The following is a 129546-nucleotide window of genomic DNA, read 5'->3' on the forward strand; positions in this document are numbered from 1 at the left end:
AATAATCATTTGTTCCAACACCTTTTTCCATCTTCCAACCACAAGAGGGCGGTAGAGAACTAAATAGTTTTGACTGAAGCGCTTGGGTCAGATTGTCTGGCCATCATTGCAGGGTTTCATTTCACAAGTGTCCCACTAGGGGTGATCCCTAAAATTGTAAAATGAAAAATTTAAAATGGAAAAACACAGAAAGACCTGACCTTCCAAGGTCAGGAATAGGATCGGAGGAGAACGATCAATCGGTTGATCGATCAATTGACCTCATTGTTTCAATTAATCATAACTTTCATGTCTGTCTATCTATCTATCCATCTATCCTTTTGAATGAGAAAAATGGAAGTCTTGGATTTAGTAAAAAAAAAAAAATTGTTACTTTGATTAGACACAATTCACTCTCCCACCGTGTCTCACACACACACACGCACACACACACACGCACGCACGCACGCACACACACACACACACACACACACACACACACACACACACACACACACACACACGCGCAAATGTATCAACATTTGTGTTAACACACAACACACACCATAAAATAAGGCACCATGAGTGTGAATGTGAGTGTGTATGTGTGTGGTCGTGCTCGTGTGTTGATGTGAGAAGCACCGTCGCTTGGTATCAACAGTGCGTTGGAAATGAGTTATGCAAACGGCCGTCACTGGACACTCTGGAAGGGGCCAGAGGGAAGAGGAGTCCAGGCAAAAACAGCACATTCCTCCCGAGCCCCCATACCAAGGAGTGACGGAGACAGACAGAAAGCGGGAGGCGGAGAAAGAGAGGTGGGAGGGTGGGGGTGGTTTCATGTATAAAGATTGTGGTAATGGCCCTTTAACATGGGATTCTGTTAAGAATCCGAGTGGATTTACAGAGGAGGCGCCAAATATGATCATGATCGCCAAAAGAAGAAAACGTGAGTAGCTGACGTTGTGCCTAAGTTACCGAAATTGTCAACTTAGGCACAATTCAAGTTCAGGTTCAACTTCAAGAGATTATTTGCCACATACATTTCTAGGCCCTACGTGACACTAGTGGCAGTGGAGAGGTACGTGTGGCCTCCTGTGGCTTTTGATCACTGAATAGTTTCTCTGCTAACACACACATGCCGGTGTTCCCTCTCAGCCATCAATCATCTGCCATCGAATAACAACCGCCAAGTTGGGCACGCACACACACACACATACACACACACACACACACACACACACACACACTGCTCACATTATTAAAGTAGTATTCTGTACTGTGTCTGAAAATATTTCTGTTAGTGGCCACTATGTTCAAGTTCAAGTTCAAGAGATTATTTGTCACATACATACATACATACATATGGTCATACACACTTAAATGCAGTGAAATGTCATGACACCTGGTGATTACGCACAATAAGCTCTGTAAGCTCTAAAAATACAAAAAATACTAAAAGAGTAACACCCTTGTTGTTTCACCTAACTATTCATTAAGGGTTAGACACAATAAACTATGGGGGAGGGGTCTTTTTCACATCTGACAAACCCTCAGAAGCCTATAATTATATAAAGTATTTTTAAGAGTAACCTGCACTTATATACACTTTCTAACAACATGGGGTTTAAAGGGATTTTACTTCATTTTCCAAATGCTTCTCAGGACTAAAAAGTGTCTATAATGTAGCTGCCAAAGGCTTTTGTACAGAGAGAAGGTAACATGACATAGCATGATTTTGCCTCAATTTATATTTTCGAGCATCATTTTGGGGAAAGTGTAAGTACTGTATGTACTTTAAAGAAGTAGATCTTTTGTGGCGGTAGAGTTTAATGAAGCCTGTTATGATGTGCTTTTTATAAACACTTTTTTAAAAGATTTTCTTATATTATCCAAAAAAAAACCCCCAAAAAACCCATTAATCGAAACGTATGAAAGTTCGATGCATTATAGAATAATGATACACACCAACACAAACAGTGTATTGGGATAGAGAGGAACACTGGTGCAGTATACGTAGATATCGGGGTGACTATGACAGTAGCTCACTGCTGAAAGAAAGAGGGCTGTGAAACTTTTAGACGGATCGATTACATGTACTTCATGACAGGATTATGTAAACATATTAAATGGGACATGATAGGCATAGTGTTAGGGGCACAGGGAAAGCCGCTGTTAAGAGAGAGATTTTAATGTACAGAAAAAAGGTGTCACCACACACGCCGCAAGCATGGTGCAAATGCTGTGTTTGAGCTTTGGTGTGAAGTGACTCGAAAGACCAGATGAATGTGCGGTCTATTGTTTTATGGCTTGCTCTGCAGAACATGCGCTATAAATGGCACTGTAACTCCCCAATGTAAGTTGGGAAAGTGTGAATACAGATCCAGTATGTAGGCCCTGGACTTACAGTACCTTCTCTGAGAATGTGATCTAGTTTACACCAGCCAGCCAAAATGCAACCCCTTTCTTCTTGGATCTAAATGGAGGTTGAACAAAACTAGGCCACCCATAGATCACATGGATGTAGCTGAGCCGGGACAGAGCAGGACCTCTTGGACTTAAGATATCAACAGTGAAACCAGTCTGCGTGTTGTACCATGTAGTTCTGCTCGGCCCCAAACGATATTACTCGACCCGACAAGTTATGTTCATGCTCTTGCATCCTGGTCAGAGAAGTTGGTGCAAACCAGGAGGAACACAGTGACTAATTTGATCCATGAAAATAATGAAGCAATGTAGCATTTCTTTTTACCACATGATCACAAAAACCCAGTGAATTATCGGGCGTAATATGAGAACATTTCCTGTGAATTGACTTAATCCTCACACCTGAACCCAACGACCATGCCAAATGCATAGATCATCACTTTGTCCAGTGAAGATATTTTGCATTTTATTTTGCATCACCTAGGGGACCTTTTTGTCCTCGCTTTGCTTCCCCATCATGAAACATGCACAGGTAGACTAGGTCCATGCGTACATATTGGGTCTCCCTCACCTTTACCTGTACGTCTCCACAGGGCGGCCTACCCCTCCTCTTGTATGAGAATAAATTCCACAACCTTCGCCAAAGGAAAGAGGCCACCAGACACACACTCCCTACTATCCATATTTCCTTGTCCCTGAGGAGGTTCTCCATGACAGAAGCCTGGAACATCTTCCTTCTTCCTCCCCGTGATCCTTCTTCAGCCCTCACTGTCCTACCGCCAAGCGCGATGGGGTCTAAGGTGGCGAGCAGCTGCTTGTTGACATGGACAGAAAGACGGCAGGGTCCTTATTATGAAAGTGTGAGGCCTCCAAGGCCGTGCGGCATAAGCTAAAGCCCCTCCGCTGGCTGTGGGCAGGGACACGACAGGGGGTCTACGCTGTCATGCTGCCACACAGTCGCCACTTACCCACTCACCTCCCTCTCTCTCTTTCTCTCTCTCTCTCTTTCTACCCCCGCCCCCCAACCCCCGTAGCCTAAAAGGAGAGAACATGCCGCCTCTGAGACGAGAAGGGGACAGGTGCGGTAGGGTTCAGGGGTGTTGCCGATGTACGCAGAGTCATATGCCTGCTGCTGCTGGTGTGTCAGTGAGACGCTAGTGGTATCCTTTAACTTCGGACGCAGCACTTCACGCATGCATGCATAATGTCCAACGGTTAACAAGTATATGCCCGGCAGTCAGTCGCTTGGCCCCCTCCAGGCTTCGCAAATAGAGTATGTACATTTATCATCAAAACACGCTCGCATGCGCACACATGCACGCGCACACACACACACACACACACACGCACACACACACACACACACACACACACACACACACACACACACACACACACGCTCTATGAGCTAAATATTCACTGATCAGCCATAACATTAAGACCACTGATACGTGAAGTGAATAACATTGCTCATCTCGTTCCAATGGCACCTGTCAAGGGGTGGGAAATATTAGGCAGCAAGTGAACAGTCAGTTCTTGAAGTTGATGTGTGGGAAGCAGGAAAAATGATCAAGCGTAAGGATCTGAGCGACTTTAACAAGGGCCAAGTTAAGATGACTAGACGACTGGGTCAGAGCATCTTCAAAACGACAGCTCTTGTGAGGTGTTCCCGGTATGCAGTGGTTAGTACCTACCAAAAGTGGTCCAAGGAAGGACAATTGGTGAATCGGAGACAGGGTCATGGGCGCCCAGAGGCTCATTGATGCACGTGGGGAGCGACGTCTAGCCCGTCTGGTCTCATCCCACAGAAGAGCTACTGTAGCACAAATTGCTGAAAAAGTTAATGCTGGCTGTGATAGAAAGGTGTCACAACACAGTGCATCACAGCTTGCTGTGTATGTAGCTGCATAGCTGCAGACCAGTCAGAGTGCCCATGTTGCCCCCTGACCACTGCCAAAAGTGCCTATAATGGGCACGGGAGCATCAGAACTGGAAGTTGGCCTGTTCTGATGAATCATGTTTTCTTTTACATCATGTGGATGGCTGGGTGTATGTGAATCGTTCACCTGGAGACACCAGGATGCACTATGGGAAGAAAGCAAGCCAACGGAGGCGGTGTGATGCTCTGGGCAATGTTCTGCGAGGAAACATCGGGTCACGGCATTCATGTGGATGTTACTTTGACAGGTACCACCTACCTAAACATTGTTGCAGAACAAGTACACCCCTTCATGGCAATGGTATTCCCTGATGGCAGTGGCCTCTTTAGGCAGGATAATTCACCTGCCACTCTGCAAAAAATGTTCCGAAATGGTTTGAGGAACATGACAAAGATTTCAAGGTGTTGACTTGGCTTCCAAGTTCCCCAGATCTCAATGCGATCAAGCATCTGTAGGATGTGCTGGAACAACAAGCCTGATCCATGGGGGCCCCACCTCACAACTTACAGGACTCAACAGATCTGCTGCTAACGTCTTGGTGCCAGATACCACAGGACACCGTCAGAGGTCTTATGGAGTCCCTGGTGGTTGTCTCAATTAGTGGAAAAAATGTCACAAATCTCTCTGTACAGAATATGGTGTCACCCCTCTCTCTCTCAGAGAGAGAACCATCAATACCCTGGGGTTTAGTTCTCTCTCTCTCTCTCTCTCTCTCTCTCCAACAATAGGAAGTACCAATCGAGAAAGGAATGCAACTCTTGCACGTTCCCCATTCTGGCGTCTCAATATAGCTGGTGATTTACATCGTACGGTGTGACGTCTCTACTGTATTGTGGAAGATCAATGCACAGCAGAGCAAAGCAGGGAACTTATATAAATCAAAAAAATAAAAAGCGCTTCAATGATGAGGGTCAGAGAGGGACCAACCCAAATATATTTTGGAACGCATGAGACAGATGTGGCTGTATTTATCATTTCACAAAACATTTAAAAGTGCACAATTATCCTTTTTTTACACTTTTAATGTGCAATGGTATATGTATATGCTATGTGCTATAGGTCATGTGCGCACTTTACTTGTAAGATGAGGAACCTTTAGGAACATTTTAACATTTCATATATATATATATATATATATATATTTATACACACACACACATTTATATATACTGAGTAAATACACACACACATATACACATATATATATACACATACTGTATATATATACACACATATATATATATATATATATATATATATATATATATATATATATATATATATATATATATATATATATGTATCTATGTATTGGCTTTCATGCATATTATATTATCATCAAATAAGGCATTATCCCGCAAGGACTGTTGCTGTCTGATTTGAAACTTCTGAGAATTAAAATGTGATGAAACTTGGTTGTATTGTTTAATATCATTTTTGAATACAAAGCAAAGCATTCAATTTAACAGAAGCAGGGTGGTGGGAGGTATGTCAGGGTGTTATGGTGTCAGGGTCACAGGTGTCATGGAGCAGGACCCCCAAGCAGTGAAAACTAGGCAGCCATCTTCTGGCTCTATAACCGGTTTGACTAGAAAGGTCCACCACGCCCTCTAACGGCCATGTCTTGTCTGTTTTCAGCAGGTGCTGAAAGGACCCTGGACCTTGTTTTATGTGCATGGCCTCGGTGAGTATGTCGAATTAATTCCAAAGAAGCTTTTTTTTTTTTTTTGGCTATGGCTCATGGTTGGCTGTCACTGACTGGGGAGCCAGCAGCTCTCTCTAGGTCGTCCTCAGACGAGCCTTCCATCGTCGTTTCCAGTCATCCTGGTTCTCCATACATCTGGCCAGCTCGTTGGTGCTTTGTGCTCCCGCATCATTCTTGAGTACATCCACATATGTTAAAGTGGGACGTCCTCGTGACCGGTGCCCATGTGTTGGCTCCCACAGTACCAGTAGCCAGCAGCAGACCAGTTAATTATATAGGTGCTTTATTATTGGGACACATTTGTTCCCGTTTAAATAGACCTATACTGTCCATTTGTCTGCTAAAAAAATTCTGAGGTTGCATGAACCTCATCAAACCAGTGTTTCCAAACATTTTCTTTGTGCCACGGTTCATTTTTTTACAATCTACTTTTTATCGTTCTCCCTTTCAGTGGGAAACTTAAGCTGAGTTTTGATGAACTTAGAGCTGCAATTCTGGCTGTAACTGATGAATTTGTATAGCCTTGCAATTTTGATCTTGCAACTCAAAAGCTGTTTCCATCATTTATTTTTTGCAAAGTGAGAGTTTTTTCATGTCACGTTCTCACCAGCTCTCACACACTTGTTCCATGAATCATATTATTACAGTAAACATATGATTAAACACTTTATAAATATAGATATTAGAGTCCACGCAAGCAGAGAACTAAACATTTGACCACTTTTTGGTTTCCTTGATTAAGCCTCTTTGCTAAAACAAAAAGCAAATACTACTAGGGTAGTATTTTTTATTATTATTATATTTTTGCATAAAGCTGGTATGAGACAGAATGTCCTTGTTGTCACATATACAAACACACATCAGAAAGTATTCTCTCGGTGGAGAACAGATCCTCATACCTGCAGATCGCCTCCCGCCTGCTCCACCTGCTTGAGCTCCCAAAAGCAACGCATGGTCTCCACCTTCTCCAGGTGCCGGTAGAAGGCCAGGCGTAGGTTGTTGCCGCGGTTACGGATGGCTTTCAGTCCCTCCATCTTCTCCACGATAGGGGACATGGGGATCGGCGGCGGAGGTGGAAGCCCGGACGAAGGGACCCTCGCGTCCTTTCTGCTGGAGTCGTTGCGCGGCGCCTTTTTCTCCGACCTGAAATCAGAAATAAGCTTCCATGACAAACTTTTTTCTCTGTGCGATGTGTAACACAGCCCACATCACGTTGATGCCGATGCCACCATTCACCTCCATGGTATAACATCAGCTATATGTAGGAGCATGAGTACAGGGGATGGACATGGCAGTGATTTCCCTCCGTACCGTAATGATTTGACCTTCCAGAGAGCAGGATCTAAATCGATCTAAAAACAATGACTGATGAGGTGGAAATGGAATCTCCGCTGATGCCCACCGGCGACAAAAGGCTTTCTGCCACATTCTACTCGCTGAGCCTTGCGGGGTGTTAAAGGAGGATCACTGGGAGGGTATTTATATCCGCTAAGTGCAAATGCACGGCCTATGTTGTTCAATTAAAGGGGGTCAGAGAGTGTGTGTGTGCTGCCAGGCCAGGCTGAACTTGCTGCTGTGAGGGGCCAATTCGTCAGCATCGGGGGCTTTAGGGGAGGATTCCTACTTTGGTGCTAAAGCCAAAGCCAAACTCGAGAAACACCTGTTTCAAACACGGCCTTCAATATGAAATAAACTTCAAATAGGCATACACTGAATTTTTTTTTCTTTAATAGTGTTTATGTTAATAACTTTGTATTACATTTTTTTCGAACAATATTGAACAAAATAATATCAAGTCGATTACGCTGACCCTATTATTAAAAGCGTAGGTAATGGAATTTGATATGCAACACTGTAAAAATATTCACAATATGACACCATAATTCATAATATTGGAAATTAGGCCACATTTTAAACAATGCTGCCCTTGAAAGCACAAATTCACACTGGGCAATGTGATTTGATAAAATGATTAAATAGCTTAAAGAACCAATGCTTTTCTCCTTTACTATGGGAATAGGGTTAATTTGATTTATGCTCCTTTTTGTTTTGTTTTGATAAATCTTCACAATGTGCATTTTAATGTCACCATGCCACAGAGTGTAGCTTTTTGATAAAATAAAATGGCTTGTTATTAGTTTGACTACTTAAGAGTGAATAGGCCATCAATATCACACTAGTCACATCACCACTTTATCTGAATACAGTTCTGTGAACAGCATTGAAAGTAGTATTTGTGAGTTTTGTGTTGTCAATAGTTATGGAAGAAACACATCTGGAACGACCACCATGCGACTTGAGCCCTTTTAGTCTCACATTTTCAATAGGGCCTTTCAGGAACTGATATCAACTGTCAACTGGCATGTGCCTGGCCTCAGCCACGCAGACCCTAATGCTCCAGGGAGCCTCCATGACCCCAGGTTACTCACTTTAAAGGCCTTATTTTTGGGGCATCACGATGGTAGGCCGCGAGGCGCGTAGGTCACCGCGTCAGCACCAAATACCAAATAAGAAACTCAGCCCAGCAGAGCTGTTTTATAGCTCCTGTTGTCGGGCAGAGAGGCGGTATAACACAATAGACGGTTTTGCATTGTGGACCCCTTGACTCATCGTAATTACATAAGGGCATTGTGTATGTTATGCCGGTGCGTTTGTATGTATTTATGTCTGCATGTATGTAGGGAGTGTCACTGGCCGAGCAATGCTGTAATTTGTGTTTGTGTGCTTTCCCTGCCTGCCACTTGTAATCCCTCGCTACAAAATAGCTGGGGGGTTCCGATCTGTCTTCCCCCCAATAATCCCTCCATGTAACTGATAGGAAATCCTGCATGTGCCTCATAACTCTTAAGGCAGCCGTGAAGACAGGTATAGCCGTCTGTGTGTGTGTGTGTGTGTGTGTGTGTGTGTGTGTGTGTGTGTGTGTGTGTGTGTGTGTGTGTGTGTGTGTGTGTGTGTGTGTGTGTCCCAAACATTGTTTAACCCCACTAAGATGCCAAATGTGCTACAAGAGCACAGTGATGAGAGCTGCCGTCGCAGTCAAAACAGGCACTGCAAACCAAGCTCCGGGCATCAAATATCTTTCTTCCTCAGTATAAATAACTTCTATTTATACTGGCGGTGCATGGGAGGCTGGAGCACTGGAGAACACGATGACTCTCGAATATGACAATATTGCTAATTGAGGGGAACCCGATCAGGATGTTTTGGATATGTTTTGTAAGATGCTTTTCAACATGCCGGATTATTGGCGAGGTAGAAATAAATGGCTGAAATTGTTAGTCATTGGACCAAATTAACACTCCCTGCCTAATGTCAATTTATTTCTCACTCTCTCATCTAGCTCTTATCGTTTATGTACTACTTTAACAACGGCTCAGTATTCCAAACGGCTCAGTATTGAATGACCTCTATTTATAAGAGAAGTAATAATATAGGACAATAAGAAAAGGTCCTAGGCTTAGTTCTAGCCTAGTTCATCCCCAGCTAATGAAGCTTGTGTTAACTTAGTGAATTGCTCAGAGAATGCTGAATCTGCACCTGCAAATGGCTCTAATTCCCAATCATTTTGTTTTTCCACATCATTGTATAACATCTTAATTTCAATTAATTATTCTCTGCCGGACAGAAAACTCCACTGATACACACGTGGGCAAGTACACATGCCCATGGGGAGGCATGTGCTTGTATGTGTGTGTGTGTGTGTGTGTGTGTGTGTGTGTGTGTGTGTGTGTGTGTGTGTGTGTGTGTGTGTGTGTGTGTGTGTGTGTGTGTGTGTGTGTGTGTGTGTGTGTGTGTGTGTGTGCGTGTGTGCGTGTGTGTGTACAGTAATCCTATAGGCCTGACTCCACTACAGTGTGTGGAAAAGCCGAGCAGTGGGTTTCCAGGGACTTACAGCTATTATATAAGTGACGGTGATGGAGTGAGGGGCTTAGCGTGGTACATACTAACTAGGAGGGACCGCCACCACTGCAGGGTTCTTTCCAGGAACTCCCATGCCACACTTTTGATCATATGGCGACGTCCATTAAAGCCTAAGAGGGATTTTTTTTCCGGCAGGTTGGGGTTGGGGGGGGCGCTGCTCTGTGCGGTTATATACATGTGTTGAAGCGTGATCTTTGCGAGGAAGACTAAAAGGTCTTGCCATGCCACGAGTGTAGATCCATTAATGCTCTTCAGCTAATTGATGCACTCTTTAAAACCAGAGCCGCGTCAAATGTAAAAAAAAAAATACCCCGAAACATATTTGTGACATCGTGTCCCCTTAATTAGAGCAGATACATGAAATACTCGAGTAACAAGATCCATTCCGCAAATTAATAGACATGTTGATACCCTGACGCCGTGATATCAAATAATCAACAGGTTTATTTTTTTCCAAACCAAACGCAGCCCTCCCCCCTTGGAGCCAGCTCCGTCCAGGCCACAGCGTCTTTGATCCGGAACTGAAGCCGCCTTGAGTCTCCCTGATCATGCACGTACCGTCCCTGCTCTCTGGGGGGGAATGATGCTCTGGGACAGGACAAGGGTATTCCCTTACTGAACCAAAATAATACCACATCCAATCCGGCCCTAAGTGCCCGAGAAATCAGACCAACGAAAAGTACGCACGACCAACATATACCATATACGCTTCTATGTGCATGAACCTAGGCATCGTCACACTGGAATCAGCCCCCGAAAAGTGCTGTCTATCTCTTTTGCACGCACACATTTACACAGAGCCTTGTGGCGTCACTTTTGTTGGGCAAAAAGAGTGTGAAATCTGTGTCATGTCGAAACGAAAAAACTGTATATTCCAATATTCAAAGTAAAACATTGAATTTTGTGCAATTAGAACTATAGCATTACAAACTACAATTATGATTTGTTTAAAGAGTTTAAAATAAATTATGAAAATAGCTGACATTGTTATCTTAATAAATCCAACGTGTCAAATGTTCACGGCGAGAGGAGCATTTTAATATTATTTGATCTAAACCAAATGCCAGCATGTAGAGTGACTTGGAAACTGGCGACTTGCGCATGATGCATCTGATCCTCTGGAGAAAGCAGCGCTAGAATTTTAAGAAAACCATGGTGGGGGATTTAAATTGTCAGTGCCTCAAAAGAAGAACATGGGCATCGACAGAAAAATAACAGAAAATGTACAAATACAAACACACAACAACACATTTGGAAGACATCAAGCCAAACAGAGCCAAGAATCTGGAAAACTCACCCTTCGTAATTGGGTACGTTGGCGATGACCAGGAGCTTTTTCTCTTTTCCTCCCATGGGTGGGTCCCCTCTTCTTTCTTCTTCTTCTCCTTCTTCTTCTTTGGCTCCTCCTGGGAGATAGACAGAACTGGATGCTTTCTCCTGCCCCACGGATCAATCCAGTCCAGAGTGTGAGGAACAGCTCAGTTGCTCGTGCCCTTCTGCATTTGGGAGCCTGGGACACCAAGAGATAGAGCAAAAGAGCTGGTGGTGGGAAGGGTGGGTGGGTGGGGTGAGGGCTATCAGGAGGATCAGAGAGGGTGTGGGTGTGTTGGTGTGTGTGTGTGTGTGTGTGTGTGTGTGTGTGTGTGTGTGTGTGTGTGTGTGTGTTTGTGTGTGTGTGTGTGTGTGTTGGATGAAAGAGGGTGCAAGGGTGTGTGTGTGTGTGTGTGTGGGGGGGGGGTTGGGGGTTCTGTTTGGGGACCCAGAGACCATTCAGGGTTAGAGCGCAGGACGCGTTCCAGGGAATGTAGCTTGTTATAATGGAACTTGGAGAATGCCGGGTGGCCATATGTCTCTCCACCAGGAGGGATGATGGAAGGGGAGAGAAGGGCGAGAGACAGAGGGACTACGAAAGCCAATGAGGAAAGGAAGAAGAGACCAGAAAGCAAATATTCAGTTATATGCCGCTCAGGAGCATTGCATGCGTCTTTGGGGACGAGGAGAGCTTGAAACTTTGGCAGTTGCAGTCGGTTTTTGGCAGCTGACATCAAGGTAGAAGCCTCCTATGAGGGCCTGTGTCCGAGGGGTTATATAGAGAGCCCATCCACCTGGACTCATTATATTTTTAGGGGGCCGTAATGTGCTCAGCTGTGTGAAGTTATAACCCCGCAGGTCACCCCTTCCTAACCAACAGCGAGGTTTGTTCCAAAATGAGATGTGTGGCACAAAATGGCCATATCAATTAAATTACAAACTGAAATTTAAAAAAATGCACTGATGGGACCCCAAAAAACACTGTACGTGTTCATGGATCCAGTTCTCCATCCTCCATCTTTTTGGTTATTATTATTATTGGATCCTCTCTCTTCCTGTCCACTGGTTTCCCCTTTTTTGTGTGCTAAAAAGCTTAGCTGCTGTTTATTGCCACTGGGTTTAACTAAACTTTACGACGGACCCCCTGTGTTGCCCCGGAGAGGAGGTTGATGTTTTTCCTTCTTCTATATTTAGATCAACCGTGGTCAGAACCCGTTTTGGCCCTTACGGCTCGCACAACCTCATCATCTGCGTGTAAGATTCCACCATCACGTGGAATTGACTGCACAACTATAATGATGATATTTTTTGGAAGTCTCTCTAACACTTCAACCATTAAAAGTACTTATAACAAATAAATAATAAAAAGGTCTACAACCTAAAAACTTGACAAAAATTGCTGTGATCAACATATCGTGTCAAAAAAAATTACTATAACTGAGATTGAGAAAGGTGTTAAGTGACACTGAATACTGTATATTATATTTAGTTTGATGCAATTATTTACAGTTTTACCCAATTAAACTCAATTTCAGATGCATTTGTCACCCAAAGTCATTTTTGTGCACTATTTGATACAGTTCCCCAGACTGGAAGCTCAGCAGACCCCCCCAGGATCCCATAGTGTTGGCAACGATGCACAGCATAGGCCAAATCCAACTGAGTTGCGTTTACTGTCCGGTATTTCTCTTCCAGACGCGCTCGGCTCGGTGCACCGTGAGTTAACTGTCTGGTATGGTCACGGTCTGGTTTGAAAGATACACACCACCAGCGGAGTTTTCATTGAGCGATGCCTGTTTCAGCCCAAGGTGTAAAGCCCTCAGCCACAGGAGAAAAAAAGGACACATACACACACTTTAAAGAGGGGGGCCGCTTGTGTACTTGACACAGTTTTCACAGTAATCTTACCTAGAATCTCAATCAGGGGGAGCAGATTCCCCTATGAGCCCCTCAGAAGGTCAGAGCGGTGTAAGCTGGACACAGTGGGCACACACATTCATGGCAGCTGAGCATCGTGCATACGTGTGTGTGTGTGTATGTGTGTGTGTGTGTGTGTGTGTGTGTGGGTGGATGGGTGAGGCTGCTTCCATCTGCTGCAAGGATCGGATCAGGGCACCGTGCTTTCCTCGACCTCCAGTCTCCAGTACAGGGATGTGTCACACCGGAGGCTGACGACTGTTCCAGTCTCAATGTCTCTGCAGTCTGTGAGAGTCAGTGGGAGTTGTGGGATCAAGTGTGATATCACAATTTGCTTTAATTAATGCACTAAAACAGAGAAAATTATAGCTTCAGGAAAGCAATGGTTCATTTATCTGTTGAATACATTAAGTACAATGTTCGTGGTTTCCAATGAACAACTTTACAACTTTAGTATAGTATATATTTTTTACCTGGGTTATAACCTGGATTATATGGTTATCTAACTAAATGACAGGTGCTTTAAATGGTTGGAAAGCAATATATACACCTTTTCAAAAAAATAAATATGCTGCAACTCATGCATACAGATCATAGCTGCACTATAAACATTGTGCCTGATTTGTACACGCATATTAAAGTATTTCAGCGTACTCTTTCTGCTGATACATTGATGCTGAATGATACATTTGATGCAGCAGATGTTTTCCCCCAGAGCACGTTATCTGCATCAGCAGCATTGAATGCACTTCCTTTCCCACCACATGTAAAAGAAGCTGCTCATCTCATTTCAACACAAAGTTCTGTGGCTGGGGTTACATGTTTAAGTGCTTAGCCACATGGCAGATGGAGTATTTCCAGCCCCTATATTACATGCTACAACTTATTTGGTTTCCTGTGAGGGGACAGTTATAAGATACATGGGACTTAAAATTGAGATGGGATGCAACCCTTAAGCTATAAATGGAGTCGAATTGTCCATCTATTCATTACTTAAACAACTGTGTAAAGTCTGTATCCAGGACAAATAATCTTGTTTCACAAAATGGGAATGACTTTTATTTGATCTCTATATGTCTAGCACAGGTGAGCTTCTGGACCTTTGCACAGTGAGTGTCCTATGTTATTATGGCAACAGGCATCCCATAATTTCATACCCGTTTATGGTAGCTCTCTCTCGTAGAAGCATTGAGAATTTTTTCCACACCGTCGTGGTATTCAGATCAGCGTCCCACTGGGCAGGATTTGAGGGGGGATACAGATCTTTATTTGTTTAGTAATTTGTGCCGGCGAGTAAGAAGAGATCCCATAAGCCGTGGTCCCTGTGAGTTTATAACCGTTAGCCATGCCTGAATGAGGGGTGCGAGCATGCCCTCCATGTACTCTCTGGAGAACAAAGGTAAATAAGTCAAACAATTTGGAACCCCCCCCCCCCCCCCCCACACACACACACACACACACACCACTGTCCTGAACCCCTGGGATGCTTTCATCTCCCACTCATAAATAAGTTAAAATAACAATGAGGAGATTTGTGAAAGGTCAAATTACTGCTTGTAGGGTGGCCTTGCTCCAAAATAGGGCATACAAAAATACGAGCAGCATAAAATCACAATCGCAGGCTTTCCTGACCTAAGTGGCAACAAAAGAAGTGCAATTTAATCAAATTAATCAATCAAGTCCATTACACGGCTCTGTGGAATACTTGATTCTGATTGGCCAATGGCAGCAGTCAGCAGTCAGTTATTTCTGAAAAATAAATAGATACCATTCTGCTACATCTTACTCTTAAAATGATAAGGTTTCGTCGCCGCGCTTCTTCTCCCAGAGCCTTCGAGCCACACCAGCGAAGCATGCATCAAATGGAGCGACTTGGTCAATACTCGCGGTCTATTACTATGCGGAAGCATATGCCCGGTGGTATTCGCGTCAATCAAGCTGGGCCCAAATTTCGGCCAACGCTTTGCGATTGGCAAAGTGTGAATTATACAATGACAATTGGGATGTCAAAATATTTTCAGGGGGGTAGTGATTTACAGTATTTTATTGTTTCATTCAATAAGGATACGGAGGAAAATAAATAAATCTACAATAAGAACACACTGTTTTTATTTGCATTGTTTGGAAATAAGATCACACCGATCTGAGCTGCGGACCACGCCTTCCACTGCGGAGCGTAATGGTATGGTCCACTTTAGGGGTATTTGAAATTGTATTACAAGATTCTCCCAGGTATGAATATGTTGGGAAATATATTGTAATGTTAATGATTACAGGTAAGAAGGATATATAAATGTCTTGACCCTGTCGACCTGTTGTTTTAGTTTTTGATTTTTGTTTGTTTTGGGAGGTGTCCAAGTCTTTCCCATAAAGTTAACCACTGTTTTATAGAAACACACAGGGCAGTAGGAACAATAGTGAAGGGACAGACCCATGGCAAGTTTGCGGGTTTGAACTCTGTAACTTACTGGACAGCTGAACCATCAAACGGGTTAATTCCCAGGCTCCTCCTGGTAGCATGCTGAAGTGTCCTTGAGCACGGACGCAATCAGATTATCGAGGACTTCTGGAATCACACTGGAGGAAGTAGGGTACTTTGGGGCGGATGTGCTTTTCGACGGACAGATGGACGCGGGGCCAGGTGCACTCTGACAGGAAGTGGCTCTAACTGCCTCCATTCTCATCAAACGGTTCATCAATTTCTCAGCTTCACAGGGGCCTGCTCACTTTCCACAATTTACGCAGGAATTGTCTAGTTGTGCTTGTTAAGAAATTTGTTGTGCAGTCAGGTAAAAGACAATAAAACATGAGGCTGCCACAGAGAAAGTTCAAACAGACTCCATAAAAATCAAATAAAACAATGTCATCATTGATTTTTCTACACTAAAAACATTCTATTTTCTTAAAAAGAAAAGTCTCTGGCTCCCCCTCTGTTTTTTTTGTTTTTTGTTTGTTTTTACAGATTACAATGACAGATTTTCTTAAATAATCGCCATGAAAAGAATCAAAGTAAATAACTGTATGAAATTCTTCAGGGATAAAAAGTTAGAATAAACTTTGGAGGTTAAAAAAATTCAAGAGAAACAAACTCAAGAAAAAAGTTATTTGAGAGAACAGCGGGAGATATATTTTTGCTGATATACAAAGGTTACAGATTTTAGCCCTTATTTGTTTTATTTTATCCGAGGATTAATCCATTCAATACTCTAAGTTGAACTCTTGGGTCATAGAGCAGAGGATGGTTGGAGTCCATCCGAATTTATTTAACACTGTATTGACTTTGTGGCTGTTAAACCACAATAGAAAATGAATGGAGGGTGTGTCAAGGAGAAATGTAAATATTCCTGTTCTTCGTCCACGCTCTGTTGACTGTTATCACCCTTATCACTTTAAGTTCGGCACTAAACACCTGCAAGCTGTATTCCAAACAACTGAACTCACCATCTGCCTCATGTATATAATTGAATTTGTTTTCTAACATTCCGCTTTTCCTAGGAGATTTCTGAGGAACCGCACAGAGGAGATCACCAAACGGGTCGAACAGCCGGATAAAACCACAGCCTTACAGTTCTTGCATGGGGAGGGGAGCAAACATTTATAAAAAATCAACATGTACACAAAATGCGGAGTCAGATTTGTCTAGCATCTCCGCCAAAGGATCTTCTGAAGCCAGAAGAAATAGGCTCCACTGCTTGTTACGGCTGATGAGGCGGCGTTTAAAATGAACCACGAGTTGGAACAAGCACATGTATGTACAGTATGATTAAAGAATACAAGTTCTAATATTGTCAACCCGATGGAGAAGCTGGAGAAGGACAGACAAAACAATTCTGATGTATTACTATCTCCCTGCCCCAAATAAATCATCTTGCATATTGAATATTGCTGTGGAGGACAATGTGAAGGAAAACATACATCACAAGATACTAAAAACCTGATTCATAATACCTATGTACTTACTTATGTAACTAATCCAATATAATCCAATGTATTATACAAAAATTAGACTGGCCTGGTAAAATAACCGTAAAATAAAATTAAAACAAATAAATAACAGTCTTCTGTATGCTGCATCAGGAAAACTTCAGCCGTAGAATACCCTTTCCTATACTCCATAAGTCCAGTTACCATGTATTTGGGTATTGAGTAACAATTAACTTCAACAAAAGGAACTTGGCAGCGTTCTGCAATAGAACCGGTTGGTTCGCTTGTCGATCTGTTCTCGAAATTCTGTTTTGAGTATAAAAGGCCGATGGTGAGTGGATGCCAGCACACAGCCTCTGGAGATCAGCGTCCAGGCAGAGGAAAGGAAAGACGGATCTCATCTTGGCGCTAAAAAGACCAACAGCGCTTCACATGGTGAAGAAAGGAGAGGGAATGCTTCTCCCATACAGTAATTGCGTCAGGTGTACTGTATTCCACAATTGTAACTTTCAATGACATCATGACACCCTGAAAAGCCTCGGTTTACTTTACACGAGGCTGTCCGTTTCTTTATTCTGTGCAGGCTAAATGTGATTTTATTTTGAATTTAGACTTAACAAGTAATTAGTGTATAGTGCTGAAGTGGGAGATGTGTTGGTGTTGCTTTTAGGATTATTATTCAGCAACCACATGGTTTTCTCTGAGACAATTCATTAATTTCAACCTTTTCGTTTTACAGTACTTTCCTGCTGGCTGGCAACTGTTATTGTGTGAATTAAACTCATTAATCTAGTGCTGCTTTCTTTTATTTATTCCACCTGTTATCACACTTCCTCAGGTCACTAGATTACTTCCACTTTTACTTTTAGAAGTACTTCTACTTTTAATAATTAGAGTATTGGTGTTATGTAGAAAGTGTTATGAGTTAATTGTATTATTGCAAATTGATAAAAGATAATACAGATAAACAATAATAGCTACACGCTCAACAATGAAAAATGTTGGTTGATTTGCCAGGGCCCTAAACCGCGACCAGGTTTAAAATCTGGTCCACAAAGGAGTGGCGTTTGCCAGTTACCATGTAATTGCTAGTGATGTAGGGACTTTTACTTCGGTGCATTTAACACCTGTCTGTTCTGGCAAGGAATTTTATTTGCATATTTGATTACAACAATGACAAATTATCATTTTTGTTTGATACCGAATTGAACCGAATGACTCAATTTGCAGATGACACAGTAATCTTTTTGAAAGACAAATCTATAATTGGAAAAGCCCTCGACATAATATCCATCATCTCTAGAGTATCTGTCTGTGTTTAAATTAAAAATATATATTTATTGTCACTTCTTTATCCCTGTGTGGATGCAAATATTCATTCTATTCCTTATGCTTATTTCCACCAACAGATACTGTACATTACTGTACTGGAAAATTATATTTACCCATAATTTCCCATCGCACCACTGCTCCACCTTGGGTAATAATAGAACCAATACAATTAATAGGAAGGCCTTGTTTAAACAAGAGTGGTGCGAGAAAAAAAAGGTTGTATGTTGTTGATTTGATGGATGAATGTGGCCATTCCACTTCCTTTAAAGCACGATACAAAATACTCTTACATATCTAAATGTGTCTTTTAAGTTGCCTCAATTGAATACTGGCGAAGTGCACATTGGTAAATGATAATGTAAGAACAAATTAATCGGTAATGTTTTAAAATACAAATTATTTTCTAATTTTAAAAGCATCAATCAAAGCTAGGAATCGGGCCGATCACAACCGTTTATCTAGACCGGGGCGCCGTTGAGACACCTTACCAAGATGGCGGCCGCTGACGTGAACGCTCTGTTGAATCCGCTATTGGGACAGCGTCAAACGAACTAGGCGTTTTTATAATTTCTCTAAAAAGCTTTTGTAGATTAAAAAAAAAAAAGGAAAAAAAAGATGTGTTTAGCGTACTTCCGACAGGATTTGGTAAAAGTTTAATTTACCAACTCCCTTACTCGGGTCGACGTCGCACGTCTCACAATGCCATTTCAAGTACAACTGCGGTTCTAAAAAGGAAAGGGCAAATATCAAGACATAAGGGTTACAATTTTACATCAAAACCCATTGCGCCGAACCGACTGTGTGAGTGTGCCACATGTAAATTGAATCAAAAAGACGAATATATTAAAAAAAACTATTGAACAAAAATGTGCCCGCGCTCGCAATACATAAGGTCGATATTAACAGGAAAACCCCTGAGCTCCATGTGGCACAGAGCCACGGCTGACTTGCGGAACGTGTCTGACTGAGTCCCGCGGGGCAGCGGAGCCGCTCCTCCGCTCCCTCCTTCGCGTTCTCTGGGTGTGGAACCCACCGGGCGTCGTCACGTGGTTCCCCCCGTTCTCCATCGTGCTGAGGCGGTTGATTTGCACTTCGCGGAGAAGGGCGTTCTCCGACTTCCTCCTTGGGCGGGACGCGGCGCGTCGCCTGGACCTTTACTTTGAAGGCAGCAGCCGGAACCTGCGTGGTACACGAGTGCTCTGTACTCGAGGGAGACCGCGTCCACAGCTCGGCGGTGAGAGCCCGGAGTTTAATTCAAATTGTACAACGTATTGTATTATGTCGGAGTGTGTTATAGCTTGTGCCGCGTTAATGCGATAAGAACAAAAATGGTTTGTTGACGTGAGGCGCTTCATTTTACTGTCGAACTGTCTGAAAGTACTAACGGTGACTCCAGGCTAGTTTCGGCTTTTCAGCTAGCTTCGATCGGCAAATTACTAATTCGTTTTTAGTCGTTGAACTAAGGAAGGCTTAACAGATTCATGGAAAGATGTCCGTGGAAAGAATGTCATCCTTGTTTACCTGGTAATGTCGCCTGAAGGTGTGGCACGCCCATACAAACACGACTGCTGCCCTGTGTATGTGTGTGTGTGTGTGTGTGTGTGTGTGTGTGTGTGTGTGTGTGTGTGTGTGTCTCCAGCTGAGCCTGGAAAAAAATATCACTCTCTCTACGTCTGTGCAAAAGCTTGTGATAGTATTGCAATAACAGCGTCAGAATTTAGTCTTTAGACATGGGCAATAAGTAAGTAGTAATAAGTAAAGGATAATGTCCGGTCCCGCACGGAATGATCAGGCTGAAGGCGGTTATTGTGTGATAATGGCAGATAAACAGCGGTTTGCTGCATATTACCACACTTATTACACGGTGAACAACTGAGTAAAAGGACACTAGGAGACAGAATGTTGATTTGAAATGATTCTTATCTTTGTGCAGATGGAGTATCCAGGCGGTCACACAGGGGCAGTGAAGGTGTTGGTAACAGGAGGGTCTGGCTTGGTGGGGAAGGCTATACAGCATGTGGTCAAAGAGGACGGCCAGGGACGGGAGGAGGAAGAGTGGATTTTCCTTTCATCTAAGGACGCCAACCTCATGTGAGAAATCATTTTCTCCAACTCGCGATAGTAGTCTCGTGCATCTACACGCTTGGGAATCAGTCATCTTAAGTCGGCATGCGGGTCAGATTGACTCTGAAACCCCACTGTTTGTTGCTCGTTCAGGAACATGGAGGAGACGCGGGCTGTGTTTCAAAAGCATAAACCCACCCACGTTATTCACCTGGCTGCTATGGTGGGAGGTCTCTTCAAGAACATGAGGGTCAACCTGGACTTCTGGGTAGGACACAATCACAGCAGGGAAAATCAAGTGATCGTTGAGGTTCTGGACAGTGTCTTAAATGACAACAGCAGATCTTTGTAAAGGATATTGAGCTCTGCCTCCACACTACAAGAGCTTGCCTTGTAGTGTATAGGAAGTTGAATTTATGGATTATAATATTCTTGCCCTCTTAATATATTCCTGAATTTCAGTATTTTCAAATTTGTCATCCTATGCTATTGATGTGAATTAATTTTCAGAGAAACAACGTCTTCATCAATGATAATGTGCTGCAAGCAGCACATGAAGTGGGCGCAGTGAAGGTGGTTTCATGTCTGTCCACCTGCATATTTCCAGATAAGACAACCTACCCCATTGATGAGACCATGGTGAGAGATTCCTACATGTTTGTTGTGATGTGCTGGTTGGTTGACTGTCTATGAGCAAAACGGTGACTAATGTAATTAACATGACCTCACCTAACCTTATCTATCATCTCTGCACAAGATCCACAATGGACCACCTCATCAGTCAAACTTTGGTTATTCCTATGCAAAACGAATGATCGACGTGCACAACAGGTATGTAAGGCTGTCGCTGGCTTTGTTGATCACTGTGCGTCCATCAGATGTGTTGACGTGCGTATTTGGATTGTATACAAAATACTGCAGTTATTTGCAGGGCGTGTTTTCAGCAGTATGGGCACTGCTACACGGCTGTGATTCCCACCAACGTGTTTGGACCGCACGACAACTTCAGTGTTGAGGATGGCCACGTACTTCCTGGCCTAATACACAAAACTTACCTTGCTCAAAGTAAGACCCGTCAAGAATACATTCAAACACATTTAATTCACACAGGATTTGACATGAACTTTTTCCCAATATTAATGGATTGCACTGCTACTCAAAAAAACACACTCCTTTACTGAACATCAACTTCCCTGGTTGGGCGAGTCACTGTCTGTGCTGCTGTCCAGAGTGTTTTACCTGCAGAGGTTATAGTTGAACTCTTGTAAAATAAGTGCAGGTATTAATTGATTTAAAGATTTCCACTTATGTGTGTTGTTTCTACAGAGGAAGGGAAGCCCTTGGTAGTATGGGGCTCCGGTACTCCAAGAAGGCAGTTCATCTACTCTTTGGACCTAGCTCGTCTCTTCCTGTGGGTTCTGAGAGAGTATAACGAAGTGGATCCCATCATACTCTCTGGTGAGCGCTCAAGCTCTCGAGGGATGCAAATTTAAAGGAATTTTCTCAACTGACAGTTGTTGACCAAATAGTCGTGGGTTAATTGACAACATAAAAGCTAATGACATCACCGGGGCACGTGGGGACCTATGTGACGTTGCGCACCTCAGAGATTTTGTGACTGCGAGCGACGCAGGGAGCGTCTCTCCTCATTCAATTTCCAAATTGATGAAGTTCGAGGCAAGACTCGCTGAGCTGGTTCGCACATACAGGAATACTCATGACCTGTCCTTGCGCATTTTAACTTTTTGCCATCGTCTGCGATGCAATGAGCCGGATGTCACGTAGCAGATCAAATCTGGCGCAGATATGGACAACTTGAGGCTAATAAAATTATTAAACACGACTAAAATTCTTATATATAACAGACAAAAAATAATTTTGTTCAATATATTTTATCGGAAGTCATCACCATAGCTACATACCTCTTGTTTTGTTTTGCGTAGTACCTCTCCCTGCAACGGTGCAGTTGTGGTATACTTAAAGTAAATTCCTTTGTTTGCTGAGGGTGGTGATACAACAGAACAATGAAACGGGAACTGAAATGCCGATCGTGAGAGCCCTCGTCCTGGAAAATGTTAAACAATTTCAAGACTGCAAACAGTGGCGATCAAACTCAATGCGGCACTCAGCCACCACATGGGCTGGTCTTGCCAACGCTGTCGGGGAGGTGGAGTGGCTACCTTTTGTATGAGCATTTTTCCAGATATTTTGACAGGCAAGTTTATAATTTATCTCTTTTTTTTTTTTTTTTATACATTTTACCAGGTGTTTTACAGGTGTTTATGGGGTGGGTGGGAATGAAAACAGTGCCATTCTCCATATTACAAGTCAGTGTACCATCAAAATGATTCTGAAGCTGTTATTTTAAAATAAAACGGTGTCATAGTGTTGCTTAAAGGAATGTATTCCTCTCTTCTCTTTGGTTGCAGTTGGCGAGGAAGAAGAAGTGTCCATCAAAGAGGCAGCAGAAGCAGTTGTGAAATCGCTAGACTTCCAAGGTGAAGTGTTGGTATCCTTTTGGGCTGGTGGGATCTAGCAGTTGTGCAACTCTGCGCTCACAATTCTGCACATGCTTCACAACTGATGTTTGGTTGATTTTGATACAAACCGCTTTGCTCTATATCGGAGCATCCCTTTATGGCACGTTGGTTTTCTTGACTCTTGACTTCCAGTATGACACCAGTAAATCAGATGGCCAGTTCAAGAAGACTGCCAGCAATATCAAGTTACTGCGTTATCTCCCGAACCTCACCTTTACCCCTTTCACACAAGGTGCAGTATAACCTGGAACCTCTTTGTGGATGGATGCTAAAATGTGCAGCGCTAAATGTAACACGACAGAAAGTTAGTCTTACTCATCCGCCTCCTGCTTTCATTAATCGGTCCTTTCATTTGCAGCGTTGAAGGACACCTGTGATTGGTTTGTTGCCAACTACGACACAGCCCGCAAGTGAAAGGAAAATGGCCGACAAGCATACAACAGCTGGGATGTGAAGGGAAGAGACAGAATGTTGTTTACTGCAAATTCGGTTTCATTGCTTGATACTTTAAAAGTGTGAGCAGGACAATTTGGCTATGTGTCACCCACATGTTTTTTTATAAAGTTAAAATCACTCCGATCTGATCTTTTCAAAATGTCACCTTGGACCTTTTCATTCGTGGTCCTAAATCCCATCCATGGCAATGCCACCTCAGTCTCAGTTCTAATCAGAACTGAGACCAAAAACTGTTTTGTGCCTTCATGTGTCTGTGCGGATAAATAACGTTGTACTGAATTGACACATTTAACTACGAGCCAGAAACCAAACAAATCCATGGCTTGATTTGATCATACAGAGTAGCTTCTGCAGGTCAACCCTTCATGTTTTAACTGTCAGACAAGTTCATCTCACTGCAAGGAATCGGTTCCAATCTATTTTATAACACTGAGATTTTAATCTTCAAAACCTTAAGTGAAACCCATTGATGTGTAGGTTTAATTTTCAATGAATTAGACAATGCTTTGAGGTTGCTTCTTATATGCAGTCTTTTAAATTAAAGAGTTTTTGAATCATTGGGGTCTACTTTACAAAATAAATGTATACCAATCTTGGAAATACAAAATACGCCCCCCCCCCTCTGTACATAAAGGCATGCCATTTAAAAAAAAACCACACATTTTAGCCTTCAGGGTTAAACAGATTTGTGCGCAGGCAGGAGAAGTGTTAAATACATTTATTTAAAAAAACCTCAAAATACAAATATACTATTTCTAAAATAAGTAAAATCCTGGAGATATGAAGAGCATTCTACCAAATGTCATCTCAATCCTGGGGAAAAAAAAAAAAATCAATAAATAAAAACAAAGATTACACAGTTGACAACACCAAAAGAGGGTCGAGAAAATAAAAGAAGAATTGGAGCGAGGCAATCAGCTGTTGATGTAGGATGTGCAGCCTGCTTCATGGACTCTGCAGTATTCCTGGCCCAGGCTGGCTCGATTCTTACACGCCTTCCCCGTCTTTGTGATGGCGTTGCACAGCTGTCGGCTGGATAGAGAGCTACCACGGGAAAGATAATGAAATGAAAGAGGGAATAAAAACTTTTAGCTTCTCCAATGAGGGGAGATATGAGCCAAGAGCGAAGTATAAACACGCTGACCTGTTACTGACAAGCGATGTGTTCGGGCTAGCGCTCCGTGACTCATTCCATCCGCCAAAAACATGTCCTAGGTTTCTTGGGGCGACATAGTCAGTTGCAGCCTATCAAGATGAACAAACATGATTCCTTAAGTTATCCACATGTGATTTGTCACTTCCAGCCATCTGCACAAAATACATTTCAAGTCATCATCCTGTACCATGTTAAATAAGTATACCTGGTATACTCACTGTTGAGAAACTGGACCGTCGTGTTTGCCGGGGCGTAGATTGATTTGGTGTGCCAAGTCGAGGCACAAAGCCAGAAGAAAATGGCGCTATACAAGCGTCGTCTTTGTAAAACAAGACAAACAAATTAGCAACCCCATAAGTGAAAGTCACAAGTGCATGGACCTTATTCACAAAAGATGGATACAATTAAATGTTTCCATTTATAACATACTGGCATTGATCATTTGTCTTATGCGAATTTGGGCTCTGACAACCAAAAATGTATGCCTGTTTGGAAACACGCGTGTACAATAATTCTAAACATGCACTAGCAGATGAAAAATCAAGGCAGTCTGCACATTTGCTGAATTCCATTTTCTTTTCACAAGCCATTTTCTCAAGAACAAAATTTAAACATTTATGTTAATTTGGATTGAAATGTGTGAATGGCTTCACTGTTAATGATATGTGGTCCACACCAGGCATGAAGCTGTCCTCCAACAGGTCCCCTTTTTCCATGGGGCCATCACATTCACTGGTTTAGAGAGAACAGATAAACAGGTTGTTTTTTTTTTTTTTAGGGACGACCAAAAGTTACCCCCAAAATCTTGTAGGCACTTTCTAACCGTAAAGGTGACTTCACTAGCTCACCTCTGTGGTGTAGAGGACAGACACTGGTGCTGGCTTGGCAAATGGTAGTTCATGGACTCCACAACTTGGCATGGTGGTAGAGACGGCCGGCTTGCAGACTTTACTCCCATTCGAGAGCACACCCACAGCAACTGGTTGACAAACCAATGACCTGCGCACAGAAATTCAGTGACAATCCACTAGTGGCCCAAACCGAGCTCAATAGCGTTCTCTCTCTCTCAAACTCTTCCTCGTACCCAGCGATAGAGTGAGAATGAGCAGGGTCAGGCCTGTGAAATCCAGCGCAGGCTGCTGGTTGACTTCAGCCACTGCGTTGAGGGGCACAGTGAGCAGCAGTGCAGCTCGGGAAAATAATGGACAGTGCAGGAACGTCAACAGGACAGCCACCAGGAGGAAATAGCCACTGTGCATGATACATGTCCACATGGCAGTTAGGCTTACACCTGTAATCAAGATCATAGTTACGATCCAATAACCTAGATCAAATTGTTGCCTTTTCAAACGTGTGGGAGTGAATCTCACCTGCCCAGCCAAGGTAGCTCTGGATCACTTGCAACCTCCCCTCTATACTGCTCTGCATCTTGTCAAGGTAATACAGCATGAAGCCCAGTGTACCATTCATACGCTCCAGTTTGCCCATTAGATCTGCGTAGTATTGTGCCGTCTGGCCCTGGTACTCTAGGAACCCTAACATACTGTGGTCTGAAGCAGCAGTGGAGAAATGACATTTTTGTAAACCAACAAGTAGTTAACAGGATTATTATTATTAAAGAAAAATAGTTTAGAATTATTTACGATGCTTCATTTCACATACCAATCTTATGGTAGATGTCCTGTGCCCTGTCTCGAACATCTGCGAGGTCTTGAATGATCGCTCTGTGACTTTCCTGCACCTCGGACCCTTGGCCTTTCAACTGCTCGCTTACATTCTCTAGGGAAATAAAAGAAAAAAACAAAATCATGAGCAGAAGTTATTAGGATCAAACCTTGAAGAGGTAGAACCCTATTGTTTTTGGCTTATGCCGGGTCTCAAATTTCCATGAGCTGGAACGAGCTAAAAACATGAAATTTGGCCCAATAACTGGAAATTGTGTGCAAATGCTTCCAAAGCCCAATCTGCCAGTTTGTGGCGTAATTAAGGTCCAAAAGCACAATTTTATAAAGGCCACATATGAAACAGCAAGTTGAATTGGCTTTTTTGGATTTTGACGGCATCAACAACAAATTTGTAATACAGCTTGCAGGATTGAGATACTAATTTCTATTATAAATGAGTGAGATTGGTCCAAAAACTTCACCATCAACCAAAAAATTGTTGCAAAAGGTGAGGCTTGGCAGAAAATTGTCCTTAAGTCATTAACCATTTGTCCAATCATCATAAATCTTGGCAGATATCTTCAGTCCATGTTTGGCAATAGGTCTACCAAAGCATTTTGAGCCCGACCCATAAGGGGGCGCCACAAACGTGTATCTGAAAATCCAGAGGACAGAATTTCACCACATGATCTAGGGGCAAGTATTTACCAAAATCTGCAGTGACACTGATTGGTGCATGTGCGATATTTTTTTGGTTGACACGGCCATTATTTTTGACCAATGTTGCTTATTTATAACAGAATTGTGTATCTCAGTCCCACGATGCTGTATACCAAAAATGACTTTCAGTTTAGGCAAATTAGCAAAATATCCTTCATAGTAGACTTTATGGTCCAAGAGGCTTTTTGGATTTTGACTATCAACAACAAATTTGGTATACACCATTGCAGGATTGGTTGACAATTCTATTGTGTATTTGGCGGGGCTTAGCAGGAAATAGGACAACTGAAGCTGTCCAAGAGCAATCCTGATTAAACTGAGGAGACATCCCATACTTATTGAGCAATAATTGAAATGCTGCATACGTTTCACTGTATGACTATGTATGTGACAAATAATCTCTTTGAACCTAAACATTGTGATGATACAAATGTGTGATTAGTCTCACTCCTTTAAACAGAACTTTAACTAGCTGAAGTGACTTCGTAGTTGTGTGTATCATTGCTGCTGGCGGCTTCAATTTTGCCGATTGAGCCGCTTCCTTCTGTTAAGTGCAAAAACACTAACCTCTGAATGGCTGCTTGCGACTGTATTTCAACTTTTGAGTTATTTCTGACTTAAATAGTGAAGCGGTAACACGCAAGCAATATTAAACAATGTAAAAGCTATGCATATACAAACAGACTCTTTATTGTCACAATGAACTCAGCGGCACAACTCTCAAACCTGAAATATATAAAGAAAGGCACCAAAACGTTTTTACTTATCTCTCACCCATTCGGTTAGTTATGCCTTGGACGAGCCTCGCTACCAGCTCCTGTCCAGAGGCTATGAGGGCCTTTTCTTTGCCAAGTTGGTCCAGGTTGTCCTTCAGGGAGCTCCCAAGTTGCTCCTGGCCTTCCCACAGCGCCCCCTGCTGGGCCTGCAAAGCACTGTGGCCCTGCAGCAACCTGTCCAGGGAGGATGCAGTCAGGTCCCTGAGCTCCAGCTGGCCCTCCTGTGAGAACGACACAGCAGGGGAAGATACAAATCCCAATGATGCTGAAGACACGTCCGTCCTGGCGCTGTTAAAGCCCCAAAAAAAAAAAAATAAATAAAAGCAGCTTTACCTTCAGGTCTTTCATAGCATCCAGCTGGCTGGTGGCCGTGGAGATGAGAGCGTTCACAGTCATCTCCGCCTTGCGCCGAAAGTGCTGCTGCCGCGTGGCGTAGCACACAGAGCGTGCTCGGTTGCTCACAATATGGTATGCATTCCATGTGTCGGAGTCCATTTCTGCTGTACACTGTTTAATTGTCTGAAAATTAGAACACGGGTGTCAATGAACAGTTCAGTATTGGCCATCCATGTTGCATATAGTCATAGAAACCTAAGAATTACAATTCCATTCATAATTATTTGAGCTAACCGCAATCATTTTGTTTAAGGGGAATTTTGGGTTAGGGTTCATTTGTGTTCGAAACATGCATTTCCATCATCCGGGTTAAAACTTCCAGATTTTAAATTGCTCACCGCAATAAACATGTTTGTGGCAGCCGCACTAAGAATGCAATTATTTAATTATCCTGTTCACTATAGTCCAGTGGCTATCGTTCGAGTTTATGGAAGTCGGGTTTACCATTTCCTCTGTACAAGGGTATGTCCTGCGCCCCTCAACCTGCGCCTGGCAGTTGAACAGCACCACCCCCAGCTTTGCCAGCTCCTCCTCAGAGAGGTTTTCGCAGGTCGACTTCAGCCGGGCAACAACCTTTGACAACATAAAAAGATGACTGAACTTTGCAATAAATGCCCTAAAAAAATGTACAGTGACCCTCGCCAAACTGATATGTATTGTCTATTGAGATGCTTATCTGGTCCATTAGGCTTGGCAGGTGGCACGGATGGTGCACATCAACCCCACCTTCAGGCCTCTGCTACAATGCTTTTTACCTTAAAATGGCAGCTGTCCAATGGACTGAGGTCCATCTGCTTGGCTTCCACCAGGAACTTCTCATCAGCCACTCTCATCTCAAATGGAGGAGCATCACTTGAAGGGGCTGGAGGTGAAGTGGGCGCAGTGCGCTTCACCCAGTCAAACAACCCAGTGACACCAGTACACTGGAGGGCCAGCACAGAGAACGCCAGTAAACACTGCTGTGTAGCAGTGAGCTGGGCCATTGGAACTGCAGGGGGAGATATGAGGGTTATGTTCTAACAGGGCTTCCCCACCACCGTTCTTTTTATTATTATTATTTTTTTTTAAACAAAGCCCGATCAGAGCGATCTCAAAACGAAAACAGGCGAGCAAACATAAATAAAAACTGTGGGGGTTTTTTTTGTCCGTGTATTTAAAATCCGAATTTATTCCCGAAACACGGGGGTACTTTTCCGCGCGACCCTAATACTCTTATTGTGTTTCAATTGATGTATTTAAATGTTCCTCCGTGCGAACCAGACGGTCGCTCTTACCTCCGCTGCGCGTCCCAGGTCCTCAAAAAAGAAAAAAGTGTGGTTGTTGTTTTTTAAAGCAGATAGAAACAACGTGCTTTTATTGTCGCTGGATTTATTTTCCTCCGTGCATAACGAGCGGACAGTCACTCTCCTCCGTCAGTGAAATTTGTGCGCTGGTCCAGGCTCTGCCCAGACATGCCGGGACAAGCCCCACGGCCAGGCACAGCCACTGCACGTTATTCCAAACTCCTAATATTTGGCTGGACAATATAGCTGGAATACACGTTTAAATTCGCAGGCAATTGAAATGAAATTATGAACAAAACACCAGCAACGCTTTCCCCAACGATATAACAGCAATAAATACATTAAAAAAAAATCAAGTCGACCGCAATAAAATGAAAATTCAAACATCAAGACAGTCCACGCAATACCAGATCGGATCCAAACAAACAAACAAACAAACAGAAAACATCATTTTAAACACACACGCTTCGTTTTAAGGCTAGAAAACCACCAGCTCTGCGCAGGAACACACCTCCGCTACCTGACAATCCTCGCCACCTGGCGTCGGCGTCCAACCCACGCGCAGCGAGACGCACAGCTGCCCGCGACGAGGCGCTGGAACCCGCCCTATCTTTATTAACCCCGCCCCTCTGACAATCCCGCCAATGGGACCGTGCTACGATGGAGGTGTGTTGGGTTGTGCGTCACAGAGTGGAGCGGTCGCCACTTCGCAGCTGTTTCCCGTGTGACGGCGAGTGGCCCCGCCCGCCCGGGCGCGCCGTGCGCGGACGACTCGGGCGTTCGTTTTGGTTCGACGCGACGTCCCGGTTCAATCGACTTAAACTGAGCAGTAGACGAGAGTTTAGACATTTTTTTGAAGATTCGGCCCTCGGCGGGTGACTCGGTAAAACGATTCGTTCGATTTCCGTTTGCGATCCGTTTGACGAGTCGCAGCCTCGGGATGACCGCCTGGCCCACCGGTCGAGGTTCGAGTCCCGGTTCACCCCGTGTGACCGGCCGCAGTTACCGAGTCACGAGCCAATGTGGTCTTTTTTTTTTTGCCGGGGTGACTCACGACTCCCGAGCGATTTAAATGATTCGTTCGCTACGAACGAGTCGTTCGCGAGACTTGCGTCACCCCTTGCTGAGTCCGCAAGATCGTTCAGTTGAACACGCCGCGTTTTGAGCCGCGGGGGAAAAAAAAACCCCACTTCGGACATGTCTCAAAATGAGGATGATCAGGTGAACATTTAATCTATTACTGACGTTTGAAATCTTGTGTAAAGACTGCTCCCCCGCGCGGCCCGAGTCAACTGTAAAACTGCCCGAAAGTCGCGTCACTCGGTGTTACTTTATGACCGTCCACTCCGCAGGCAGCGTGTGCATGGTATTTCTTTAATCTGTCCCGGGATTATTTGGCGGCTAGCGTTAGCTCAACGCTGCAGCGTGACTGGAGTGGCAATTGTAGCGTAATGAACGCGGGACAGGTCGCATAGTTTTGGGCGATCGGTGTGTTGGATTAGTCCCGACTCCGGGGCTAGCGGCGAGCTGTCCGCACGGACAACACTTTGAAAGATAAAATAGATCCTCGATTCATCCTCGGGAGGGACGTCGCGGCAAATCCAGCAGTTCACCCCCAAAACAATAGGAGCGCGGCAGTGAGAATGCAATAAGAAAACCACAAGAAGAGCATCGGCGATGCGCATTCAGCCTGGAAATATACCCCAAAGTCTAAAAATTGACAATATACAATAACCAAAAATACGTGAAAATATTAAAATGGCAATATACAATAAACCTAAAAACTAACAGAAAAAAATAAATAGAAAATTGCCCATCCGTCATAACCTAGGAAATAAGTAGAAATACCGTAAAATTGGCAGGAAACAATAAACCGAAGAATTAACCTGTAGCGGAGCTGGTGAAACATGGACGACAACAACATGAAGAAGCAGAACTGGGACGTGCGGGAGACGGAGTTGTTCCTGGAGATTCTCAAGGACCTGGACATGAAGAAGTGCCTGGACGGGAGGAAAGTGAGGAACAACAAGCTATTCAAAGTGGCCCACCGGAGGATGACGGCGGCCGGCTTCCAGAGGTCCATAGACCAGCTCAAGATCCGCTGGAAAGTTCTGAAGAGCGCGTACTACAGGTGCAAGCGGCAGCCTGCGTCCAGCGCCCCCATCAAGGTCCACGGCTGGTGGCGCTACGAGAAGACCATGGTGGCGATCATGGAGTCCAGGCGGCCCCTGGTCGGACCCGTCGTCCACGCGGAGCGCTGCGACGAAGGGGACTCTGATGGGGAAGCCTCTGTGTTGCACTGGCCCCAGCCCTGCCCGGACCACTCCAGCCTCAACCTGGATCTGATTGTAGGGGCGACACCCTGTCTATGCCTTGACTTGTCACTGCTCTTTAATTTGTAGATGGTTGTAAGGATGTCATGTTTTGAACAATCTTGACCCCCATTTTGCCCCATTTTGCAGATCAAAACAGACCCTGATATGGAGGGATCCTCGCAGCCAAGGATTGGGTTTATTGGTGCTGGTAACATGGCCTACGGAATAGCAAAGGGCATCTTGTCTGGTGAGTTGTCGTGAAGATCTATCTGTCTGTACATCTAAACATCTATCTATACATCTATACATGTATCTATCTATACATCTATCGATCAATACATCTATCTATACATCTATCTATCAGTACATCTATCTATACATCTGTCAATACATCTATCTATACATCTATCTATACATATACATATACATCTATCTTGTTTCACTACAACTGCCAGACTGGAGGAACCAGTGACTACCAGGAACAGGCTGGGTGACAACCAAGAAGAGTTTGGTAACAGCTGGAGAGACAGACGACAGCTCGGAAAGACAGCAACGGGGCCGGCATGGGCTAGCATCCCGAACCCGCACCTTCTGTGAAGGAGGACCCAAAGTAAGCTACGACGGATCAAGCAAAGGAGTTATACTCCCAGGGGAGCCCGAGGGGGGGAACCCCATTCGGACGTATGCTCGGGTAACGAAAAACGGCGACGGACAAATGACAATGAGCAGAGAGTGCTTTTGCGGCAAAATCTGCAAGAATGAGAGAAGGCTAAAGATTCACCAGTCAAGGATGAAATGCAAGGAGCAACTGCAAGCACCACAATGCACAGGTCACGCACCTGATGAGACAGAGGAGGAGCTGGGCCCGGAAGCACCCCACAGAGGCCAGAGCCTCCACGTGACGCAAGTAGTCTCTTTAAGCAGGGACTCAGAGAAAAGGAGGATCAAGTGGCTGCTGAGAGGTTTGGTGTTGAAGAGGGAAAGGGAGCTAGACAAGCATATGCCAAGAACCAGAGGGTAGTCAAAATCCACAACATCAGGAAAGAGCTGAAGTCCCTGAAGAAACAACATAAGGAGGCCAGTGAAGAGGAGGGGCCACCACTGGCAGAGCTTTGTCTCAGCTCCTAAAGCTCCTAACCCTGCGCAAAGCTGAGCTACACAGGAGGCGGCGAAGGGAGCGGGCTAGGAAGTGGGCTGCCTTCATCAACAACCCCTTTGGCTTCCCAAAGCAGCTCCACGGGCAGAGACGCAGTGGACGCCTAATCTGTTCGAAGGAGGAAATCGACCAACACCTGCACACCACCTTTAGTGACCCCAGCGGAGACCACGAATTAGGACAGTGCAAGGCTGTGATAAGACCACCTGGCCGGCTGAGGCATTTAACCTTAGGGAACCACTCTTGAAAGAAGTGCAGGAGGTGGTGAGGAAAGCAAGGTCAAGGTCAGCACCAGCACCCAGCGGGACAACCTACAAGGTGTACAAGCACTGCCCCAAGCTGCTACACCGACTTTGGAGGATCTTGAAGGTCATCTGGAGAAGGGGGAAGCAGCACAGCAGTGGCGTTCTGCGGAGGGAGTGTGGATTCCGAAAGAGGAAGAATCAAAGAACATCAGCCAGTTCAGAATAATTTTATTGCTCAGTGTTGAAGGGAAGATTTTCTTCAGCATTGTTGCTAAGCGGCTGGCTGTTTTCTTCCTCAGGAACGGACACATAGACACTTCAGTGCAAAAAGGCGGCATCCCTTGACTATCAGGCTACGTAGAGTACACAGGCGTGGTCACTCAGCTTCTCAGAGAAGCAAAGGAGAGCAAGGGTGATCAGGTGGTGCTGTGGCTAGATCTGGCCAACGCCGATGGCTGGATGCCTCACAAGCTGATGATTGAGACACTGGAGAGGCACCATGTTCCAGCCGCAGTAAGAGACCTTATTGTGGATTATTACAGCGATTTCAGTTTGAGAGTCTCAGTAGGGTCAACAACTTCTGAGTGGCACAAATTGGAGGTGGGAATCATCACAGGCTGCACCATCTCAGTGATCCTGTTTGCCCTGGCGATGAACATGTTGGTGAAATCAGCTGAACCAGAGTGCAGGGACCCCAAGTCCAAGTCAGGTATCCGACAACCACCAATCCGTGCTTTCATGGATGACTTGACAGTGACTACTGAATCTGTGCCTGGGCGCAGATGGATACTGAATGGGTTGGAGAGGCTGGTGGAATGGGCCAGGATGTCATTCAAGCCAGCAAATTCTAGATCCTTGGTTTTGAAGAGGGGCAGAGTTGAAGACAAGTTCCGCTTCTCTATCTCAGGAACACAGATCCCTACTATCTCTGAGAAGCCGGTGAAAGGCCTGGGAAAGTTCTTTGACAGAAGCCTCAAGGATGCAACATCTGTCAAGAACACCTGCGAGGAGTTAGAGGGATGGCTGAAAGACAAAGCGGGCCTGCTAGGAAAATTCACGGCATGGCTGTACCGGCACAGGATTCTTCCTAGGATCCTATGGCTGCTGCTCCTCTATAAATTTCCAATCTCCACCATCTCAGAACTGGAAAGGAGAGTTAGCCGCTACCCGAGGAGATGGTTTGGTCTGCCGTTGAGCTTGAGCAGCATCGCCCTCTATGGAAACACCTGCAAACTGACACTCCCCCTCAAATCTATTAAGGGAGTTTAAGGTCTTGCATGCAAGGGAGATGCTGCAGTACAGAGAGTCGAGCAACCTAAAAGTCTCTCGGGCGGGGGTAGTGGTCAAGACTGGCAGGAAGTGGAGAGCGGTGTCCTGGTGGGAGTACTAGCCAGGGGAAGAGCTGGACTAGGAACCGTCGTAACCCCCCGGTACAACAAGGCTCAGGGAAAGGAACGGAGGCAACTAGTCCAGAACGAGGTGAGAGCAGCGGTAGAGCAGTCGGAATGAGGCAGCAAGGTGCCTGGACAAGATGAGAGCAAGTTGTGGAGAGGAAGATCACATGGACTGACCTCTAGCGGGCAGAGCCACACCGCTTCAGGTTCCTAGTCCAGGCAGTCTACGATGTCCTTCCCAGCCCGTCTAACCTGCACTGATGGGGCTTAATCGATACGCCTGCGTGCTCTCTGTGTCAGAGGAAGGGGACCCTCAAGCAAATCTTAAGTAGCTGCCCAAAGGCTCTAGGGGAAGGCCAATATCACTGGTGACACAACCAGGTGCTCAAGACCATCGCTGAGAGCCTTTGTGCTGCCATCACCTGCTGGTGGAAGTCCAAACCATTAAAGCGGATCATCAACTTCATCAGAGCTGGAGAGAAGCCAAGTACAACACACAGACCAACATTATGGCTTCTTAATACCGCACAAGATTGGCAACTCTTAGTTGATTTAGGCAGGCAGCTCAAGTTCCTTCAGCATGTTGCCAAGACTACCCTAAGACCTGACATTGTCTTGGTGTCAGAGGCAACAAAGCACACCATCATACTGGAGCTTACTGTGCCATGGCAGGACCTGATGGAGGAGGCCTTCAAGCGGAAGAGGGAGAAGTATGAGGGCCTAGTCAGCGACTGCCACAGACAAGGCTGGAAGGCAAGGTGCTTGCCGGTGGAGGTGGGGTGCAGAGGCTTTGCAGGGCAGTCCCTCTGTAGAGCCTACACTGCACTCGGCATCACAGGGCAGAGGAGGAGAAGCGCCATCTCTACCGGCACAAAGGCTGCAGAGAAAGCCTCTAGGTGGCTCTGGATCAAGCGAGCGGATCCGAGTGCTGCTGGGGCACAAGCTGAGGCTTGATCAACCTCAGCTGGGTCGCCTGAGTGTGGGTTTTCTGATGTTCGAAAGACCCAAAACACCCAATGACCTCAGGTAACATCCCTGATGATGTGCCCTAGCTATACGTCAGAAGATGTTTCACTACAACTTTATCTATCTATCTATCTATCTATCTATCTATCTTTGCATTTTCTCCTCTATACGCTGTTTCTATTGTGGATGACAGGGTCATGTGCAGTAAGTGAAAGGCATCTGTGGTGAATTTGATGAACCAGAGTGATTAGTTGTGGTCAATAATCTGTGGATGCAGATGAAGAAATATCCCCACCACCTCAAGTGACCAAAAAAAAAAAAAACCCCAATCGATCAGAAGGAGGCAGACTTTGGGAATGAATTTGAGCGAAGGGGAGGCATAAGATAAGAGACGTGGATTTTGGCTTTCCGATTTAATGTCTTCATGTTTTCTCTCATTCATGCAGGCGATGTTCTCCCCATACATGTCAAAGTGAGCGCTCCGTCCCCAAGGAACCTTGGACGCTTTCAGGTATAATTGTTTTTTCAGTACAGCATCGCCAAACCCCTTTTGTACATTTAATCTTCTCAAACAAGGCAAAACCAGTCATCTACCTGTTTCTATGGTGGTGCACACATTTGTGTGACAGACTTTCTGACATTTGACATTGAATTTTTTGTTCTTTTTTTTTTTTTTGCTTTTTTACTTTTGATTATTTGTCAGGAGATGGGGATTGCTGTCACACACTCCAATGCAGAGTTGGTCTGCAGCTCAAATGTGATCTTCGTGGCTGTTAAACCCCACCTAGTCCCAGTTGTTCTCAGTGAGATCTCGCAGCATCTCACCCAGAAACACATTGTTGTTTCTGTAGCAGCGGGCATAACAGTGGCGACGTTAGAGGGGGTGAGTCCTATTACCCAGTTCCCAATAATAGTAAATCAATCTAAGGCCCGCTAACTGGAGAGTAACCTTGTCTTTTCTTCTTTATCAAGCTCCTCCCAGATAATACAGTGGTTCTCAGGCTGATGCCCAACCTGCCCTGCGTGCTTCAGGAGGGGGCACTCTTGTTTTCGAAGGGATCCAGTGCAAGGCCAGAGCACGGAGCACTGCTTCACGCATTGCTGCAACACTGTGGGCTCGTGGAGGAGGGACCCGAGGCCTGGATTGACATCCACACAGGGCTGAGTGGTAGCGGAGTCGCCTTTGTGAGTGTTCTGTGACTGGCAATGCCCCTAACATCTTTCCATGATATTCCAAGAACTGTGCCGCATACTGGTGGTAATAACCTCATATGCAGCTGATTCAAAAGTAACAGAAGTGTGGTAAATCTGTGGTTCTTCTTAAATTAGTTCTATCTTCTCACAGGTTTAATTCTGAGCCTGTTCCATGTTATTTACTGTGCAGGTTTACCTTTTCGCCGAGGCGCTGGCAGAAGGGGCTGTTAAAATGGGAATGCCAAGCTCTCTGGCCCACAGCATTACGTCTCAGACCATTTTGGTACAGTTCTCCAGTTCAGATGCTACCTTGCTTTATTTAGGAATGCAACTTTTGACCATTTTTGTCCAAGTATTTATTTGACCATTTCTGGAAACTGCCGCATTAGCCATCCTTTTCGTTCTCAGTCGCATTTCTTTGTCGTGGTCTTGCTGCAGGGCGCTGGCAGGTTGCTGCGCGACTCAGGGAAGCATCCGGCTCAGCTTCGCTCCGAGGTGTGCACCCCGGGAGGGACGACGATCTACGGGCTTCACACGCTCGAACAAGGCGGAGTCAGGGCCGCCACCATGAGTGCCGTGGAATCCGCCACCGAGAGAGCCAGGGAGCTCGGCCGCAAGACGGCAGCGGCGAGCTGCAGGAAGTGACGGAGCAGGATCCTCTTTACTCACCACTCGTTCAGTCTTAACGGCAAAGTGACTTTTTCCAAGGACTCCGTCACCAAGGATTTATGGATGAAGATCATCATTTTTTTTCCCCCTATTAACATTGCGTATGACCTGTGCACCTACAATCTTTTTCTTTATTTTTTTACGAGGGGTTAAAACTTGTACAATTGCAAGCTATACAACACATCAATAGACTAAATACATATAACACATTAGTAGTGTCAACATCTTGATAATATTTAGGTAGCCGTATTACATCTATTATGGAAAAAGAATGTCCACTAATATTTAAATAACAATATTAGGATCAAAGATCTATTAAGTGTATTTTAAGAGTTTGCGTTGCAACACAATTACAATTGTATTTATGTGAAATATGCAGTAGTGCTCTATTTTTTATTTGGCCAAATAAAAGGTCAATATTAAAACTCATGATCTATTGCTAGAGCACAGTGGTTCCTTGTTTGTTTTGCCCATTGTTTGAAATGGCATCTTTGTACACACTTCAATCTAGAACAGACTCATGACATTTATTTTATATTGCCTAATTCCTGTTGTCTTTGTTTTTATTGTGTTAAAAAATCACGCCTTACCAGCAATACAAATAAGACATACAAGCAATTTAAAATTACATCTAAAATAACAATTTAAAAAAAAAAAAAGGGTAAAATCTTGAGATGAATCACAGCTTCAGCTCCCCTCCCCCAGACCTCACATCCACGCAGTCGCCTCCTTTCCTTCCTTCTTCCTTCTTATTATCGGCGCTGCCGGAGAAGCACGTCCCGCTCTGGTCCAGCCTCCAGCCGAAATAACACCCGTAAGTACCAGCAACCCTCAGTGACAAGCCCTGGTGGCGTCGCGTCTGCGTGGGTGCCATTTATTTCGGGGGGAATTTTGCTCCGCCGGTTCAGACCTCAACCTCGCAGATCGGTTTCAGCGAGGCGGCCACCCCGTGGTGGCTAACATGTGCTAGCCAGAGCTAACGCTCGGTGAACCGAAACGAAGCGGCCAGCTAGCACGTTAGCATGGACCACAGCGATGCCATGCCGGTGTTCAAGGCAGGCGTTGATATATTCAAATTGTTTGAAATAATTCGGGTGCAATTTTTTTTTTTTTTTTTTGCCACGATATTAATTGAACTGTCGTATGAGGCGCGTCGCGTCGGGTTGCTCTAGTTGATATCTGCTGGTGTTAAAAGCAATACGCACTTAACTGCGGAGGCGGAAAATCCCGGTTCGGCGAGTTCAAAAAGCTCCATTCCGGGATTTCGAGTCAACCAAAACGGATTCGCTGATTAGCGTCGAGCGAGGGGTCCGACTGCCGAGGAGCTGGGCTGATCAGCGCAGGGGCTGAAGCAAAAACACGGTGGGAATATGGCTCTTTTTTTTTTTTTTTTTCTGGACCCGGAGTCCTCCATCCCTGCTCGAAAGGAGACGAGAGGAGAGCTGTGAAGGTGCAGTGCGTGGAGCTTACTGGCATCTAGCTGCGAGGCTGCAGATCACATCCAACTGAACGGGTTTCGCGGCGGTGCAACACGGCGGCCTCCGTGGAGCGGTGGCCGCGAATTCCCCCCCCAAAAAACCCGCAAGACCGTCTCTAGAGCCAGAGTTTGGTTTGTCAATTCTTGGCTACTGTAGAAGAAACATGGCGGTGCAAAATGGCGGCCTCCGTAAAGCGTACCCACTCCCTATGTAGATACAAACGGTTCACTCTATGGTAAGGCCAACACAACGATTCTTATTTTCATGGGATTATACACAAATTAAAACATACCTGTGAATATTACATATCATTTCTGCCAAGCCGTTCTGTACATTTGACATACTGCACTTTGAAGCGTAGCAGAGCCCAACCTCTGATGCGAGTTCAAGTTCAAGAGAATATTTGTCACATACATATACATACAGTCATACATATATGCAGTGAAATGTCATGACACCCGGTGATTACGCACAATAAGCTCTATAAGCTCTAAAAATACTAAAATGTGCATAATCGACACGAGGTGCTCGCGCAGGCGGCCGCAAGGGGCGGCGAGTTGCCGGGCGTTGGGGTCCAGTCCCTTCCACCAAGGTTCATTGTTCTCTTAAACGTGATGCCTAAGATCTAAATCAACGATTGAAAGCACCAAACAACTCACTGACTCACACTGAACCCAATGGGGGGGATTTTAAGGCTAGTCATCGGTGGTCCCCGCGCTGAATCGGCAGATTAAAACAGCATGCAGAGAAATTTTCACCACAATTTCAATAAAACTTTTACAGAGAGTCAGCGTGAAATGTAATGCACATCATCGCAACCTCTCCACTGCACTGTCTCTCTACCGAAAAACTGTTTCCTTCTATAGGGTCATTTCTGATTCCATGTTACAATTGGGATATTGCTTGAAATGAAATCCCCTCAAGCATAAGAATAGTTGAATACAAAAATGAATAACGGAGTGAGTTCTAAAGTAAAATAAAGGGACAGTTAGAAAATATATGTTTTAATTATTTCCTTGCCTTGCAAACAAGTTGATAAAATACATTAAAATACATTTATTTTACTCAACAATTTATCACTTACTGGATCTAACGCTTTACAAATGTTCTTGCTTTCTCTGTAATAGACAGCTTCTCTTTTAATTTAATTTAATTTTTTATTTTTTTGAAATCATGCTTTCAGAATTGGACAAGTGAGTGATCTTCATTTAACTGACTTAATTGTGTAATCGCTCCCAATACTTGTATTTCAAATGTTAATTGTATGCATTTGCAAAGAGGTGATTTATTTCTCTCTCATTGGTTTGCGGCTCAATGGATTAAAAGAGCGCGTTGCGCATTTGGCTTTGGAACTAGTTTGTCTTGAACACTTAAACTAAGCAAGGTGAGTCAACAGATTTGCAACCTGCCTGAAATAATCTTTCTGGAAAGGTAGGGAATGGGTTCCCTAAAATTTGTCAATTTGTCCTGGCGCCAATATATTGGACATAGCAGTGGATTTATATTTTTAATGTGATATAAAATAGTTATACATGAACTTCCCTTACTTTGCGACAATATGATCAGGGAATTCATTTCCTCCATTCCAGTGGGAAACTATAAAAGCATGCCATCGTCGTCCTTCATCCGTGGCAGAAGAATACCTCCATACTCTGTTGGCTATGCTTACGTTTTAGATGCACTTGCATGACTGCTCTTGTTTTTGATTTCTTTCTTTTTTTGATAAGATGTAGTCACAGAGTCTCTTTTACCATTGGAACATGTGAACAAAACAGGTTATGAACATAAAGGAATATATATTGTCTTCAATTTAAGGTTATTTTATATTGATTAGATGCTGGTATTTAATCATGTCACCAGTAATTATAGTGGATTGACTAGATTCTACATTTTTTGTCATTGGAGGAAATATTTTTCCCTATATTTCCAGTATTTTTACTAAGTAATTCAAAGTGGAATCTAAATGGCTGTAAATCTCTCCAATCTTTTCCTTTTTAGCCATATGTAATCATCTTCTGACATTTCATCAGTAGTGGGCAATGCTGTGACGATACTTGATATCAAAATTATAATCTTTTTCCTTTTTGCATTTTCTGGTTTATTTTAAATCTATAGTGTTTATTTACTGTGCATTAAATATTTGTTATGCTTGCATAGTGCACATAATTATGCCATTCTTTCCCCTTATAATAGTAAAGCACTTCTTCATCAGATATTTAGTATCCCACAAAACTCCCAGACACAAGTTAATTTTACAATGTCTACTGCAGACTACATTAGTCCTGATTTAGCTGTTGCAGGCAAAAAAAAAGTTTTACATCGACGACACAGGGCCAACAGGCTGCCTAGGTATTTTCATTGCACTTGAGCTAGTTATATACCCTCAACTCTCTGATCCATGTAATCTGTGTGTCCCCATCCGTTCTTTTCTCCAAATTCTGTATTTAAATCTCTTATTCATTTTGAGCTCCATGTTTATTGTTGGCAAAGTCATGTGAAAAAATAACCCATGTGTTGCCTTTGTTTGCTCGAGGCCGTGGGGTGTTTGGGTCCCGCCAAGGAGGGAGGATCTTGTAATGTGTCTGAGACCCATCAAACACACCATTACGTCCACAAGATAACAAATGGCAAGCGCAATACAGCGATGTAGCCTGAACCTGGCACTAATGCCTAGAATACACTAAAATATTTTTTTTCCCAAGATCAGAAAATCCAAAGGTCCTTTGTCCTAAGGGTCGTTGAGAGCGTGCTCCCATCACCCGTGGTTGTTTGTGATGCTCCGAAATTACTGTGATCACAAATCAACAATTTATATATCTAAGTCGTATGTCTTGGCTCCTACAGTATAGTGTGTGTGCTATGCAATGAGTGTAGGCTGCATGACATAGAGGCAACAAGCCCCACTGGGATTTTGATTAAATGGGTTCAATGATGTTGAAATAATTCCAAGATGTGTTATCCCCCTGTGATCTACTCGTCCTTGCCTAATCCTATAGTGTGTGCAGTGCTGGGAATTGGGGAAAAAGTATTTACATTTTTTATCCTTTGATTTAAGGAGTCTTTTAAAAGTCTTTTGGTGTATCCCTGCCATAACTTATTAACTAACTGCCAAGTCACTGCTGTTCTAAATGTTCTAAACATTGTGTGTTGAAGTCATACCATAAATGGTTTGGATTAAATCAATTTCAGTAACACTACTTTCTTAATTACTACTTTTTTTTTTATCAAATGCTTTGCAATACTCATCTGCATGTCATTCCAGATTTGTATGTTCTTTTTTATAGGTTTCTTTTCTGCTTGCCACATTATCTTTTCTTGGAATGGTTCATTGACTCTTGTCTACATTGCAGCATCATTCTATTTTCTCTAGCTAAATCATTTTTCTATTAGGTTCATTTACTGACTGAACTTAATTGTAGCACAGTGTAATGCATCAGTCCTTGCATGTCTGTGAACCCTCTTGACTCTGTAACTAATCCAAGAGCCTGTCCCTGTTATTCTCTTTCTCTGCACGGATCAAACCCGATGTTTCAGAAGAACCCAGCGTGCGCTGCAATGGATCATTCTGAGCATGATCTTTCTCCCAGCCACTGCCACATGGATCGGTCCACTGACACAACAGTGGGAGGGAGGAACAAAACAGACTCGAGTCAAAGAAATGGTGAAAGAGTGTCATCTTCCCCAGAGAGTGAAAGCCAGAATGGAGACGGAAAACGCACCGGGAAAACCCGACGTCGTCGAAAGCGTGCGTCGCACCCGGAGACTCGGTCTGAGCCGAAGACTCTGGGAAAGGTCAAGGACGAAGAGGGACTGGGCCAGGGGACCGACCAGCCCCCTGAGCCCTGCACAGTTCTGCTCGGCTTGCAATCAGAGAATAATTCTGTGTGGTTTGAGCGCAGCATCTACGAGCAAGCTGAGAGCCACTATCAGCGCTGGCTGGCACGGTCCATCAGTGGGTCCGCCCAACCCAACGGATCGGGTCTAGTGCCAACCAACCACCCCGCCCCTCAGCCGCCTGTGCCCCCCTCTTCCTCGGGGCCAACCTCCCGCCAGCCCCAGGCACCGCGGCGCTCTTGTAACGGGTTTCTGCCGCCGACCCTTCCAAACTCGTTGAACCTCCCTTCCCTGCCCAACCAGCCTATTGTGCCCGTGACCCCTGATGAGGGATATCAGTCCCAAGCTCCAACTCCCGCTACTCCTAACCAGCAAGCACCAGCTACACCAACCAACCGTCAGCCAATCAACGGCCTGCCCCGCATCTCGGCGGAGCTGCTTAGAGATGTGTGGCTGGAGAAACCGCTGTATGACCGTGCGGAGGCGGCCTTCTATCAACACCTCTATGGCAATGCTGCCAAACGGACCGGCTCTCATAACACCTCCAGAAGTAGTGACCATCCCCAAAGTCTTGTGGAAGAAGAAGAAGAAGAAGAAGAAGAAGAGGAGGAGGAAGAAGAGGCAGCAGTTAAGGAAAAACATGTTGTCCCGCAGGGCAAAGCAGAGGTCTTCCATGCCCTTCACCCCATCCAGGAAGAAGATGAGCCTTCCGAGGTCATCGAAGAGCCACAGCTGTCTGCGGCAGGGGTGAGCTTCTTCCTTCACCCAGACAGCGAGCGGGTGTGGCTGGACAAGTGGCGCTACGATGCTGCGGAGAGCCGTCTCCATTGTCGCTGTGGAGAGAAAGCCGTAATGCCGGTGGCTCGGAGGCCAGGCACTAAGGCATCATCTGTGGCCTCGAGCAGCCGTCTGAGGGACAAGTATGACCCAGCCCTGGATAACTGAGCAACTCCTAGCATTTCAATTCCTCTCAATGCTTTCAGTATTGTCTTCTCTTTTGTGTTGAATTTATTTTGTTTTCTTTTTTTTTGTATTTGATGGAAGTGGTTCACATTGTTTTTCCTTGGTTGTCTTTTCCTATTTATTTTTTGTGTTTATTTGGTGTGCATGATTGTATTATGTTTTGTTGGTTCTGAGGTTTCATTAAACAATTGCTTTGTGTTTGTTTCTAGCCAAACAATAAATGGATAGAATGATGTTAGATTCGTCAGGAAGTAAAATCCTGATCTGACAGCATGCACGAGTCAATAGTTTACCTCCAAAGTGTATTTCCGTATTTTAAGTAGTAGCAGCGCAATCTCTTATTTTCTCAAGTCTTTCTCAAATATAGCTTTGTTATCGTCCCTCTGTCCTGTGTAGGACCATGAGTGCAATGGACTTCCTGGCCCAGGAGAAAATTTGGTTTGAGAAACCTCACTATGATGAGGCAGAGAGGCGTTTCTATGAGCACACGAACGGCCCTCCACAACCAACACAGGTATCTACACTGTTCTAGCCTCTATTTAACTACACTGCATCATACATCAGTTTTTGTTTTTTTTCTGCTTCGCAAGGACACATATGAAGGCCACCTCATTTGAAATGCATTCGTCAAAATAAATTATGTTGACTGTACAAGACGTGTTTGACTTGTTTTATGTTGTTTCAGGATGTTGGAGCCAACAGTATTCTGCAAGACATTGCACGAGCAAGAGAAAACATCCAAAAGTCTCTAGCAGGAGTGGGTATCTCATTCGCCTTTTTTAATTACCTGCCTACATATCTCACCTTCATCTATTCATCGTTTCCTCGCTCTAGCCTGTATGTTAATGTGTAGTGGTCACTCATTTTAACATTTATGCGGACACATTGCAATTGCTTTCCCAAGTCCCCAGCTCAATTACAGCTTTCCCACCCGGACTGGTTTTAGCAATGTCTTTCCATGCCGCCATTTTTATGAATCAACCTGGCACTTTCCAATGCTGGCTCAGTAGAATGGATCACGTCATTGCTTACAACAACTGTGGCTCTTAGAGGTGCATGTCATTTGTAAGGCTTTTTGCTGAGGTAGATTGAGTTCCTCGTTTCTTCCCTGCGTTCTAAGTCCAGTGGCCGTTTAATGCTCGTGCCGAGAGAGGTAGGGCTTTGAGTGGATTCATAGAAATTTTTTTTTTTTGTATGCTGGATTTAACTAGTGATCTCTAATTGCATGGTTGCTTTCATGAATGGGATCCTTATTACTACCAACTGCCCCCACCCCCCGGTGCATGTGGTTCATTCCCTCACTCTTTGCCTTCCCAAATATTTTTTTTCTGTTCCTGAAATCCCCACTAGCTGAAGACTACTTTGTGTAACAGAGGGTCTGGTCAACCTCCCCTGAGCCACCAATCCCAGCCCGTAAGTCCCACCCTGCCTCGTGTGCCACTGGATCCTCTTCTGAAGGAGCAAACAAGAGTCGCAGCTCGGTTCCGTTGCTTGGAATTGCACCCTTACCCACTCATTGGTGACCTCGGCCATTTGTGACTCTCTACACACAAATGGCTCTCAATAATGTGACTAAAGACTCACAAATGGTCCGCTAGTAAGTGCGGCCCAAAGCACACGCTGGCCCCCTCCATGAAATGATCACCTCTTTAACTTGTCTCCGTGGTGCGGGGCCCGCTTTCTAGGCCTGGTTTTAAAGAGAGCGGCCTATCAGGTTTGGTCATTTCGGTTGCATTTGAAAAACCCCTGTTTCCAAACTCTGAAGACGCTATCTTGGCTCCCCGTTGACTCGAGGTAACATGAGATAGGAAAATGCGCACTGTGAAATTGAGGTGGATTGCTTGCAGATATACAAGATAGAGAGACGGACTAATGCATAAATGTAACATGCTCACATTAGTCACTGGGTTCCTCCATGCTCAAACGTTGACGCATCTAGCGATAAGGCAGGAGTCTCTCGGTCTGTCTGTACGTCCTTCGATTATGTCGGCAACCGTTCATCCGATCTACTTCACACTTGGCGGGTGTATCACAGGGGACACAAGGACATGTGGTGTGGCATTTGGTGTAATCTGGAAACGCGACACGTGTGTGCAGTATCTTTTAAGGGCTTTGGAAGTGCAGTCCAGGTGTTCCCCCATGACTATGTGAGATACACTCTCTAATACGCTCGTTATTTTGTGCATCCTTTCTGTAGAGCGCCAACACTGGAGCAGGTGACCAAGGGGAGCTGGTTTCCCGGATCAAGAGCTTGGAGCTTGAGAACCAGAGTCTACACAAAGGTACGGTGACTACTTCAATGGTCTGAATGTTTTCGTTCCACTTTAAATTTCTCGGGCTTCTCTTTGGTACTTTGTTTTACACCAGCTATTTCATTTTGGATTCTAAACATTGATTTACAATATGGTCATCAAAACAGAAGCGTGTGTTTGGAGGAAGTTAAACCTGGATTTAACGACTCTAAACTTTGGATGCACTCGTTTAACACACACATCTCTCCTCCTGTTTTTAGTCGTGGATGACTTGAGGTCAGCACTTTGCAAACTGGAATGTCGAGTGTGTGTTCTAGAGAAATCACCGGCCGCAGCTCCAACTCCTGCTGCCCCCTACACAAATGTGAGTCCCATTATTTCTCCCTCAAAGGCCAAATGTTTCTTTATTCAAGTCACATCCTTCTATAAAGTCTACAGAATGTCACCTTTTTTAAATGGGAGGAAAAAAAACATTGTAGAAGGTGTTGCCATAAGTTGATTGGATATCTGATTGAGAGTGACAGTAGAGCCCTTCCCATCTACATTCAGATTTTTCTTTGAGCAGAAGGTCCCTGCCAATTTGTGTGTGCACTGTCAACTCTAATGAAAATCTGTTCAGGGAACCTCATCCAAGCAACATAAGGCCAGCGCACCGGAGGAGGAGGAGGAAGATGATGATGATGACGACATAGACTTGTTCGGTAGCGATGAGGATGACTCTGAGGCAGAACGACTCAAAGAGAAGAGGTTGAAGGAGTATGCAGAGAAGAAGGCAAAGAAGCCCGCCCTCATTGCCAAGTCGTCCATCTTATTGGACGTCAAGCCTGTAAGTCAACCTCCTCTTTAAAAACTAACAACAGGATAAAACCGCTTCCTCTGTGGGGTTCAAATCCAGTTTGTGCTTCACAGTAGTTGTAACCTTTCATCTCATCCCTTGCAACCCCCTTTCCAGTGGGATGATGAAACGGACATGGCAAAGCTCGAGGAGTGTGTACGCTCGGTGCAGGTTGACGGCTTATTATGGGGTGCGTCCAAGCTGATCCTGGTGGGCTATGGCATCAAGAAGCTACAGATCAACTGCGTTGTGGAGGATGACAAAGTGGGAACGGACCTGTTGGAAGAGGAGATCACCAAGTTTGAAGACTATGTGAGTAGGAAAAGAATACAGTATGGTGTAACAGGCTCATTGTTTTCCGTTATTGTCCCACTTGTACCAGTTGGGTGATCTGAACAAAATAGACTTGTTCACTACTTGTATACATCCTGTCCAAGTGGTCTTTGCAGAAAATAGCTGTTCATATACAGTGGGGCAAAAAAGTATTTAGTCAGCCACCAATTGTGCAAGTTCTCCCACTTAAAAAGATGAGAGGCCTGTCATTTTCATCACAGGTACACTTCGACTATGAGAGACAGAATGGGGGGAAAGAATCCAGGAAATCACATTGTAGGATTTTTAATGAATTAATTGGTAAATTCCTCGGTAAAATAAGTATTTGGTCACCTACAAACAAGCAAGATTTCTGGCTTTCACAGACCTGTAACTTTTACTTTAAGAGGCTTCTCTGTCCTCCACTCCTTACCTGTATTAATGGCACCTGTTTGAACTCGTTATCAGTATAAAAGACACCTGTCCACAACCTCAAACAGTCACACTCCAAACTCCACTATGGCCAAGACCAAAGAGCTGTCAAAGGACACCAGAAACAAAACTGTAGACCTGCACCAGGCTGGGAAGACTGAATCTGCAATGGGTAAGCAGCTTGTTGTGAAGAAATCAACTGTGGGAGCAATTATTTGAAAATGGAAGACATACAAGACCACTGATAATCTCCCTCGATCTGGGGCTCCACACAAGATCTCAACCCGTGGGGTCAAAATGATCACAAGAACGGTGAGCAAACATCCCAGAACCACACGGGGGGACCTAGTGAATGAGCTGGGACCAAAGTAACAAAGGCTACCATCAGTAACACACTACGCCGCCAGGGACTCAAATCCTGCAATGCCAGACGTGTCCCCCTGCTTAAGCCAGTACATGTCCAGGCCCGTCTGAAGTTTGCTAGAGAGCATTTGGATGATCCAGAAGAGGATTGGGAGAATGTCATATGGTCAGATGAAACCAAAATAGAACTTTTTGGTAAAAACTCAACTTGTCGTGTTTGGAGGAGAAAGAAAGCTGAGTTGCATCCAAAGAACACCATACCTACTGTGAAGCATGGGGGTGGAAACATCATGCTTTGGGGCTGTTTTCTGCAAAGGGACCAGGACGACTGATCCGTGTAAAGGAAAGAATGAATGGGGCCATGTATCGTGAGATTTTGAGTGAAAACCTCCTTCCATCAGCAAGGGCATTGAAGATGAAACGTGGGTCTTTCAGCATGACAATGATCCCAAACACACCGCCCGGGCAACGAAGGAGTGACTTCGTAAGAAGCACTTCAAGGTCCTGGAGTGGCCTAGCCAGTCTCCAGATCTCAACCCCATAGAAAATCTTTGGAGGGAGTTGAAATTCTGTGTTGCCCAGCGACAGCCCCAAAACATCACTGCTCTAGAGGAGATCTGCATGGAGGAATGGGCCAAAATACCAGCAAGTGTGTGAAAACCTTTGTGAAGACTTACAAAAAACGTTTGACCTGTCATTGCAAACAAAGGGTATATAACAAAGTATTGAGATGAACTTTTGTTATTGACCAAATACTTATTTTCCACCATAATTTGCAAATAAATTCTTTAAAAATCCGACAATGTGATTTCCTGGATTCTTTCCCCCCATTCTGTCTCTCATAGTCGAAGTGTACCTATGATAAAAATAACAGGCCTCTCATCTTTTTAAGTGGGAGAACTTGCACAATTGGTGGCTGACTAAATACTTTTTTGCCCCACTGTATATATTTTTTTTTAATCAAGACTTCCAATCAAATTAATCTTGTTCTCTCTTCCCCCGTTTCAGGTCCAGAGTGTAGATGTTGCAGCTTTCAACAAGATCTGATTGGAGCATGTGTTGTCCCCCTCGTCCTTCGCTGGCCCTGGTTTTCTCTGTTGATTGTGTCAAACGGCTAATGTTGAATAAAAACTGTTGCACTCCATCCTGTTTCGTATATTTAAACGTATATGAATGTATGTAAATATAGGTTAAAAAAAAAAAATTGTAGACTCATCAGGCATATTTTATGTTTTCAAAAAGTATCAGACTACATGTTTAAAGGCATTTCATCCTGACATGTAATAGCATCTACTCTAATGACAAATTGCCATTACATTAAATGTCTCAAGTAAGCACGTTTGTGGCATGCCGTGTGTCATATAGGCAGTGTATCATGTTATAGTGAAACAAATGCAGTATAATATCTGAGTAACATTGTCCAGATCTAGAGGTTAGTACATGGAATAACTAGGAGGGGATGCTGTATGCTGATCCAAGTGTCCTTCAGCAATTGGAACAAAAGACGATGCTAGATAGCGCTCCAAGCCACACCGCAGGATGGAGGGGTGCCCTGAAGGTGGTCTCCACCTTGTGTAGAAGGTGGACTCCATCAGAGGTCACGGTATAGAAGCACAGCACCCCTGCCCCATGGTCCAGGTACACACCGATCCTCTGGGACTTGGCGCTGGGATCCGCCATCACAAGCCGAGCCTCGTTGTCATGGCAGTACATTAAAGAAGACTCACTACAGCGGAGGCTCCATGAGACAGAGTTGTTTCCCAGCCCACACTCGTTGGATGATCCCTGAGGATGTGATCAAAGAAAACAATGTGGTACCATTTTAAAAAGGCATCAGTCATCAGCAATGACTAAACATGCAAAGTACTGTGTGCAAGCGGGGTGTGCGAAGCAAACAAAAAAAACCAAGCACCTTCCTTGAAATGCTTGCATAGGCCACCCCCAGTGCCACCTGCTGGCCTTCCCACACGGCCTCCCAGTAGCTGCGGCCATCCAGGCCCTCTCTGCACAGCGCCTGGCCCCAGGAGTCAAAGCGATCCGGGTGGTCTGGGTACGGCTGTATCCCTCCATCTCGACGGACCATGCGGTTCCCTTCTGTCAGCAGAAGCTCCTTGTGCGCAGTGAACGGGTCCAGGGACAGGGGGCAGGAGCCTGGTGGAAAACAGAATCTTCAACTGCTTGAATAACTACTATGTTGACGGCATGAGAGAGAGATGGCTAGAAAGATACTTTATTCATCTCCAGAGAGGTGGCAGTGTTTACAGCTCACATCAAAACAATAGACAATCAGTAAGTAATATGAATAAAAAACTGATCAAATATAAAATATTTGGCAATAATAAATTGTACATAGTAAATATGCTGTGTGGAATATATACAAGGGTAGAAAACCAAATTACAATAATGGGAACGATGGGAAAGATGGGACTTATTGAGGCCAATATGACTCACATCGAAGGAGCTCCTCTCGGTTATCCACAATGGAGTGATGATCGTGTGTGGCTGCGAAATGTAGAAAAAGTTATTCACTATTATAATATTTTTAAATATTGATACCGACTGGTAAGAAGTCATGTCATATTAATTAAACCAAAATACTTGCCTGGTAAGGGCTTGGGTCTGGCTACGCGAAGAAGCTCTACATTCTTAACTGCGATCAAAGGAAAATAAATGTAGAATTACTAAAATGTTCTGAGTGAGACAGGGTCGACTGGAGCTGAAACCAAACCAACGGTGGGAAACAAAGCCTCACTGACCTACACGGGCGATGTTTGAGAACTCTTTCTGCCACAAGCTCTGTATCTGCTCTTTCAGGTCAGAGATGGCGTTCCTCACGGGCCCAAAAGAGATGTTTGAATTGATGGCCAGGAAGTTGGCTTCTCGCGGAGAGTCCGTACTGCCGTACGTTTCGCACATCTACTGGGAGAGACGAAGTCACAGCAGAGTCAACACTATGTCACAATGACAGATGTGTGGTCTTCACCCCCCTCCACTTCACTTCACCTGTTCGATTGGTCCCGGGTCCTGTGCGTGTGGATGTTTCTCCAGCGCTGCCTCTCTCCGCCTCAGCTCTGAGATCTCCTGTTCCAGACGCCGCATCTGGCCCTCGCCTCGGGTGACCTCCGCCTTCTCATGGTCCCTGATCAGCGCCTTTGTCTTGGACCTGCAGCGCTCCAGGAACTCCAGCAGGTCGGAGAAGATCCTGCCGCTGTCCTTCGCCGCCGCTTTGGCGAGATGCTGGGGAAGGTGTTGGAAAATGTGTAAAAAAACACGTCTGGATTGTTGAGAACTAGATGATCTTCCGTAGTGGCACTTTAAGACCAAAAATATGTCAGTATGATTTCCTTTCTTACAGTGAAGGACTTAAGAGTTAGTTTCATCTGCTGCAGCTCCGACTCCTTCTCCGTGATCAGGTGCGCCAGCTGTCTCCTTGTGATCCCCGACAGCCTCTAGAGAAGGACGTCACAAACCACAGGGCTCAATGTGAAAGCTTCAATGAGTCTTATCTAGAAACGATCGTTTGAGTAGACGAATTTAGAAGAGAGAAACCACCGATGAATTGCATCGGTGTTGGTCTTTACCGCTTCATCATTCCTCTCAAGGTGGAACGAAGACACATCGAATACTGCGTGTTCGAAGCCTCTTTCCGCTGACAGTCCCGTCATCTGGTGATAAGGTGGTGGTGGTGGTGGTGGTGGTGGTGCTGAGGGACCGTTGCTCAGACTCGCGGTGCCGAACCTTTCCAGCATCTGTGCCATGAGGGTGTTTCTGCCCAGCGCAGGCCGGGGACTGAAGGTGGCCCGGCACTGGGGACAGCTGCAGGCCGCCCCGCTGCTACCGTCCCAGTAGTCTCTCAGGCAGCACATGCAGTAGCTGTGTCCACAGGGAACGGTGACTGGATCCTTGAGGAGCTGGCCGCAGATGGAGCAGCTGAACTGGGCGTCGACCGAGCCGGGCGGAGATAGAGACATCGCTGCTGTAGGTGATCACGATAGATACTGTATAGACAGACAGACATGCCTGTGCAGACGGACAGACAGATAGAGAGATATTCATATTATAGATATTATAGATATATTGATAGATAGACAGATACATAGATAGATACTTCATTCATCGTCCCCGGATGGAAAATGCAGTGTGGAAGCAGCTCACATCTCACATAGACAATAACAAAGTAATCAATAGAAAAAAATTGCAATACACCTAAAAATGAACAATAAGTCTCTGTATCAACATTACACTCAAAAGAAGGAAATTGTGCAAGTTTGCACGCACGCAGACACACATGTATGTATGTATGTATATATATATATATATATAACTATAACAACATCTGTACATATACTGTGTAATGCTACTTAATAAAGTCTTCTCATCACTGCTATATCGACCATTTGATAACACGATTCGTTCTTTAATAATGATCCACCTCACAGGGGCTGCACCAGTTTACATCAACCCAGCGTAACAACACTGCTGAGTCTGGGTGTATTGTCGATCACCCTTTCCGCCTTCACCTTTCCTTCCGTGGTGTATAACCAAGTGTAAAACAATACGTCTCCCGATAAACATTCTTATCATACTATGGCAAGAATATACAACAATTTCACTGCGACAATAACACAAACCTCGACCGTCTCCTCCGCGGGGCGTGGTCACAGAGGCACTTCCGCTGACACGTTTCAGATGAAAAGACAGCGAAATGGATTTTGATTTTTTATTTTATTTATATTTTGAATCGGATCAACTGTGGATCGTAGTCGGTTAATCGGTGTAAAAAAAAAGTGCGCAACTATTAAACAAGATAATGAAAAATAAAATCCAAAATATGCAGCAATAACTGGCGCATCACAACTTTTGTTCAGGCTGTTGCAGAGAAGGGGTTTAATGATGCAGACGCAACACCCGAATACGGACAGACGTGGACATTAAACACCGGTTGGGAGCAAGAAAGTTGATTTTCACAGTAAAATAAAGGCGTCGTGACCGAAGGCACAGTTCCATATTGTAGGAGGCAAATGGTGACATCTAGGGGACAGATTAGGCGCTCACCCAAATACGAAACTTTTTTTTTTTTTCCAAGGAAGCCAGAATGAATGGCACATACTGTACATTTCCTCATCGGGTCGCATTCAATAATATTTAATCCCATACAAACTTGTAATTCACATCCTTCATTTTGTCCCTGTAAACGGAATCAAAATATTCCGACTCTGCCACCGTCAGATGGTTTTTCCAGTCTCCAGTAATCCCTGAAAAGTAAAATGTGATCATTATAATCACAGCATATCACAGCCGTAGGGGGAGGGGGGGGGGAGCTTTGTTTTAAACGTTGCTGTCTGTCTGTGTGTGTGTGTGTGTGTGTGTGTGTGTGTGTGTGTGTTCTAAAGCAAGGTTTTACTTGTTACTTGGAGAGTGACGAGAGAAACGAGAGAAAGATGAATCAATCCAGACCTTTCCTGAGGAACTGGGACTTGCTCTGGTCCATGAACTCGCTGGGGACGGTGGAATAGTTGGACATGTTGTTTTTCTTCATGTTGCGGAAGAGGCATTTCTCGGCGACCTGCTCTATCGCCTCCGGAGAGAGAGCTTTGTCCAGGAACTCTGCCATTCTGGCCACACAGGCCTTAAGGTCCTGCATCACAAACACAACTGAGCTCAACTTAATATAAATTACATTACATTTAGCAGACGCTTTAAAATAAATATAATTAATTAAATAATAATAATAATAATAATAATAATAATAATAATAATAATAATAATAATAATAACAACAACAACAACAACAATAATAATAATAATAATAATAATAATAAATAAAGCTGCATTCACCAATACAAGGGGTCCACTTTAGTCGTTTTATCATTTTTATTATATTATATATTGTTATATATTATATACTTTTTTTTTTTACTTCTTTTGGCTATATTTTGGCATTTGGAGCAATAACAAAAACAAACTTTGGAATGACTTTACATAACAATAATAATAACTACATTTTATTTCATAAACCTAATAAGCAAATGTTAGTTATAATTACTACTTCATTGTATTTTTTATGTCAATAATCTACAGTTAGAAAATTTCAGTTGAATTGATTGCTTGTCTATATTGTAATGGAGACAACATTTATGGAACTTTCACTTTAATTTGGCATTAGAATTATTATGGAAGAACTTGTCAATACTCAACACCTTTTGCATTTTCATTTAAGTTTGCTAAGTTTAGCTGTAGGAAACTGTTTATACATGAGCTTTCTTTAAAACAACCATTTATTTTTTACTTTAAACCAAACTTTATGATTGTTAAAACTTACCTTGTTGTTTGTAATTGTAATTATATGCTCTGTGATTATATGCAGGGACGTTTGAAGTGGGCCGAGGGTGTCAGACCAGACGTCACTGAAAATTCGCTGATTCTTTCTTTAATCAACTATTGCAGGAGCCGCGGCGGGCTCGGGTTGGGAGGTGGGCGAGGTCAGGTTCTAGTTTGTCGTTTGAGGAAGACCCCACCACATCAGCTTGTGTTCCAGATAGTTTTAGGATTTAAAATTTCAAGAATTTTCGCCCGAAAAATAGCAATAGGGGTCCATATAATAATAATCGGAAATATATAATGAACTTAAAACGTTTCTTAAATTTGAATAATTTGGCAATATACAATAAACCAAAAAAAATCGAACATAGAATTTATGCAGTAGAAGTACTCTTACGGTTAACAAAAATACAGTAAACCAACAATAAAAAATCTGAATAAAAAGGGGAAATTTTCCGACCAAGAGTGATCAGACTCTCGACCATTGTTATTCACAACTACGGGACAGCTACAAACCTCTCCCCCGCCCTGCCTTTGGTAAGGCGGATCCCATCTCCATTCTTCTCCTACCAACCTACAGACAACGATTAAAGCAAGGAAAACCAGTTTGTCGGACAGTCCAACGCTGGAGTGAGGAATCCCACTGCCACTCTCCAGGACTGTTTGGAAACCACGGACTGGCAGGTGTTCTGTGTTGCAGCTGATGGGGACATCGATGCATACACAGATTCTGTCTCAGCCTACATTTACAAGTGCATTGATGACATCATCCCGAGAGTCAAGCTCAGGACTTTCCCCAACCAGAAGCCCTGGGTTAATGGTGACGCCCGTGCTAAGCTCAGAGCACGGACCTCCGCCTATAGAGGAAGTCCAGATATGGCCTTTGGAAAGCCATCAGAGATGCTAAAAGAACCTACAGGGACAAGCTGGAGTCGGACTACCACAGTTCCGACCCCACACACATGTGGTGTGGATTGTGCACCATCACAGACTACAAAGGGAGAAACAGGAGCGATGCCCACCCGCTGCCTCTCTCCCAGACGAGCTCAACACCTTCTACGCACGGTTTGAGGCGAGCAACACCATCCCGGCTGCAAGGCTTGTGGAGGACCTGCACTCTGTTCCTGTCTACGGCTGACGTGAGGAAAGCTCTTAAAAGAGTAAACCCTCGGAAGTCTCCAGGGCCTGACGGCATTCCAGGCCATGTCCTCAGTAAGTAAGTAAGGAAGTAAAAATGTATTTATATAGCACCTTTCCAACAATAAATGCAACTCAAAGTGCTGTACAACACTGCATTAGAAAGTAAAAGATTTAAACATTAATCAGAGAGTAGAAGATTAAAATCAAGCCATTAATCATATACAATCAAGCCATTAATCATAAGAATTAGAAGATTCAAAATCATAAGAATTATTAAAAACAAGCCAAAGCACAGTTTCCGCAGTCGATGTCTACTAATTTAGACACCTAAAGATTTGTGGCCTATACATATATTTTGAAGCAACAAACTGTCCCTCAGTCTGTGTCTAGTCTCCTTCATTGGAATGTCAGTAAATGTCTGTAAATTTCTAGAACTCCAACCTCAGGTTTTTTTACGTAAATTATAGAAGGACTTTAACCAGGTTTTTACGTTTATAATTATAGAAGGACTTTAAACAGGTTTTGAGGACTTCAACCTCTAGAGGACCTTTACCTCAGCAGATAATCCAAAAGTTCTCTATTTTGTAAATAGACACAACTTCAGAATTTTGTTCAAAATCACAATCGATCCGCGAGTCTCTAAACATTGTTTATGGACATTCAATCTGACTAAATCCTTCACATTCTGGCACATTCTTTTTCTTTCTTAACGTCTTTTCTTCCTCTGCAATCCTTTCACCCACTTTCCTTAACTGAGTCATACTCAAGCTTCCCCTCGCGGGAAACCCCCCCGTGTTCGACCCAGTCTTCCATACATGACATACATTTGTCCCCATGTTTACTTCTCATTTGCATATTGATCGGAGAACCCCAATCTGGTTTCTCCTTACTCGGCGTGGACCCCATATTGCGTGTGAGCTTTTATTTTATTCATTATTTTTATTGTTGTAAAACAATAAAAGTCTAGGTAGGCCTACTAGGTACAGTAGGTGCAGCAATAAAACAGTAGGTACAGCCGATAGGAAAAAGCAGTGCAGTGGAAATAGCAGTGCAGGAGAGCTCTAGTTGTAGGCTAGAGTGAATAGATGCGTTTTTAGTTTTCTTTTAAAGATGGCAAACGAGACGGCTTTCCTAATATCTATAGGTAGTGCATTCCAAAGCTTTGGGGCATAAGTTTCGAAGGCTGCACTCCCGATTTTCTTCTGTGTATTACTTGGTGCTTCTAACAGGCCAGCAGTAGATGATCGTAGCTCTCTTGGGGGCACATAGTTAGTAAGGGAGTTGGTGATGTATTCTGGTCCTTGCCCTTTTAGAGCTTTATATATGAGGAGAAGGACCTTAAAGTCTACTCTAGATGTAACTGGAAGCCAGCGTAAGGCAGCCAGGACTGGGGTGATGTGTTCTCTCTTCTTAGTTCTAGTTAGTAGTCAGGCAGCCGAGTTTTAGATGAGCTGAAGCCTTTCAGTAGTTACTTTGGGAAGGCCAGTGAGAAGTGCATTACAGTAGTCAAGCCGGCTTGATACAAAGGCGTGAATCAGCTTTTCAGAATCCTTTTGGTTTATGAAAGGTCTTACTCTTGCTATATTTCTAAGGTGAAAAAATGAAACTTTCGTCACCTTGTTAATATGGGACTTGAAGCTTAGGTCGGCGTCTAGAATGACAGCCAAACTTGTAACCTCAGGTTTGACCCAGGGTGCCAGTTTCCCTAGGTTTTTAAGTAGCATGTCCTTTTTGGGGGGGGCAATCAGAAGGATTTCAGTTTTGTTTTCATTTAGCTTCAGGAAGTTATTGCTCATCCACTTATTTATCGCTAGAAAACAGTTTGTGATGGACTGTATGGCTAGTGTCATTTGGTTCTGCCGAGATGTATAGCTGTGTGTCATCGGCATAGCTATGGAAGCATACATTGTACTCTCTAATGGTGTGCCCAAGTGGGAGCATGTATGGTGAGAAAAGCAAAGGGCCAAGGCAACTTCCTTGCGCGACTCCGAAACTGCTGTCATGTTTCTCTGATACATGATCTCCCAGCTTAACGTCGAACTTTCTCCCTATAATGTATGTTCTGAACCAATTGAGCACGTTGCCGGAGAGACCAACCAGCCTTTCAAGACGATTGATTAGGATGTCATGGTCAATTGTATCAAATGCTGCGCGCAGATCTAGCAGGACAAGGATTGGGACCTTATTTGCATCAGCGTTCAGCCTGAGATCACTGACTATTTTAGTGAGGGCAGTTTCTGTGCTGTGATTTGTTCTAAAGCCTGACTGTAATTCTTCCATAATGTTATTTTCTTTGAGAAAAGAGTTTATTTGTACTGAAACTATCTTCTCGAGTACCTTACTGATGAAGAGAAGATTGGATATTGGCCTATAGTTTTTCAATTCGTTCACATCTAGATTGGCCTTCTTTAGTAGCGGTTTCACCACAGCTGTTTTTGAAGGTGTCTGGAAAGATGCCAGTTTGAAGTGACATGTTTATGATCATCAGGACGTGACTTGCGACACTATCAAATACCCGCTTTAAGAATGCCGTTGGTATAGGGTCAAGGCAGGAGGTGGCTGAGCTACATTCGTCAACAGTCTTGCAGAGGTCTGACAGTGTAATGCAGGCGAAATCCTTCATGGTTACTTATTTTCTGTGAGATTGACTGATCTCGTCTAAGTTTATGTCAGGGGTGATGCTCGCTCTGATCAGGGTTATTTTATCCTCAAAGAAGAGCGCAAACTCCTCACATTTCCTGGCTGACTGCTGTGGTGGAAGTGGGGGGGGGGCGCATTTATCAGCCAATCGATAGTGGAGAAAAGCACTCTGGGGTTACCTGTATTTTCTGAAATTATTTTGGAGAAATAATCTTTTTGTGCAAGTCGTATTGCTGTATTGTAAGTAGTCAAGGAGTCTTTGTATATGCTACAGTGAACTGTGAGCTTGGATTTCCTCCAGTTTCGCTCAGCTGTCCTACACCTTCTTTTTTGGTCTTTGACATCGGTGTTATTCAGCCAGGGGAAACTCTATCAGTTTTCACCTTTTTGACCTTTAGGGGGGCGACTGTGTCTAGCACTGTTGACAGAGTGCAATGGAAATTTTGGACTATCTCATTCAGGGGGGGGTCATGGCACGGCCTGATTGATCGCATAATATTAGAGAATTTGGTCTCAGCGCTGTCGTCCAAGACCCTTCTGTGGACAAGGAGTTTGCTTCTGGACGTTTTCATGATTAGTTTTGTCTCATAGAACACGCAATAATGGTCGGAAATGGGCATTTGTTGCACCAACACATTCTCAATATCTAACCCTGCTGTTATTAGTAGGTCTAATGTGTTCCCATATCGTTGGGTGGGTTCGTGTATATGCTGCGTCAGCCCAAAACCGTCGAGCATGTTCTGAAGCTCACAACCTTTGGGGTCGTTCTCCTTGTTAATATGAATATTCAGGTTTCCATTTAAGATTATTTAATCATATCTAGTAAGGCAGATTGAGATAATTTCTGAGAATTCCTGTATAAACACTGATACTGAGTATTTTGGTGGGCGGTACAGTATCACACTGATTAATGGAAAGTGTGTTCTAATTTTTATAGCAAGATACTCGAATGATGGATATGTGCCCAAGTCAACGTTATTTGACGTAATCTGCAGTGCCATGATGGCGGCTATTCCTCCTCCTCCCTTTCCCCTCGGTCTGGTTGATTGATTAGATTTAAAATTAGGGGGGCACGCTTCATTCAATATCCCAGGACCAGTGTCCTTGTCCAGCCAGGTCTCCACTAAAAACATACGGTGTAGATCATTTTCAGTTATTAGCTCGTTGATCAAAAAGGTTTTTTGTTTCAAAGCCCAGACATTAAGCAGCGCTAATTTCAGCTGAAATGAGTCTGCGGGGGAACAAGAGTCTGTTGGGGGACAGGGGGCGCTCTGATTTGGTTTAATACAGATCAGGTTTGACTTACATACAGAGCGTGCTGAGTAATGATTGTTCTTTCTAACCGTTATCAAAGTTGAAATGGCATCTGGTGTGTGATCAGTTATTTGGCCTTGAGTGATGCGGTTCTTGTCTGTCTTTTCTGCACTGTGGGCATGGGGAACGGGGGGAGCAGACGACGGGGCCTTTTCTGGGCGCTGGGTGTGTGGGGGGCTTTCGGGGTAATTGGCGCCTGTTCCTGGGAGCTGGGTGTGGTCGAGGCTTTCTGGTGGTCCCGCTTGCTGTGGTGTCTTGCGCGCTGGGGAGGGCAGCCAGTAGGCAGGTAGTCAGGGGGTGATCTGGTCACCAGCTGTGGCGTCCGGGTGCAGGGTGGTCTGGTCACTAGCTGTGGCCTCCAGCAGGGTGGTCTGATCACCAGCTGTGGCGTCCGGCTGCGGGTTGGTCTGATCACCAGCTGTGGCATCCGGCTGCAGGGTGGTCTGGTCACTAGCTGTGGCCTCCAGCAGGGTGGTCTGGTCACCAGCTGTGGCGTCCGGCTGCGGGGTGGTCTGGTCACTAGCTGTGGCCTCCAGCAGGGTGGTCTGATCACCAGCTGTGGCGTCCGGCTGCGGGGTGGTCTGATCACCAGCTGTGGCGTCCGGCTGCAGGGTGGTCTGGTCACTAGCTGTGGCCTCCAGCAGGGTGGTCTGGTCACCAGCTGTGGCGTCCGGCGGGGTCGTCTGGTCGCCAGCTGCGGCGTTCGGCTGCGGGGTGGTCTGGTCACCAGCTGCACCACCCAGCGGCGATGTAGTCTGGGCGCTAGCTGTGGCATCGGGTGGTGAGATGCTCTGCTCCTGTGTCAGGGCCTTGCGCTTATCGCTGACCGTCCTTGTGCTGTTCCCTTGTTCCACTACTGTCGGCTGGATAATAGCGAAGGCTAAATTGTTTATTAGCAAAGCCTGGCCGGTTTGGTTTAAAGTGCCAGCGCGGTTGTAGATGCCCAATCGTAGCCAGAACAGATTAAAGTTGTCAACAAAGTTCAGCTTGTGTAGGTAGCACACTATTGTTAGCCATGTGTCCAATAGGTAGGTCCAATAGATAGGTCCAAGCAGTCTGCTAAATAGTTCAGATCTCTGTCTGGCAGGGGGCAGGGGGCCACTAACATAGACATGCACGTTTAGAGCGCTTAGCAGCTGGAAAAGCTCGGAGAAGTCACTTTTCAGTAATTCCGACTCCTTCCGTCCGACTGTGTCACCAGTTCCAATGTGTAGAATGATCTTATTGACACTTTTGTAATTAGCCAGAATTTGTGGGATCTTTGCTGCTATGTTAGAGACCAGTTCATATGGAAAACAACATGTCATGGTGTTTTTGCCGATCTGCTTAAATGCTTCATTGTCGAGTCGCCAATAAAGAGTGTTGTTATTTGCTCTGATGGGCCATCAACATTACCTTGTTGTGGTGTTTGGGGTCCAGGCCTGCTGCTGGCAGTAGCTTGCTGTGTTGCAGCTTATGTAACGTTAGCTGGTCGCGTATTCTTCGTGCGACCACTCCCCCCTCCATGGTATCGGGGTGTTGTGGGTACACTATCTTGTAATTGCTCAAATCTATTTTCTAGGCTCATCAGTGGTAAAATTGGTGGTTTGACAGCGGCAACCTTTTTTCTAAATTTTTGTTTCACGGCGGTCCCCGGCAGCTGTCCATTACTATCAGTTTGTAGTGTTGCTTGCTGTCTTGTGTTGCCAAGTCGCTTATCTTGGGCTGTTTCATGGCTGCTAGTCAGCGAAAGTCATCCAGTCGCTGAGCTAATCTCAGATTGTGAGGGACCCTTGCATGTGTTAGCTTCATGAATTTCAGGAATTTTAATTGTCATCAGAGGCTTTCTTAGGTAAGCAGCCTCGTTATCTTGCTTGTGAGTTGTTTGTGCAAAGTAAAACACGTCTGCTCCGCACAAAGGACACAGCAGAAGCATGTGCCGCTCAGCTGGTGGAGGTATTCACCTTCATATTCAACCTCTCCCTGATCCAGTCTACAGTCCCCACCTGCTTCAAACAGACAACCATTGTCCCGGTACCAAAGAAACAACCCATCACCTGCCCGAATGACTATCGCCCCATAGCACTGACCTCTACCATCATGAAGGCCTTCGAGCGGCTAGCAGAACCCACATCTGCTCCTCCCTTCCTGACACCCTGGACCCCTTTAATTTGCATATTTGCAAGGATGCTGTTTGTAGATAACAGATCAGCATTAAACACAATTGTGCCTGCTAAGCTTGTACCCAAGCTCAGGATCCTCGGTCTTAACGACTCCCTCTGTAACTGGATCCTGGAATTCCTGACAAGCAGACCCCAGGTGGTGAGAATGGGAAACTTCTCCTCCTCTGCACTGACCCTGAGCACCGGAGCCCCGCAGGGCTGCGTACTCAGTCCCCTCCTGTAAGCCCTGTTCACACATGACTGTGTGGCCACGTGCAGCACCAACACCATTCTTTAGTTTGCGGACGAACCACCATCCTAGGTCTCATCTTCAACAACGATGAGTCCCCCTACAGAGAGGAGGTCAGCGTCTTGGCAATATGGTGCCAGGATAACAACCTCTCTCTCAATGTCTGCAAGACTGAAGAGATGATCGTGGACTACAGGAAACGACAGCAGGGTGGGCACGCCCCCATCCGCATTGACAGAGCTGAAGTGGGGAGAGTCTCCTGCTTCAAGTTCCTCGGTGTGCTCATCAGTGATGACCTCTCCTGGTCCAGGCAATCGGACCCAGCAATAAAAACTGCCCAAAAGCGCCTATTCTTCCTGAGGAGACTCAAGAAGTTTGGCATGTCTGTCAGGACTCTCACCAGCTTTTACCGATGCACCATTGAGAGCATTCTCACTGGCTGCATCACCGCCTGGTACGGCAGCTGCTCCGCTGCTGATCGCAAGGCGCGCCAGAGGGTGGTGAAGACAGCGGAGTGCATCATTGGCTGCCACCTCCCCTCCGTGCAAGGCATCCACCGCACACAATTTCTTAGGAAAGCACGGAAAATCATAAAGGACTACAGCCACCCAGGCTACGGACTGTTCACGCTGCTGCCGTCTGGTAAATGTTACCGGAGCACCCGGGCATGGACTACCAAACTCACAAACAGTTTTTACCCTCAGGCCGTCAGGCTTCTCAACCTGCAACATCTGTAGTCACCTACGTCAATTAAATGTACATCACCACAACTACATGTACATATCCACCGGCACTCCTTCACTTTATATTTATATCTATATCTTGTGCAATAGACTGACCTATTTCTGTTGGAACTGCTACAATGTTCCAATTTTTAGTTTCCGTTTTAGGATTATTTTCTTATTTTATATTTTATGTACATACATTGCGACCTCTTGCCTGTACTTGTAACATCGACACTTACCGTATTTTCCGGACTATAAGCAGCTACTTTTTTCCTAGGTTTTGAACCATGTGGCTTATACAAAGGTGCGGCTATTCTGTGGATTTTTCTTCCACCGCTCGGGGCGCTCTAACCGGAATTAGAATCAAAAATAAGATAGACGAAAAATCAATGCAAAGAAGAATACGCTACTTTTTCTCTTTAGCAGATAGAACGCAGACGATAAATTACCAACTGGTAATTATTTTCAAATCCCCGCCCCTTCATCATGGAACCCACACGAAGAAGTTCGTATGATGCAAGTTTTAAGTTGAAGGCCATCGATCTTGCTATCCAGGAAGGAAACCGCGCTGCTGCACGCAAGCTTAGAATCAATGAATCTATGGTGAGACGTTGGAGGCGGCAGCGGGAAGAGCTAATGCAATGCCAAAAGTCGAGAAAAGCTTTCAGAGGACATAAAAGCAGGTGGCCTGAACTTGAAAATGTCCTGGAGGACTGGGTGAACACACAGAGAGCAGGTGGCCGAGGTGTATCCACTGTACAGATCCGACTGAAAGAAAAACAATCGCCCGCGAAATGAATATTGACGATTTCAAAGCTGGGCCGTCATGGTGTTTCAGATTTATGAGACGTAAAAACCTGTCCATCAGGGCACGGACCACTCTCTGTCAGCAACTCCCCCCTGACTATCAGGAAAAAGTTGAAAACTTCCACAAATTCGTTGAAACAAAGAACAAATACAAATACAAGAACACTCCATCGTACCAGACGACATCATAAATATGGATGAAGTACCTTTGACGTTTGATCTGCCTCTGACCAGGACTGTTAATAAGACAAGCGCATCATCCGTGTTGTTGAAAACAACAGGTCACGAGAGGACGCACTTCACCTGCGTTCTGGCATGTACGGCATCTGGACAAAAACTTCCACCACTGGTGATTTTTAAGCGCATAACTATGCCGAAAGAACAACTCCCGAAAGGCATAGTGGTCAAAGTTAACATCAAAGGGTGGATGATGGAAGGCCTAAAGAAGGAATGGTTAACGGAGTGCTACGTCAAGCGCCCAGGAGGATTTCTTCACCGGAAAAAAGCACTGCTTGTTTTTGATAGCATGAGGGCCCACATCACAGATTCTGTGAAAGCAGCGATCAAGAAAACAAACTCCATTCCAGCTGTGATTCCTGGAGTTACAACAAAGTATTTGCAGCCGCTTGACATCAGTGTGAATCGGGCATTTAAAGCTGCACTCCGGGTTGAGTGGGAGGCTTGGATGACAAGTGGTGAGAAGTCATTCACAAAAACTGGCCGCATGCGAAAAGCATCTTTTTCTGATGTCTGTCAGTGGACCCTAACAGCGTGGAGCGCTGTGAAAAAATCCACCATCACCAACGGGTTCCGAAAGGCTGGACTGCTACGCGAAGAGAGCGGCGCACCTTCAGAGTCACCTTCACCGGAGGATGACAGTGACACGGAGAGCGAGACTGATGGAGACAGATGTGACGAAGCGCTTCTGAGGCTGTTCAACTCCGACACTGAAGAAGACGACTTCATGGGTTTCAGCGAAGATGATTAAAGTGACTTGTGGTTTCAAACACAGGAGAAATGAAGGTAAATAAATGCAGGTTTTTTTCTCTTGGTTCTGTTCCGTTTTAATCAGTTGCTGCCGTGTTAAAAGGCACTGTTCGGAAAGAATCTGTTCAGGTACATACATGTACATTTACAGTTCAAAATCGTTCTGCACATGCAGTAAATATCAAATTTTTCAACAAAGATATCTGCGGCTTATAGCCCGGTGCGGCTTGTATATCTCTTTTTTTAAAAATAGAGCGGATGCGGCTTATATACAGGTGCGCTCTATAGTCCGGAAAATACGGTACTTTTTTTTGTAATTCGACTCTTATTTTATAAAAAAAAATGTATTTCCTCCTTATGTTTGCCTTGTTGTTTTATCCTTTTATGCCCACTACGCAGTTGTTGACTGTCATGCCCCGAGAACTTCATTGTACCGAATGACCTTGTGTTGTACTGTACACTTGACAAATAAAACACTTTGAACTTTGAAATAACAACCACCTGGAGAATTTAAAAGTAGTCCTACTTCAGCTCAAACCTTACCAGGATCATTTCCTCGTAGGAGATGTACATGATGTGCTCCTTTTCTTTGGCATTCAGCCAGGACTTTGTGTGGTCAAACCATGACCCGAAGATCACTAGAGGGGACGGAAACCATAATAACCTTTACACATCTCGAACTAATTACCGGTGCTATTTCACTTCGATAAACACTCTTTGAACATTGTGCGAGTAGGTTTGGAAGGATCACAGTAGCTGTGGATAAAGAGTGAGTTAGAAGTAACGGTCGACACAACAACCTTTCCCCTCGAGGAACGTGTGCAGGAACTGGCTCTGTGTGCCCGGGTCCACCAAGAAGGCCGCCATACCATAGTAGTGGAAAGAGGAGGTGAACACGTCTTTGGGGTTCCTCAACACATAAATGACCTGGAGTGAAGACAAACACAGACTGTAATCATCGCAACTTGTTTTTAGTTGCCTGGTAGTACAATGATATTGCAGGAAATTAGTTTGGTTACGGCTCCCCTGCAGGGGAAATGAGCATGCCTCTGGATGACAATACTGAGAATTATATATATTTTTTTTTTTTTAAGAAACTGAAAACATTTCCCCAAATGTAAGGTCTGCTAACAAAACCCTGAGTAGGTGAAAATTTGATAATGCCATTTATATAAGCAGGGAAGCAAGAAAGTACTTGGGGAGCAGGGGGGACAAGCTGACAATCTTAATCTCAATCTTAAATGAAGATTAACCCTAACCCTAACCCTAACCCTGCGGTCATTTCCGCCAGTGGTATTCAAACTATTTTCGCGAAGCCCCCCCTCCCTAGGATTTCAAGGACTTGTCAAAAAATGTAATTAGTCATTTCAAATTGAGTGCTTAAAATATTTAAAGGGCTACCTACTTCATTTTTTTTTCTTCTTTGGATTCCTCTGCACCCCAAGAGGGTGCAACGCCCCACAGTTGGAATACCACCGGACTAGGGAGTTTCGAGAAGGTGACGCCATGCCTTGTGAAATACAATATATGTAGATCAACACGTTGGCACATTACTTTTGGCTTGACCCTGAAGTAGGATGGTGGCATCATGTCGTAGTGGAAGTGTGTGGTGAAAACACGTGGAGACGGCCTCTGCTCCAGGTTGAGCTCCTTGGCCCTGACTTCCTCCAGCCAGGGTACTCTGTCCCAGCTGGGGATGGTCTCGAAGGGGGTCGGATCACCGCCATTCTGGATCAGAGGAACAATCTCCTTCATCCACGTGGTTCCTGAAAGTATAGCAGTGGTGGAAGAAGTAGTCAGAGTTATTACCTAAGCAAAAAAATACCCTGACACACAAAATAACTCGTAGAAGTGAAATTTCTACATTGACATTTGTACTTAAGTAAAAGTATTTAAGGGGTTGGATTTAAATGTACTTAAAGTATTACAAGCAAACGTAATTATTACATCCAGTAGCTCATGTAGTTTCTGATTATAATTTACAATAAAATAGTCTATGTGGTGTCATAGTTTACAAATATATATATAAATATTTTTTATTATTATCATCAATAATGCAACTGTGTTGGCAACCTTGTACAGTGAAAAATAGATATTTGCTTTGAAATGTAGTGGAGTAAATGCTGAAAGTCTACCACTAAGTAAGTGCAGACACTTGAAAAATGTACTTAAGTACAGTAATGAAGTATTTGCATGTTTTCTACCACAGTAGTTAGCTGAAGTAGAAACAATTAATTAAATATAGCTGCAGGCAGCAATATACAGGGTCCAGTTTAGTCGTTTAGGTACATATTATAGTGTCCCGGGCTCTGTGAAACGCAGAACAAGTTACAAAAGTTACAGACACCGTGCACTTACATCACAGCATGTTGCTCTTCTGACGTTCACTTTAAATATCCCTGAAGAACGGTGTTTTAAGAATTACGATCGTTCCTGGATCAAGCAGTGCGGATGCAAAAGAAGAGATCGGTTCCTCCAAAGGTTCTTAGAACTTCCTGCAGTGCGAAAACGTCTTCTTTGAACGATTATAGCTTCTGGGGGTTTTGTAAAACGCAGCACGAGTTAAAGTTTTCTGAGTTTCCTTTAAACGCAGCACCGCCTCAAGCTGTCTGTCTAGACGTCACACTCGCAAGTGGCTGGAGGGGAATGAGTTCCGAAAGACAACGCTTGTAACTGCGGATGAGGATGTCACAAAGTGGTCAGCTCCTGAACTAATTAAAACTAATTAAAATATGATCGTTTTTTTCCACTAATTTCTGCTCCAAATGTAAATTGATATTTATCAAACACAAAGGCAAGACGTCTGAAACATCCTGGTTCTGACCAGACCTCTCCAGTCCAATCCTGCGGGCTGAACCCCTAATTATGTAACTGGCTTGGCCGGTGAAATGAGGCCTCTGCATTTGACCCATCCTGGCTCCTCCGGGGGGACAGTCAGGAGCAGTGGGCAGCATTTGTCGATGCGCCCGGGGACCTGGTACCAAGTGTCAGATGATGAGTGCATGTTTTTGGTGGGGGTCCTTACTGATGGTAGGTGGAGCAAACCCCACGTGAGCACGGGGAAAACATGCAAACTCCACACAGAAAGGCTCCTATTTGGGAGATTACCCGCCGGAGCACGGTGCCAACAGTGCCCCAGGTGGGAGTCGAACCCAGGACATTCTTGCTGTGAGGCAGCAGTGCAATGCAAATTTGGTAGAAAAAACATAAAAAATGTAAAACATTATTAGTGTAGTGGAAAAGTTACATAACTTAGAGCAACACATTGTTTTGACTATTGAGATAGTGGATTGGGCATAGTTTTCTCGCACAATGCTACCCCCAAGAGATAAGTCAGTCTAGTCAAGTCTAGACAAAACCATTTAATCAGATGAATTGTTGGAATATTTGGCCAATGACACACTCCATGGCTAGATATTATAAAACGGTATGTATCTGTATTTAGCAGTCTTGTCCTCTGCAAAGACAAACTCAGATCTCAGAAAGGATCATAAATGAAAGGACCTCTTCTCCAGGGAGATTTTTTTCCACCGCATTCGCTAAAGGCAAATTTGGATTTTTTTCTTCTTAATTTTTCATTTGTCTTTTGACTTTTTATCAACTCAAAGAAGAACACTTATGCCATGTGTGATCATGTTTACATACAATTACCGAATGAATTAATCTTACAATTACAATATCAGATTTGCCTCACCCATATGTTGAGACAACTTGTACGGATAAATTCCCAACGTTGATTTTTTTTGCCACTTTGACAGACCTCTTTTGAAGGGGCTTTTATTTATATATATATATATATATATATATATATATATATATATATATATATATATATATATATATATATATATATATACACACACACACACACACACACACACACACACACACACACACACACACACACACACACACACACACACACAGCTCACAAAAAGTTAGGCTTTCGGATGAAATTTCACGATGAACCTAAAATGCACTATAACCTTACAGGTGAACTCTATTTGACCTTCTCTAAACTTTTGAATGCACATGTCCAACTGTTCAATGTTTCAGTACTTTTTGCACAACTTGCTGTTCTCTAACAAGGAGCTGAAAGGCAAAATTCACAACAGGTGTTTGATCCATGAATGGACCAATACATTTCCTGGTTCAATTAGAATTGGTATTTAAACAGTCCTCTTCATCATGCTGTTCACATGTTGACATCATGAGACCAAGACGACACCTAACAACTGATCAACATTACCTCGCCATTGTGAGGCTTCAAACAGGATGTTCTCAGAGGGAAGTGGCCACTGAGCTTAGAGTGTCACAGAGTCATCAGCAGGTTGCAACAGAGATACAGAGACTTGAGGAGTCACAGAAAGGCATAGAAGTGGACGTCCTTTGACCACATCCCACACTGATGACCGCTTCATTGTGAACAGTGCCCTGTGGAACCGGATGATGAATGCCACTCAACTACAGGCACTTTTAACGGAGGTGAGAGGCACCCAAGTGTCACGTCAGACCATTCGAAACCGTTGACATCAGCGTGGTCTGCGTGCTAGACGACCTGCAAGGGTACCTGACCACACCACCAAGCACAGGCATCATCGTCTTGCATGGGCCAGAGAGCATTTACGCCAGACAAGGTACCAGTGGGCCTCAGTGCTGTTCTCTGATGAAAGTCGATTCACGTTGAGCAGAAATGATGGCCGCCAACGATGTTGAAGACGTCAAGGAGAGCGCTATGCATCAGCCACTGTTGTCACCAGACGAGCCTTTGGTGGTGGTGGTGTTACAGTGTGGGCAGGTGTGTATAGTCAATACAGAACTGCCCTACACTTTGTGAATGGTACAGTGACAAGCCCATACTACCTGAATAACATCATTCATCCAGTCATTGTGCCCCTGCATGAACAACACAGGCATCATTTCATCTTCATGGACGACAATGCTCCAGCTCATCGAGGTCGCATCATTAGGGAACGGCTGCTGGAGACTGGGGTAACTTAAAATGGAGTGGCCTGCACTTTCTCCAGACCTGAATCCCATAGAAAACCTATGGGATCAGCTGAGTGGCCGTGTAGAGGCTCGTAACTCTGTACCCCAGAACCTCAATGACCTCAGGGCCGCCCTTCAAGAAGAGTGGGGGGCCAGGCCTCAGCAGACAATAAGTCGACTTGAACAGCATGAGACATCGTTGTCAAGCTGTAATTGAGGCTAAAGGACACATGACAAGTTATTGAGACATTGACATTTTTTGTTGTGGTATACCCACCACTGTTGTTGGCTTTTGTTTCAATAATTGTTTGAGATGAGGAAATCACCATTGCATGCTTCTACTTAAATGCCCTACTTTCATGATATATCACTGTAGCGTGAACTTTTCACATTTTCCATAAATTTCACCCGAAAGCCAAATATCCCTAACTTTTTGTGAGTAGTGTGTATGTACGTATATATATATATATATATATATATATATATATATATATATATATATATATATATATATATATATATATATATATATATATATATATATATATATATATATATATATTTTCCTCTGAATCCAGAATGATTATTATAACAAATATAGACTAGGAAGATTATGAAGTACACTTTTACCTCTCACCTCTGATGCATCTCATTTTTTGGTATGGGACTAAAAAAAAAGCTATAGCTACCTGACTTGGGGTAGGTGACGATGAGGACGTCATCTGGTCGGAAGGTGAACTCCTGATAGTAGCTCAGGCTCTCTGCGGTGTGCACCATGGAGGGTAGGTAGACACCCTTGTATTCTTTGTACAGCTCTGCCTCTGTCATTGCTGAGGAAGGGGATGACATTATGGAACGCCATTTGAGTAAATATTAAATAAATAAATAAAAACATAAATACATAAATAAATGTCTATGAAATAAATCCTGAAATAAATAGTTGAGGTAATAAATACATTAATAGATAGTAAAGTTCAATAAATATATGAATGTTTATTTTATAAATGATGTTTTCCAAAAGACTATTTTGATTAATTTCAGGGGACTTTTATTTCATAATTCCACATTTATTTATTTAAGGGGACTTTTATTTCATAATGCCACTATTATTTATTTCATGGCACTGTTATTTCATAATGCCACATTTCAAATCCTTAAATGCAAATGAATGGGACGTGGTTGTCTCACAGATTCAGAGCCGTTGGAGAGATGGGGAACAGCCACACTTGTCAAGCCCCTCCCCTACCTTGATTCCCTGTCTTCCCTGTCTCCTTCTAGCCCTCTCTAGCTCCCTCTGTCTGCCTCGCGGTCCCTCTGTCCATCTCTAGCTCCCTCTGTCTGTGTCTGGTGTCACGTCACATCCCTGTCACTGCACACCTGTCCCCAGTCAGTAATCTCACCACCTGTCTCCACCTTCCTTGTCACTCCTTTTGTATTTAACCTGGTCCCATTCCTTCTGTTGGTGTCGGTTCCTCACACATCTTCATCATCTATGTTCCTGCCGGTTTGCCTGGGTGTGTGCCCCAAACTCTCGATCCCTGATCCTCCACTGGCTCCTCTGCTCCTGGTTCCCGAGTCCCTGCCTGTATGTGAAACCCTGCCTTCCCCTTCACGAGTCCCTGCCGGTCCTGATCCCCCTTCTGTTGCCTGTTCCTGATTCCTGCCTGTCTATCTATTTACCCCTGTATAAACTCCTAAAACCGTGTGTCCTGTGTTTGGGTTCATCTTGACCATCAACCCTTAACAGTACGAACCGACCAAACATGAATCCAGCGGACCCGGTTTTTATGTCTTTCCTCACCAGGGGCCAATCTCTAGCCCTGCCGGCTAGCTGTAGGCCTGCTGGTCGCTAGTGGGCTTCCCAGCCTGGACGTCCCCTCCAGACGACCCCCCTAGCCAGGCCTTGGCTTAGCCCTCAGGCCTGAGCCGGCAAGGCTGGTACTCGCCCGCCCCGTTCCTGCATCTGAGGATCCCGAACAGTCCCCCATCTTGGGGTCGCACCTTGCATTATTTTCTAGGGACCCCCAGAAATCCCCCACGAAAGGGGGACCCATGTTCCCCACGGCCCAGTCTCGTGGCCCAGCGCTCCCTCGTCTCTACTGCCAGGCGCTTCCCAGTCTCCACTGCCCCCCTTGCCTTTCACCTGCCATGACTTTGGCGTGTCGAAGGAGGTGTTGGAAGGGGAGGAACCTGCTTTCCTCCGGATACTCGCGGTCTCCTGGGAGAAGGATCCTGACTTCTGGTTGATGCTAGCCATCAACCGGTAGAAATTACATGCCTCCCCGTCTTTACCTCCCCCTACTCCGGAGTCTACCATCCCAGTCCCCGAGCCACCGACCGCCTCCCCTGAGGTCGAGCCGGTTCAAGTCCCCGAGCCGCCTGCCACCTCCCCCAAGGTCGAGCCGGTTCAAGTCCCCGAGCCGCCGGCCACCTCCCCCGAGGTCGAGCCGGTTCAAGTCCCCGAGCCGCCGGGCCACCTCACCCGAGGTCCAGCCCATCCCTGCCTCCGAGCCGCCGGCCGCCTCCCCCAAGATTGAGCCGGTTCCGGTCCCCGAGCCACTTCCCCCTACTCCGGAGTCTACTGTCTGAGTCCCCGAGCTGCCGGCCCCCTCCCCCGAGTTCGGGCCCGTTCCAGTCCCAAGCCGCCGGCCACCTCCCCTGAGGTCAAGCCGGTTCCAGTCCCCGAGCCGCCGGGCTGCCTCCCCCTAGGTCCAGCCCGTCCCTGCCTCCGCGCCGTCGGCCGCCTCCCCTGAGGTCCAGCCTGTCCCTGCATCTGCGCCGTTGGCCGCCTCCCGGAGGTCCAGCCCGTCTTTCCCCCGAGTCGTCGGCCACCTCACCCAAGCTCCAGCCCATCCCTGCCTCCGAGCTGTCGGCCGCCTCACCCGAGGTCCAGCCCCCTGGTCACCCTCCGGAGCTGCCTCGCTCATCTGTCCTGAGGCCAATTCGACCCCCCCGAGCGGTCCAGCTCCCAGACCCAGCCCCCTGGTCGCCCTCCAGAAAGCCTTCCCCTAACTGCCCTGTTGACCTGGGTAGGGTTCCAGCTCCCCAGCCGTCCGCCTGTGTGGCGCCTACTCCTTTGCCCACCTCTGGGCCCCCTCCACCCCACCTTCACTCTGTTAGTGTCAGTTCATTGCATGTGTCTCTGCATGTGGTTCTGCACATGTTTCTCGCATGTCTTCAGCGTCTTTGTTCCTGCCTGTTTCCCTGGGTGTGTGCCCCGAACTCTCGATTCCTGATCCTCCACTGGCTCCTCTGCTCCTGGTTCCAGAGTCCCTACCTGTGCGTGAGTCCCTGCAGGTCCTGATTCCCCCTTCTGTTGCCTGTTACTTATTCCTGCCGGTCAACCCATTAAACCCCTGTACAAACTCCTAAAACCGTGTGTCCTGCAATTGGGTTCATCTTGACCATCATCTCTTAACAACACTGGCACTGCCATTGCTGCTCTCCTACACAACGGTGGTAGTAGGAGTGGTTGCAAGGAGCTGGACCTCAGCTCCAGATACCTCCTCTGTTGGAGCCAGAGGCCGGTTCCACTTAACAGCCGCACCCTGTACACCATGTCCGACAGTTGTTCCAGCACAGTGCAAGGGCCAGCCTACTGGCTTGACAGCTTGGGGGAGAGGCCCTTAATTTATATATTTAGGAACCCTATTGTTTTTGTGAATGGAATCCTCAATGTCAAAATAAAATAGACTTGATCATTTCGATAAAAAAAATCTGCAGATCTGTTCATTTACGCGCTCTGCAAGTTGCAATGGAAAGCCAATCAGTCTGGACTATCTAAAGGTAACCTTTCTCCTCTAACCAATCATGTTTGTCGATATACATATAAGCCCCGCCCCATCTCTCGTGGACAGGTTGCGCGTGTAAACACACAGACGGGGCAGTCGATAGAGTACAGGATCCAGAACTCTGAGAAGCAGAAAGACAATGTATCGTTGACAATAAGCAAACATGCATCCATAGTTTAGCATTTTATTATAGGAGAAGAATCTTTAATCATCACACGACACACCACACTACAACACATGCTTTGGATGGTGGCTAGTGGAATGTGGCCTCTGCATTTAACCCATCCTGGCTTGTCCTTCCTCCAGGGGGGCAGCCAGGAGCAGTGGGCAGAATTCGACGCGCCTGGGGACCTGGTTCCATATGGCCATCGCTGGTCAGACGATGATGTGTGCATGTTTTTGGTGGGGGTCCTTACTGATGTTACATGGAGTAAACCCAATGTGAGCACAGGGAGAACATGCAAACTCCACACAAAATGGTCCCTAATTGGGAGATAACCCGCCAGAGCACGGTGCCAACAGCGCCCCAGGTGGGAATCGAACCCAGGAACTTATTTTTTCTATTTAGATCTATTTTCCATTATTATTTTGTTTATATCAATTTTATTTGAGTGAAATGTTAATTAAAGAAGCTGCACTTGTTACTTATTGATAACGTACGGAAGTTTGATTTCAAATTGTAATATTGATTGAATTATTTTTTAAATAGCTTAACTAACAGGACTTATTAAATTTTGAACATTCAATAACAAATATTATAAATGAACGGGGGGGTCTTGTTTGGATATAATTTATATACCATTAAGAAGACTGAAATCCTGGGAAGAAAGTCGTATTTTGATTTTAAGGAAGGGCCGACTTCCCTGGACCCCGCGTATTGCTACCTGCAGATATACTACTCACAAAAAGTTAGGGATATTCAGCTTTCAGGTGAAATTTCAGGATGAACCTAAAATGCACTATAACCTTTACAGGTGAACTTAATTTGACCTTCTCTAAACTTTTGAATGCACATGTCCAACTGTTTAATGTTTCAGTACTTTTTGCACAACTTGCTGTTCTCTAACAAGGAGCTGAACGGCAAAATTCACGACAGGTGAATCCATGAATCGACCAATAAATTTCCAGGTTCAATTAGAATTGGTATTTAAACAGTCCTCTTCATCATGCTGTTCACGTTTTGACATCATGAGACCAAGACGACACCTAACAACTGATCAACATTAGCTCGCCCTTGCGAGGCATCAAACAGGATGTTCTCAGAGGGAAGTGGCCACTGAGCTTAGAGTGTCACAGAGTGTCCTCAGCAGGTTGCAACAGAGATACAGAGAGACTGGAAGAGTCACACAAAGGCACATCCCACACTGATGAGCGCTTCATTGTGAACAGTGCCCTGCGGAACCGGATGATGAATGCCACTAAACTCCTGCCGCATATAAGGGAGGTGAGAGGCACTCAAGTGTCACGTCAGACCATTCCATACCGTTGACATCAGCGTGGTCTGCGTGCTAGACGACCTGCAAGGGTACCTGACCACACCACCAGGCACAGGCATCATCGTCTTGCATGGGCCAGGGAGCATATACACCAGACAAGGGACCAGTGGCCTCAGTGCTGTTCTCTGATGAAAGTCGATTCACATTGAGCAGAAATGATGGCCGCCAACGATGTTGGAGACTTCAAGGAGAGCGATATGCATCAGCCACTGTTGTCACCAGACGAGCCTTTGGTGGTGGTGGTGGTGTTACAGTGTGGGCAGGTGTGTCTAGTCAATACAGAACTGCCCTACACTTTGAATGGTACAGTGACAAGCCCATACTACCTGAATAACATCATTAATCCAGTCATTGTGCCCCTGCATGAACAACACAGGCCTCATTTCATCTTCATGGACGACAATGCTCCAGTTCCTCGAGGTTGCATCATTAGGGAACGGCTGCTGGAGAATGGGGTACCTCAAATGGAGTGGCCTGCACTTTCTCCAGACCTGAATCAGCTGATTCCTGTGTAGAGGCTCGTAACTCTGTACACCAGAACCTCAATGACCTGAGGGCCATCCTTCAAGAAGAGCGGGGTGCCAGGCCTCAGCAGACAATAAGTCGACTTGTGAACAGCATGAGACATCGTTGTCAAGCTTTGATTGATGCTCAAGGGCACATGACAAGTTATTGAGACATTGACATTTTTTGTTGGGGTATACCCACTGTTGTTTGGCTTTTGTTGCAATAAATTGTTTGAGATGAGGAAATCACCATTGCATGCTTCTATTTAAATGCCCTACTTTCATGATATAATATCACTGTAGTGTTAACTTTTTACATTTTCCATCAATTTCACCCGAAAGCCAAATATCCATAACTTTTTGTGAGTAGTGTAGATTTATCTTTACATTTATTCATTGCCTCGTTTTTATTTATTTCAGGATTTATTTCCTAGGCATATTTCTTTTTTTATTATAGACTCAAGATAAAGATTCAAGAGGTTTATTCATCACATACGTATACATACTTTCATACATATATGCAGTGACATACCTTTGCAACGCACCTGGAGATAATGCACAATAGTTACTAAACCGAACCTAATTCCTACCTAGTTTACTAACTGAAACTAACTGATTCCTAAAACGTAATGCTGTTAGTGGATAGAATAATATAAATTAAATAAGACTCAAAAAGGTAATACAGAGTGGGGGTACAAAATAGAAGTGAAGGGAATAGAGTTATGTATATGGGATAGGCTATACAGAAATGTGCAGTAAAGTGCAGTGGGGCTGTGTGAGTGCTTTTTTGTTAGGACCCCTGGTGAGTTCAGCATTGACTTCTGGCTTGCGGGAAGAAACTCCGTCTCAGTCTCTCTGTTCTCGCTGTGTGACTGCGGAGGCGCTTGCCCGACCGCAGCAGCTGGAACAGTCCGTTGTTGGGGTGGTAAGGATCCTTCATGATCCTGCGGGCTCTGCTAGTCCTGCAGGAGGGGGAGGGTACTTCCGGTGGTTATTTCGGCTGAACGCACCACCCTCTGCAGGGCCCGCCTGTCCTGAACAGTAAAGTTCCCAAAACCAGGCAGTGATGTTGCCTGTCAGGGTGCTCTCCACCACTCAAGAGTAGAAGGACTTGAGGATCCGGCGAGACCCTGAATTTCTTTAGCTGCCTAGGATGGTAAAGACGCTGCCTCGCCTTTCACACCAGAGTGTCTGTTTGTCAAGTCCAAGTGAAATCCTCTGTGATGTGGACTCCCAGGTACTTGAAGCTGCTCACCCTGGCAACAGAAGTCCAATTCATCACCAAGGGCGAGTGCGTCCTCGGTTGTAATCCCCTTCTAAAGTCCACAATCAGCCCCTTAGTTTTGCTGACGTTCAGGAGGAGGCTGTTGTCCTGGCACCAGAGTGACAGGTCAGCCACCTCCTCATGGTAGGCCTTCTCATCGTCGTCGGTGATCAGGCCCACCACGACTGTGTCGTCAGGAAACTTGGTGGGGGTGGGGGTCGGCCATACAGGTGCGTGGGCGTGGTGTGCAGTACCTGGGAGACCGGCCGGTACACAAACTGCATTTGGTCCAACGTGCGGGGGAGGGAGGAGCAGATGTATTCTTTAATCAGCCTCTCGAAGCACTGCATGACCATCGAGGTGAGGACCACCGGACGGTAATCATTCAAGCCGTTATGTGCATGATCAACGAGGCACGCCCGGGCAGGCAGCCACTGACGGGCGGCGCTATGTAACACTCAAATGGCGGTCCTTAAAACACACGCAGTTCAGCGACAAACACCCCATTTGAAGCAGAATCTTGAAAAACACTTCATCCAGGATTAAGTTCAAATACTTATAACTAATCATATTTAAACGTAATAACCACAAACGACATACTTAACTAAATCATGTAAAAAATCTCGCTACAAATATGCGTAGAACAGTGTAGAACCGGATCTGCCTCATAAGTATTCCAAAGATTTTTTTTTCTTCAATTTTTGGGAAAAAAATAAGTAAATAAAGATTTATTGCATTATTTAAAAAAAAAAAGGTGGTAATTTTCCCATACTAAAAGTAAATCGCATTATATTAAGTGAGTAAAGTTGATCAGTCGATTTCTACCTGTTTGTAGGATGTTATCAGTGTTGGAACGAGCTGGACCGAAGTCGTTCCACCGGCGGCGCTTCGCTACACGCCTGGTTCTGCATAAGAATACCGAGTTCTCCCATCGGCGTGTCAAGTGGATGAACGACGAGCCAATCCGCGCCACGGGTGGGACTGACGTTGGGCCCAACAGCGCCAGGGGCCGCCCAGAAGCGAGGAGGAGTAACAACATCAACAGGACGGGACACGGCAGTGGCAGCGTTACGCGCCGCGACGCCGAAGCAGAAGAACTCGACGGAGGGGGCGGACTCAAGACTCTGGACCCAGGCAAGAACGAGCGTTCGATCGGAGACCGCCCCCTCCCCTCAAGTGGAAGCTGTAGCGATATGTGGTCAGTGGACAATCTGTGGATGACCACACGCACAAAAAAAACCCCAAATAAACAAAGAACAGAACCTCCTGAGGACAGAACTATGCCACCACCTCAAATGGGCAAAAGGCTTCCTTTAGAGAAAAGAAAGAAAGTGACGTTCAAGGTTAATGCTGTTGAATTACGCCGTTATGAGAGCTCCTAAGAGTAACATTGGTGTTACTGTACATTTTGCAGTTTTTGGAGACAGCATGTACATCATTTTGGAATTTTACATAAAAGATTTTTTTTTCGATATTCGCTCCGGAAAATCCACGTGTGCGGTGTGGTTAATTCATCATTTTATTTAGGGGTACATGTTGCCAGTAGACAATTATTTTGCTCAGTTTGAGAATCACCCAGTATTGCAAGAATTTAAAATAATAAAAATTAAAAAAAAAGGAGCAAGGATTTAGAAATCTTTATTGCATATTTAAATATCACAAATAAAATGACTATTAAAATGATGGCGTTTAGGCGTGAAAATAATAAAACTAAATGGGGAAATCACGCGCTCTCCCATGGTAATACTAGATTATATAGTCGTTATGAAGGAACATGTATACAAACAACTAAAACTTCCAAGTGGCAATCTGAATTAAAAAGAAAAATGTGTGTTGAGTTATTCAAATATACCGCATCGCAAAACTCAAATAAAGTGACACTCTTTATTGAGTCCAAAAAAAAAAGTCACCACTAAAATCAGCATGGGCCAAAAAGCTTCAACACAGGTTGGCTTATCATAAAATATCAGGCAAAGAAAGAGCCAAGTTATTCTAGATTCCTTACAACACTTTGGGGGAGAAAAAACAACTAATCTTAAATAATCTTCATAGTTGACCCATTAACTTTCTGTCTGGGTTCTGAAAGGTCCAGAAAGACAACAACTTACCAACTTTAACAGCAGGGCCAGCTACCCTTCCTTAGTGAATATTAACCTAAAACCCGAATTTGGTTTCAGTGGAAAACATTTCGGAACTCTGCCACGCATAAATACTTTAAACAGACCTGGAATCCTCACATATCGGTATATCAGGGAGTTGGTCTGCAAAGTGAAAGAGAGTCAAATTATTTATGGCTGTAGTGCAAAAGGGATCCTATCACGATCCCCTGTTGTTCGGACAGGAATGCGGCCGTATCCCCCAACGTGCTTCTGCAAAATAACTTAAGCGCTCGTCTGTATCGAAATTATTATCATTTAGTCGGATTTGAGGGCGTAGAGTACGTCGTCCTGGCTGACGTTGAGGCGCACTCGCTGCAGCACCCCCAGGCGACTGGGCTCCAGGAGCAGCAGGCGGCAGGCCCCGAGCCGCTGGCACACAGCCAGGCCATCGGACACGCTGACGGGCTGGAGCCCCTCCACCCGGCACAGCGCCTGGTGCTGCACAAACACCTGGGGGGAGAGGGAAGAAGGAAAAGATTAATAAAAAAAATAAAAAAATAAAAAGAAAACTTTCCATTTGCTGTTTTACAGCCCAGACACGGGTCAGACCAATAAATACAAAACTTACTACATGTAAATGAGATGTTAAGGATCTCAGGCCTGTTTTAAATTGTACTTAAAGTTGTTTTCTCTGTGATTTTATTTTTTAGCTTTTTATTTCAATACATATATACTTATTCTATTTAATATGATTTTAATTTATACCTCATGCAAAGCTCTTTGAATTGCCCTTGGCACAATTTGCCTTTTCTCACGATTACTTTGTTCCTGTTTTGCTGAGAACATAAAAAAATCCATGTCTTACTTGTTGGAATGTGGCCTCTTCCAGTCCCAGCCGCCGAAACTCAGCAATTACCGCCCTGAGGAAGAGCTGCTCCTGAACAGACGCACACCTGCAACGACGCCGCAACTCAAGAATCTGCATGGAGCTCAAACCAACCTCCAAATGAAGAAAATAAACCGACTAACACCGGCTTCACCATGAAACGTCTCTGTCGTTCACCTGATGGCGGCGATGTACGCAGAGGAGAACATCTCGTCCAGCGCCTGCATCACATGACTCATCCCCACCAAACCCAGGGCGGACGGGCTGGAGGCCAAGTGCTCGCAGATCTCCGTCGACCGGCGACAGATGTCCAAGCACCGACGGGCATCACCGGACAGAGCGGCCACCTGCGAGAGAAGATTGGCAACAAAATAGGGTATTCAATATGGGAATTAAAGGGCGTTTTGCTCAAAGCAACGTAAGTAAAGTTGTTTCTCTCGTAGCTACCTTTCTGGAGACCAGCTGAAGAGCGTCTTCCTCAAAGGCCTTGACCTTGTTCAGTCTGGTCGTGATGATCTGCTGCAGCTGCTTAAAACTGTATGGCTGGAAGGACATCCTGGTCAGGCCCTGCAACCAAAATTACACACAAATGAGAAGACTCAACCATTTCCCCTCTAGCGTCTCGGCGTCTGAAGCCAAATAACCGAATACAAGTTCTCGACCATGGAAAACACCTTGTCCTCGGGGGAAAGTGTCTCCACAGCCCACCACTGTGGAGAGCAACCGATTAAACTAAAAGTCAAAATGTTGTTGTCTCTACGGATAGATTTGCTCATCACAGCTGTACCACACATAGAACTAGGTCAAATACACATAAAAACACATAAATGGCCAAGACAATGACGTGTTTAAAAGGAAAAAAACGGCTAGAAATATAAATTAACTGCTTAGGGGACCACGCAAATCTCAGAGGCAAAAAATGATGACTCAAACTAGGGCGAGACTTCTGGAGAAGACTGGTTTTCAGCACAATACACCTTCCGAATGGAATGGACAGAGTTCCAAGTTCGAACCATCCGGGATTATTTAACGTTTTCATTCGGGACGTTTTAAAACGACACCTGTGATTGTTTTAACCAGTGTGGCCGTGTGGGTTAACCGTGGTTCCCTCTCACCAGTCTACTGGCCACTCTGTTGATCATGATCCTCTCGGGAAGGTCCATGGTGTTGGCGATGGTGATCACCACCAGGCGGGCGTGACGCCGCGTTGGCCAGTCGAACAGGTTGTACATCACGTTCTGCTTCCGGGTCCACAACAGATCGAGCTGCGGAGGGGGAAAGTCAGAAAAAATAAAAAATAAAAAAATCATCAACATGATCGTGGAAGGGATCAGCTGATGCAAGTGACCTCAATGACCATAATACGAGTAGTGAGACAAGACGTGGTTCCCTTTCATGTTACAGGCCGTTTTTCACACCTCGTCCACCAGCAGCACAGTGGTCTCCCTCTTGGGTGCCGGGTTGCTGAACCTCTTCTCCAGCAGAGACGCTGCGTGGTCGGCTGTGGCTTTCTGGCCTGTCAGTTTCTGCACAGAGGAGACACAGCCGAGGAGTCTTTTCAACTACGTGCTTGATAATCTGCAAGATTATTTTGTTATCGTTTAGCTGAAAAAAATCTCATGTTCGTGTCATGTCTGCTTCTCTCACCTGTAGAATCTGCACGTAGGCCTGATGGGGGTCGGTCATTTTCATGCCGTTTATTTCGACGAACTGGAAAGCCGGGATCTCATCCATGTCGGAGGCTTGCTGCAAACAGCGCACCACCTCGTGAACCGTGGCAGTCTTCCCAGTGCCGGGAACACCAGAGATGTACATGCACCTGAAATCCAAAAAGACCTGCGTCAGTCCAGGAATATACAGCATCAATAAACATTTTTCTGCCAATTAAACTCAAAACAAAAAATGATGGGAAACCCAAGTTACTTCACTAAATTCAACCTTTGCCACAAAAATGATGAATCTGCTTCTAGCCACACTGATAAAATTTATATAATTACTTCTTTAGGTCTTTAGTCGGTTTGAATTAATTAAGTTGGGGTCTGTTGACAATGGTATGTCAGTTTATGGCACAATGGAGCAAATAAAGAACTTTAAATTTGTGTTAAGCTGTATCATCCTCTGTCACACCGGCTGTGTGTAGCTTTAAAATCATATTTCTGAGAGATTTAAACATAGTTTGACATTGCCATGATGCACGCACCCCCCCGGCACATTTAAGGGAGGTGAGAGGCACCCAAGTGTCACATCAGACCATTCGAAACCGTTGACATCAGCGTGGTCTGCGTGCTAGACGACCTGCAAGGGTACCTGACCACACCACCAGGCACAGGCATCATCGTTTTGCATGGGCCAGGGAGCATATACACCAGACAAGGGACCAGGGGGTCTCAGTGCTGTTCTCTGATGAAAGTCGATTCACGTTGAGCAGAAATGATGGCCGCCAACGATGTTGGAGACTTCAAGGAGAGCGCTATGCATCAGCCACTGTTGTCACCAGATGAGCCTTTGGTGGTGGTGGTGGTGTTACAGTGTGGGCAGGTGTGTCTAGTCAATACAGAACTGCCCTACACTTTGTGAATGGTACAGTGACAAGCCCATACTACCTGAATAACATCATTCATCCAGTCATTGTGCCCCTGCATGAACAACACAGGCATCATTTCATCTTCATGGACGACAATGCTCCAGCTCATCGGGGTTGCATCATTAGGGAACGGCTGCTGGAGACTGGGGCACCTCAAAAGGAGTGGCCTGCACTTTCTCCAGACCTGAATCCCATAGAAAACCTATGGAATCAGCTGAGTCGCCGTGTAGAGGCTCGTAACTCTGTACACCAGAACCTCAATGACCTGAGGGCCGCCCTTCAAGAAGAATGGGGTGCCAGGCCTCAGCAGACAATAAGTCGACTTGTGAACAGCATGAGACATCGTTGTCAAGCTGTAATTGATGCTCAAGGGCACATGACAAGTTATTGAGACATTAACATTTTTTGTTGTGGTATACCCACCACTGTTGTTGGCTTTTGTTTCAATATATTGTTTGAGATGAGGAAATCACCATTGCATGCTTCTACTTAAATGCCCTACTGTCATGATATAATATCACTGTAGCGTGAACTTTTTACATTTTCCATAAATTTCACCCGAAAGCCAAATATCCCTAACTTTTTGTGAGTAGTGTGTGTGTGTGTACGTACATACATACGTACGTACATACATACGTACGTACGTACGTACGTACGTACGTATTTTCCCCCACAACATACCCTCCAGTTCCATCCATGATCTTGCTCTCCACAAAGTTATAGATGTCCTGAAATTCCTGCTCTCGGCATGGCAGCGACTCCGGCACCGAGGACACGTGGAGTCTGTCGGGCAGACGTGGACACACACACACAAACACAAATAAAGTTAATATGCATTACATATGAAGTGTTGGGATTTCCATTCCTTGAGGTAACAGACTAATCCACCCACACATACCCTGCTGGCAGTAGTTCAGATTTTGCTGTGTTGAAATTAATAATCAATCAGGTAGTATTCATTTTGTAATTCTTTTGCCAACAAATAATAAAGACAGGTGCCAAAATAATTACAACGATGGACACTCAGATTCTACAACTTTGAAAACAGGAAACCATCATCCACTATGGTTACTTACGACTGTTGTTTACTTGAAAATACTAAAAGTCATATTTGCCATCAGAACCTGTAATAATCTATTGGTACAGTATTAGACAAATAAATCTGTGAATAGGCTTTGTGCAAGTTCCACACCTACTGTAGATGTTATTTGAATTCTGTATATATCCTGGCCTAGGCACAACTAACTCATTTGGACCTGGGATTACAGATTACTCACAGTGCCATTATTTTTTCTTTAAATCAATATAACTCTGTCCCAAAAAGGCTGGCTGGAGCGCCCTCCGGACATCGTCCCCCATACCTGGCTCTGGCCTCCTCCAGAACGTTCCCGGGCTGCATTGCTGGACGTGAGCGGCTGGGAATACTGGGCGTGGCGTGACGGGGGGTGCGAGGGGTGCTTGGCGCAGCCTGACACACAAAGGAAACAGTCAGAACCAATTCAACGTCGTGACATTTCAGTTTTCCTGAGAAGCCGTTTCATTGATTTCCGCATAGTGAAAACGTCCCTTAATTCATCCAGCGGTGATGGTCAATATTTACACATATCCTAACTTCTACTCCTGAAATGTTAGGAGAGGAAATTGCAGGGCTGGGTGATGGTGCCAAAACAAAACGTCACAATTTTTTTAAGAGTACGTTGATGTTCATGAACTCACAATATTTCAGGGATGACTATTGGTGCATTTGTAAGATATTTGGGTCAACAATATGACACTCTTTATTTGTGTGTCTGAACCAATTATCATAAAAAAAAATTAAAACAATTATCTCCAAGTACGCTGAATTCTTATTTTTTTTTTTTAAGTTCCCCTCATTTTGGGAGTTTGCGGCTTAAAAATCGGAAAATGTCCAGCGGTACCACCGCATTTTAGGTCCCGAAAAGGCATCAAGGCTTTATTTAAGGTTGTACCGCCCAGAATTTTTGACTTAGACATATTAGACACACACTTAGACAAATTTATATATATATATATATATATATATATATATATATATATATATATATATATATATATATATATATATATATATATATATATATATATATATATACATACACACACTTTTTTTTTTTTTTTATAATCTGTCATTTAAACACTCATTATATGCAGATCTTATGACCAGGCAGGTAGATGCCCTGATTACAGTTTATGAAGTGAAGAAAACTGCATTACTTTACTGTGATGCAGCCTTAAAGAAAACATTTAACTAGATCACAATATTAAATGAACCAAGATCCCAGACGATATTAGTCACATTAGTTACTTATCACAACATGGATATTATTACAACATATCTCCCAGCACTAAGTAGTCGTTCTTTGTTGTACTACACCTATCACTACTAGAAAAAAGGTTTATAAAAAAATAATAATAAATTAAAGAAAAATAGATTTTTATGAAGGGAAAACGCCCAGCATACCATCTTTTACCACAGTGGGAGTTTTGCAGTTCTCTGGACTGCTATACCTTTTTATTGGGAGTTTTTCGGGGGGTCCGGGTTAAGGAGCGGGTTTTGGTTGTGGAGCGAGGTGTGCGACGGCCCAGAGCACCTGGTTTCCTCTTCTTCACCCCAAGTTCGTTGTCACTATCCACCCCCTCCTCCTCCTCCTCCTCTTCACTGCTGCTCCTCAGGTCCTTCTTGGACGGGACAAAGACCTCAGAGTCTGACTCACTATCCAAGTCCTGCTCGCAATCCCTGCAGCATAAAATATACCAAAGCTCAGACTCTTCAGATAAATGAAGGGAAACCTTTAACGAGCTGGGAATCCGCCCAACAGAACCTACAGCTGCTTCCTGATCCGCAAAGACACCAGCTGGGCAGATTTCCTCTTGGAGCTCCTCTGTGTCACCACAGCGGGAACCAGGGGCGAGTTTTCAATTTCCTCCTCCGCTCTGTAAATCATGACGAACACAGAAAGCGTTTCAGAACAATCCATGTGGAGATTTGGTAAAAAATAAATAAGAATAATAAATAAAAATAAACGTATTTTAAATAATATTTTCTGAATCAGAATTTGTTTATTCCGCCAGGGATATTTACATATACTAGGAATTTGTTCCAGAGGTGTTTGGTGCATTTCACTACAGGCGATCAGCATATAAAAAAAACTTAAAAGGTCAAAAAAAAAATTGCAATAATAAAATAAATAGTAATAAAAAATAGAATAAAAAGTTGGGTAAAAATAAAATAAAAATCTTCAAATAGCCCAAAAATATGAAACAGAAATAGTTATAATAATATAATATAAAAATATAGAGAATGTGATACTATGCAGAGCTGTGATGACGCAGGTACTTACAGAACCCCGAGAGCCGGTTCCTTTGTGGCCTTGAACATTTCCTTCCTTCGAGAAGGAGTGATAGCTCTGTGATGACAAAAAAATAAATAAAATAAAAATCACACACAGGAAAGACATCAAGTTAAACCGAAAATGTGAGATATTTATCAACATTTTCCACTACAATATCCAATAGGATAAAACAAATTACATACATGTTTCATACAACTACAGTAATATTCTGAGTGTGATCCAATTCTCATATTTGCATTAGTGACTCGCCGTGAAAAAAATAATAATACACACCTGAAATTAAGGGAAATAAAAATTAATACACCGACTAAAGTGAAAAAAATATATCTTTTCATGTGATGAGGACCTGACACCCTGCAATGTGCTCAGCTTGTGCCAGATCCCATTAGGAGCCAAACAGAAGCAAAGATGAGACGCATGATTAGGACTAAAAGAATACCCCACCCCTTAACCCCCATGAAAAACAAAACTTACTTATTTTGATCTTGAAAAGCTTTAAGGCTTCATTGGGATACATCAATATTCTATAAATTGTTTATTAGTCTGGGAACCAAATATTGCATTGACTCCCAGACAACAAGTTCAACCGCCACCGCTCATGATGTGCTCCGTGTGAAATGTCCACTCCTTCCCATGAACGGACCCCTAAAAACACGTGAGCTGCGGCCCACTCACTTCAGCCCCCTGGTGGCATAGCCCCTTCTGGGGGTGGCCTGTCTCTTCCTCGGGGTGTTGGGCAAGCCGGAAGCCACCACCAGCTCACATGCTTCGGCCTCCAAAGAGCTCACACCCAACAGCTCCCTGGAAGAGGGTTCAGGGAGTGTGACTTTACACGTCTCTTTTGGGGGATTGTTGCTTCCAGCGAGTGGCGTCACTTACAGTCGGACACGGTTCCAATGCTTTTAGATGCTTTACTTAACCCCATCACAAACCACCCATTTACCCGATGAGGACTATCTAAAACATTTAACTCCACATCCAACTCCACTAGTGCTACTTATTTCTAGATGATGTTTAGCTGTGACATACAGTTGGTTTGATACTGTAACAAATGCTTACTTATTCTAAGTGGGGTTGGACAAAGCGTCTTCTAAATGATGTAATGTAAGCACTCAAAGAGGAGCTTTGACTCTTTAATTTTAAAGCCATGTTAGAGATATAGCCAAACATTTACAAACTGGAAAGCATGAATGGCTGTACATACATATTACAACATCTCTTCATTTCCCCCCTTCAGTATGGTGAGACTGAACAATTGTGATCGTTTTACTCGCCGCAACATTAACTTTGACTCGGATGAGTAAAATGGATATTACAGTCGAACACAGAATGGTTATCAACGCATCATTTTCCAGTTGTTACCTGGTGGAGTCGTGCTGAGGGGACGCGGGCGGACTGGCCAGGTCGGAGACGGACACTCTCTTCAGGTTGACCACGGAGGGCTTGAAGAGGAAACCCTCGCTGGAAGCAGAAGGCCTGTGGCCCTTCCTCACCGGCTTCAGGCGGTAGGAGTTGGGCAGCGACAGTGTGGGGGAAGAAGAGAGCTGCTGGGCCATCGGCACCACGTCCAACTCCAGCTCGTTGTCCAGCATCTGGATAAGCCCGTACTCCTGAGTCCTCCTCCTCTCTGGACCTGGCAAGGGAACGCAACCAGGTATTCATTCAAAACATTTTTGGAGCTCCTTTTTCCATTTCCCGGTCATGCGCATTATTTTATTTAACTTGCATTTCTCATGGATGACTAAGTTAGTCAGCCAAATCCTAAATGCTTTTGAAGACACTCACTGTTGAGCTCCAGTTTCTTTCGAACCCCCAGTGACCTGCTGGCGTTCTCCCTCCTCCTGGCGCTCAGGCATTTTGAGGCTGACAGTTTGGAAGCAGAATGCATGGACTCTGCCTCAGACGCTTGCATCTTGCCCGCACTCTTGGCGCCCCAGCCATGGTCCACAGACACGGCTCTTTCCATGATGGTGGGGTCCGGGGTCGGGAGAGCCCTCCGAGCGGAGACGCTGGACCTAGGAGTCGCGACAGGTGGGGAGCAGGGGGGCGAAGGAGGAAGGGCGGGTTTGGAGCTGGAAGGAAGTGCGGTGGAGCCGGGAGGAGTGCCGGCTGCCATCAGGGCCGGGTCAAAGGCCTGGAAGGCCTTGGTGTTCCAGGACAGCTTCACGTACAGAGTGTCCGTTTCGTCACTGTCGGGAAACGGAACGTCCCCCGAAAGGTGCTTGACCTTTGGAACAACCAGAGTCATTTCAGTGGATTCATCTATATGATCAATGTGTCAGATTTCAGAATGACTTGCTCCCTCAAAAGAAGAGAACGGACATGCAGAAAGATTTAAAATTTAAATGTAGAAAACTGGATGGCGGATGTGGGTTAGAAATGCAAATACTGTACGGACACAGAATAAAAGCCATCGAGGGCTTAAGTGAATCAAATTTTGGTGTTGGCTTTAACTGACAACTATTCAAAGGACATAATGGGATGAAGGGCCATTTAGGGATCATGTTAAGGGTGAGGATTCTGAACACGGATCTAAATTCTAGAAAAACATTGCAAACTAACTTCCAAGTATAACCCTAGAAGCATATTAATTTCTCTTTAAAATAGTTTATCACCTGCACTGTGCTGATGATGGTATCGACATTTATCTCATTCTCACAGCAGCGGCCCGCAAGGATGAAGATTTCCCGTGGGTGTGGTTTCCTGCCAAGCAACTTTATCTTGTTTGGGGGCACCTCTGATACGCGGACAAACCACTGCACCATCGCCTTCTTCACCTGTCCACTCTCTGAGATACACACAAATAGTAAGGTGTCTTAACAGCACATTCCTCCGAAACCAATTTTGCAAACCCTACACAGAAGGTAGGGGAGGACAAGAGCGGGAAATTCAGGTCGTACATCAGAAGAAGTTGAAAGAACGGTGCAAGCAAGCCAGCTATAATAATAAAAACATAAAAAGTAAAATATTTCTTCAGTCCCGAACTATTAAAGTATGCTGTTGGTGCAACATTGCTTCTGAGTGAACAAATTAAGCGGCTGGAGTAAAAAATGTACGATTTCAGAAAAACTGTGAAAATGTATTATGTGATTCAATTGAATATATTCGACTCACCATCGCTGAAGAGCTTTGTAACCTTTCCAACATAAGGGTTATCGTCATCCTCTCCCTCGATCAGAATGTGCTGCCCAGTGGTGATCACAGTGGTCCTGGGAAGACCCTCCAAAGTGATGTGCAAGGAGCTAAATTAAATAAAAATATATATACATTAATCCTCATCAATATTGTTGGTTGTTGTCCCCCCCCCCCATTTGGCAAAAATAAATATAACAGAACAGAAAAAGTTAAACACGTTAGAGAAAAACGACACATTAAACTTCAGAGGCTTTTTATCTGTAGATTTATAGCATTTAAAGAATCCATCGCTCGTCTTATTTATCAGCCTCTTCGGATCCGTGTCTTCCTTTCCTGCATTTTCTCGTGGTTTTTGTTTTTACGTTTATATTGATTTAACGATTTGATGGCGAGATTTCGAGGAATGAATTATACTATATTATAAAACTGGGGAGGAGTCAGAAACTACATTTCATTTGTAATATTTAACAGAATATCAAATAAAGAAATCGGCTCCATTACAGTGCATTGGACGCGCTTTAAAGTTCAGCTCTTTCGTGTTTTGTGCGGTTGGCTGTTGCACGAACGCACGCACATGTATGCTTATGTATTTCACCAAATACATGAGGCGCAGGAGAGGAAACGTGGAGCTGGTCGGTACTCACTCGTACACACAGGTCTTCAACTTCCTATCGAAGCCGATCTGTCTGCCGCCCCACTTGTAGATTCTCCGGACTCTGTTCCTCGTAAGGTATCTGGTCATGATTAACTCCGACTTAGCTCAAACGCAGCCTGAGAGGAAAATATAGTATTGCTATTGTTATTATTATTTTTTTTAATAACTCAGGCCACTCGCCTTTGTTATTTCAAACTAACTCCACCCGGCAAAACGCGCTTCTCAATTCCGAAATAACGACCATCAGCCGCAGTTCGCGCGAAAATCGTGTCACTTCCGGCACGCGGGGTGGCCGACGAATCACGACGAGCGGGTGGCCTCGGAGTCCTATATTGTCGATTATATATATTTTGTTTGTTTAAAGTTTTGTTCATATGCGTGTGGTATGTTTGCATTCGAGTGCGAGGAGAATATCTGCCATTTAGACAATACACGAAACTAAAACAATCCTACGACTATTGGCACCGGAAGAGAACGCCTTTGCGCCGGAAGCTCAACCCGTTCCTGCACGTCCCGTGTTTGCCATAGAGTCGGCGGGGGACTGTTTCCATAAAAATAAGAAGCTCCGCGGAGGGGGGGAGAAATGGCGAACAGGACGGTGAAAGACGCAAACAGCATCCACGGAACCAACCCGCAGTATCTGGTGGAGAAGATCACCAGGACTCGGATCTACGAGTCGAAATACTGGAAGGAAGAGTGCTTCGGACTCACGGGTACGTGGTGCTGTAGCGCGCTAACGTTAGCTCTCGCCGTCCGTTTCAATGAACATCTGAAGCGAAGCGCAACAAGGCAGAACTGAAGCGACAGTTCATTCTTGCAATGGATGAATGAGGACATCAGTGTAGAGTAACAATAACATAGCTTTTAATTTAGTTTTTGTTTTACGTGTATGTAAGCAAACTCGACAGTGTGAAATGTTTTGTATATATGGCTATTGTTTATAGTTCACCGTATCTTGCCATTTTGTCTGTATTGCAGTTAATTTGTAAGTTTGTCGATGTACTCTCTGTGCCAACAATGACCATCGTTGAGACGTCCATATCACTCTTTTGTTTAAGATATTTGCGAGGATGAGTGTCCCACGATCACAGAAATGTTGTCCGCGCACTTTAAATCTAGACATTTAATAAGCCCGATGGGGCATTTCAACGCTTTTCACTTGTTCATTCCGCTGCACAATGTGACCCACGTGTCCCTATGTGTATATGTGACCCGTGGGAAAGTCTTTCTGAGTGTATTTATTTAATCCACAGCCGAGCTGGTCGTTGACAAGGCCATGGCGCTCAAGTTTGTCGGTGGCGTCTACGGGGGAAACACCAAACCAACCCCCTTCCTCTGTCTCACACTGAAGATGCTACAGATTCAACCCGAGAAAGACATCATCGTTGAGTTCATTAAGAACGAGGATTACAAGTAGGTTTGGTTGAGTCTAAATAGTAAATCTATGAAAAACCGATTATCTGCATTGTGAATAAATAATTAATTCAGTTTCAAAAGGATATAAACTGCAACAACTACCGTGTAATGGTTTTGCGTGAAAATACAATTCATATTGAGATTTTTATGTTGCAATTCGACATTTATGACAATGGAACCCGTCCTCTTTGTTTTTATTAGATATGTTCGCCTGCTTGGGGCTCTGTACATGAGATTAACTGGCACCTCAGTTGATTGCTACAAGTACCTTGAGCCTTTATACAACGACTACAGAAAAATCAAAAGTCAGAACCGAAACGGAGGTGAGTTATCTTGATTGCTTTTGTTTTTTTCCCCGTAATAAGTTATACACCATTTAACGCTCTCTACAAAACCACAATTAATACTGTTTAAAGAAAATGTAGAATTTGATTTCAGACTTATTTAAGAAATTCCCAACAAAAGCAACATCAAATTTCACGTATGCTGTCGTTATACTTTTGTGGCTTGAGCATTGTCTGCAAAGAACTTGGCATGAGCAAATTTGTTAGAGGTCTTTGTCTGAGATTTGGGATCTGTTAACGAGTATGGCCTTGACGATGTGTTGAGATGCTTAGTGATTTGGTTGAGATGTGACTTTTAGAAATCACGTTGGGGCAGGGAAGCTGTTGTTAGTGTAGCTGGACAGCATTCGCTTTGCTTAAACAGTTGAACATGCTGCATTGTTTCAAATATCCCACATGTGGTAGTTCTAGGTATTATTGAGGTTGTTGGCAAAACTTCTCTTACACACACATTTTCTTGCATAAATTGTATAGGCCTGTCGCGATAATAACTGTGTCGACTTATCGTACGATTTATGGACATGACTTCTATATTTCTGACCTCGATAATTGACTTTAAGACTAAGCCCTTTTTTACGGTGCCGGAGCGCAACGCTGCTACTCCAAGTATCAATGCGACAAAACCTAAACAGTACCTCGGAGACAGAAGAATCCCCCGAAATCGCAATCTCCTCCTTATCTTTTGGAGTTTTCACAGTGGCCACGATCATAGTCCCTGGCTGAGTTTTATCTACGCTAGAATCCACGGTGGACCTTGCCGCTGTTACTCCTACAGATGCTGCGTTCAAGTCACAGGAATTTACGATCAAGACGACTTGTTGTTAATAAGAACACGTTATGGAAGGAATTATGTGTCACAAATACATATATTGCAATAAATACAAATGGGAAAAGATCAATAAATACTACAATCTCCAAATCTGTATTAAGGTTTAAAACAAATCAGCAAACTTATTTCTACGTCCCCAAATAAATAATGTATTACTGTACTTGCGTTGTGTAAACATTTTTGATGAATGTAACTGAGCTGAAGGAACAGAAGAAAACTGCTGTGGCACGTTTTTCTGTCATTTCTGGTCGTGCTGCTTCTGTCCTTTCGTCTGCTCTGTGTGGGTGAAACTGGGACACAGAGCAGACACAGACACACACGCACACACACACACAGTGCACCAGGTGAAGATAACGTGTTACTTAAGCCCGAGAATCCATTTTATTACGTTTTTTTTTAAATTTATTTTTTATCTATTCAGGATATTATATATTTTTTTCACATTTCTGAAAATTCTTAAGAATTAAAAAAGAATTGCTATTTGAAAGAGTGTACTTGCATTATTATGCTATTATATTATCATACCAGTGGCAAAACAATTATCTTAAAATGACAATGTCATTTATCACAATTATTTCTGGGACAATATATCGTCCAACAAAGGTATCGTCACAGTCAATCGTCACAGTCCTAAAATTATGTTTTGGTCAGTGAATGTCCACCTTCATGGTGTAACCTCACTTCCCTCCGTTACAGAGTTTGAGTTGATGCACGTCGATGAGTTCATTGATGAACTTCTTCACGCCGAGAGAGTGTGCGACATCATTCTGCCTAGGCTGCAGGTCAGTCTGGATGTTGTTCGTTCTGCGTAGCATCACTCAAAGATACGTGTGTCTGACCTGTGTTTTTGTGTGTTTGTGTGTGATGTGTTTGTGTGGCAGAAAAGGCAGGTGCTTGAGGAGGCGGAACTTTTAGACACACGCATCAGTGCCTTGGAGGAAGACCTGGATGAGGTGGAGAGCAGTGAAGAGGAAGATGAGGAGGAAGAGAAGGTAACGTGTGGCTTCTTATATTATGTTGCTTTACATTGATTAATATTAGTCGACAGGGCAGCCACCATCCCATGTAAATTAAAGAGAGACTGTAATTCAAGATGCTTCTCTGCGTGGAGATGGTTTTCTGCTTCTGGATCAACTCTGATAGAGACTTGATTAAATGGCCCAGAAACAGAAACCAAGGCTGCCGAAACCAAACATTTAGTTACAGCGCTCTGATGGTTCTGCTGCCACCTGTTTTGCTCCCTGCAGCCAGAGAGAGTCCAGACTCCTGAACCTCATAGACGCAGTTACCGTGACAACGACCGGCCCCGTCGCTCCCCTTCGCCGCGCTACAGACGCAGCCGCTCACCTCGACGGTCAGATGGCAATTTTCTTTTCCTTTTTTGTTCTCACCATTGGTACAAGAGAAATCATTGTTTGTTTGTTTTTCTCAACTGTATATCCTGATGGAAAGTGTAAAAGTGTTTGTGTTATCATGGTATATGTGTAATTACCTCCACAGTAAAATAATAAACAAACTCTGATCCATTTCTCTCCAGGAGGAGCAGATCACCGAAGAGGCGAAGGTACTTATTATTATTATTATTATTCTTATTGTTATTCTTATTATGCTTTAAGCAATTCAGCGTTTATTTTATTATCATTATATATTTTTTTAAGGGGGTCCACTCTGGACCTCACTGTTTTTTCCATGTTAGCAGGAGAGCTCTCAACCTTGTTGTTTCTGTGAAATGTTGCTTTGTGGTGGACATCCCCTTTAAGGGACGTAGTCTTCTTTGTCTTCAGAAAAATTCCTATTTTGCGTATGGTTGTGGTAACTCCTCTGATTCCTTCCTTCCTGGTGTTCAGCCCGTCTCCACGCAGAGATCGCCATCGCAGTAAGAGCCCTCGCCGGCATTGCAGCAGGTCTCGGGACAGACGCCACCGCTCCAAGTCACCGGGCAAGGGTGAGATATCCCTTCACACGCTCAAGGAGTTTCTCTACGTGCCTGTTAACGTTCAAACATCTTAACCTTAAATAATCTTTGAAAAGAAAGATCCCATTTTCAGCGTCATACAGTGGACTTCACTGGATTGAATGCACCTGACTAATACTGAAGTCCTGTTTGTTGTCTGCACCAGGCCACCACAGAAGCCACCGGCATCGCAGTCACTCCAAATCTCCAGAGAGGTGAGTGCATATACTCAGAAATTGAAACAAACTAAAATATTTTTTGTCAATTAACGTAGTTGTAATCTTGAAGTTACAAGGTTTTTATTGTTTTGGAAACTTGTTTTACATATTTTCTGGAAGTTGACATTGTAATTCATTAAGGACATTACTAATTTACAACTTATTAGACAATACATATTTGTTGTGCCTTGTTTTTTATTCTGCTTAATCTGAAGTTTAATGTTATCACTAAAAGTAAAAATATTTAAGTTTTTCTGTTAATCCTGGGGTTTGATTAAGTATTTTTTTTAATCTTTTATCCCAGGAGTTCAAAAAAGAGTCATAAGAAGAGTCGACGAGGAAACGAATGAGCCTTTCCGCTTTCTTTATTTTGTATTTTTTTTATGTACAAGCTATAGCAAGTTTGAGAATAATTCTTCAGGATTATTTAATTCAATCCCGATTTTAGATTTAAAAAAAATCCAAAACAATAAGTAAGTAACTTTTTACCAGAGTTTGTGAAACCTCAATCTAAATTGAACGTAGAGAAAAACCTTGTATCCACGCCCTGTCATTCTTACTCCCTTGGCCTTTGGACTGTGTCGAAACTACATACAAGGTATTCTGTGAAAACGCCTTTTGACAAAGTGAGAGGGCAAAACTGTTTGCCTTTTACAAGAATAAAAAGTGTAACTTTTTTTTTTTTTGTTTCAGTTATATGTCAGTTCAAAAAAATGTCCTCCCAGTAAACATTACTTTCATTGTCTATATGAGTTTAATACTGAAATCCTTCAAGATTGTCTGCAGTGTTTAAGAAATAAAGAACTTCACCTCATACATGAATGGAACATTTTTACGTCTTATTGACAAAACGGAAAGCCCGGGTTTCAGAGTTGTCACATGTCAGCTGTGCAGTCGTAACAAATTATTGTTTGCATGGAATGTGTCAAACTCTTGCAGGTTAGCCAGGAAGTCCTCTATTTCTCCACACATTTTGTTCTTCTGCCTTTGTTTTATCTGCGTCAAGATCTTGATGCTACTTTTGCGATACTTTGAGGGATACGGTATTTCTGCTGCTTTCATATGATGTTCTATTGACTTGTAGCGATCCTGTAGGTAGTAGTTTAGATATTTTGCATAGTTGTAGTGAAGCATCTGTAAGTCGCCCTGCTCTAAATTACTTTCTAGTAATTCTCTATATATCTGTTCAGCTTGTGTCTTGTCATGGTGACTGGATTCTGCATATAAATTTGCAAGTGTAATTGTAGTTGGGAGTGAAGAATGAGTGTAAAGGGCAATCACCTCCTGATGAAGAGTGATTGCTCTGTCGGTCAGGCTCTGCCTCAGCAGACAGTCTCTGTCCAAAAAGATCTTCCATTTATAGCAGCTTGCAAGACATCTTTTCATGTAGCGCTCATTTGGATGTCGTTCTAAAGCTTCATCTGCCAAATCTATGGCCTCATCCAGAGACGCATGCGTCCTGTAAAGTCTGAGCAGCGGTTTGATTCCACTGTAGCTGCCCACTGGCTTTTTCAGAACTCTATTGGCCAACAAACGTGCTTCATCTTCAATCACTTTGCCCTGCCTGGCAATTCTCCCAAGGTAAATAGCAGCCAGGTGCAAGTTCTCCAGATCGTGTTCCTTGGCGAGTTTCAGTTTCAGTAGGATCTCAGCCTCCTGCTCAGGGACGGCTTCCTCAAAAGTGGTCGCTAAGGCCAGCGCGTGGCTCGTGTTCCACTCTGCTCTGTTGGGTTCCATCTGGGTTGCTTTCTTAAAGTATTCCACAGCCTGCAGCTTTTTGTCCGGGCCAAACATCATCAGCGTCCATGCCTTTTCTGCGTAGATCTCCTGGTGCAGTTCGCTCGGCAGTGGGCTTGGATATTCCTGTAGCAGCAGCTCTACCTTCACCATGTAGGAGTGGCTCCTGGCCAGCTCTCCCATGTGGAAGTGCACCCAAGCTAAGTTTCCATAATTCACCACCAGCCAGGGGCCCTCGTCTGAAACGGTGTTTCTGATCTGACGAAACGCCTCCGCTGCTATGTAGAAACAGCGCAGGGCGTCATCAACGGTGGAACCCAGGCTGTCGTCTCGAGAGCCCAGCTGGTAGTGTACATATGCCAGCAGATTGTAAATCTGGCCCAGCCACAGATAGCCCTCCTCAGTGCCGATGTCCTTCAAGTCGTCCCTGAGAAACAAAAGTCTGGATCTGCTGCCATCGAGATCCCATGTGAAGTGGCATGGGAGTGTCTTCAGTCTGGCCCTCAGGGTTTCTTGACTTTGAAGAGCACTAATTTATAATGTAAATGATAATGGTAGACAATAAATATTGACTTAATATATATGCTGTGGGATTGAAGCCATTCTGAGGTCCAACTCTCACCTTAAATAAACAATTAATAGTGGTATTGATTACTCATAAAGGATAAATTGTCACTTCAAATCAGTTTGTTTTTACCTCATCTTAGATGTTAGATCTTCTTGTGGACTGGTAGTTTGTCGCGTATGACTGGGACTAAAGCTTCTGTGTCATTGCTTTCCGTTGTGGTGTCATAAAAAGGGTGTTAACTTATATGGCGCAATAAAATATAATGTTAAACCTCTCGCTTGGATTCTCAGGTGGACTTTCAGTTCAAATAATTGGAAAGCAGTTATTACACCGCCAGTCACTAGTATTACTAGTACTTGCAGGATTTATCAAAATGATTTTTCAGATATATTCATTCAAACTGTGTGCCCACCATGTATGGCTTTTATATTTCTATTGCTGCTTTATTTATATAGTTGTTAGAACCCAGGTTACGTGTCATTGTTAAACCCACATTTATGAGCTTGTGGACATAATTTGTAACCATATGTGAAGATTTTCTGGAAAGATTTGGGTTGTTTGATCATTGATAATATTTTGAATAATATAGCTTTTTTTGCTTTTGCTTAATTGTGTAAATATTTAATTTGAGGGTTTTTTGCCTTTATTGTAGCTTATGCCTATTGAAGAAAATGTCTTTAATTGGAATTATAGTGGTCATGGCATAATAAATTCTGGATAAATGTAAATATATAAAAATTTTAATCTTAATTGTAATCTTATTGCTGCCTTTATTCAAACTATTTTGTATTCCACTAACAAATACTATAATGAAACTGATCAATATTTGTAAAAAAAGATAAACAATATTATAATAATTATGTTCTGCCTTCAGTGAAAAAAATTATAAAGTTTGGATCATCTTCTCGTGCTAGAAGCTGTACTGTATGTAGATATTCCTCTATGATCCCATTCGGTGGCCAATGCACCGCGGCCCGACACGGTCCGCGATCCGGTCGCTGGGAACCTCTGCACCAGAGGACATTCCGCCGGTGATGGCCAGGTTTATTTCCCACGTTCATCGCCACATCTGTGGAATTACTGAACATTCTGGTCAACGGAGAATTGTCCCTTGTACACACAGTGAAACGCCGCAGGAGAGGGAGACGCGCCGGTGCGCTCGTGCGTCTCCACCGACCCGGACTTTGCACAGTTACCGAAATATTTCTCTCTTATGTGCGTTCACTGTGCAACAAACTGGGTGAATTTATATTGAACTTCACATGTGGATTGATTCGCTAAATTTAGCCAAAACATTTATAATCAGTTGTTTATTTATAAAATAAATACACAATCGAATGGCAATTTCAGCATTTGAATAATGTTATTTTTTAAATATTCGAATTTCGTTCTCACAGCCGCAATGTAGCCAGGCGCTAGCTTGCAGTTGTTTGTTAAGGAGAATAAATGGACACTTTTATCTATGTTTCTGTGAGTGCTGTTAACCCCAAAACGCTATCTGCTACGCAACTGTTATGTCGTTTTTTCAATCTATCTTTAGATATTTGATCAATTGCAGTCGCAATATTACTACCATGCGGGGCTCCCGACCAACTTTTTTTCACGACCCCGGAAGCTTGAAAAACCTGAAAAACAATTTTAGCGAATGTAAACCATCCCAAAGCCAAAATGTTGATTCTTTACTTTGTTATTATCATCTATAGTTGTTAGTGGTATAATAAAAACACCATTAAAATGTTGAGGGAATACACATTTATTATATTAAATATTCGTATTTATTTATTCAATTTATTTTGCTCCATTAAAAGAAATCTGTTGAGAACAAAACTGAAAAGTTATCTGTTAACTATAAAAACTTTACCTTAAAATTACCAGTTCAAAATTATTTTTATGGTACACTGACTTGTGATATGGAGAATGGCACCACATTCATTCCACCCATCCGTGCGCCGGCCCTCACTTTCATTGCGCCACAGAGTTTGTTTGACCTTTTGACTCACGCGTGCGAGCCAATCTGCCAGGCCGAGCATATCTGGTACCTAGACCGGTAGCAGGGGTTCGTCCCTCCCCGCTGTAACCTAGGAGTACATTATATTATATTACATTTTATTTTAGCAGGCACTGTCAAACGGACCCCCGCGGTTATAAACACCGGCCCGTAGGTGACAGAGCGTTGACCATGCGGAACGTCTACAAGGTTCTCGCTAGTAAATAGGAGCCCCTAGGGTTCATCCTACCCTACCCTGCACTACGCAAGTCAAGATGCTAGGCGGACGACTCTGGGAGAAGCACCGGGACTGTGATGATCCCCTACTGACCCAAGACCTCCTACAAGCCTGGTATGACTGGGAGAGTGAGCTGCAGTTCCTTACCCAGGTGACTCTGCCACACATATACGTGGATCAGGAAGCGCACCCGTCTCGTGTCACCCGAGAGATCCACGTATTCTTTAATGCATCAGAGCAAGCCTACAGCTCCATGGCGTACATACGAACAGTGGATAGCCAAGATTATGTCTACTTGTCCTTCCTGATGGCACGGTCTAAAGTAGCACTCAACCGACTACACTCAATACCCAGACTGGAGCTGTGTGCCGTGGTCACTGGAGCCCAGTTGTCGACGCTCCTGAAAAGGGAACTCACCTAGAAGGTTGACCAGACCATCCTGTGGTCGGATTCTACAACGGCGCTGATATGACTGCAGTCAGAGTCCTGCTCCTATAAGGTTTTCGTCGGTACCAGGGTGGCAGGGATCCATGACCTCGGAGACTCCCGTAATTGGCGCTATGTGGATATAGAGGGCAACCCTGCCAATGATATCACAAGAGGCAAGACCCTTAAGGAGCTTCTGAAGCCCAACAGGTGGAGCCAAGGACCTCAGTTTCTCCTCCAACCCCCAGCCACATGTCCAATGAAGCCCCCTGCAGTGCCAGAGGAGGACACATGGGGGCTCCGTAAATACACCTTTTGCGGCACCACCTCCATCGGGTCCAACGCACCAGCAAACATTAATAGGTGCAGCACTTGGAAGGAACTCCTCGAAGTTACAGCGCAGGAGCTACACAGGCCGCAGGCTAGGGCTGCGTCCCTACTGCTGAGACATAATGGGAGGCAGAGACCCTCATCTACCAGAGAGCCCAGGAGGACAGTTTCCCAAATGAGTTCCGTCTCCTGAAGAGAAAGGGGTGAGGAGGGCGACGTTGTTCACCACTGCTGCCGATTGTACTCCGCACTTGAAGCTCCTCTCCGGGTACGTGGAGAGGAGCTTCAAGTGCGGGACACAATTGGTGGTATGTATTTGGCAGAGTGGGCTTCCTGTCCATCTGCCATGCAGCATGAGCGCTGCCAGTTCTGTCCCCAGACGAGGGATCCCCTTCATCTGGGCGTCGACTCTCCCCTCCACAGCCGTCAAGGCGGGAGGTAGGTTCAAGTTCAAGTTCAAGAGAATATTTGTCACATACATATACATACAGTCATACATATATGCAGTGAAATGTCATGACACCCGGTGTAGGTGGAGTCTGGAAAGAGCCAGATGCGGTCCCTTCTGGCACAGTCAATGCAGCGGATGATTGCAGGGAACCGTGGGCAGGGTATATCCCTTTTAACTTACGTTGTCACCATGTACGTCTATTAAGTATGTTTCAACTTACGTCGTCACCATGTACGTCCAAGTACGGTTTGAACTTATGTCGTCAGCATGCACTTTAACTAAGTAAGGTTTGAACTTACGTCATCACCATGCACCATCTACTAATTACTTTTCAACTAACGTCGTCACCATGTACGTCTCACGTTGTCACTATGTACGTCGCACATTTATTGAAACCAGACAAAACATTCTCTAGGCATGAAGTGCAATGAGAGTCAATATTATAAATAATAAATCTACTTATGTATGTGACAAATAACCCTCTTGAATAAGTCACAAGTAGGATTGTGAGGCCAGAAGCCATCTTGTAAGAATCATATGGATGCAATAACTAAACATGGCGATGTTTAGTTATCGCATCCATATGAATCTTACAAGATTTATATCTCAGCTATTGATGCATAAATATAGTTAAGAGCACATTTTGTGTTAATAAATAGTCCCTTGCACATTTGTCAACAACCTGCACCCTCTTGTAGCTTACTGCGTTGCAATGTTTATACTGTATATTCAAACGTTAACTCATACACAGGTTGTCAGCAAGGTTGGAAAGACGACAGCGTTGATTTTTCGGCATTAACTTTATTGCTCAAATCGAGCAACATAGACAAACAATAAAACAGTGCCATCAAGTGATGACGTTACAAAACAGCAAGACATTGAATCCACCAAAATAAACAAGAAACTTGAAAAAGAAACAGAAGAAAACAGATACATTAATTAATAGGTATTACATATTACGCATTACGTAATACAAATCGGAATGGTTTCCATTATATGTATTATAATATTCGAAAATATTAATGAAATTAGTCCTCGTTTTAATCATGAGGAAAGCAAAAATAAAATCCTCGAGGCGCACGGAAAAGCCTTGCACCATATTTACTATGAAGGTTAAAATATGTTCCAACTATGGAAGTTTCGGGGGGTAAACAAAACTTTGTTATGGCGATTAGAAGGATTACTTGTTCACATGGGACCCATATGTACAGGATACGTTATAGTTTTGTCTTGCCCTGTCTTTTTGTCGAATTGTATACCTATGTTGTGTTTGAAGACGATAACAAACACCGAGATACCCTACGTTCTTATCAACGACGTTAGTAAGGCGTGAGTCACGCCGGCGACGTAGAAACCCTCTCTTCTCGGGTCCATTTCACACGACAACTTCCCTCGGTAGGTGATCCGCGGCGCTTTCCAGCTTCATACTGGAACCGGGGCGTCCATGATATCTGCGCAACATGGACTTTTATCGAAACGTTTGTCCGATCAACTAAATTCCTTACGGACACCGGATCGATTTTTACGGCAGTTGGTGTGAACTGTTGGGGCGCCAACGCCGAAAGTTACATAGTGCTGCGTTCAGGGAAAAAAAACAAAACCCCAGAGTCCCACTAAAAGATACGGGATTAACAACGTTAACAATCCAGATTATATCCGTGTTAACTGCTGTGTGTTATTGTGTCGTGTTTAGTTGATCTAAAGCACTTTGTGATCGATAACAGCTACTCAGACGTTTTGTTATCAAAGGAAAACAGAACTGAGCTACGACAAATGTACGCGCTTACTTCCATCTCTGACACGAGTTTGTAAAAAAAAAAAAAAAAAATGGTACTTGAACGCTGATGTAATGTGTATACTCCAAACTCAAAGTGCCATAAAATCCAAAACGTGCTCAGCTGAAGTGCTTTCGGTGCGTTCTTATTTACTGTAAATGTGTGTCACGCGGGTGTTTATTTTCCGTTGGGCAGCGACATTTGGAGTTAGGCGGTCACAGGACCACCATGGGGGTCTACGTGGGGTCCTAGAGCCAGGGCAGTCGCAGGGGCTGCACTGAGTTTTGGGTGTTACGGCAAACGAGCGGTTGGACGGACGCCCCCCCCCCGGACGCCGAATGGGTTTTGGAGCCTCGGCGCCACCACAGTGAGCTCGTTGTGTGTTTGAAACGGCATCCGTCTGCGGTGCACCGTTCAACCGCCGCGTTCCTCTGAGCAGGAACTCGGCTCCGTTAGCTCCGTTAGCGCCGTTATCCGTTAGCCGCGTTAGCCAAAACACACCGCGAGACTCCGCTGCCCCGCCGTAACTATAGTAACGGCGTGAGAAGACGAGCTCCGTTGTATTCATTAGCTCGGTTCAGTTTGTCGTTTGCGTAGCGATAGTTATACATGCAAAAACCCACTTCCGTCCCGGGGAAGATCTCTGTTCGTCCCGAACGCATTTTCGACCGTACGACGAGACGCCGTAAGTCTCGATCCCTGCAACAGCTAATGCTAGCCTTGGTATGGGAAAACTGCTGCCCAACGTTGTCCAGTAGCTCTTCTAGTGGAATTGTCTGATTCCACATTCATATATTTCGATGGAAATTTAAGGGTAGTTTTAAGCCAATAAGAATCCATTGTATCTTATTTGTTACCGCCAACAAAATGCAAATGTCATGCCTTTTTATCAGTTGGGGTGAGGCGTAGTAACTGTTAACCTGGATATGTATGTTCCAATGGTCAATGTCAATAAATGGCTCTTCTTCATAGGATGGATCTGTATCATTGCACTATGTGTCATAAAAAAAGACAAAAGAAAAGTCCTTAAATGAGATGATTGAGCCAACCCTACCTATTCTCTGTTGTGTTTTCTTATTTATTTGAGGTGACAATGTGACTGAAACTCATCAGCCGTGTTTTGTCATGTTGTGCAGACATGCATGCATAGTTTCCACGTTTTGGGGCTGCAGGAGGAGGGCAGAGAGAGGCGGGCTAAGCCCTCTGGACCCGAGTAGTGCCCAGGATGGATACCTGGACACCCAACCCCCGCGCTAAGCCCTTCATCCCCCGCCAGCAGAGAAGCCTGTACCTCGCCTGGAAGTACAAAGTGACTAACAAGAGATCCATCCGACGCTTCTTCCAGGTCAGGGTCATAAGAGAACTCCATCTGAATGATCTCTGCGCGGCTCCTCTATTCAAGAAATCATTTTTTTTATACAGGCTGGCGCTGTCCTATTCCTGCTGGTAACCGTGCTTGTCAACATCAAGCTCATTTTGGACACAAGAAGAGTGGCCAACGAAGAAGAAGCGGCAGATGATTATGGTCAGAGGGGGAATATTGAAGCTTCGGAGGGCACCTTCATAATCTTCAAATGATCTTTAACAATTTGAAAAAAAATTGAGGCTTAAGATAAATTTATACAATTTAGATAGTATTCTCCCAGCTTATATGTTCTTAAATGCACACTGCTTCGGCATATTCGTATTGTTGTTGATATTTAAAGCCCTACAGGTATTTCTGAAATTAATGTAACTACAGTTGTTCAATCCTGACCTTAAAATGTATTCAAATTGGGCCAGTCTGTATTAGCATATAATATTCCATGGCCACCAGTTGAATAGGCCTAATGTATATCATCTCATGTGTGACACTTGAAGAACATTGTTGTTGTGAAACCCCTAATGAGATCTAATTGTCCGGGATGTTCAAGTCTTCAGTTTGTAATTATGCAACTTTGTAACCTGAGTGTATTGCTCTTTCAGGGGATGTTTTGCCCAACATGGAGACGCCGCGGAGACCAGCCAGTGGACGCAAGGCCCTGGACATTGAGGTGTACTCCAGCCGCTCCAAGGTGTACATGGCGGTGGATGGTACCACGGTGAGTGCTACTGGCAGACAAAGGATAGGACATTCAAATAGTAAAGCAAAGTCACTTAAGCTTGTTTAATTCTTTTTGAAGAAGAAGTGAGACCAGTCCTGCACTTGTTGTATCATCACAATGTATGCAGCATTTCAATTACGCACACTCAAATTTCTGCCATTTATTGAATTTGTACTAAATTTGGTGTGTATGTTCAGGGCATGGTTTGGGATGTCTCCTCTGAGTTTTATCAGGATTGCTCTCAGACAGTTTGAGTTATGGCCTATTTTCCACTAAGCCCTGCCCTGTGTGAAGCTATTTTTGATGGCAGCCATGTTTTTCGACAGATCTTACTTATTTATAATAGAATTGTCTCCAAATCCCGCAATGGTGTATACCAGTCTTGGTGTATACCAATCTTGGTGTTGGAAATGAAAATGAAAAATATGAAAAAAGCCTCTTAGACCATTAAGTTCCACAAGGATGGATGTTTTTGACAATTTGCATGTGAAAAACAGTAGTGGACACCTGTTGAACATGTGAGTGGACCTTTTGGGTTTTTCACTGTATCAGCACCGAATTTGGTATACAGCATTGCGGGACTAAGATAAAATTTCTATTATAAATGAGCAAGATTGGTTCACAAACACAAACATCAACAAAAAAAATTTGGGGCGGCCACATGCACCAATCAATATGGCACTTCAGATTTTGGTAAATACTCTTCCCCAGAGCATGTGCACCAAATTCGGTGAAATTCTGTCCACCACTGGGTTTTCAGAAACCTGTTTTTGCATTTGTGGCACCCCCTATGGGTTGGGCTCAAAATGCTTTGGTAGACCTATTGCCAAACAGGCCGGATATCTACCAAGATTTATGATGATTGAACAAATTGTTAATGAGTTTATGGCCAAGTTTATTCTAAGCCCCGCCTTTTATAACCTTTTTTTGGTTTGTGGCGATGTTTTTGGACTGAGCTCGCTCATTTATAATAGATATCTCTGTCCCCCAATTCTGTCTTATCCCAATCCAAAAAAGTGTATTCACATTACTGTTTTTCCCATTATGCAAATGAGCAAAACATCTATTGTGGCAGACTTTTATGGTCCATGAGGCTTTTTTGTAGAGCACATTGAACTGGACTTGTGTGTCAAATTTCAAGTCAATCGGAGTCACAGTGTGAGGGGCGTGGCCTTTCTAAAATTGTGCTTTTGGGCCGTAATTATAGCGGCACAATTTGGCCGATTGGGCTTATGTTTCTTGGGAAGCATTTTCACATTATTTCCATGTATTGGGCCAAGTTTCATGTTTCTAGCTCGTTCTAGCTCACAGTAATTTAAGACGTGGCATAAGACAACAAGGAAGAAGAATAAAGCCGCAAGAAAACAATAGGGTTCTAACACTTTGAGGTTAACCCTAATAAACCCTAGAGATGCACCAATTGCAATTTTCTTGGCCGATCCCGATTTAAATAAATAAATGAATGAATGAATGAATAAATAAATAAATAAATAAGCTGATGCCCATTCCAATTATGACTGATTCTTTCGAAGAACTTTAATTTAAAGCATACACAAACATTTTTTTTATTTATTTTATTTATTTGTTTTTTACCTGTGCTGTCAAGCGAATATGAGTGGCTGTTTTTTTTTTTTTTTTACTGCTTCAGCAGCACGGAATTCATGGATGTAAAATCTGGTCCGTGGAGTTCTCAAGTGGACAAATCAAGTGGACATATTGTAAAATGAATAATTTCTTTAAATTATTAGAACGCACAAGCTGCGAGTCCCAGGCTTGAGTTCCGGCAGTCCCCAGAGCCGAGAGTGTCATCAGCTTCTTCGGCAGTGGCAGCGCTGCTGGAGTTTGATCCCGCTCCCCCTGGTTTTCAACATTCACTTCTGAATTGTGCCGCTTTTCACTACAATTAAATGAATAATGTTATTCTTGTTTCATATCTTACAAAGACATTTATCATGTTCTGTCCCACTCAAAACCTAACCCAATAAAAAAAACAATGCACCACAAAACATAAGGGATAATGATAAAAATAGTAGTAGTAGTAATAATAATGATAAAAATAGTAGTAGTAGTAGTAGTAGTAGTAGTAGTAGTAGTAATAATACAAATAATAATGACATGACATGACTCTCAAACCCGTTTTTCCCGTGGAAAAGCAAACCTGTTCGCAAGTTGAACAAACTGCAAACCGTCACTAGCACCAGCCCAGAACCAGAACTAGGTTTGCATTGGTGGAAAAGAACAAACAAACAACAATCAAATGTCAAAATAAAAAAGTGCTCCAGGTTACCAGACAGCTTTCTTGTACAAATAAAATGCAGCTCCGCAGCGCAATCAGAGCTAGGATCGCGTCTTAAAAAATTCCCGCCCGCCTTCTCATGGTGGTTGGGAACCTGTGCATTGGGGAAAATAGCGAAGTCGCTTATCAGATTTTTGTAACAAGCAGCCATATATATATTTTTAAAAGAACCCCAAAAAAACGCAATCTGCAACCCGTGATTATTTTTATTTTTTTTATTTCTCTCTCTCAAGTGACTTAAGTTGTGTATTATAAGCGGACTCTCCCTGTGTGTTTGGGCAGGGTTGCGCAGAGATTGTGAGAGGAGAGATGCAAACACTGGCACGGCTTTACGTAAGAAATGGGTTATGTATTTTAAAGCAACATCAAATTAAATTGATATAAACAGTGTCATCTCATCCTATATCTCTTTTAAAAAATATACCGATATACAGGTAAAAAGTCGGTTCACCGCCCAGCCCTAGCACGACGTGAACCATCCTGGGTGAATATGGATGATAATTTAAGCGGCACGGTATTGGATATATCTGACACTGATCGACCGATCACAGCCATGGCTGATCAAGCTGAAAACCAGCCGATCCGGTCACCGGCCAATCGATCTGTGCATCTCTAGTTCTACCCCTTAGGGGTTTGAACCCTAGCTATGGAAACTATATCAAACTATGTCAAACAGTTCATGTGCATACATTTAACCTGGATTTAAAAAAATGTGTTGTCTAATTAATTTACCAGGGCAAGTACGAGGAGAAACCTATTATTGTTCTCTCCGCTTTCAGGTGTTGGAGGATGATATGCGAGAGCAGGGCAGAGGCATTCATGTAATAGTTCTCAACCAGGCTACTGTAAGTATTTTTTTTAATTCTTGAGTCCTCTTAAAGGTGGATCTTTGCTTTTCCATTTTTTCTATCATCTTGTGTATAATGTTTTTAGCCACGTTTTTCTGTTGTGCGGATCAGAACACCTATTAGTAACGGTGGTTGTGAATGAGACGTGGTCAGTTTAAAGCTAGTGGAAGATGATAATGATGTCCAGATAGAGAGAGGTTGTGTTATTTACCAAATTTTTTTGTGCGTGAGGTCAATGGCCAATAACATTTGTCTTTTTACATACTGGCGCTGTAATGAATTTATTTATCTAAAAATTCTCAGGGCCATGTGATGGCTAAGAGGATATTTGACACCTACTCCCCTCATGAGGATGAAGCCATGATTCTGTTCCTCAATATGGTGACCCGCGGCAGAGTCCTTATCTTCACCATCAAGGTCAGCTATTAACACACTCTTGCCGTCAAAATAAAATATTTACATTTTCTTTCTGGTTCCAAATTAGATATTTGCCACTGGAGTAGATGTCAATTGCTGACAACCACGCATAAGCTATTGAAGAAAAAATTAAGCTTATGGAATCTTGGAAAAAATTGACTGCACTTTATAAAACTGAGTTGGGGAATTTAATTAAAAACTATTGAGCTCGTGCTGTGAAGTCTAACCCTTTTAATGATGACATAGGTCACTTCTAAATAGAAACTGTATTGCATGTTTTCCACCTTGGCACGTGTACATGATTGGTTGCCTCCAGGACGAGGGCACCTTTCACTTGAAAGATGCTGCAAAGAACCTGTTGAAGGGCCTGGGGAGTCAGGTGTCGCTGGGCCTCAGCTGGAGAGACATGTGGACCCTGGTGGTCAAGAAAGGAGGTAAAAGAACCAACTCTCCCTTTCCCATTTACATGGTGTGAATGTCTGAACTTGTCCAAATCCAGATTTCTGTGTTTGTCCAGGTCAGGTTTATGGAGAAAAACACTCCAAGTCCCCAGCCCTGTCCACCTGGGGAGACGCTGTGCTGCTGAAGACTGAGGTTCAGCTCACCGCCTCTGAAGGTAAAATGCAGGGATGGGTCACAGATTTAATCAATTGAAGCTCACAGCTCTGCTCAAGAACGCTTGTTTTACACAAAATTCCCTGTAAAGTGGATTATGAATGCACGTATTTTGGGAAAGGGAAAAGAGAGTGAAACCTGCATTGCTCCGATGCAGAGGCGGAGTGCCACTGGGCCGACACAGAGCTGAACCGCCGGAGGAAGCTGTTCTGCAGCAAAGTGGAGGGCTACGGCAGCATCTGCAGCTGCAAGGACCCAGCTCCCATTGAGTTCAGCCCCGACCTCGTAAGGCTCTGACCACCTGTTTGTCTGAAAAATTGCACTCTGGAATTTTGCATTGTCAGTGTATATAGTGACAGGTAAAATTGAAACCTACTGTTGAGTTCTTTAGGTAGAGCACACTATTAAATGAACAACCCAGTAACACAGGTATTATATTTCCGCTTCCAGCTGCCCACCAACAATGTCCTCAACGTCCCAGTTGCTGTGATTGCTGGGAACAGACCCAACTATCTCTATAGGTAAAACCATGTTTACTCCATCTAATACTTCTGCTGCCAATAACACTGCCGCTATTTGATTTAGACTTCTGTCAATTGTAACTGTAATATTTTCTTCACATCTTCTAGAAAAACGGCCCCTTATTTAGGATCAAGACGTGTTTTACCGATTTGCACCTTGGTGTCTAAAATGTAATCTCAGAGGGTTCATTTGTTTTCAGAATGCTGCGGTCGCTCCTCTCGGCTCACGGCGTCAATCCGCAGATGATCACTGTTTTCATTGATGGATACTATGAGGTTTCTTTTAGGAACTTTCTTTTCTTTTTGTTGTTCCAATGGGCTCTGGCTTGTGGCAACAGTTTTGTGTTAATATGTGTGTGTGTGTGTGTGTGTGTATGTAACGCAGGAACCCATGGATGTGGTGGAGCTGTTTGGGTTGAAGGGAGTGCAGCACACACCGATTAGCATCAAGAATGCAAGAGTGTCCCAGGTACAAACGTCTTTTGAGGGAATCGCTCAGCATGAACGTTCCTCAGCTCCAGTAAAGTTATTATAACCAGATAAAGAATTTCTTCATGACACTGATCATCTGGAGTTAAAATTGTGAGATGAACAGCTTTATTTTTTTGGATTTTAAACATTTTAACACCTCACCCTTCACTACTCCACCTTTCAGCATTATAAAGCGAGCCTGACTGCAACCTTCAATCTGCACCCAGTGAGTACCCCCCCCCCCCCCCCCCCCCATGTTTGTTTAAACCTGTGTCCCTGAAGCCACCCCCAGATTGTTTTGTGTTAAGATATTTAATGTTTTTCCATGGAAATCCCCATTGCAAGCCATTTATTCTACAGTAAAGCAACTGATATTGACACCAGAAGTCCACAATTTCAGGCTCTTGTTGAAACGGTATTATACAAGCAGCCACACCAACTCTCTGTGAAATAAAAATATTCTTTCACACCTGTTCTGTCTTAGCAACTGAGTAAAGGGGCAGAAAAACCTTGTGACGAATGCTCTCTTGATCCAGTCAGTTTGAGTGTTTGCTACAGTACATGTATTTTTTTTGCTCTCCAGAGTTAGTATTATTTATTACTGGTTGTCATGGCAATGCTAATACATGGTGTTAGGTTACAAACTGCACCCCATTTTCCATTTGGAGAAAAATTCAGGAATGCCAGAATTGAAAATGGCTGGATGTTCTGTTAAAATGGTACGTTTATTTTTGCTGTCCAGCGGAGGGTAAGCTGGACGTAAACTAGCAAAATTACAGCTTGCATACAGATTCCCATCTAAACCAGATTGCAATCTTTATATAACAGTATTTACTCGAAAGGAATATTAATTAGGGCTGAATGATTTGGGAAAATGATCTAATTGCAATTTCTTTTTAGTCCAATATTGTGATTTTGTATGCAATTTATAAAAAATTAAAAAAATTAAAATAAATACATAAATAATAATAATAATTTGGTTCCTTATCTTCTGTGTTATTCACTAAACCCAAGCAACAAACAACCTCCCCCCCTCCCCGAGATGGTGCGCTAGGAGATTGTCATGTTGGTTTGAATTTGATGAACTGTTCAGCCATAATATTAATTCAGCATTTTGTCATTTGTTTTTACCAGGAGGCCAACTACGCCATAGTCCTTGAGGAAGACCTGGATATCTCCATTGACTTCTTCAGGTAGGAGGGGCAACACACTATGCACCTGAGTTGAAGTACCTCAAGCTGACAGCTGCAACCTGGACATGCCCCTTTATATTTGAATGTAACCTGTTCTATTTGGTCCTTCTCTGCACTTTACACAAGTTATCTGGACTGCATGATTTGTATCCAGCAGATCACTCTGAGTCACACTGTAAAGATCAATCTGGTGCTGGATCATACTGTATGTTTCACAAAAAAACTCACAACTAAGCTGTCTGACTTTGTATGTTTAAGGTAGGTAAAGCAGGAACTTGAAGGAAAACATAATCAAGAAGTTGTGAATATGAACAACTTGATTACGACTCGATTGAGACTGTTCTGCTTACAAAGGAATAGCTCTGTGCTTCCATGGGCTGGTGGTGGGGCACTGTCTATAAATCAAGTGGTCTCTATGTGGGTGTCGGTTGGAATACACAATTTATTTTGTTTTGTATTAAATTTTTTTTCAGTACTCTTTTCCGTAAAGTTATATTTATTTTACTTTCTTGGTTGATTGGTAACCAAGTTCTGTTCTGAGAAGTAATTAAAATTACTTATTTGGAGCATTGTTACAGTTGTCCGTGAAAACAAACAGACCATTTAAATGAAAAAAAAAAAATTTAATCTTTTAGCTCTGGAATGACTGTTTAGTTGAATGACCACTAGATGGCAGTAGCCCTGCAGTCACAAGGCTGGTCTCAGCTCTCCTGTGAATTTCGTGCTCCTTTTGTTGCACAGCCATGGCTTTGAAAAGCATTCAATGTTCAGAATGTGCCAAGCTCTCCTGCTGAGGCCGACTGTCCCTTTTTGAAGCCTCGACATCAAATGGCACAGAAGCTTTCCCAGCTGTCACCTGACTCACTTTTAATGCCAGTTTGCCCCAGTAAACATTCTCTGTGAAATTACTTTTAGATGTTCATCGAGAGGCTCGTTGCAAACCAAAGCTCGACCTCCTATAGTGCAAGGAAAGCCGTTTTTTATCTTAATGGTTTTATACTAGGTTTTCAAGGCGGTTATGTTCACTCTCACTGAAGGCACGTAATTGTTCTGTCTGTTTTAATGTAGAGCGGATGCCAATTCGGCGGGGCAGGCGGAGTTCAGGAAGAGTGTTATTTGGAAAGTTGTCATTATGGCCATTGGTTACCAAAATTATGTGAAGGCTGTTTAGGGTTTTGGAGCAAGCCGACACACACCTGCTGATAACGTGAATGTTATCGTGATTGTAATGGTGTAAATAATGGATTAGTATGTGGCAGGTTATGACAGCGATGTTGAAATTGATGATTTTGTCTCTGAATTCATCCATTAGCTAGAGAACGTGTACAATATCTGATTAATTACCAAATATTCCAGAAGGAACGAGAGGAACTTACTAACTACTATTCCTCTGAATAATGATTTTGATTTTCATTATTTATATACCTACAATTGTGTATCCAATCAAAATAAGTAATTTAGCATAACCATATTATTCCTTTTGGGTAGCGCTTAATAAAAATGCTGTTGTGTTCTATAAACGTAAACAAAAGAATGTATGTGAGCAATATATCAATGTTGGGATCAAAACACAGATGTAATGGCTCTAAAACTGAAAATGTGCCTCAGCCCTTAAAGTCCCCGTAAAGCAAAAATAAATGTGTTCTGAGTTTATCTCACCACAGAAAAATGTGTTATTAACCACCCATCCAAATAAAATGATTAAAAAAAAATTGCCATGTGTATAAAATTTGGTTTGAGAATCGTGAAGAGGTGGTACTCTGCTCCGAAACTGCTACATTTACATTGGAGTAAGTAAATTCCGTCTTTAAATGTTCTGCTGAACCCAGTCCTGTGTGTCTAGTTGCTCACCTCAAAGTGCTGCTGTCTGGCTGCAGGATTCCCTGCTCTGGTTCCCCCTGCTTGGTCAGGACAGGTCGGGGCTCCGTGGCCTGCTAGTATGCAGCTAATGCTTACCAAAACCCAGGCGGTCAAACCAACGGCACGGTTTTTTTTTGTTCTGGGCGTCTGTGGTTGACATAGAACACTGCAGCACAAACGATCCTGCAGCCTCAGCCACCCAGTGTCTTGGATTACAGGTGCACGCCACTGCACCTGGCACTCTTTACATAGTGTTAGATGAGGGTCCATGCGAAGTAGGGCCGCAGTGCGTCATCCTGTCCTGATTAAGGCCCACCCGAAAAAAATCTTGAACACAAAAATGGCGAGAAACTGTCTAACTCTACGCAGGGACTTTAAAGTCAAACCTCAAATATTCCCTTTTCTGTAGTTTTCTGAGCCAAACCATTCACCTGCTGGATGAGGATGACAGTCTGTACTGCATCTCGGCCTGGAACGACCAGGTTAGTCGATGCTTCTTTATGTTTTCACAGATTCATTTCCTTTCCCATTTATCGCTCTCCTTACTTGATAACCCGTCTCTACCACTTTGTTCTCTTGTTCCTTTCTGGATGACATAAAGCTCTTTTGTTTTGTGTGTTGGGGTGCTGGTTGTTTTTCAAGTTACCTAAAAAAGAAAAATTACGACTGAAAACCCACTGTAAATTAATTGATTTAAATTTTCTAAGAGTCTTGTCAGTAATTGTTTTCAAGGTAATGAGGATCACAGGGTCTGGCACGGTGGGACTGGGGAGTCCTTCAGCCAGGGTTTAAATCCCTCACTGGAACCCTTCTGCTGCGCTGAGGTTTTTGAGATACGCCGTCTCCTGAGGTCCTGTTCTGTTCTATTTCGGGCCCTGTGATCTCCTTTCCCCGTCGAGGAAGGAAACGGGCGTGGACGAGCTAGAGGAGAACTTAGCTTCGGGGCTCAGGAGTATCGCAGTAGTCACACTTTTTGGAGGAAAGTTTCTTTGTATAGAATCTTAAAATCACTGAGCACTTAGACAGTCTGGAGGGAACTGAAGTTATGATGTTATCGATTAATTGTTGAACCACAGCAACATTTTTATGAATTTCAGGGCTGTCTGTCCCAAAATCTGTTTCTGGACCTGTGTACCTGTCTCTTGTCTCTTTAGTCTGTCTGTCGCCCTTCCAGCCACCTCTTTAAACTCTCCTATAGAGTTCCTATCTCTTTCATTCCCTGTTTCCCTCCCTAACCTTCCCCCCCCATTGCCTCTGCCCCTTTGTCCTCTACCCTTATACCTTCTTAAATGACACGCTTGATGTGTTCATGATTATATAATATAAAAGCGCAGCTCCATGTTTTATTCATTGGGCCCGTCCTTACCTCGCAGGGCTATGAGCACACGGCAGAGGACCCGGCACTGCTCTACAGAGTGGAGAGCATGCCAGGCCTGGGCTGGGTGCTGAAAAAGACCCTCTACAAGGACGAGCTGGAGCCCAAGTGGCCTACCCCTGAGAAGGTGCCTTATTTTTTTTGTTAGAAATGGATGCATGTTATACATGGCTACAATTTCATGAAGGCTGATGCAATGACCATCTGTGTTTCCATTTCTGATCCTAGCTTTGGGACTGGGACATGTGGATGCGTATGCCGGAGCAGAGGAAAGGCAGAGAGTGCATCATCCCCGACGTTTCCCGTTCCTACCACTTTGGCATCATTGGACTCAATATGAACGGTTATTTCCACGTAAGGCCCGTCGTAAATTTTCAACAACAATTTCATGTTGATGTAGAAAGGGATTTTCTTTTCATCGTCTCTCTCATCCAGCATTGGATCCTGTGTATTGGATTCTTACCTCCTACTGCTTTGTGCTTACAGGAAGTATATTTCAAGAAACATAAGTTCAACACAGTCCCTAATGTACAGCTGGAGAATGTTGACCGGTATGTACACTTACAGCACCCTCCCTTACATTTAGTGATAATTCAGTACAGAGACTTTGATGAGACTTTATGATGACAGTTTGACACTCAGGGTCCTTTTGCTTCATCCTTACAGCTTGAAGAAAGATGCCTATGAAGCAGAAATCCAAAACCTGTTCAAGTAAGCACGTTTTTTTATGACAATTACGCAAAATATCTCCAGTCTTTACGTTCTCATTTGTAAAGCTCTTGCCACAGAACATGCTTTAAATACAATAACTCAGGTCCTTGTTTATGTTATTGACCAAAGTCAAAATAAATAAAATAATTGAACAGAAATCAAAGCGCGTGAATCAGGTGATGATTTAATAGACTGTTCTGGAATAAAATTGGGGAAAGAGTGTTGACTATGGTATGTAAATGGTAAGCTGGGGGTATGTTAAGCTGTATTAAAAAAAACTGATATAGAAAATAATTGCCTTTATTTGTTAAATTGTTGTGAATAGTAATTGAACATTGTTATGCGCTTGTGTTACCCAGGGAGGCGGAAGTAGTCGACCACACCAAGAACCCATGTGACGACGCCTTCCTCCCAGACTCAGAGGGAAAGATCTACGTCATGTACGTCAAGATGGAGACGGAGACGGACACAACCACATGGACGGAGCTGGCCAAGGTAGGCCAAACTGGAAGTGCTTGAGTTAATATGATTGTAAAAAGAGAGATTAGACAGACTTCATTGATTCTGCTTGTGGAATGAGACCTGCCAACCTGCACACATTTTGTGTACCAACCAAGATTCAAGAGGTTTATTTGTCACATATACATACTTTCATACATATATGCAGTGAAAAGCAATTCTTAATGAGAGAGAGAGAGAGAGAGAGAGAGAGAGAGAGTGAGAGTGTGTGTAATTTGTGAAATTTCGGGTGAAATTTTTCAGATGAACCTAAAATGCACGATAACCTTTACAGGTGAACTTAATTTGACCTTCTCTAAACTTTTGAATGCACATGTGTTTAATGTTTCAGTACTTTTTGCACAACTTGCTGTTCTCTAACAAGGAGCACAGGAGAACGGGTGTTTGATACATGAATTGACCAATACATTTCCTGGTTCAATTAGAATTGGTATTTAAACAGTCCTCTTCATCATGCTGTTCACATGTTGACATCATGAGACCAAGACGACACCTAACAACTGATCAACAGTACCTCGCCATTGCGAGGCTTCAAACAGGATGTTCTCAGAGGGAAGTGGCCACTGAGCTTAGAGTGTCACAGAGTGTCATCAGCAGGTTGCAACAGAGATACAGAGACTGGACGAGTCATAGAAAGGCATAGAAGTGGACGTCCTTTGGCCACATCCCACACTGAGCGCTTCATTGTGAACAGTGCCATGCGGAACCGGATGATGATGCCACTCAACTCCAGGCACATTTGAGGGAGGTGAGAGGCACCCAAGTGTCACGTCAGACCATTCAAAACCGTTGACATCAGCGTGGTCTGCGTGCTAGACGACCTGCAAGGGTACCTGACCACACCACCAGGCACAGGCATCATCGTCTTGCGTGGGCCAGGGAGCATTTAGACTGGACGAGGGACCAGTGGCCTCAGTGCTGTTCTCTGATGAAAGTCGTTTCACGTTGACCAGAAATGATGGCTGCCAACGATGTTGTCACCACTGTTGTCACCAGACGAGCCTTTGGTGGTGGTGGTGTTACAGTGTGGGCAGGTGTGTCTAGTCAATACAGAACTGCCCTACACTTTGTGAATGGTACAGTGACAAGCCCATACTACCTGAATAACATCATTCATCCAGTCATTGTGCCCCTGCATGAACAACACAGGCATCATTTCATCTTCATGGACGACAATGCTCCAGCTCATCGGGGTCGCATCATTAGGGAACGGCTGCTGGAGACTGGGGCACCTCAAATGGAGTGGCCTGCACTTTCTCCAGACCTGAATCCCATAGAAAACCTATGGGATCAGCTGAGTCGCCGTGAAGAGGCTCGTAACTCTGTACCCCAGAACCTCAATGACCTGAGGGCCGCCCTTCAAGAAGAGTGGGGAGCCAGGCCTCAGCAGACAATAAGTCGACTTGTGAACAGCATGAGACGTCCTTGTCAAGCTGTGATTGATGCTCAAGGGCACAGGACAAGTTATTGAGACATTGACATTTTTTGTTGTGGTATACCCACCACTGTTGTTGGCTTTTGTTTCAATAATTGTTTGAGATGAGGAAATCACCATTGCATGCTTCTACTTAAATGCCCTACTGTCATGATATAATGTCACCGTAGCGTGAACTTTTTACATTTTCCATAAATTTCACCCGAAAGCCAAATATCCCTAACTTTTTGTGAGTTGTGTGTATACACACACACACACACACACACACATATAGCAGAGTGTCTGCTCCGATTGTTCCTAGTGCACGAGCGCCGCTCACAATGAAAAGTTCAACTTTTTTTTGAGACTCTGTTCTTGACGAGTCATTGAGTTAAAAAAGGCGTTGGGTTTGATTCAGTTGGTTTTATGCACGGTGAGTTCCAGGGAACGGAAGTGAGAAGTCAGTTCGTATGTGCAGCTGTCCTGTCATGTGAGCGTGGTCAGATCATGTGATGTATTTGTCATCGATGTACAGCAGATCGGAAATCCGAATCTGCAGGTCAGACTTAAAAAAAAAAAAAAAAAAAAGTCAGAAATGGGAACCGGCCAAGAAAATTTCCATCGGTGCATCTCTAGTTGGTAAACATGTTGGGTAACTTTACAAGATGATGCGTTTCAAGGGGCATATCCTAATGATATGACTGTGTATACTGTATATAGTTATCTGTAGTAGCTCACATACTGTACGACGTGATGAGCCTCGTTATGAGACGACTACAGTGTGAATAACTGGAGTCATTTAGCTGCAGTAACTCAAACACCACGGAGGCTCCCTGTTACACTGTTGTGGTACTCAAAGTATTTTCCCAAGGTTGGCGGGTCTGAAAAGATGAGTTAAAATGCAGGTTTCTTTGTCCATTTCTAATGGTGGAAATTGTGGATTAATTTTGGTTTTCTTCTCTTCTCTATCTTGTAGTGTCTCCACGTGTGGGACCTGGACGTGCGTGGATACCACCAAGGCCTGTGGCGGCTCTTCAGAAAGAGGAACCACGTCCTGGTGGTGGCCGTTCCTATCTCGCCATACTCGTAAGACCCTACCACCATTATCCAAATATATACATTATTAAGTAAGTAATCTTTCACTATGTATTATTATTATTATTATTATTATTAATATTTTTTTCCTTGACCATCTTGTTTTGTCTGTATTTGGGCAGTGTGAAGAAACCAGCTAACATCGCTCCGATTCACTTGGAGCCTCCACCCAAAGAGGAGGGAGCACTGGTGGAGCAGCTGTAGACCCAATGTGTACACACACACATACACACACACACACACACACACACACACACACACACACACACACACACACACACAGTCTTCCACTAGGGGACATGAGCCTTTACAAACCCAGGCCTTAAACATTTGTCGTATTAACCCCAGCCGCAGCCGCTAATTCGCGTTGGACGCTCCGAAACTGCAAAATCTACCGTCTGAACAGACGACACAATAGGAGATATGGATGATATGGGTGAAACTGCGTGCCTAAATCAACCTGTGGCCTGAGGTCAGAAAGCAGAGTCGTAAGCGTGGGTTATTGCCTGTCACTGGATATACTGTTTGACCAGTTTGTTTGCTAGATTTCACCTCAAAGCCCCAGCGCTTGATGACGCGGTCTGTCTCGTTCTTTCTCCCATGAAGGAATGAGAGGTCGAGGGAGCGGGTTGGCCAAGATGAGCCAGCGCGTGAAAGGGAATTGGTTAACATTTACGGGACTTTGAAGAGTGTGCTTGAGAACTGTCGGATGACGCACGGTCCGCCCTTTCCCTCGATTGATGGGATGAAAAGGGCAGGAGAGGGAAGTTGATCCACTTTCCAATTCATTATCTGGAGCATTTTTTCCATCGAGGATGGGACAGGGAAATGCACTGTGTCCGGCCGGTAGTGACCCCAAGTCTGACCACGACGAAACTAGTTTTTATTTTCTGTTCCACTACTGAGTGCTCTGTTCATCCTGTACATATAGTTTAACTTATCTATATTTATTTTACCAATCAGTTTTCTTTTTGATCCACTTTTATCAGGATTTTTTATTTTTTTTTTAAAGAAGCTAACGTTTACAGACGAAGAAATAATAATGTATGTACATGCATATATATACTGTGTGTGTGTGTGTGTGTGTGTGTGTGTGTGTGTGTGTGTGTGTGTGTGTGTGTGTGTGTGTGTGTGTGTGTGTGTGTGTGTGTGTGTGTGTGTATATATATAGTGGGGAGAGTATTTGATACACTGCCAATTTTGCAGGTTTTCCCACTTACAAAGCATGTCGAGGTCTGTAATTTTTTAAAGGTACACTTCAACTGTGAGAGACTGAATCTAAAAAAAAATCCAGAAAATCACATTGTATGATTTTTAAGTAATTTATTTGCATTTTATTGCATGAAATAAGTATTTGATACATCAGAAAAACAGAACCTAATATTTGGTACAGAAACCTCTGTTTGCAATTACAGAGATCAGACGTTTCCTGTAGTTCTTAAGCAGGTTTACACACACTGCAGCAGGGATTGTGGCCCACTCCTCCATACAGATCTTCTCCAGATCCTTCAGGTTTCAGGGCTGTCGCTGGGCAACACAGACTTTCAGCTCCCTCCAAAGATTTTCTATTGGGTTCGGGTCTGGAGACTGGCTAGGCCACTCCAGGACCTTGAGATGCTTCTTACGGAGCCACTCCTTCGTTGCCCTGGCTGTGTTTCGGGTCGTTGTCATGCTGGAAGACCCAGCCATGCCCCATCTTCAATGCTCTTATTGAGGGAAGGAGGTTGTTGGCCAAGATCTCACGATACATGGCCCCATCCATCCTCCCCTCAAAACGGTGCAGTCGTCCTGTCCCCTTTGCAGAAAAGCTTCCCCAAAGAATGATGTTTCCACCTCCATGCTTCACGGTTGGGATGGTGTTCTTGGGGTTGTTCTCATCCTTCTTCTTCCTCCAAACATGGCGAGTGGAGTTTAAACCTAAAAGCTCTATTTTGGTCTCATCAGACCACATGACCTTCTCCCATTCCTCCTCTGGATCATCCAGATTGTCATTGGCAAACTTCAGACGGGCCTGGACATGCACTGGCTTGAGCAGAGGGACCCTGCGTGCGCTGCAGGATTCTAATCCATGACGGTGTAGTGTGTTACTTATGGTTTTCTTTGATACTGTGGTCCCAGCTCTCTTCAGGTCATTGTCCAGGTCCTGCCATGTAGTTCTGGGCTGATGCCTCACCTTTCTTATGATCATTGAGGCTCCACGAGGTGAGATCTTGCATGGAGCCCCAGACCGAGGGAGATTGACTGTCATCTTGAACTTATTCCATTTTCTAATAATTGCGCCAACAGTTGTTGCCTTTTCACCAAGCTGCTTGCCTACTGTCCTGAAGCCCATCCCAGCCTTGTGCAGGTCTACAATTTTGTCCCTGATGTCCTTAGACAGCTATCTGGTCTTGCCCATTGTGGAGAGGTTGGAGTCTGATTGAGTGTGGACAGGTGTCTTTTATACAGGTAACAAGTTCAAAGAGGTACAGTTAATACAGGTAATGAGTGGAGAATGGGAGGGCTTCTTAAAGAAAAACAGGTCTGTGAGAGCCGGAATTCTTACTGGTTGGTAGGTGATCAAATACTTATTTCATGCAATAAAATGCAACTTAATTATTTAAAAATCATACAATGTGATTTTCTGGATTTTTCCGTCTTTCACAGTTGAAGTGTATCTATGATAAAATTTACAGACCTCGACATGCTTTGTAAGTGGGAAAACCTGCAAAATCGGCATTGTATCAAATACTTGTTCTCCCCACTGTATATTTATATATTTTTTTTAATGAAAACGAAATGAGAAAGAGTCAACATATTTTTCACCACTATTTTATCAAGGTTGAGTGATGCAGCCCTGTGGGCTTCAACCGCTGCCTCTGACCACTCTCACTGGGAGGGGTGGATTCCTAACACTTACACACTTTCTCTAGACATCACAATTTGATAAGATTTTGACAATACTTTGTTTTCCTTTGACAAAGTGTTGTAGAACATTTTACTCCACACGTTCCTTACCTTGATATCAGCCCACACGCTGTGACTCACTTTCACCTGTAGCTTCTCTGGTCACTGCAGAGAGGCAATATTGAAATAATAATAATAATAATATAAGCTTTAATATATATATATATATATATATATGCTTTCCTGCTGTTTTTGCAGCAGGAAAGCGCATATATATATGCTGAATATACTTATATATATACTTTAACATCCAATGTCAATATATTATAACATCCTTGTGGCAGTTTCAGGGCCCTCCGGCACAGAGACACAAACCGTGAGATTGAGAAAACTGTTTATTGTAGAGAGCAGATAGACATGTGTCATGACAAGGGCTCCTCTCCTGAGTGTGTGTGGGGATGGGGGTTTTACCTGTTGCTTGTTAGACCAACCAACGAGCAACAAGTGTACAGCCACCCTGATCCTGGGCCCCAATTACCTAGACCCAGGACAGGTGTGGCTGCTCAAACTACACCGTCCCCACACCACAATCCTCATGCTACAATGTTTAAGACAATAACAACAATTAGTTAGAGGTAGGACACACCTTGTAAGATACTCCCTTTACTGAGAACGAATGACTTGTATTGTACTACATGCATCACATTTTTAAATGTACTTGCATAGGACGTCTCCATCTGCTTCATATATTAGTGAGATATGTTTATGTGACATCTATAGAAGTCAATACAAAGCGCAGAAAGACAAACATTGTTCTCTGTGTAGTGAACACTGAAGCTGCTCGGCAGTTTATCGAGGTAAGGAACGCATTAAGTCAAATATTCCAGAAAAGGGTGGTTCCATATCACTTCAACATTTTGGATGCAACAGTCGTACCATTTTGACATAATGGTAGCATCCTCTATAACAACATACTGTATAGGGCATTCAATTCTAATGTGCTGTTCAAAAGCAAAGAACAACAAATGGCTTTATTGATATAAATTATATAATAACGATTGAACAAACTGAATAGACTTACTGATCTTTTAGGAATTCGTGCCTCTATTTGGGAAGACATCGTTCCCAAGGAAAAGCTCAATATCCAAACTCTTTGGCTAACTTGGTGTTTAGCCCGTCGCTGCTCAAAGATCAATGGTCCAACTATTTCAAGCCAGAGAGGTGTTACTGTTGGTACTGAGGAGATAATCCCACTTCATGATGGTTTTCTGCTTCACACTTCAGTCTTGGTGCCACTTCAACATGCCTGTAATGACTGCTTCCCTGTGTTCTACCTTCAGAAGATTTTCATTATTTGTTAGGCATTTCAAAAATTGATGTTCACACACTTGCAGGTCATATGACACTAAATGACTGAATTATTAGTATTTTTTGTACATTTTAATATTATTTGTGGGGGTTTTTTTTGGGGTTTTTTTTCAGTTTGCATTAGATTATTATGCGGCCATGTAAAAACGTGTATCAACTAGCTTCTGACGTACTAGTCTAAACCACTTTTTTTTTTTTCAAGGATATGGCCAGTATGGAACAACAATCATTATAATGGACAGTTTTGTTGTTAATCACAAACACTGTAGAGTTTGCACAATTTCTGCTCTACTTTTGTTTGCCATCCACATATTCTTTTGTGCTAGAATGAGTCATCTTTTTGTCAGTTGAGTGGATAGAAGTTGATCTGTCTTTGAAGCTTCCCATTGTCTGCCGAGCGATTTATTGAACCATTGAGAAAAAGGAGCGGTACGTTTCATCACTGATAAGGGCGACTCACGGGTTACCCAGTTTGACATGTGTATGTACCATTGTATCTTTATCATTAAAATTAATAAAGATTTTCTTTTTAAATATGTTGTTGTGGTGCTCTCTCTGTCCGGTCCACTCAAAAAACACATTGATGACCATATTAGGGCTCATTATTCATGGTATGAACTATTGTTATTCTTGACTCAAAATTTGTACTCCTTTGGCCTTGTGCTTGGCAGCAGATTTCCCCAGAGAGCGTCAGGCGAGGCAACGGTGAAGGGAGACGGGTGTGGCTAGGGAAATGTATGCAAATCCTCTCGGCTCTGAATTTTCACCACCGCTGTAGTTGCCCAAGGACAAAAGTGACTTCCTACTCTGTCCTCGAAGGTCTGCCCCATAATCTACAGTACATACGTTTCATTATGCCATGGTGCAGAAGTAGAAGTTCAGCTTCTCAGCAGAGATGCTGGGATTATACCTGCTCTAGTCAGAAGATTTATTTGCTAAACATTGGAAGAGAATTCCTTTTTGGAATCAAGTGATTTCCGTGCCTGGAGATCACTTAATTCTTAATACTGTGTCCAAATTGGCCTGTTTGTGCGTGAATGCCTCCATCTTCTTGCATACGGTGCTCTATGCATATGTGTGTGTGTGTGTGTGTGTGTGTCTGTGTGTGTGTGTGTTATTCAGGATATTCCCCGCCTAGCAATTCTAATGCTGCCAGGTCAGTCAGCTTTACATAAGGCAACTGAACACACACAAAGACAATAAAGGCTTCTATCCTTCCCATATCTGTTGAGATTCAGTCTGCATGTCATCAGCCCTCGCCTCCAAACCCGTCATTTTGCTCGTCAGTCACAAACCGCTGGCTCGTATCGAAGCCTAAGTGGCGGCCACGGCTCCCTTTTAAATGTCATTTTTGACCTATTGAGCATTCTGATGAGCAGGCCATAGGGGCTGATAGCTGGAATGTAGATGGAATATTGATTGGACCGGCTTTGACTCCGTCTCTCCGAGAGCAGCGAGGGGGAAAGACAGAGCTGGAGGTTATTGTTAAACATGGGGCCGAGAGCAGGCCGGGCGAGCGGATGATGATGGATTTAACTCTACATACCCTGCAGGTGTAGAGATAGGCGCGGACACACACACACACTATCTGTGTGTTTTGGTCTTTGTTGCTGTCTCCTTTCCAATTCACCCTTTCCTTTTAATTCTACCTCTGTTTCCATTTTTTCTTTTACCCCTGCTCTCTCCACGATCCTACCTCAGCACCTTATGTCTATTATAAAAGACTACCTTTGCCCAGGATTTACTCAGCCTTGCTTCACAATACAGTTAATCTTCAGGGGAATTACGCCGTAGATAGACCACATTGATGAATTATACACAACAAATAAATGTTTGAAGGTCCCAACGGCCACCGACGCAAGTCAGTAATTCTTCTTTCTTATCATTATAAAGATTGTAAACAGTCTTTTAACCCTGCACGCCGTTATCAATTTATTCTTGATGCAACCTTGTTCTGTGAATGCGGTAAACATAATACACACTGACACGGAAGGATCATCCAGGAACGAGAGCACAAAAACTTGGCCGAAAGGAGCATCAGCGGCTTCATCCTGGATAAACAACAGGAGGTATCTGATGCCCCTGAGCCTCCAGCCTGACAGACAAAAGGCAGCGTTTAAATGTTTATTTAATCCTCCTGTATGTTTCCAAAGTACACCTGTCAGCTGAGATAAAGCCCTGTCGAACACTCAGAGCTCATATTTTCAAATCTGAAACGTCGGCTACTGTTTTGGAATATTTTACCAGCACACTTGAAAAATCAATCAAATCATGTATTATTAGTACTAGTATTCTTATGTATTCTTAGTATGACTTTTCACCAAATCTAGTGTGTTTAATAATTATTGCTGGGAAAACTTGGCATCCTACACATGACTTGACAGATAATAAAACAGATCATGTCCCCTGGAGAAGAAGCCCTTTCATTGATACAAAGTGTATAGTATATTTTAAATACAGTGGAAACCGCTCATAATGATCACCGTTACAGTGATCAACTGCTTATATGGATCAAAAAGCTTGGGATAGAATCAGTCCTATAAAAATGCTGTTAAAATAATTTGCTCATAAGTAATCAAGTAGCCCGCTTACACTGTTCATTATGGGTATTTTCATACATGGGGAAAAAAAAGTTAAACCACGGTAATTCTAATTTCTTTTTACTTTACTCCCATGATACTTTGTCTCGTGGTCACCTGTCTGCAGTGGCTATAACCCCATCCGGATTTTGCATACCAACGGTGCAGCCCCCCACCCCCACCCCAAGGATTTCCTTACAGTTTTATTAATCAATTAGTTTAAGTTTAAAATGTATTTAAGACTGATAACTGGTAAAACAGGCAGGTGTAGAGCAGTGGCGTAGATCTGTAATGGAGAGGGAGAGGTTAAAAGAAACAACCTAATAAAAACTGTTTTTCTTTTAGATGTATTTATTTTGATTTTATTTTCCTCCGTTTCCTAATTGAATGAAACAAAAGCCCTGTGTGTCCTGTGTCAGGCTCCCCAGAGCCATTGATACTATTAGATGGTAATCTGCATTGGAAATAAAAAAAAATCATATAATCATCCGCTTATGGTGATCAATTTGACCCGGACAGACGTGATCACCTTAAGAGGTTTCCACTGTAGTTAATATTATTTTCCACCATAGAGTAAGCCACAAGTTCTTTAGTTGTTCTCGGGTCCTTAACGGGTTGCCATTTCCCAAATGGCGTTTCATCTGATCATCCTGTTGTCCAGTTGACAGTAGAGGTACATGGACACAACCATGGTAGTAACCTAGAGAAAAATCTAACTTAAGAAATGCATAACAACATAGTGCATTGTGATAAACAGGGAAGTAATTTACCTCTGCAAGACCAATTCCAGCTGCTATTCCACCAATGATGTTGGCGTTCTTCTTAAGGATCTCCAGCAGCTGTTCAAAACAGCCCTATGGGGGAAAGCATGGGGTAGATTAATTACATGTGTGGTAATAATTATCTGTCTGTCTGTCTGTCTGTCTATCACCTCCACGGGGTGTCGCAGTGCCTGCTCTGGCCTGCAGGTGGAGCTGTTGCGCCTGCAGCAGCTGGGCGGCAGGTCTCCTCCGTGCAGCTCAGAGTAACTGGAGTCCATGAGGTCCGTGTAGTTGGTGAAACCACAGCAGTGCAACTGGAAGGGAAAACCATAAGGTTACAATACAATTACACATAATTTTATTTTATTATATTTATATAATTTTTCTACTCTTTAAAAAAATATTTATTTATTAATTTATTATTATTATTATTATTATTATTATTATTATTATTATTATTATTATTATTATTATTGTTATTATTATTATTATTATTGTTATTATTATTAATATTATTAATGTCATTATGATTATAAGACAGCTAAATGGATACATCTCAGGCATCTCATCTTATTTTATTCCATTTTATTTTATTTTATATATTTTTCTATATATATATATATATATTTATCTATATATTCTATATATTTTTATTTTATTCTACACGTATTTCACTTACTGTATTACGTTTTAGGAATCCGTTAGTTGGTCTAGTAGAAAGAAATTTTCCAAGGACATATTGTGTGTAATCACCGGGTGCATTGCATTACATTTCACTGCATATATGTATGAAAGTATGTATGTGTATGTGACGAATAAACAGCTTGAATCTTGAATCTTGAATCACAGGATCCAAATAGCCCGGTGCCAGTTCGGTCACAGGGAGCGCTATGACAAGCAATCAAACGATGAGAAGTCCTCGGCCCCGTTCGATCTAGAGACCTGAAACATTGTCTAACCGTGTAATTCCTTCTGAACAAATTGCCCTAATTGGCATAGGACCTTTAAACTTGGAAGACCCACCAAGGACAGCACTCTTAGCAACTGTATCGAGTTGAACATTGACAGCCAAAAAAACGATGAGATTCAATTTGCGCCATGTTAATGCCAATGCTGTGAATCAAGCACTGTGTAAATACCTTTGGAGTCTACTGCAGCTTTATTTGAGTTATTTTTCGAAGCAAAACTTGAATGGCCTTTTGTTGCAACATTTGTTCTCCTGACTGAGATTCGGGGAGTTCAGCTTCCCTGCTTATTTATTTATTTTTCTATTGACTGTAGATGTCTATTGCCGTATTACAGAGCGGCGTTCTAAAGAATCGCTATTTTCTTTCATTCATCATCAGACTAAGTCTGTAAAAACCCAAGGTCTATTGAGTTTGTGATGAAGAAATAAAATAACTGAGAAACAGCACAAATGTTTGGCGGGGTTACAATAGGAAACTGGGAAGAGTAATTTACCTCCTTTTACAATGGCACGAGGTGAACAGACGTCCACAGACCTTGTCATTGTTAACCTGGGGTCTGAACGAGGTGCAACTTAGTTTTGAAGTTAATTTTTCATTGGACAACTTGGCCTGACCTCATGGGGATTATGTTGGCTCCGGCAATTAATTGGAAAAACAGAACGTGTAGTAATGCTCTTCCACAGATAAATAGAGAATATTTTCTTAAAATCGAAGTTTTAGTTACTAAGCCAGGTCTGCCGTCAGAAAAGGTGGTGAGGCAGACACCCACGGTGTGCTTTTGACCTCGAGCGCAACTCAATGTTCGTTTTGAAATGTAGAGCTTTGAAAACTCTAATTAGAATTGAAATAACTGAGCCAGGTAAAAGGAGTGGACAAACACGTACATTAATTATCTTTTCATGTTCCCGGTTTTGGCCAGAGAGCCTTTTTCTTTGTGAATTGTGTATAAACTCTCGCCATGTCAGCGGCCCGCTGCCAGAACGACTCCGTCTCCCTCCCTAAACCCGTACATGGGGGCAGAGACTCCCACATGGCTGTCTTTGAAGCCTGATCCTCATGCGCTTGTGGTTAATGCTGCTCAAAACTCAAGGTGCGTGATGTTGTCCATTCATCAAGACGCTTGAGAGACCTTTTCTGTTCCCTTGCACATTTCTGTAGATCAGTGTTTTTCAACCGCTGTGCCACACCGCGCTGGTGCGCTGTGAAAAATGTTGAAATTCCACTTAAAAAAAATGGAAATAATGGAAATTTTGCTTTTGTGTTGCAAGATCAAAATTGCAAGGCTGCACTAAATTCACCAAATACATTGGTTCCGGAAAGAATAGCGGGTCTGTGTTCAACAGAGAAAATGTCAGTCTGAAAGTGACAACTAGTGATGAAAGGTTCGACTCTTTTGTGAGATTCGGTTGATGACGGGTCATTTTCAGACGCGTTCATTTCATTCAGTTGGTTATAGGCACGGTGAGCGAGGGAGGACTTCAGGTGAACGATGTGAACTGAATATTCAGTCCCTCGCCCACTTTTTTCCCACTCATTTAATAGAGTTACGTTGGTTACATTGCGTTACAAACAAATCGTTCACGAGTCTTGCGCGGATATTTGAAGGCCGTAATAATAAGCACAGTTTACATGTTATTAGTGACGAACAGGATTGTGGTGTGATTATTTTGTTGTAAAAATTGTGCCATGGCAAATAAAGGGTTGTGAAAACACTGCTATAAATGACATTGCACTCAAAGTAAAGTGAAGAGGTCATTCATATTGCATTTAGATCCACCGATCAGCCACAACATGAACCAATAACCACTAATATAGTGTAGCTCCCCCTCGTGCTGCCAAAACAGCTCTGACCCGTGGAGGCATGGACTCCATAAGACCTCTGAAGGTGTCCTGTGGTATCTGGCAAACTCTTTAAGTCCTGTAAGTTGCAAGGTGGGGCCCCCATGGATCGGGCTTGTTGCTCCAGCACATCCCACAGATGCACCATCGGATTGAGGTCTGGGGAATTTGGAGGCCAAGTCAACACCTCCAACTCTTTGTCATGTGCCTCAAACCCTTTTGGAACATTGTTTTTGCAGCGTGGCAGGTGCATTATCCTGCCGAAAGAGGCCACTGCCATTAGGAAATACTGTTGCCATGAAGGGGTGTACTTGGTCTGCAACAACGTTTAGGTAGGTGGTACGTGTCAAGATAACACCACATTACTACCAGGAACCAAGGTTTCCAAGCAGAACATTGTCCAGAGCATCACACTGCCTCTGCTGGCTTTCCTTCTTCCCATAATGCATCTTGGTGCCATTTCTTCTCCAGGTAAACGACGCACAGGCACGTGCTTCATCAGACCAGGCCACCTTCTGTCATTGCTCCATGGTCCAGTTCTGACTGTCACATGTCCATTGTAGGCGCTTTTGGTGGTGGACAGGGGTCCGCATGGGGGTCTGACTGATCATCGCATCAGTAGCTCTTCTGTGGGATGAGACCAGACGGGCGACTTTATTCCCCCCGCGCATCAATGAGCCTCTGGGCGCCCATGACCCTGTCTCCGATTCACCGGTTGTCCTTCCTTGGACCACTTTTGGTAGGTACTAACCACTGCATACTGGGAACACCCCACAAGACCTGCTGTTTTGGAGATGCTCTGACCCAGTCATCCAGCCATCACAATTTGGCCCTCGTCCAAGTTGCTCAGATCCTCACCTTTGCCCACTTTTCCTGCTTCCAACACATTGACTTCAACAACTGACTGCTGCCCCTCGTACCTCAGTCATGGTGGTGTTCCACAGTTTGGTGACCACGGGATCGCTGCCATACTGCTCCTTCAATGCAGGTGTAGCCCACGCTTTGAGGATCCCCTCTGCCTGTAACACACACACACACGCACACACACGCACACACACGCGCACACACACACACACACACCCTGGTAACCTCTTCTCTGAAGTGCTTTTATAAGGCTAGTGGTCATTCTACGCACCAATAATGAAACCTTTTCTCAAACAAAGCACTTGGGATATACTCAGATTTGAGCTGACACCTGAGAGAAAACTCTGAGCTTTTACTTTCAAAATCCTCTTTAGTGCTCATGAAAGTCATTTTTATGAAAAAAAAAAACAAAAAAAACCCCAAAAAAACCCCCCAACAAAACAGATATGAATGCTCTTTGTGTTTCTGACCGGGACACGTTTCTTCCTCTGCAAAGTAAGTGGGGGCTTAGTGTCAGCAGAAGAGTGTGGAGGGATTTCTTTATGACACACAGGTTGGTTATGTACCCACACACGCACACACACACACACACACACACACACACACAGTCTGAGCTCTCCCAACCCCCTCCTCCCTTTCACACTGTTTTTTTCCCCTCCCGTTTTGATTAATAATCCAGCCACATACAACCACACAAAGACTGATTTGATAGAGAGGGAATGAGGGAGGTGTGTTTATGTGTGCGTTTGTGCGTGTGTGTGCGTGCATGTGTCTGTCTGTCTGTCTGTTTGTGCCTCACATGCCACTGTGCTGTGTGTTAAATTGGGAACACACACCCATGTATCTGTATTTACAATGTGTATGTTTGTTTCTTAGTGTGTGTTTTTTCCCATAAACGTACGTGTGTGTGTGTGTGTGTGTGTGTGTGTGTGTGCACGGAGGGGGCAGGGGTAGAGATGCCCAGGGGGATGCAGGGAGACGTGCCACAATTAAAAGTGCCCCCCAGGAAGCCGGGAGAGGGGCCGAGATCAGAGGGGTTATTACCAGCTGGCTAATTCATCACTGTCAGTCGGTCCGCGCCTCACCGCATTCCCTCACACACACACACACACACACACACACACACACACACACACACACACACACACACACACACACACACACACACACACACACACTCACACACACAGTATACAAGGTGGACAGGACAAAGACCATACTAACACGGCTTGTGAGGCAGGTTGGCGATAACGCATATATCAATATAGTGGATTACACACACGCACACAGACACACACAGAGCAAGTGGAATGATAAAACACCTTTATGTGGTATTGATCCGCACCGGGCTGAATGCTGTTTTAAAAAAATTGATAACCATTGATATCTTTAATGGCCTCCGCATTGCTGTGCTGACACGTGTGTTAATTGGTTATTGTTTTAAAGAGGAAAGCAATAATGGAAACTACCCTCCACCCAAACCCCTCAAACAGCGGTTATGAATTCCGCATTAGCTGCGATAATGAATCCAGATGTAACCGCAGCTAATTGTGGCGCTTCACTGGCGCG

The 129546-nt window shown here is 43.8% G+C and overlaps 12 protein-coding genes across 14 annotated transcripts in view; 5 read left to right on the plus strand and 7 right to left on the minus strand.

The window, feature by feature from the left end:
• mylk4b (myosin light chain kinase family, member 4b) overlaps nt 1–7134 on the minus strand; it is a 17137-nt gene extending 10003 nt beyond the window's left edge. The window contains exon 1 of one of the 2 annotated variants that reach the window (XM_080012590.1): nt 6948–7134. In XM_080012590.1, the coding sequence (XP_079868716.1) occupies nt 6948–7103 (156 nt within the window). In that variant the 5' untranslated portion in view covers nt 7104–7134. Of the gene's footprint in view, nt 1–2974; nt 3303–6947 lie in introns of those variants that run through there. The other variant, XM_080012589.1, reaches the window with a different exon arrangement.
• Nucleotides 7135–19531: 12397 nt separating this feature from the next.
• LOC307235030 (GDP-L-fucose synthase-like) lies at nt 19532–24108 on the plus strand. Its single transcript, XM_080006969.1, has 10 exons — nt 19532–19687; nt 20387–20544; nt 20671–20785; nt 21028–21156; nt 21275–21348; nt 21449–21582; nt 21844–21975; nt 22947–23026; nt 23190–23289; nt 23416–24108. Exons 2-10 carry the CDS (start codon nt 20387–20389, stop codon nt 23469–23471), a joined length of 978 nt encoding a protein of 325 aa, XP_079863095.1. The 5' UTR covers nt 19532–19687; the 3' UTR covers nt 23472–24108.
• A 108-nt stretch (nt 24109–24216) lies between these two features.
• On the minus strand, nt 24217–29076 carry bmb (brambleberry; the record flags this gene model as incomplete). Its single annotated transcript, XM_079997909.1, has 12 exons — nt 24217–24557; nt 24658–24758; nt 24888–24988; nt 25346–25401; nt 25518–25668; nt 25754–25960; nt 26040–26219; nt 26332–26448; nt 27828–28050; nt 28163–28348; nt 28670–28798; nt 28981–29076. Coding segments are annotated over 12 exons (1677 nt in total), but the record flags the coding sequence as incomplete, so codon positions are not given.
• Nucleotides 29077–30817: 1741 nt separating this feature from the next.
• On the plus strand, nt 30818–37892 carry pycr3 (pyrroline-5-carboxylate reductase 3). The gene is made up of 7 exons (XM_080005576.1): nt 30818–31856; nt 31971–32070; nt 36031–36095; nt 36288–36467; nt 36557–36769; nt 36969–37061; nt 37217–37892. Exons 1-7 carry the CDS (start codon nt 31416–31418, stop codon nt 37421–37423), a joined length of 1299 nt encoding a protein of 432 aa, XP_079861702.1. The 5' UTR covers nt 30818–31415; the 3' UTR covers nt 37424–37892.
• Nucleotides 37893–38154: 262 nt separating this feature from the next.
• On the plus strand, nt 38155–49060 carry eef1db (eukaryotic translation elongation factor 1 delta b (guanine nucleotide exchange protein)). The gene is made up of 8 exons (XM_080002212.1): nt 38155–38261; nt 44119–44236; nt 44408–44479; nt 45920–46004; nt 46235–46338; nt 46594–46800; nt 46927–47121; nt 48925–49060. Exons 2-8 carry the CDS (start codon nt 44123–44125, stop codon nt 48961–48963), a joined length of 816 nt encoding a protein of 271 aa, XP_079858338.1. The 5' UTR covers nt 38155–38261; nt 44119–44122; the 3' UTR covers nt 48964–49060.
• A 66-nt stretch (nt 49061–49126) lies between these two features.
• On the minus strand, nt 49127–52679 carry LOC307232484 (tripartite motif-containing protein 16-like protein). 2 transcript variants are annotated; one of them, XM_080003512.1, is made up of 9 exons: nt 52548–52679; nt 51498–51936; nt 51270–51365; nt 50920–51153; nt 50673–50832; nt 50519–50566; nt 50368–50418; nt 49829–50067; nt 49127–49701 (listed from the first exon to the last, which is right to left on the minus strand). In XM_080003512.1, exons 2-9 carry the CDS (start codon nt 51885–51887, stop codon nt 49402–49404), a joined length of 1518 nt encoding a protein of 505 aa, XP_079859638.1. In that variant the 5' UTR covers nt 51888–51936; nt 52548–52679; the 3' UTR covers nt 49127–49401. The 2 variants fall into 2 exon arrangements, with proteins under 2 accessions (XP_079859638.1, XP_079859639.1); XM_080003513.1 differs by lacking the exon at nt 52548–52679 and having other exon boundaries at nt 51498–52541.
• Nucleotides 52680–53035: 356 nt separating this feature from the next.
• Nucleotides 53036–77329, minus strand: LOC307232499 (sulfotransferase 2A1-like). Its single transcript, XM_080003531.1, has 7 exons — nt 77113–77329; nt 69920–70060; nt 65796–66007; nt 65042–65168; nt 64785–64879; nt 53374–53554; nt 53036–53171 (listed from the first exon to the last, which is right to left on the minus strand). Exons 1-7 carry the CDS (start codon nt 77324–77326, stop codon nt 53062–53064), a joined length of 1080 nt encoding a protein of 359 aa, XP_079859657.1. The 5' UTR covers nt 77327–77329; the 3' UTR covers nt 53036–53061.
• A 688-nt stretch (nt 77330–78017) lies between these two features.
• orc1 (origin recognition complex, subunit 1) lies at nt 78018–89107 on the minus strand (the record flags this gene model as incomplete). The annotated part of the gene is made up of 17 exons (XM_079997921.1): nt 78018–78896; nt 79252–79339; nt 79450–79619; nt 79720–79839; nt 80388–80537; nt 80691–80798; nt 80920–81091; nt 82538–82639; nt 83218–83324; nt 84386–84614; nt 84704–84811; nt 85906–86031; nt 86593–86863; nt 87016–87457; nt 87846–88018; nt 88345–88472; nt 89010–89107. The coding sequence occupies 17 exons, from the start codon at nt 89105–89107 to the stop codon at nt 78702–78704; spliced, it is 2787 nt and encodes a 928-aa protein (XP_079854047.1). The 3' UTR covers nt 78018–78701.
• Nucleotides 89108–89557: 450 nt separating this feature from the next.
• On the plus strand, nt 89558–94586 carry prpf38a (pre-mRNA processing factor 38A). The gene is made up of 10 exons (XM_080021915.1): nt 89558–89733; nt 90274–90433; nt 90638–90759; nt 92306–92391; nt 92491–92601; nt 92857–92963; nt 93147–93173; nt 93457–93554; nt 93730–93778; nt 94086–94586. The coding sequence occupies exons 1-10, from the start codon at nt 89604–89606 to the stop codon at nt 94129–94131; spliced, it is 936 nt and encodes a 311-aa protein (XP_079878041.1). The 5' UTR covers nt 89558–89603; the 3' UTR covers nt 94132–94586.
• Nucleotides 94587–94663: 77 nt separating this feature from the next.
• Nucleotides 94664–96220, minus strand: LOC307228295 (interferon-induced protein with tetratricopeptide repeats 1-like; the record flags this gene model as incomplete). Its single annotated transcript, XM_079997933.1, has 2 exons — nt 94664–96035; nt 96216–96220. The coding sequence occupies 2 exons, from the start codon at nt 96218–96220 to the stop codon at nt 94664–94666; spliced, it is 1377 nt and encodes a 458-aa protein (XP_079854059.1).
• A 5356-nt stretch (nt 96221–101576) lies between these two features.
• pomgnt1 (protein O-linked mannose N-acetylglucosaminyltransferase 1 (beta 1,2-)) lies at nt 101577–121500 on the plus strand. The gene is made up of 22 exons (XM_080002654.1): nt 101577–101660; nt 102430–102638; nt 102716–102818; nt 103259–103374; nt 106453–106518; nt 106825–106938; nt 107255–107372; nt 107456–107554; nt 107711–107838; nt 108004–108074; nt 108275–108350; nt 108460–108543; nt 108730–108771; nt 109680–109738; nt 112008–112080; nt 112972–113100; nt 113202–113327; nt 113460–113524; nt 113640–113684; nt 114044–114179; nt 116594–116703; nt 116835–121500. The coding sequence occupies exons 2-22, from the start codon at nt 102519–102521 to the stop codon at nt 116914–116916; spliced, it is 1962 nt and encodes a 653-aa protein (XP_079858780.1). The 5' UTR covers nt 101577–101660; nt 102430–102518; the 3' UTR covers nt 116917–121500.
• A 2620-nt stretch (nt 121501–124120) lies between these two features.
• The window catches only part of tspan1 (tetraspanin 1), a gene marked incomplete at its 5' end in the record, with an annotated part of 13529 nt that continues 8103 nt past the window's right edge, over nt 124121–129546 (minus strand). The window contains 4 exons of the mRNA XM_079998259.1: nt 124121–124245; nt 124316–124399; nt 124477–124620; nt 128034–128132. Of these exons, the coding sequence (XP_079854385.1) occupies nt 124183–124245; nt 124316–124399; nt 124477–124620; nt 128034–128132 (390 nt within the window). The 3' untranslated portion in view covers nt 124121–124182. The remainder of the gene's footprint in view (nt 124246–124315; nt 124400–124476; nt 124621–128033; nt 128133–129546) is intronic.

Source organism: Zeus faber (assembly GCF_960531495.2).
Source record: "Zeus faber genome assembly, chromosome: 1".
NCBI classification, from domain to species: domain Eukaryota; kingdom Metazoa; phylum Chordata; class Actinopteri; order Zeiformes; family Zeidae; genus Zeus; species Zeus faber.

Coding starts and splice junctions, on each gene's coding strand:
- LOC307235030 (XM_080006969.1), top strand. CDS start 20,387: ATGGAGTATCCAGGCGGTCACACAGGGGCAGTGAAGGTGTTGGTAACA. Junction 20,786..21,027: donor GGGTCAACCTGGACTTCTGG/GTAGGACACAAT, acceptor ATTAATTTTCAG/AGAAACAACGTCTTCATCAA. Junction 23,027..23,189: donor ACTTCCAAGGTGAAGTGTTG/GTATCCTTTTGG, acceptor CTTGACTTCCAG/TATGACACCAGTAAATCAGA.
- pycr3 (XM_080005576.1), top strand. CDS start 31,416: ATGGACGACAACAACATGAAGAAGCAGAACTGGGACGTGCGGGAGACG. Junction 31,857..31,970: donor GCCTCAACCTGGATCTGATT/GTAGGGGCGACA, acceptor CCCATTTTGCAG/ATCAAAACAGACCCTGATAT. Junction 36,770..36,968: donor GTGGTAGCGGAGTCGCCTTT/GTGAGTGTTCTG, acceptor TTTACTGTGCAG/GTTTACCTTTTCGCCGAGGC.
- eef1db (XM_080002212.1), top strand. CDS start 44,123: ATGAGTGCAATGGACTTCCTGGCCCAGGAGAAAATTTGGTTTGAGAAA. Junction 46,339..46,593: donor CTGCTGCCCCCTACACAAAT/GTGAGTCCCATT, acceptor AAATCTGTTCAG/GGAACCTCATCCAAGCAACA. Junction 46,801..46,926: donor TCTTATTGGACGTCAAGCCT/GTAAGTCAACCT, acceptor CCCCCTTTCCAG/TGGGATGATGAAACGGACAT.
- LOC307232484 (XM_080003512.1), bottom strand. CDS start 51,887: ATGTCTCTATCTCCGCCCGGCTCGGTCGACGCCCAGTTCAGCTGCTCC. Junction 50,833..50,919: donor ACCCGGGACCAATCGAACAG/GTGAAGTGAAGT, acceptor CTCTCCCAGTAG/ATGTGCGAAACGTACGGCAG. Junction 49,702..49,828: donor ATGCAAGCATTTCAAGGAAG/GTGCTTGGTTTT, acceptor TCACATCCTCAG/GGATCATCCAACGAGTGTGG.
- LOC307232499 (XM_080003531.1), bottom strand. CDS start 77,326: ATGTTGTTACTCCTCCTCGCTTCTGGGCGGCCCCTGGCGCTGTTGGGC. Junction 70,061..77,112: donor TGATAACATCCTACAAACAG/GTAGAAATCGAC, acceptor CCCCTTCCTCAG/CAATGACAGAGGCAGAGCTG. Junction 53,555..64,784: donor CCTACGAGGAAATGATCCTG/GTAAGGTTTGAG, acceptor TTTGTGATGCAG/GACCTTAAGGCCTGTGTGGC.
- prpf38a (XM_080021915.1), top strand. CDS start 89,604: ATGGCGAACAGGACGGTGAAAGACGCAAACAGCATCCACGGAACCAAC. Junction 92,602..92,856: donor AAGATGAGGAGGAAGAGAAG/GTAACGTGTGGC, acceptor TGCTCCCTGCAG/CCAGAGAGAGTCCAGACTCC. Junction 92,964..93,146: donor CGCAGCCGCTCACCTCGACG/GTCAGATGGCAA, acceptor ATTTCTCTCCAG/GAGGAGCAGATCACCGAAGA.
- pomgnt1 (XM_080002654.1), top strand. CDS start 102,519: ATGGATACCTGGACACCCAACCCCCGCGCTAAGCCCTTCATCCCCCGC. Junction 108,772..109,679: donor CAACCTTCAATCTGCACCCA/GTGAGTACCCCC, acceptor TGTTTTTACCAG/GAGGCCAACTACGCCATAGT. Junction 113,525..113,639: donor CAGCTGGAGAATGTTGACCG/GTATGTACACTT, acceptor TCATCCTTACAG/CTTGAAGAAAGATGCCTATG.